Source organism: Carassius gibelio, chromosome B22, assembly GCF_023724105.1.
Source record: "Carassius gibelio isolate Cgi1373 ecotype wild population from Czech Republic chromosome B22, carGib1.2-hapl.c, whole genome shotgun sequence".
Classification (NCBI taxonomy): domain Eukaryota; kingdom Metazoa; phylum Chordata; class Actinopteri; order Cypriniformes; family Cyprinidae; genus Carassius; species Carassius gibelio.
In genome coordinates this window covers 37372327-37516505 of record NC_068417.1, presented here as the reverse complement: position 1 = coordinate 37516505, position 144179 = coordinate 37372327, and the positions used below count along the sequence as shown (strand labels likewise).

The 144179-nt window shown below is 37.8% G+C and overlaps 5 protein-coding genes and 1 long non-coding RNA gene across 9 annotated transcripts; 3 read left to right on the top strand and 3 right to left on the bottom strand.

Moving 5' to 3' along the window:
• Positions 1-28542: 28542 nt before the first annotated feature.
• On the bottom strand, positions 28543-117672 carry LOC127987938 (uncharacterized). 2 transcript variants are annotated; one of them, XR_008161473.1, is made up of 3 exons: positions 117543-117672; positions 116913-117112; positions 28543-28607 (listed from the first exon to the last, which is right to left on the bottom strand). It is a non-coding gene; the product is annotated as an uncharacterized LOC127987938 (long non-coding RNA). The 2 variants fall into 2 exon arrangements; XR_008161474.1 differs by lacking the exon at positions 28543-28607 and adding an exon at positions 32560-32611.
• On the bottom strand, positions 35939-38483 carry commd2 (COMM domain containing 2). The gene is made up of 5 exons (XM_052590397.1): positions 38303-38483; positions 37916-37993; positions 37440-37522; positions 37174-37347; positions 35939-37100 (listed from the first exon to the last, which is right to left on the bottom strand). The coding sequence occupies exons 1-5, from the start codon at positions 38367-38369 to the stop codon at positions 36903-36905; spliced, it is 600 nt and encodes a 199-aa protein (XP_052446357.1). The 5' UTR covers positions 38370-38483; the 3' UTR covers positions 35939-36902.
• On the top strand, positions 46781-91954 carry wwtr1 (WW domain containing transcription regulator 1). 3 transcript variants are annotated; one of them, XM_052590390.1, is made up of 7 exons: positions 46781-47509; positions 72158-72297; positions 77227-77328; positions 84305-84531; positions 87587-87699; positions 87837-87949; positions 89331-91954. In XM_052590390.1, exons 1-7 carry the CDS (start codon positions 47097-47099, stop codon positions 89510-89512), a joined length of 1290 nt encoding a protein of 429 aa, XP_052446350.1. In that variant the 5' UTR covers positions 46781-47096; the 3' UTR covers positions 89513-91954. The 3 variants fall into 3 exon arrangements, with proteins under 3 accessions (XP_052446350.1, XP_052446349.1, XP_052446351.1); XM_052590389.1 differs by having other exon boundaries at positions 46783-47509; positions 87584-87699; XM_052590391.1 differs by lacking the exon at positions 77227-77328 and having other exon boundaries at positions 46788-47509; positions 87584-87699.
• tm4sf4 (transmembrane 4 L six family member 4) lies at positions 94364-96897 on the bottom strand. Its single transcript, XM_052590396.1, has 5 exons — positions 96604-96897; positions 96192-96281; positions 95679-95836; positions 95408-95591; positions 94364-94823 (listed from the first exon to the last, which is right to left on the bottom strand). Exons 1-5 carry the CDS (start codon positions 96775-96777, stop codon positions 94815-94817), a joined length of 615 nt encoding a protein of 204 aa, XP_052446356.1. The 5' UTR covers positions 96778-96897; the 3' UTR covers positions 94364-94814.
• Positions 112251-114766, top strand: tm4sf18 (transmembrane 4 L six family member 18). Its single transcript, XM_052590398.1, has 4 exons — positions 112251-112496; positions 113749-113820; positions 113895-114037; positions 114125-114766. The coding sequence occupies exons 1-4, from the start codon at positions 112320-112322 to the stop codon at positions 114321-114323; spliced, it is 591 nt and encodes a 196-aa protein (XP_052446358.1). The 5' UTR covers positions 112251-112319; the 3' UTR covers positions 114324-114766.
• Positions 117618-126782, top strand: cp (ceruloplasmin). The gene is made up of 20 exons (XM_052590386.1): positions 117618-117802; positions 118039-118283; positions 118701-118913; positions 119749-119922; positions 120126-120380; positions 120462-120627; positions 120728-120867; positions 120995-121135; positions 121226-121270; positions 122650-122864; positions 123046-123196; positions 123289-123501; positions 123881-124088; positions 124472-124611; positions 124700-124828; positions 124903-125009; positions 125723-125942; positions 126116-126255; positions 126332-126494; positions 126662-126782. The coding sequence occupies exons 1-20, from the start codon at positions 117645-117647 to the stop codon at positions 126700-126702; spliced, it is 3264 nt and encodes a 1087-aa protein (XP_052446346.1). The 5' UTR covers positions 117618-117644; the 3' UTR covers positions 126703-126782.
• The last annotated feature ends 17397 nt before the right edge of the window (positions 126783-144179 follow it).

Below are 144179 nucleotides of genomic sequence, written 5' to 3'. Positions count from 1 at the left end.
GGAATCCCGCTGCAGACTGCTGCAGTCTCCTCCTGTCTCTCCTTTGTTGATCTGCAATGCAGTGCCAGGCTTCCCCTGCTCTCTCACACGGCTATCCTCTGCAGTATGGGCGGTAATATCCTCCTCCCGGGTGTGTGCTCTCTCACCGGGGGCTTCACCGGCTCATAAGAGTCTCGAGCAGCACCATACCGCCCCTCACAGAGAGAAAAAGACACTGCAGAGAAGCGTCAAGAGCAGCTACAATACTGTAGATTTCATCTTCAAATCTAAAACAAAGAAATAAGAATTCAATAGTAAAAATAGTGTTCATTTAAAATCAGTTTAAATAAATGTTTTCTATGACAATCTCTGTTAAACTGTAATTTATTTCTGGGGTCAAGTCTTTATTTTCAGCATTATTCCTCCAGTCTTCAGTGTCTCATGATCTTCAGAAATCATTATAATATGAAGATTTACTGCTCAAGAAACATTTCTGATTATTATCAATGTTGAACACAGTTGCGATGCTGAATAGTTTTGTGAAAACAGTTCTTTAAAACAAATAAAATATTGTATTGAGCAAGGATGCATGCAATTCATTTAGGCTTTTTTAATGTTATAGAATATTTCTATTTCAAATAAATGCTGGTATCTTGAACTCTCTGTTCATAAAATAATCCTGGGGGGGGGGTCCTTCAGTTTTCTTAAAAATGTCAAGTTGTAAAAACTGTTCTCGACATTAATAATAATACGCGGCACTATTATTAACTAAGCACTAATAATTACACACCAAATCATCATATTGTGACATAGTTATTTCTGAAGATCATGCGACACTGAAGACTGGACTAATGATGCTGAAAATACAGCTGTGCATCACAGGAATAAATTACAGTTTTAAATATATTTAAATAGAAAACAGTGATTTTAAATTGTAATAATATATAAAAATATTGAGCTTAAAAAAAGAGACTCCTTCCAAAATACTGACATTTGACCAGGACGTCTTTTTAGAATTTAATACAGATTATATTTTGAAGGAATAGATTTTTCAACAGCATGACAAAATGTTATAAATATAATCTATACAATACAAGTATAAACATAAATAATGTAAAAGCTAAATTATCTCAATAAAGAATTTGAATAATCTTCATAACGCATGTAGTGTCTTGGTGAAGAAGAGGCATCTTTAAAAAAAGATTATAATTTTTTTTTAAATACAATTTCGTGTTGCTTTTTTTGCAATTACTGTTTAAATTTATAATAATATTAATGATAATTATGAACAAAATAAAAACAAAACAGTGAAATCCAGAGGAAGAGATATCACAGGCAATGTATAAAGAATAAATTGTATAAATCTGAACATTTTACATATTATTTAATATATAAAATGGCATGACATAATATATAAATGCTATAGTCGTCAATAAAGAATTTGAATGATGTTGAAAAACACATATTATTGCAGCTTAGATGTTTAAATATCTGCAGTACTCCTACTTTGCCACGAGGAAAAGTGCATACATCTGCTCATATCCTGACGTAGCACTAAGTACCTTTCATCGTCAAAGAACGGTTTTATAAATATGAATGTTGCAGTGGATTTTAGCGTACACACACTCTAAGATCAAATCTGTGCGCATGCATATTTTATAAACGAGGCCCCTGGTGTTTTTCTGGGAAATACAGGTTTGAATCTGGCCCATGTTATATCTTTTTCCCTGCCCTTTTTGTTACTGTTGTTTCAATAACATTTATTTACTCCTGTATTTGTTTGTTTGCCTGTTTGTGTTTACTTCCAGTCTCCATATACTTGGCGTCCAGTATATGTTTGAACCCTTTGACAGTAGGGTGCTGTGTTAAATAGTTTATTTTCCACATGTGCAGCAGAGGATGGTAGTTTGGCTGACCTCTCTGTCCTCTGTAGCAGTGTTTTATACCAGCGAGGCCCTAGCTGTCATAGAAACAGGGCCAGCGAGCGCTGTGATTGGTGCAGAGCGCGGGATCACCCGTTGTTGCTCGCTGAGAGAAGTGCTGAGTGGACCCTCCTGTTGGAGCCGCTGCACTTCCCTTTGTCCCGCAGATTTGTTTTTTTCCATCCTGGTTGAGCTTTCTAGCGTGACACTAATAAGTCCATAGCATCATATATGCGGCTTAGCAGGGCGCAGGGGGCATATCCTAACAAATGTGCGGAGTCAATTGGTAAGAAACACACACTTTTTCATTGGGAATTTTTGGCTAAATTAAGATGTTTTTCACTTGACAAACTTAAGTGATGTTTTATGTTTAGACATATACTGATAATTCATAAATGATTGAGTTTTATAGCTGAGAAAGCTGTTCCGGTTGGTTTTATTGTCAATATTTTGAGTATTACTGATTGTGTTTCATTTAAGATTATATTGTGTTTATAGTTCTCGGGTTGTTGGAAATACTGTTTTTCGACCTAGAGTTTCAAACTAGAAGGCAGTTGTAGCTCTGTCAACTCAATCTCATTTTACTTCTTTATTTTTGGTCACGCATAGACTGACATTCAGTTTTGCTAGAACTTTTTTGCTAGTTTTAATTTTGCTTTGACATTTCTTTGACGAAGCCAATCTTTGGACTAAATCTCAAGTTGAATGTCAAGATATTGTGAACATGATATTCGGATATCTCAAAATGACTTTGAAAAGACTTCCATCTATGAAGTTCCTGCTAAACACTGAAGAAATCAAAGAAGAGAGAAATGGATCAGTACAACGATGACTCAACATGGCTTCCCAGCTGTGAAGTAACTTCCATGTTGGACACCTTGATGAAGCTATTTGGTTTATGAGAACACCAGCAAAAAACTAAATGGACAACTCTAAACGCATCGGCCAGATGTCCTTTAGAAGAAATCTTGTGCTAACATCAGAGACAGAGTTGGATGAAGAATTAAAAAAATCAGGAAAACAAGGCCGCAAAACAAACAATGTTGCTCTCGCCACATTTACCATCGAGCCCCTCTGGGGAAACAACAATGGCCTCAGCGAGGCCGAAGCACATCTACACGTTGCTAGATCTCTCTCTGGCCCGTTGGGTCGTGCTCAACCAGCAAAAGTTGAAACAATTGAAGTTTTATATTTTCCATTTAGCTCAGAAGTCAGACGTGAGTATCAAAACTGTGTTATACTGTCACCCTTCATCTGAAGTCCTGTAATGGGAGCGTTTGTGTGTGAAGGGGCTGGTTTTCAGGATGCTAGGTTTCTTGAGATGTGCTTCTTTGCTGCTTGAGGTACTGTGCTGATGTTTTTTGGGGAACACTGCACTTGCAAGATGCTTTGTAGTGAGGGGGAAATAAAAGTCTGCTTTGGAGGGAAATCATACAGAGAATGAGAAGGAAGGGAAGTTTTCCCCTCTTTCGATTTCACGGTAAAAACAGTCTAATTTTACTGGCAGCTGATGCCATAATATTTCATAAATCATCATACCAATTGCAGGAAGGTATAGGGAAATGTAAACAATGTGTGTTTGATTTTTTTTTTTTTTTTTGGATTGAATGTTGGCCTGGTTAAATGTTATCTAGTGAACCTCCAGATCTTGTATGATGAATATGGACTGTATCTTAAGGGTTTTATTATGCCATCTTTCCATGGAGGTTTTAAATCCCAGGAGCGAACTCTCCTGGAAGCGGCCATCTTTGCTTTGCATGGGCATGTATTTCCAGAAACATCCTTAGAGTCTGTCACCTGAGTGCTAAATGTCATGTGAGTGACTCTCTTTATAATGCAGCTCGTTGCAGCAGTCAGGTGGAAAAAAAAGTGTAGTTTGATGCTTTTTAGAGCCCTAAAAATGGTCACTGGTTAAACATCATGATTCTTTTTTTTTATTTTTGACCCTTGCTTTATAAAGTATAACTTTAAACTGTTTAACTGTCACGGTTTTACGCTGCCTGAAGGAATACGGAGTCGAGGATAAACGGAATAAGGTTTTTAATATATCCAACACAGGGGATATCCAACATGGAGCACAGAGGTAGACACACGTAAGTGGCAAATGGCAATTGAGCTGCAAGTGAGAAGACCCGACAAAACAGAACTGAAGGGACACGGCTTATGAACAACAGATAATTGGGGAAACACAGGTGGATGGAATCATTAAATTAACAGGGACATGGAACACATGAGGAAGATAATGGACACACCTGGGAACTAATCAAACACGGAAAGACAGAAACTGGGTCACGGGCAAAAACACATTAAATGAGTCCAGGTGTGTGACAGTACTCCCCCCTCCCGGTAGGTGCGTCCTCGCACCGTAGAAACAACAGGGGGAGGCGTAGGTGGGAACTTGGGAGGAGGTTCCGGTGGAGGACGGACTTCCAGGAGGGGGCCAGCAGACAGGGACCACAGAAGGAGGAGCCAGGGAGGAGACGACGGAGGAAGGAGCCAGGGAGGAGACAGGAGCAGGAGGAGCCAGATGGTCCACCAGAGACCAGCCAGGACGGAGATCCAAGGTGGAGTCGACGGCGGGAGGAGCCATGGTGAAGGAAGGGTCGACGACACCAGGGAGCCGACAGGCGGAGACTGCACCGGTGGGTGAGGAGCCCAAGATGGAGCAGCACAGCCGCAGAGCCAGGGGGACGTCGAGGTTCCGGAGGGCCTAGGTGGAGCAGAAGGCTCAGGCGACCAAGGCGGAGGCAGGGTCCTGGCAGACCGCTGTGGAGCCGGAGCGACCGAGGATGGAGGTGGAACCGGAAGGAAGGAGGAGCCTGACAAAGCCGGAGGGATGGAGTGACGAGGTGGAACCAGAGGAGAGGAGTCCCGAGGCGGCGGATGGTCGACGACTGACCAAGGTGGAGCCGGAGGGACGAGGGAGCCCGGTGGAGCAGGTGGGATGACAGGCCACGGTGGAGACGAGGGAGCTAAGAGCCAAGGCGGAGCCGCTGGGTCGAAGGACCGAGGAGGAGTCCAGGGCTCGGAGGCTGGAGGCGGAGACAGGGCCTTAACACGCCAAGGCGGAGCTGGAGACTGGCAGTCCAGCGGCGAACCACCGCGCCCCGATGGCGCGGACTGAGGGTGAGCTGCGGGACTGACTGGTACCAGCAGGGATGACGAGGAACTGGCTGGTCTAGGAGGAGGAGAGAGGAGAAGGGTGGGAGGAAGGACAGGAGGATCAGGACTGGACGGAACCAGCGAAAGAGGAGTAGAGGGACCAGCAGGTTTGGGAGGAGGCGGGAGAGGGAGGCTGGGAGGGAATACAGGAGACACAGAAGATTCAGGGCTGGGCGGAACCAGCGGTGAAACAGAAAAATCAGAGCTGGGCGGAACCAGCGGAGACACAGAAGATTCAGAGCTGGGCGGAACCAGCGGAGACACAGAAGATTCAGAGCTGGGCGGAACCAGCGGAGATACAGGAAACTCAGGGCTGGGCGGAACCAGCGGAGAAACAGAAAACTCAGGGCTGGGCGTAACCAGCGGAGAAACAGAAAACTCAGGGCTGGGCGGAACCAGCGGAAATGGAGCAGAGGAAATGACTGGAGGAGGTAGGAGTGGGAGACTGAGAGGGTATACAGGGGAATCAGGGCTGGACGGAACCAGCGGGGAAACAGGAATATTAGGGATTACCTCCGTAGACCAGTCCATCAGATCCAGAACTTGCTCCATATGACTTTCAGAGACTGCATATAGCTCACCCTCAGTCGCAGGAGTGTGGGCAGGGCTTTCCTCCACGCCCTCGATCTCCACGAGGACTCCCACGATGCACAGTGTTGCCGGCTCACACACCTGGTCAGTCGCGCTCTCGAGATCCGGCTCCCTGTCAGTGGATGGCTCGGACTCTGCGGCTGCGGTGGGCTCTGGCTCCGTGCGGCGTGATGGTGGCTGGCTGGTCTCTGGGTCGGGAGTGGGGCTGGCGAGGTCCTCTATGGGGCAGACGGTGAGAGGCGACCCATTTCTCGCCAGAGTCCACTCCACGAATGCGGCGAAATCCTCTCGAGGACCATCTTCGGACGACAACGCTCTGCATTTGGAGTTCAGGCTGGTGTTGTAGAAGGTGCAGAGCGCGTTGTCCGGGTAGCTGGTGGCATTAGCTAATAGAATAAACTGTCTGGTATGGTCCTCGAGAGAACGTCCTTCCTGCTTCAGCAGAAGGATGAGGAATTCGGGACGATAGAGGGGATCCATAGAAACACTACAAAACAAAAAGACTGAGAAAAAACGAAAGCAAAACGGAGGGAAAGACGCAGTTTTCTACTTTCTCTTTTGTGGTCGGGTCTTCTGTCACGGTTTTACGCTGCCTGAAGGAATACGGAGTCGAGGATAAACGGAATAAGGTTTTTAATATATCCAACACAGGGGATATCCAACATGGAGCACAGAGGTAGACACACGTAAGTGGCAAATGGCAATTGAGCTGCAAGTGAGAAGACCCGACAAAACAGAACTGAAGGGACACGGCTTATGAACAACAGATAATTGGGGAAACACAGGTGGATGGAATCATTAAATTAACAGGGACATGGAACACATGAGGAAGATAATGGACACACCTGGGAACTAATCAAACACGGAAAGACAGAAACTGGGTCACGGGCAAAAACACATTAAATGAGTCCAGGTGTGTGACATTAACTCTTTAAAACTTAAAAATAAGCTTCCATTTGTTAACCAGGATTATTATAGGTAACTAAAACTATAGATAGATCAAATAAATAAAATGGAATAAAACAGATTTAGTTCTAAATAGTTACTAAAATAATTAGAAACTAAACCTGAACTAAAAACTGATAAATATAATAATAATAATAATAATAATAATAATAATAAATGAAAAAAATATATTTAAAAAAATATTTAAGTAAAATGAAAACAATATAAAACTACAAACTAATTCTAATTCTAACAAAATGTATTAACATTAATGATGAACAGTTGTATTGTAATTCTACATTTATTAATTTAGTCATTGTCTGTTAATTTCAGCATTTACAACAGTCATATATTAAAATAAAAAGTATCTATTAGTATTATTCGTAATATAAATGAGTAATTATTGTAGTATTATTCAATGGCACTGAGCTAAGTTGAATTAATAATAAGCAGCTGTATTTTCATTAACTAATATTAAGATTAATAGATACTGTAACAAATTTATTTGCTGTTTGTTAATGTTAGTTTATGAATCCACAATTTTTTTTTTATTGTTTTTTAAATGGGACCTTATCATAAAATACATAAATAAAATTCTAATAATAGAATTTCTGCTGTTTGAACGAGTCCATCAATAATCTGAATTAATCTGTGTGGTTCTATAGCTGAATTGCACGGTGTGCGGTCAAAAGTAGATGAAACACCTTATTAAACAGAAGTAAACAGTCACTCACTCATACAGGACAAAGTAAAACCCCAGCTTCTGGACAGTATGACACATCTCAGGACTCGTCTACTTAACATGACGTGGGGAACACAATGATTTACAGCTTTTAGTGCGACAGAAGAGACCAATGAACCATATACTTGAACAGTAAGATTGAAATAGTTTATGTGCTCTTCACTCGGCACTGTACAGTTAGTCTGGAACAACATAGCTCAGACATAGCATGTTAAACACTATCAGTGATTATTGGATAAGGAGTAAATAGATGGATTTACATTTAATGTCCAAGTCATATTTCACTACATAAGTAAGAACATGAGTAAGAAGTATGCAAGTACATGAGTATGTAAGTATGTATGAATGTATGTAAGAACAGAAGTACATAAATACATAAAGACATATATGTAAATGCATAAGTATATAAATATGTACATGCATGCAAGTAAGTACGTAAATATGAAAGTACATAAGTGAGTACATAAGTTTATATGTATGAACGCAAGTATGTATGTAAATATGGTCCATAAATATTGAAGTATGTATATATGTAAATTAGGGCCGGGACTCGATTAAAAAAATGAATCTAATTAATTAGAGGCTTTGTAATTAATTAATCGAAATTAATCGCATTTTAATCGCAGATAAATATTTGAGCTGAGAACAGTGAGAAGTAATTTTTTTCACATGGATTTATAGTATACCGTTGAATAATGACTGAATACATAAGCTTAAGCAACAAAATATTGTTTATTTTTGTTCAACCAAGTCTAGCAGACCAGTGCAATTTTTGCCATGAAGTGTAGCAATAGCATATTTAGAAACAATTTAGAAATAGTACATTTCAGAAATTCAGGAAGCTTATAGGTGCTGGAACCTTCTGTAAAGTGTTTTTTAAGTAAAACACAATACTGTCAATTACATTCAGAACATTGGAAACACTGACTATTAGAAAACATCTCTCTGTAGCTTCAGAGGCCATAACATACTAAGTCCAACTCTCAATAACCTTGGCCAAAACGATAGAGTTCAACATAAACTGTTGCACCAACAAAATAATGCATAGTTCAACATAAAGTGTAAAGTCCACGCTAGTTGCTATATGTTTTGCGTTGAGGTGATACTTGAGGCTCGATCTGCTGCTGCGGAGATATGTGAACGCTAGTTGGTGTTTCAATATAATCGGTCCGCCGAAACTCATCCAGTGAGAAACATTCCGCGGTGCAAAAATGAGTTATTAAAAATGCGGGAATTTTTTTTCTGTAATTAATTAATCTTAGTTAACGCATTATTTTTTGTGTAATTAATTAATCTCAATTAACGCGTTAAAGTCCCGGCCCTAATGTAAATATGTGAATACGTATGTACGCAAGTATGTAAGTAAATACCTAAGTGCATAAGTTCGTAAATATATAAATATGTAAATACATAAATACGTACACATTTATGTAAGCAAATGAGTACATAAAATTGCAATGAGAAAATTAAGCTTTTAAAATCTGTAAATATTGTACAACAACTGTTCTAACTGCACTACTGGGCTCCCGTTTCCCAGTCCAGTAATGAGAGGGTTTCTGTTCCAGAGTCCAGAGCGGCAGAGTTCCTTGCCCCTGTCATCTCTGGCTATCTTAGTTGGGGACACTTAATTATCAGCAATTTTGTTGACTTGATTGCACAGATACTATTTAAACTGAACTGAGTTGAATGATGACATCCTTGAATTCAATGATAAACTGTCTTTTTGCTTTATTGACACACTATGTTCCTATGTAATGGTTTTCAGTTACTTTGTTACAATCTATGTTGTTTAAAGTGCTGTATAAATAAAGGTGACTTGACTTGTCTTAAGCCCAGAGAGTGCTCCCGTTCCAGAGTTAAGCCCAGAGAGGGCTCCCGTTCCAGAGTTAAGCCCAGAGAGTGCTCCCGTTCCAGAGTCAAGCACAGAGAGGGCTCCGGTTCTAGAGTTAAGCCCAGAGAGGGCTCCCATTCTAGAGTTAAGCCCAGAGAGGGCTCCCATTCCAGAGTGCTTCCGTTTCCTGAGTTAAGCCCAGATAGAGCTCCTGTTCCTGAGATCAGCCCAGAGAGTGCTCCCGTTCCAGAGTTAAGCCCACAGAGTGCTCCCATTCCAGAGTTAAGCCCAGAGAGTGCTCCCGTTCCAGATTTAAGCCCAGAGAGGGCTCCCGTTCCAGATTTAAGCCCAGAGAGGTCTCCCGTTCCAGATTTAAGCACAGAGAGGGCTCCCATTCCAGAGTGCTTCCGTTTCCTGCGTTAAGCCCAGAGAGAGCTCCTGTTCCTGAGATCAGCCCAGAGAGGGCTCCCATTCCGGAGTTAAGCCCAGAGAGAGCTCCCTTTCAAGAGTTAAGCCCAGAGAGGGCTCCCGTTCCAAAATTAAGCCCAGAGAGTGCTCCCGTTCCAGATTTAAGCCCACAGAGTGTTCCCATTCCAGAGTTAAGCCCAGAGAGTGCTCCCGTTCCAGATTTAAGCCCAGAGAGTGCTCCCGTTCCAGAGTTAAGCCCACAGAGTGCTCCCGTTCCAGAGTTAAGCCCAGAGAGGGCTCCCGTTCCAGAGTTAATCCCACAGAATGCTCCCATTCCAGAGTTAAGCCCAGAGAGTGCTCCCATTCCAGAGTTAAGCCCACAGAGTGCTCCCGTTCCAGAGTTAAGCCCAGAGAGTGCTCCCGTTCCAGAGTTAAGCCCACAGAATGCTCCCGTTCCAGAGTTAAGCCCAGAGAGTGCTCCCGTTCCAGAGTTAAGCCCAGAGAGTGCTCCCGTTCCAGATTTAAGCCCAGAGAGTGCTCCCGTTCCAGAGTTAAGCCCACAGAGTGCTCCCGTTCCAGAGTTAAGCCCAGAGAGGGCTCCCGTTCCAGAGTTAATCCCACAGAATGCTCCCTTTCCAGAGTTAAGCCCAAAGAGTGCTCCCGTTCCAGAGTTAAGCCCACAGAGTGCTCCCTTTCCAGAGTTAAGCCCAGAGAGTGCTCCCGTTCCAGAGTTAAGCCCAGAGAGGGCTCCCGTTCCAGAGTTAAGCCCACAGAGTGCTCCCGTTCCAGAGTTAAGCCCAGAGAGTGCTCCCGTTCCAGAGTTAAGCGCAGAGAGTGCTCCCGTTCCAGTATTAAGCACAGAGAGTGCTCCCTTTCCAGAGTTAAGCCCAGAGAGTGCTCCCGTTCCAGAGTTAAGCCCACAGAGTGCTCCCTTTCCAGAGTTAAGCCCAGAGAGTGCTCCCGTTCCAGAGTTAAGCCCACAGAGTGCCCCCTTTCCAGAGTTAAGCCCAGAGAGTGCTCCCGTTCCAGAGTTAAGCCCAGAGAGGGCTCCCGTTCCAGAGTTAAGCCCACAGAGTGCTCCCATTCCAGAGTTAAGCCCAGAGAGTGCTCCCGTTCCAGAGTTAAGCGCAGAGAGTGCTCCCGTTCCAGTATTAAGCACAGAGAGTGCTTCCGTTTCCTGAGTTAAGCCCAGAGATAGCTCCCGTTCCTGAGATCAGCCCTGAAAGCCCAGAGTTTCACAAATGCCTGCCCTCCCACTTACTCCTGCCTCCTCCTCTCCTATCATCTGGCAGCACCACTGCTCGCCCTCAGCCCACCATCTATATGGTGTGAGCTCCATGGGACTGCCATCCTCCAACGTCTAAGTTTTGAACTCCGCCTCAGCCCTTTGACCTGTCTGCTCCACCATGGCTCCTAGCTCCCTACTCTCAGCCATGGCCCGGCAGCCCACTAGCTCCAACAGGCTCCTCATCTCTCCAGCTCTGTCATGCTCCTTAATCCTTATGGTTCCTCCTTAGTCATCTGTTGCTCCAGTTCCACTGTGGCCTTTTGGATCCACTCTTCCTCATCAGTTGCCGGCACCATCTGCTCTACATCTGGCTCTCCAGATCTTCTCCATTGCCCTGGCTCATCGGCTCTCATTCTCTGCCTCGGGTTCCTCTGCCACCTGCCCCTATGTTGTTCCTGCGGCATGAGGATGTGCCTTCTGAGAGGGGGGCGATATGTCATGCCCCTGGACTCATCCTGTTTTTTTTCTTTTAATAATAATTCATTAAATTTATATAGCGCTTTTCTAGACACTCAAAGCGCTTTACATAGTAAGGGGGTATCTGATCATCCACCACCAGTGTGCAGCATCCACCTGGATGATGCGACAGCAGCCATATTGCACCAGAACGCCTACCACACACCAGCTTACTGGAGGAGAGGAGACAAGAGACATTTTTTCCCATGTCTCATTGTGTTCCTTGATTTCAGGTGTTCCCTCATAAGTTCCAGATCTTTCCCATAATTAGTTCCATGACTTAAACCCTGTGTCTTTTTATGTTTCTTCATCTGGTATTGAATGTTGTTTTTCCGCACTACGTATGTGTTCCTAGTTCCATTAGATGTTTATTAAAGTATCTGTGTTTGAAGTCTACTCCAAATCTCCTCATTCCATGCTCCATGCTCCATGCTCCTCACAGTTGCATTTGTGACACATTTTGACAGATGTTATTCAGCATTAATAACTAAAAAACCATTACAGTGAAGTCAGGTTTATTTATGTAGAGCTTTAACTTTGATTCAAGCTTTACAATATAAAAACAAACACCTAAATTCAGTTTAAGAATCGGTTAATTTAAGTACAACTTTGAGTATGACAAAGCAATTGACAGATGAGATGGAGTCAGTGAAATCATTTCGACTTTGTCTGAGGAGCACTGAGGTGCTTGCTGACATGTTTTTGGACTCATTGGATGTGATTTTTTTCTAGGTTTCCCAAGGGGACGCTACTGAGAAGCTGGCTCACCAAGTCCCGACCCAGACTGCTGCTGCTCATCGCTGGCTTGAAGAGGCCTCAAGTCACCCTCATGCGCAGAAAAAGGATGAAACGCACGAAAGTAGCAAAGGCCACGTAAGCGGTAAATATGGTTATTGTTGGATGTCAGAGTGACCTCTCAAAGTCAGCCTGACCAATTTAACCCTCTTCCTCTGAAATTAATTTAAATCTGCTTTAGACTTTATAGTGATTGCACTGGAATTTTTAATGAAATTGAAGAGTTAGATTGAGAAGATCAGACAGAGGAATAAAAGAGGGCATAACAGGTCAACACTGATTGAAGAACTGTTAATGACTCATTATACGTCGGTTGGAACTAGTTTTAGTTGTGCACCAAGTAAATGATCAGGCACCTTCCATGAATATGGTGTAGTTTGATGTCCCACCACTTACAAAAAGCATGTAAAGAAAACTTAAAATGTTTTTACTAGTGGTCAAACAATTAATCGCATCCAAAATAAAAGTTATTGTTTATATTATATATGTATGTGACCTGTGTATATATATTATGTATATAAATACACACACATACAGTATATATTTTGAAAATATTTAAGTTTATATATTTATATATTCATATTCTAGTATTTTATATTATATATAAATATATTTAATACATAAACATAACATATTTTCTGAAATATAAACATTTATATGTTTTTATGTATTTTATGTATTTATATAAACATAATAAATATACACAGTATACATACTTATATTATGTAAAAAAAAACTTTTATTTTGGATGTGATTCATTGCAAATAATCACTTGATAACACTAGTCTGTAATAATAATAATAATAATACATACATATATATATATATATATATATATATATATATATATATATATATATATATATATATATATATATATATATATATATATATATATATATATAATTCATTACATTTATATAGTGCTTTTCTAGGCACTCAAAGCATTTACTTTGCAGCCATATTGGCAGCCATATTGCGCCAGAACGCCCACCACACACCAGCTTACTGGTGGAGAGGAGACAGAGTGATGAAGCCAATCAGTAGATATGGGGATTGTTAGGAGGCCATGATGGTCAGAGAATTTTAGCCAGGATGCCGAGGTCACAACTCTACTCTTTTCGAAAGACATCCTGGGATTTTTAATGACCATAGAGAGTCAGGACCTTGGTTTAAAGTCTAATCCGAAGTACTCAACAAAGGCAAAATCCAGTTGTTTCAGTGGGAAACTGCACTATTGGGAATCTCAAGAGAAATTTCATGGGCGAAAACCAAATCATTTCTATAGGAATCTGGACAACTAGAGGGTTTCATGAAAACAAAATGTTCTTCGTATAGATTTAGCTACACACACACACACACACACATATACATATATATATATATATATATATATATATATATATGTATCTGTGCATCTCAATAAATTAGAATGTCGTGGAAAAGTTAATTTATTTCGGTAATTCAGCTCAAATTGTGAAATTCAAATAAATTAAATGCACACAGACTGAAGTAGTATAAGTCTTTGGTTCTTTTAATCGTGATGATTTTGGCTCACATTTAACAAACTCAAAACACCTGCAAAGGTTTCCTGAGTCTTCAGAGTGATCTCTCGGTTTGATTCACTAGGCTACACAATCATGGGGAAGCTGATCTGACGGTTGTTCAGTAAACACTACTGACACCCTTCATGAGGAGGGTAAGCCACAAAAAATGATTGCCAAAGAAGCTGGCTGTTCACAGAGTGATGTATCCAAGCATGTTAACAGGAAGTTGAGTGGAAGGAAAAAGTGTGAAAGAAAAAGATGCAAAACCAACTGAGAGTTGTATTCCTCTAGTTAAGCCACTCCTGAACCACAGACAACGTCAGAGGTTCACTGTTTCCCAGTGGTCCAAAGCCCTCTTTTCAGATGAGAGCAAGTTTTGTACTTCATTTGAATACCACAGTCCTAGAGTCTGGAGGGAGGGTGGAGAAGCTCATAGCCCAAGTTTCTTGAAGTCCAGTGTTAAGTTTCCACAGTCTATGATGATTTGGGGTGCAATGTTATCTGCTTGTGTTGGTCCATTGTGTTTTTGTTTTTTTTTTTTTTTTTTGGAAACCAAAGTCACTGCACCTGTTTACCAAGTAATTTTGGAGCACTTCATGCTTCCTTCTCCCCACACTGCCAAAAGTACTAAAAGTTGGTTAAATGACCATGGTGTTGATGTGCTTGACTGGCCATCAAACACACCAGACCGTAACCCCATAGAGAATCTATGGGATATTGTCAAGAGGAAAATGAGAACCAAGAGACCAAACAATGCAGAGGAACTGAAGGCCACTGTGAAAGAAACCTGGGCTTCCATACTACCTCAGCAATGCCACAAACTGATCACCTTCATGCCATTCCGAATTAAGGCAGTAATTAAAGCCAAAGCAGCCCCTACCAAGTATTGAGTACATGTACAGTAAATGAACATATTTTACAGAAGGCCACAGAGTGGAGGTGCAGGAAATCCCTCTCTCAAATATGTTATCAGTTCCTTCTCATCCCCTTAATTACCTCTCCTCCCTTCACTCAATCCACTCAGAATGTTCTACATGGATGCAAGTAATATTTACAGTCATCTTTAGTATCATTTGAATAGTCTCAGGGCAAGTAGTACAATAGTATCAATCTTACAAAAGTAAACTAAAAGATAGTACAGATCCGAAGAGTTAAGAGATATTTTGCTTACTGTAATGGGGGTGCCCTTTCCCAGGGTCCTCCATGTAAATTACCTTCTGTTCCCATTGAATTGTAAACCAGCCAGGTTTGGGACCTGAGTTAATGCAAATTCCAATTGATAGTTCCTGTCTCCATCTCGGGGGATGTTTATCTTGCTCTGAGATACTTAAAGAACTGTTGCAAGAGGATCAGGGCCTTCTGTAGCAAGAATGAGCCCATAGCATGAGGTGTGTCCACACACTTCATACTATGTACCTTTCTAAAAGCCTGGTTTGCAATCTTACTCTTAAATTCATCTTTGATAATTTGATGGCTTGTATTGATTTGATATCTTTGAATTGGCTATGTAATTGGCATAATACTTATTTACATGAAACATTTGATTCTCTTCCATTTTACTCTGTAATTATTGACTCTAGTAGATTACAAAGTATCCTTGTTACTGCATTTCCTGCGTTATGTTAGTAATGGACTAAAATTCAGTTGAGATGGAGCATAGGGCACACCAACTGTATCTTTAGAGATCTGACTAACACTTATTATTAGTTCAAGTGTACTTAGAATGTAAGAGCTTATAGGGAATTTCCGTTTAGGAAATAATAATTAGAAATGGTCAAGCAACCAATTCGTATGACAATGTAAATTCAAGGTCATATTAAAATGGATTCAGATTAGATGATAAAGTGCCATACATTTGCAACACTTAGAAAATTACGTAATTAGAAAATGTAATTTTCCCAAATTTTCTCCTCCTACTCCTGGTGACCTCCCTGGATCCCTTTCAGTTTGCATACTGGTCCAAACGCTCGACCGATAATGCCATCACAACAGCCCTCCACTCAGCACTCACACATATAGATACAAAGGACTCATACGTCAGAATGCTGTTCATAGACTTCAGTTCAGCATTCAACATAATCATATCCAAAAGCTTATTTACAAACTGGTCCAGCTGGGGCTCAACACTTCGCTGTGCAAATGGATGTTGGACTTCCTGCCTGGAAGACCTCAGGCAGTACGGTTCGGCAGCAACACATCCAGTACCATCAAACTGGGGCCCCCCAAGGATGTGTGCTGAGCCCCCTCCTCTTCACTCTGCTGACCCACGACTGCACACCGTCACACAACCCTAGCCTCTTCATTAAGTCTGACATGGAGAAGACGAAGGAGATTGTTGTTGAGCGTACACATAGCATGTTCCTCTGACCATCAACGGTGCAGCTGTGGAGAGAGTGTGCAGCACCTTGACATGAAAAGTCACACTTCATAGTGAATAATGAGAACTGGTTCCCAAACTCAAGTGTGACCCAAATTTTATATATAAAATTTTATATATAAAATAAAAAGGTCATATAATATTGCGTTTGTTCTCCTGGGGTTGATGATTAAATTCACTGGTCCTCTGGAAGTTGAACTGTCAAGCCATCTTTTGTACCCGGTTTATGGAAAGTGCAACCAAAATATAATAAATAACACAATGAGTTGCATATTCAGCAGAAATCTTACATGCATTCCTTTGTCTCATTGCAGAACCTGTAGTCGTATGCCGCACTTCACTTGACTCGCTGACACAGAGAGAAGCTCCATCTGCCGTTGATATGAATGCAGATCCAGAAACAGAAAAAGCCTCTGAGTCATCTCTGCCAAACATACGAACTAAACATCAAAGCAGAAGCAGAAGAGGCTCAGCGTTTGTTGTGAAAATGATGGATCTACCACAAAGATCCAGACCCCCCGACTAAGATCCAGAGCCTCTCAGTGACATTTGTTCATCTTTCTCTTAAATACACTTCTGTCATGCTTCAGTTCACTACACAGCGTGTGACAGCACATTATTGCTATTGCCTTTGGTTGACAGTGCTTTCCTTTCCTGTGTTCCTGTGTTCAGAGACAATCCTCTGGTCAGGATTTCAGGGACTTGTATTTTTTGATTCCTAATGATGCGTGTGGGTGAAAAATATGAAGAAAATAATGAAAAACAGAAAGAAAAACTCATAATTGCCATGAGTTAGTAACCAACAGCACACCAGTGTTTTATTCATACATTTTATATGATAGTTATATCATTCCAAATGGACCGTTATGTGGTCCCATTATCATTTAACCAAAACAATAATCATAAAAACATTATTATTTTTATTTAAAAAAAATATATTAATTAATTAATTGAAAAAAAATCAAGCAGCTATTTGACATCTTATAACTAACAGGTTATTATTGAACACGTCCAAAAAACTGCATTAATAATTGTTAGGTGAATCTCATGAAGCATGTCAAATCTGGCACAAAATCCATGATAGAAATAAGAAATTATATTTTGCATTAAGAAAACTATCATATTTTAGGACCATTAGTATTTTTGTTTACATATTTTACTAACACATTTTCCACCAAAATAGTCATTTCTAAAATGTTTTTTTTTTTTCCCTCAATAGTTATTCTTATTACATTCTCATTATTATCGTACACTAATTCTAAATTCTGCATGTCTGGGCACATTATATAAAAACAAATGTTATCAATTATAAATACACTTTATTTTGAATCATTTTAATTTAATTTATCTTTCTTTTTGCAAAAATATAATTCATATATTTTATAAATGGTTTTATAAATATTTTATTTTACAATTTATGTTAATTGGTTTCTTGTTTCATCTGATTTTGAGGTGAAATATTATTCAAACATGTCTTAACGTGTTTCGTGAGATTCGCCCACACAATACGATGACTCAAAACACATGCTTGCACAGTTTGAAACTTATTTTCTCTTTTGAACAATTCTGTCTTTTGTGTTCATACTGTCTTCTATCTCTAGCTACTGTCAAAGCAGACACACAGATTTGTTTGAAGAATCACATAAATTTCAGAGCATTTTAAGATTTTTTTCAGTAATTCTTTGAATAAACAAGGTAACACTTTATATTAAGTCATCCCATTTGTCCTTTGTTACATATTTGTAGTTATAACATATGAAGTAGTAATCACACAATTCTAAACCAAAAATAAAAACATCTCTAATATAATATATATATACAGACAAAGCAAACAACTGACATCAGCTGACATCTTTTATAATATTTGTTTAATATTTGTTTTTATTAATTAAATTATTCAAAACTAAGTAAGCACTTAATATAAAGTGTGACCATCATGTGGCATTATGTAAAAACCTAAGCCCTGAGGATGATTTATGGGAATTTTTCTATTGTATAACACTAATTACACACACACACAGTCTTGCGTTGTCTTTAGTTGTCGTTTTTGCAGTGCTAGTTTGAATCAGTTTTCATTATATTTAATCTATTTTCTAGTTTCTCATTTGCTTTTTTCATTCGACTGATTTCCTTTCAAGCATTAAATATGAAACCCATTGAGGAAGATGCAAAGAGATCCTGCGGGATAAGAAAGTAAACATGAGCAGGTTCGACTTACTGCACAATTCACCCATTCTGTGTCCTAACCAGATGTGAAGCAACAAGTTTCTTGTGTAATTCGATCTGTCTGCACTCAAACACGACACAATCACATACAGTCAGATGATATTTGACATATAATATTTAGTTATATGGGCCAATGAGAGTAACTTTATTACAGCAGGTCTGGTTGGGACACCGTGCAAAAGGTTTAGCTTCAGAGGTTACGTGATTTCAGATGGGCGAGTGTTTGGGATGTTATTTTGCGGTGAGTTTCTGCTGGATGAGCTTGTATCTGTTGAGCTGCTGCTCAGAGACGGACGGCTGAAGGCTTGCCAGAGCCTGTCTGAAGTCTTCTGAACACAGAGTCAGAGCGCTGGCCTCTGAATCCACACTTGCATCACAGACACAGCAATGAAGAAAGAGTGAAGGCAAGTAGTGCAGACATTGAGAAAGAAGCAGAGAGACTGACAGAGTCATGCCAGAAACATCCTCTACTCAACACACATATGAACGCTTCACCAACACATTGCCAAAGCACAGGTTTACAATGAGGGGAAATGACTGTATAGCGTTACTTGTGTAGAGTTTGTTTTTAGGCTCAGAAATGCTGGAATATGGACACATGGGTTTCATGAATAAAATGTACTGTTCTATTCTTCTTGGTTTAAACATGTCTCTATCCTCTAAACTTTAAACAATAAAGATCTCAGGTGTAGAACTGGCAAATGCACAGACACTGTTTTCATATTTTGTTTATTAATAGATGTTTGCATGGAAGTGAATGTTTGAACAAGCTGATGAGTGTCTGTGTAAAAGCTGACGGATCGGTGAAGATGAAAGATGAAGGATCAAAGGAGTGTTGTCAAGTTCCTACATACAACTAATGAACAACTCTCACTTCTTATTCACTTGTTATTGAATAATATTTTTGTATTAAATATTATTATTTGAATTATATATAAGAATCTATTTGAATATATACAGTTTTGTATATAATTGTATGTACAATTAGACATAATTATATATAACTCAAATACAGGGGAGTCGTGGCCTAGTGGTTAGAAAGTTTGACTCCTAACCCTAGGGTTGTGGGTTTGAGTCTCGGGCTGGCAATTCCATGACTTAGGTGCCATTGAGCAAGGCACCCTACCCCCAACTGCTCTGTGTGTGTGTACAATTTGGATGGGTTAAATGCAGAGCATGAATTCTGAGTATGGGTCACCATACTTGGCTGTATGTCACGTCACTTTCAATACTGAAAGAAGACCTTAAGTGTTTTTTTATTGAAAAATAATACTTTTATGTGTTAACTACATTGTGTAATTAATTAATATTGTTATGCCCCATGGCTCAAGAAGGACGTAACAAAAACGGGGACACACAAGAAAGTGCAAATAACATGAATTTATTAACAAAATGGAACTAAATGAAAAGAAAATAGTGTAGTAGGAAGCAGTCAGGAAATCAGTAGTGTAAAGTTAAGTTAGCAATGTTGGATGCATCAAATAAAATTTAAGAGAACTGGTTTAAACAGAACCCAAACAAAACCAAGTCCGAAATGCAGCTCCCCCCTGGCCAGGTGTCATACTGCTTTTTAAATCGCAAGACAGGAAATCAACAACAGTTGCCCTTGAGCCAGGTGTCCCAGCCAAACTATGAAAAAAAGTGTGACTTATAGTCCGGAAAATACAGTACTGTAATTATTAATAATTCATATTATTTAAAATTAAGTCTTGTCAAGTCAAGTCAAGTCACCTTTATTTATATAGCGCTTTAAACAAAATACATTGCGCCAAAGCAACTAAACAACATTCATTAGGAAAACAGTGTGTCAATAATGCAAAATGACAGTTAAAGGCAGTTCATCATTGAATTCAGTTATGTCATATCTGTTCAGTTTAAATAATGTCTGTGCATTTATTTGCAATCAAGGCAACGATATCGCTGTAGATGAAGTGTCCCCAACTAAGCAAGCCAGAGGCAACAGTGGCAAGGAATCGAAACTCCATCGGTGACAGAATGAAGAAAAAACCTTGGGAGAAACCAGGCTCAGTTGGGGGTCAGTTCTCCTCTGACCAGACGAAACCAGTAGTTCAATTCCAGGCTGCAGCAAAGTCAGATTGTGCAGAAGAATCATCTGTTTCCTGTGGTCTTGTCCTGGTGGTCCTCTGAGACAAGGTCTTTACAGGGCATCTGTATCTGGGGCTCTAGTTGTCCTGGTCTCCGCTGTCTTTCAGGGCAGTAGAGGTCCTTTCTAGGTGCTGATCCACCATCTGGTCTGGATACGTACTGGATCCGGGTGACTGCAGTGACCCTCTGATCTGGATACAGACTGGATCTGGTGGCTACGGTGACCTCGGAACAAGAGAGAAACAGACTAATATTAGCGTAGATGCCATTCTTCTAATGATGAAGCAATAATTTAAAATCTATACGATGTTTGATAGGGAGCCAGTGCAGTGTGGACAGGACCGGGCTAATATGGTCATACTTCCTGGTTCTAGTAAGAACTCTTGCTGCTGCATTTTGGACTAGCTGTAGTTTGTTTACTAAGCGTGCAGAACAACCACCCAATAAAACATTACAATAATCTAACCTTGAGGTCATAAATGCATGGATTAACATTTCTGCATTCAACGTTGAGAGCATAGGCCGTAATTTAGATATATTTTTGAGATGGAAAAATGCAGTTTTACAAATGCTAGATATGTGGCTTTCTAAGGAAAGATTGCGAACAAATAGCACACCTAGGTTCCTAACTGATGACAAAGAATTGACAGAGCAGCCATCAAGTCTTAATCAGTGTTCTAGGTTATTAGATGCAGAGTTTTTAGGTCCTATGATTAACACCTCTTTTTTTCAGAATTCAGCAATAAGACATTACTCGTCATCCAGTTTTTTATTTCGACTATCCATTCCTTTCGTTTTTCAAATTGGTGTGTTTCACCGGGCTGCGAGGAAATATAGAGCTGAGTATCATCAGCATAACAGTGAAAGCTAACACCATGTTTCCTGATGATATCTCCCAAGGGCAACATATAAAGCGTGAAGAATAGCGGCCCTAGTACTGAGCCTTGAGGTACTCCATACTGCACATGTGTTAAACTTATGTAATCAAAAACAGTAATATATAATATATAGCAGTGTTTCCCAACATTTCTTCTGGCGCACCACAGTTTTGATAATTACAAAATCCAATGGCACACAACTGAGACAAAAAAGTTATATAAAAAATAAGAGAGATGGTGGGGGGGGGGAGTGGTATGTGGGTTAATTAAACAATGTTTCGTCACTGTTGGTGTTTTGGCTTTATATATGTTCAGACACTTGCACTTAACATTTTTCTAAAAATAAAACTCAAATAGAGTTAACAAGGTTTTTGATAAGTGAGTGATAGAGATCTGTGTATTGTCTGTCATTAGAACGTTGGAAACCGAGACGTTATTAATTTACCCTTTCATCGTTTGTTCTATCATGAACAGACATCACAGCAGGTTAGTAGGTTATTTGGCTGCTATTACCTGAAGAGCTGCAACTGCTTATTGTAAAACGGATCTGACAGACAGGATTGTCATTTCATTCACACGTTAGTATGAAATGATGCAGGCTACAGTGCACATTGCCGTATTTGTGCCTGCAGTTAAAGAGTGTGCACTATGAGTACTGTGTAAAGGAAGACAGGAGAAGAAAACTTGTTTTTACTGACATGGCCTGACAACATCTAATCTGACAACAGTTCACTCTTGTTCTACAGCTCCTTGTCACCTGCACCATTAAGTGGAGTGGACATCTGAAAAGTGTCCTGTTTGTTGTGGTCGTGAAGACGTTCTGTGTCTAAATAGATGCATTTGTTGTCAGAAGCAGCATTTGTGATTAGGGTGGCCAACCTTAGCTCCACCCCTGCATTAACTGTGTTAAATATTTTTTAACGCCGTTAAACAAATAAATGTATCGCCTGTGTTAATGGACTCATTTTGACAGCACTAAATACACTAATATAATATAATATAATATAATATAATATAATATAATATAATATAATATAATATAATATAATATAATATAATATAATATAATATAATATAATATAATGCAGTTTACGCACTGGCCCTGCCCCCAGTATGTCATCTTGACTGATGTTAAATATGATAAAGGGTAACAACCCCATAAATGCAGTTATGCCCTAAAATTCAAGATCCAAGATACTGGGGCAAAAATGTCCCTGTATGAGTCTCATTCTTATATCATATGATAAGTGATATCACACATCAGCGAGAACACCAGTGCTGATTTTGTCATGAAGAGCACGAGTGCAAATGTGAATAACATATCAGTAAATAAGAAGTTAATGTTAAATTTTAAACACAGTATTGTGTTTTTGCTCAGTTTTGCCAATTAAAATTCTACATATAAGGCCACTCCAAAACTTTTGGATGTCTGTGAGCAATAGCGGTGTTTAGTTTGTGAATGAATCCTCATTTTGAACGAATCGTGTGAACCAAAGATTCAATGGCCCATTCATAAAGAGAGCCATTTACTTTATTACGGAATGAATCAGCCATTTGAACCATTGTGAATGATATTCATATTAAAGGGATATTTCACCAATGTTTTTCATCATTTACTAACCCCAGTGTCATTTCAAACCTGAATGACTTACTTTCTTCTGTGCAACATAAAATAAGGTATTTTGAAGACTGTCTGTAACGAAGCTGTTTTGGTTATTTTGGTATTTATTTCTAAAAGTACTATTTGTAATGTCTACTTGCTAATTTCTCACGTAACAAAATAATAGCTTTACATAATCTTTTGTGGGTATTTTCACTGCCAAATTTATTTAGCTATAAAATTGATTAATCGCTGGACAGTGTTATTATATATATATATATATATATATATATATATATATATATATATATAAATCGAATGACAGCCTATATAACACAAGAAAACAATGATTACATCCTAAGATCAGTTCGATTTAAGTAAGTCTGAGTTTGATTTGAGCAGTCACATAAATTTCAACATTAATGTATGTGTGTAATGACCAACAAGTTAACACTTACACACTGCCCAGAGATAACAACGACTGTGACATTTTCTGTAACATTTGGCATTTATGGTCACTCACCATTGAGACATTTAATCAAAAAAGGTTCATGCTTCACTGGTTGATTTTCCACATACCTCCAGTCATTCGTGAAATCTTCCTCTTGATGGCGCACATCATGGCATCCAAGCAGAGTGCTTAGAGATCAGCTCCGGTCATCTGAGGAGGACAGGACTCCATGGTGTCTGACAGACACACGCTGGGATCCACCTTAAACCTGCAAGCAGAAGAGCAGCAGAGAGTCAGCAGCAACCACACTCCAGCACTGAGATTTAGATTTAGTCATTTAGCAGAGAGAGAGAGAAAAGAGAGAGGAGATTGATGATGAAAACACTCACCTGCACAAGCTCGTCTTCAGAGCCTGCGGCTGAGACTCTGTCTTCATACACACCCACATACACAAACTCAAATCTGGAAAGAAAAAAAATTCCAAGAATTCAAGACAAACTGAAAAGCAACTGAATCTGAATGTACTTACCTGTCAGGCCTGAGCAATGATTGGTCCAGTAGATCTGGGCGATTAGTTGCACAGAGATGTCTCCAGATGAATGAAAACCATCCAGCTCTGCCAAGAGCTGCGACACATCCCTAATAATAAAACATTGTAAAACCTGGCTTGTCATGATTTAGCAGTCCTTTAGCCTTTATACACATTTCAAAGCAGCTTCACTATGGTGGCCCAGTAGTGCACAACACAACAAAATCTCCACAACACAGTGAATTCGCCACAACACATTATACAACAATAATTTCAATGTGTTGTGCTAAGTTTGTTGTGTTGCACTAATTTCATTATGTAGTGGCTTGTTTCCATTGTGTTGTCGTAATTTCATTGTGTTTCAGCTTGTTTATATTACATATTATATTACATATATTACATAACAGCATGTGTTTGTATTTATATATACATAATAAATATACACACATATATTATGTAAAAAAAACTTTTATTTCTGATGCGATAAATCATTTGACTGCACTAATAATAACAATATTAACTTTTAATTTACTGAACTGTTGTATAAAATCACCCTTAAACTTGTGATAGATGAGGACAAAAACGGCACTTATGTGATATAGCTGTCTCTGCCCTTGCGATGTTGATTATCATATCATATATAAATATGAGACAAAAATTCATAAGGGCCGATTTTTGCCCAATATTTTACATTCTAGGGTACAGTATACTTGCATTTATAGAGTTGTTGCCCTACATTGTATTTTTTCAATGGGTCTATATGAAATGAAACATGACATATATGTCTGGTGGCAGGGCCAGTGCGTTAACTGAGTTAAAATATTTTAAATTGTATTAATGGAAGTGCATTAGCATGGTTTAAATCTTACTTATATGACCGCCATCAGTTCGTAGCAGTGAATGAAGATGTAACATATCAATCACAAGTGCAGTATGGAGTACCTCAAGGCTCAGTACTAGGGCCATTACTCTTCATGCTTTATATGTTACCCTTGGGAGATATCATCATCTCTAAGATACTCAGCTCTACATTTCTTCACGGCCCGGTGAAACACACCAATTTGAAAAACTAACAGAATTCATAGGCGATATAAAAAACTGGAAGATGAGTAATTTCTTACTGAAATTAAATTCTGAAAAGTGTTAATTATAGGACCAAAAAACTCTACATGTAATAACCTAGAAAACTGTCTAAGACTTGATGGCTGCTCTGTCAATTCTTCGTCATCAGTTAGGAACCTAGGTGTGCTATTTGATCGCAATCTTTTCTTAGAAAGCCACGTTTCTAGCATTTGTAAAACTGCATTTTTCCATCTCAAAAATATATCTAAATTACGAGCTATGCTCTGAATGACAAATGCACAAATGTTAATCCATTCGTTTATGTCCTCAAGGTTAGATTAGTGTAATGCTTTATTGGGTTACATTAAAGTAAATTTAGTTTATCATAAATGCTTGTCAGTACATTCAGCAGCACAATTAAACCATATTTACAAGACAAAATGTAATTACAATGTTACATATAAAGATGTAGCATACTTAAGTTCTGCTTTTGATATAAATTTGAACTCAAAAGTAAATTCAGTTGATTTAAAGTGTGTTGTTTTTTTAACTTGTTTTTAAAAGTATGCTTAATACAAAGGACTCAATCAAGAAAAACAAGGTAACTGTACTTTTGGCGCTCCAATGGCTTGTTAATGCGCCTCCTGTAGAACGTCCAGAGCCACACTGAAGTCTTCAGACCTGATGCTAACCCCAGAGACACACGGATCATGAAACAGTACACCAGTTTCTGATCCACACAAACAATTCCTCCTTAAACAAAACCCTACGAAGACAAAGCCAACATGAGATGGCAATCAAATGGACTTACATAAAGTGATATAATATGATTATTCACTGAATGCAGAGCAATTTGGATGTTTATCTTTGAAACAATCTGAAACGTTTCTCAATATGACCAGGAACATAGTACATATGGCCAGTTTGAATGCAAAGATGAGATAGATGATAGTCTCACAGCTGTCTGTTTGGTAATCTTGCCAAGATTGACGTCTTTTCCCAACATCAGGTCCTCACTGAGGCTGGGCAGCTTTGTCCTGCGCTACTCCTCGGACTGGCTCTATATCGCCACCTGATGCACAAACGCAGCCATCTCATCTGAGGACAGCTCCTGCTGGCTGCTCACTGACCACACCACTACCACACTGCAGAAGCCATTACATATTTCATCTGATTTTGATTGAACCCTTTAACTGTCACTTCCATATTTAAACATGAAAAGGTGCACTTTCGCGTCTTTTAAGTGCACTTTTTCATGTTTAAAAAATGGGAGTGAATGTCTGATTTTTCAAATGTTATGGTGTAGATTTTTGAGGTGCACTTGTCATAAATTAATCTATTACAAAGTTTGTAACAAAAACTGGTAAAATTTACATTACGTCATTTAGCAGAAACTTTTATCCTAAGTGAATGAGGACAATGGAAGCAATCAAAATCAACAAAAGAGCAATGATATGCGTACAAGTGCTATATCAATTCTCATGGTGCATGTCCATTTCGGATTACCTTTTAATACACACACACACACACACACACACACACACACAAGTAACCCTTTCGATTGCAGTTTAGAGAAATATTCCTTTTTCGAAATTTCCTGGAAAACCACCTTATGTGAGCGTTAAAACTTTTTTGCGATATATGGGCTTTTTGTGAAGAAAGGTTTCTCAGCAGCAATACACACGGGTGATGGAGCTGCACTCTCTCAAACACAGACTTCCTCTTCACCTTGCAGGCAGCTGCAGTGTCTGCACAGAGAGTGACACAGTCCACCTGCACACACCAGCACATACTCAACTCTACTCATATCATAACATTAGACATCTGCTGCCTTGATGCAATTTAGTTGGCCACAAATTAGTAGAATGTGCCCATGATTTAAGTAAAACAAGAAACAGACTGGTACATCTTGCTTGCAGTTTAACTAAAATGAGTAACTAAAATAATAAATCATACTATAGATTTAAAACTGTCACATGGAATTGATGTTGATAGTGTTGAAATTATGCAGCCAAGTGATGTTTTGTGCAAACTTCATATAGCCAAAATTCTAAATTCTATTTCTTGTTACAAGTATGGAAGAACCATACCACAAAAGACTGCGTTTTAAGTTATCTTCCTGATGTATCTGAATTCCTTAGCATATCCAAAACCTCAGAACAACTTGATGATGTAACAGAAACTATGGACTCTCTCTTTTCTAGCAGTTTAAATACAGTTGCTCCTTTACACTTAAGGAAGGTTAAGGAAACCAGTCTGACACCATGGTATAATGAGCATACTCGCACCCTAAAGAGAGCAGCCCGAAAAATGGAGCGCAGCTTGTGGAAAACAAAACTAGAGGTATTTCGTATTGCTTGGCGGGAAAGTAACCTATCCTACAGAAAAGCATTAAAACTGCTAGATCCGATTACTTTTCTTCTCTTTTAGAAGAAAACTAACATAGCCCCAGGTATTTATTCAATACAGTGGCTAAATTAATGAAAAATAAAGCCTCAACAAGTGTTGACATTTCCTTATCTCACAGCAGTAATGACTTTTTGAACTACTTTACTTCTAAAATAGATACTATTAGATATAAAACTGTAACCATTCAGCCATCATCTACAGTATCACATCAGACAGTGCACTATAGACCCCTGAGGAACAGTTCCACTCATTCTCTACTATAGGAGAGGAAGAATTGTATAAACTCGTTAAATCATCTTAACCAACAACATGTATGTTAGACCCTATACCATCTAAGCTCCTAAAAGGATATGGATATGTCCCCAAAAGCTTCAAACTGGCTGTTATTAAGCCTCTCATAAAAAAAAAACACACAACTTGACCCCAAAGAAATAGAGATCTCTCTATTAGTTTTATTGGATCTTAGTGCTGCGTTTGACACTATTGATCACAACATTCTTTTGCATAGACTTGAACACTTTGTTGGCATTAATGGAAGTGCATTAGCATGGTTTAAATCGTACTTATAAGACCTCCATCAGTTCGTAGCAGTGAATAAAGATGTATCATATCGATCACAAGTGCAGTATGGAGTACCTCAAGGCTCAGTACTAGGGCCGCTACTCTTCACGCTTTATATGTTACCCTTGGGAGATATCATCAGGAAACATGGTGTTAGTTTTCACTGTTATGCTGATGATACTCAGCTCTATATTTCTTGTTGTGTCATAATTAGTAATTATTACAGCTGAAATACATCAAATATTTATGTGGGTTGGGGGACCTTCAAATATATATGTGACCAAGGACCACAAAAACAGTTATAAGGGTCCATATTTTATTATGATTGAGATTCATATATCATATGAAAGCTGAATAAATATGTTTTCTATTGATGGATGGTTTGTTACGATTTGGACCATATTTGGCAGAGGTACAGCTATTTGAAAATCTACAATCTGAGGGTGCAAATCAATCAATCAATCACCCTTATTTATATAGTGCTTTAAACAAAATAAATTGCGTCAAAGCACTGAACAACATTCATTTGGAAAACAGTGTCTCAATAATGCAAAATGATTGTTAAGGCAGTTCATCATTGAATTCAGTTATGTCATCTCTGTTCAGTTCAAATAGTGTCTGTGCATTTATTTCAAATCAAGTCAATGATATCGCTGTAGATGAAGTGACCCCAACTAAGTAAGCCAGAGGCGACACCGGCAAGGAACCGAAACTCCATCGGTGACAGAATGGAGAAAAAAACCTTGGGAGAAACCAGGCTCAGTTGGGGGGCCAGTTCTCCTCTGACCAGATGAAACCAGTAGTTCAATTCCAGGCTGCAGCAAAGTCAGATTGTGCAGAAGAATCATCTGTTTCCTGTGATCTTGTCCTGGTGGTCCTCTGAGACAAGGTCTTTACAGGGGATCTGTGTCTGGGGCTCTAGTTGTCCTGGTTTCCGCTGTCTTTCAGGGCAGTAGAGGTCCTTTCTAGGTGCTGATCCACCATCTGGTCTGGATACATACTGAAATCCAGGTGACTGCAGTGACCCTCTGATCTGGACACAGACTGGATCTCGTGGCCACGGTGACCTCGGAACAAGAGAGAAACAGACATTATTAACACTGTTAGCGTAGATGCCATTCTTCTAATGATGTAGAAAGTACGGTGTTATGTGAAGTGTTTCCGGTTCCGGTTTACCTAATTAATGCAGCCTAAAAATCCTTTAACAGATTTGGATATTAAAAGCATATTAGTATGTTATGTGTATGCCAGGTTAAAGAGATGGGTCTTTAATCTAGATTTAAACTGCAAGAGTGTGTCTGCCTCCCAAACAATGTTAGGTAGGTTATTCCAGAGTTTAGGCGCCAAATAGGAAAAGGATCTGCCGCCCGCCGTTGATTTTGATATTCTAGGTATTATCAAATTGCCCGAGTTTTGAGAACGTAGTGGACGTAGAGGAGTATAATGTAAAAGGAGCTCATTCAAATACTGAGGTGCTAAACCATTCAGGGCTTTATAAGTAATAAGCAATATTTTAAAATCTATACAATGTTTGATAGGGAGCCAGTGCAGTGTGGACAGGACCGGGCTAATATGGTCATACTTCCTGGTTCTAGTAAGAACTCTTGCTGCTGCATTTTGGACTAGCTGTAGTTTGTTTACCAAGCGTGCAGAACAACCACCCAATAAAGCATTACAATAGTCTAACCTTGAAGTCATAAATGCATGGATTAACATTTCTGCATTTGACATTGAGAGCATAGGCTGTAATTTAGATATATTTTTGAGATGCAAAATGCAGTTTTACAAATGCTATAAACGTGGCTTTCTAAGGAAAGATTGTGATCAAGTAGCACACCTAGGTTCCTAACTGATGACGAAGAATTGACAGAGCAGCCATCAAGTCTTAGACAGTGTTCTAGGTTATTACAAGCAGAGTTTTTAGGCCCTATGATTAACACCTCTGTTTTTTCTGAATTTAGCAGTAAGAAATTACTCGTCATCCAATTTTTTATATCGACTATGCATTCCATTAGTTTTTCAAATTGGTGTGTTTCACCGGGCTGCGAGGAAATATAGAGCTTAGTATCATCAGCATAACAGTGAAAGCTAACACCATGTTTCCTGATGATATCTCCCAAGGGTAACATGTAAAGCATGAAGAGTAGCGGCCCTAGTACTGAGCCTTGAGGTACTCCATACTGCACTAGTGATCGATATGATACCTCTTCATTCACTGCTACGAATTGATGGTGGTCATATAAGTACGATTTAAACCATGCTAATGAACCAACAAAGTGTTCAAGTCTATGCAAAAGAATGTTGTGGTCAATTGTGTCAAATGCAGCACTAAGATCCAATAAAACTAATAGAGAGATACACCCACGATCAGATGATAAGAGCAGATCATTTGTAACTCTAAGGAGAGCAGTCTCAGTACTATGATACAGTCTAAATCCTGACTGGAAATCCTCACATATACCATTATTCTCTAAGAAGGAATATAATTGTGAGGATACCACCTTTTCTAGTATCTTGGACAGAAAAGGGAGATTCGAGATTGGTCTATAATTAACAAGTTCTCTGGGGTCAAGTTGTGGTTTTTTTATGAGAGGCTTAATAACAGCCAGTTTGAAATACATTTATAATGTATGTCAGGGTTTAATAGATTTTTCTTTTACGTAGGCTTTTACCATTTTTAGCATATACATCTATCCAACAAGACAAATTATTTGTTATTTTTATTTTTTCTTAGTCTTCAAGCATGGGCCCTTTGGAGGAATATCCATTTTCTCATAGGAAATTACTTTGAAATTACTGGGCACCCGAAGAAAATAAAAATCAGTTGATTTAAATGACATTAATCCAGCAAAGCGTTTAAATAATGTGTCATTTTTCATGTTTCAGTTAATGTTTAGTGTGTTACTTTTTTATATAAGTTTGCTATGACTAGCCATGAACCACAATACAAAAAAAACCACATTTGCCTATTTGATAAAAAAAAAATTATTGATTAAAAAAGCTTACTCGCTATTTTTTTTTTTTTTTTTTTTTGTCATTGTCATCTTCTAAAATAAACCGATGTGAAGCAGTGTCACAGAGGTTTCTGTTTGCATCTTGTTTCTCTTGGAAACTTGTAAACTCAAAGACAGCAAGCGAGAAAGGTCACGTGCAAATCTGCAATAAAACTCTCAAGGTCAGTTTAAGAGTGTTTCTGACAACATTCTTTAAAGTTCACTTCAAGTCAAAGAAGAAAAAGACTAGTTAGTTTCTCGTTCATGTTTTAATGGGTTTTAAGAATCCATTGTCAAATTACCACAGGAATTCAACACATCCTAGCTAGTCATCCATGTTTTATTGGGTCTGTTTTACAGCGACCCCACTGATCTCACACACTGTCTGTCTGTGAACACACACCGAGGACTGACTGAGTCACAGAGAAACACTTCGTCCCATCATGAGGATCTTTGTCACATTTGAGGGGTCCTGCAGGTTCCCTCATCAGACAGTATAACCATCAAGAAGATGATCATGGTGTTTATACTCTTGTCAGCAAACTTTGTTTAGTCATGTGCATTAAGTTGTCTTCTGCTAATAATATCATTCCTTAAAAATGGGCATTTTGTCCTGTCACACCTGCCATATTTTTCATTTTCACCTAGGATTCAATCAGAGGTTTAAACTGTGTTCAGACATGACTGGAAAATCGTGAACATATAAAACATGCATCTGTAAAATAAAAATGACACTGAGAATACTCACACTTTGTTTAAATCAAAGATTTGATCTCATTGTTTGAGATTTTCAGGGATTGTTTGTAGTGCTTGTGAGTCATTTGCCTGTGTTGTAGAGAGCAGATCTCACCTCTGGGTGGCACACGTGTCTTTTTAATGAGAATGTTGTACTTGGTTGTCTTGTTTTGAGACAAGTAAACATTCTGCTCCAGACAGGAAGTCAGCAAGGCCGTTCTTCACATGTTCAGGAAAATAACAATGGAGCCACTTCCTATAGTGACTATGCTATGCACGCTGGTAAATTACATCTGTGAAACCTTCTAATCACAGACAGTACACAGATACAACATGTTTTAATGTATTATGTATGTGATATTATATATATGATATTTGAAAATAAATATTTTAATAATTGATTACCACGTAATTGCATGTTCTCTGTTTACTGTTGGTTAATTTGTCATTTAGGTAAATAAATAAAATATTTATTTTTTGTAGTAAGTTTTCTATTTTGATTAATGAAATTACTTATTTTAATTTGGAGATTTTATAAATTATTAGCTTGTCATTAAACACATGAAGCCCCTGCAGTTCCTTTATGAAACCCAGTTTGGGAAACCTTAATGATGAAATGTAATGTATAATGCAGTTCTTTTTTAGTTACTAGAACTCTTGATCAAGTAAACTATACTAAGCATTTTTTTATGTAAGCCTGACCAATTAGATTTTACAGTTAAGTCGAGTCAAGTAACCTTTAAATGTAACGCTTTTAACAATACTGATTGTGTCAAAGCAACTGTACAACATTAATTAGGAAAATAGTGTGTCAATAATGCAAAATGACAATAGTAAATACTCATTTTTCAGTTAAAGGCAGTTCATCATTGAATTCAGTTATGTCATCTCTGTTCAGTTAAAATAGTGTCTGTGCATTTATTTGCAATCAAGTCAGTGATATCGCTGTAGATGAAGTGACCCCAACGACAGCGGCAAGGAACCGAAACTCCATCGGTGACAGAATGGAGAAAAAAACCTTGGGAGAAACCAGGCTAAGGGAGGGGGCCAGTTCTCCTCTGACCAGACGAAACCAGTAGTTCAATTCCAGGCTGCAGCAAAGTCAGATTGTGCAGAAGAATCATCTGTTTCCTGTGGTCTTGTCCTGGTGCTCCTCTGAGACAAGGTCTTTACAGGGGATCTGTATCTGGGGCTCTAGTTGTCCTGGTCTCTGCTGTCTTTCAGGGCAGTAGAGGTCCTTTCTAGGAGCTGATCCACCATCTGATCTGGATTTGGTGAAAATAAATAAGTGTAAATAAAATGTTACTGCCAGAAGAATTGCATAAAACTGTATCATGTCTGTTCAGTCTATATTGTCTCAGTGAGCTTTTCTGAGATTTTATGCATGCACAGTAAAGCCAATTCAACGTTTACTGACCTTTCAGAAACTTACTGTGTAGAAAACGCTAGTGTGGATGATGAGCATTTTAAAATGAAAATGGTGTTTTTAAATATATCAATATTAATGCAGACATAACCTGATTTCACGAGATCCTGACATCCTGTGATGCAGGTTTCAGAAGCGTGTGGCTCTCTATGCACATCTATCTTCAGTTCAAGAGGTGGACATGCAAGGGTCAAGCGAGACGACGCCACCCACTGGAAAATGGGCTTGGCGTTCTGGTGCATGTTGATGGCTTTCCCATGCAGAAGAAGTCCTCGAATCCCAGAGGCAGAGTGCTGAGAGGATGTATAGAGGTCAAAGAGCCATCCTGCGGCTTCCCAGTGACCTCATGCTTTGTGGGTCCTTCCTGTGTCTTTCATCATCCTTCCCAGAGTGCATCAGTAGCGCTGCCACAGCTGCATCCTTCCCAGACCATGAAGAGCACAAGATGAGACGTCACGAGAAACAGGGCATGTGGGAGGAAGAACCCAGAGGAAATCCTGCCATCCCCATGCTTTTCCAGACATCAGTCACAATGTGCTTCCTCATCAATAGATCCTCAAAACCCAACAAGATACCTGACGTCCATTAGAAAACCTTTAAACTGCTTAACGGACGAACTCGTCAGGAGAATGCCATTTACTGCTTGGCCATTGCTAGGTTTGTGAATACGGGCCCTGGGGCTCAGGTTTTGGCTTGTTAACACTTGCTGGTAGTATCGAAATATTGTAAAGATTTAACAATAAAAATGTTGCCACATTCAAGTAAAGATTTTAAAATGCAAGCTAAGTGTCAGTAATTAAACACATATTTGTTCAGCTAATTGTCAGCCTTTTATATGTGTGCTTCTCATAATTAGTGAATATGCATATAAACAGCCTTTTAAAAAACAGAGTACGTTCAGCCAGCGGTCTGTGAGAGGGAAGTCTGAGGCTGAGACTAGTATATGTGAGACTACCAGCAAGGGTTGACTAGCCAAACACTGAGCCCCAGGGCCTGTATTCACAAACCTAGCGATGGCTAAGCAGTAAAAGAAGAGTTTCTCACTCGTCATCAGACTGGTCATAGACCATCATAGCACACCCCAAACCAAATTCTGCTTTACTTCCTGTCTCCAGAAGTACCTTCTTCTGAGTGATTTTTGATGGCAGCATTAGATGTATCCTTCACTGTCTTTGATATCCCACAATCCTGTGCATTTCATTCCGTGGGGGTTGATCCAGTGGATTTTTTAAGGGACCCTGGCCAGGTATGGACCCAGTCGATCAGCCGCTTGATCTGCATCAAGGAAGTTTGTCCACTGAGGTCTATGTCACTCAGTTTTGCAATCTATCTTCTAAGGTACCTTTTTATGTGGTCATACTAAAAGACAATTTTCGTTTTGGACTGAGTGAACCCATAAAGTAATGGTTACCTGAGAGGAATTTTAATTGTAGTCTAAGGGACTTTATAGACGATGCTTTGCTGTTTGCTAGCTCTGTGTTCACGGTGGGGGGGGTATAGTACCCAAGTTCCTGCGAATAGAGAGCTTAGACAGAAAGTACTCATTGTCAGTATGATGGACCCACCACTGATGTTGGTGCAAGCAGCTTGCATCCCCAGGGCCTCAACACTGATTGTCACAGATCTGCACAATCTGACTTTGCTGCAGCCTGGAATTGAACTACTGGTTTCGTCTGGTCAGAGGAGAACTGGCCCCCAACTGAGCCTGGTTTCTCCCAAGGTTTTTTTCTCCATTCTGTCACCGATGGAGTTTCGGTTCCTTGCCGCTGTCGCCTCTGGCTTGCTTAGTTGGGGTCACTTCATCTACAGCGATATCATTGACTTGATTGCAAATAAATGCACAGACACTATTTAAACTGAACTGAGATGACATCACTGAATTCAATGATGAACTGCCTTTAACTATCATTTTGCATTATTGACACAGTTTTCCTAATGAATGTTGTTCAGTTGCTTTGACACAATGTATTTAGTTTAAAGCACTATATAAATAAAGGTGACTTGACTTGACTTGACTTAAAATCATAACAAGATTAAGTTTAATAGATATACTATCAAATATTTGTGTCCCAAACCCCTGAAATACTAGTCCCTCATATTTTAGAGCAGCCTCTGCATTTCATAAGTAACCGTAATTTAATTATTTATACATATTTAACTGATTACCATTACAGTAGATCTATTCGGTAATTACGTATTGATTAACTCCCAAGCACTGCATGTAATCAATAAGAGTAACTGAAGTCTGATAAATAATATTGATAATAAAAATGACCAAAGTTCATAGAAATATAATTCTTTTTAAATTAAAGAAAAACAAACAAACATGAAATTGACTAAAACTTTAACAAAAATAAAAATAAAAAAACTGAAAAGGTAGAAATAAAGGCTAATTCGCAATGATATATTATATAATATGATAGTAGGGAATATTACAGTGTAAAGTTAAGAAAGTTTATTCAAGAAAACAATTTAGTCATAGTTTGTTGATGTTGTTGTTTGTTATTGTAATTATAAAATACCAAAGATATTGAACTGGCTAATTTAATATTTAATACAAATTATAAATAATTGAACAAAAAAGGTTAATAAATGGACACAGCACTGGTAGAGCTCTTCATAAATGAAGCTAAACAGTTGCACTGTATTTCTGTAATACTGTCACAGGTTTTTAACCCTGTTAAAGTTACACCACAACCTCGAGCATAAGGGAGTGGATGACTGTGCTAGCATGTAGATTAAAAGTTAGCAATTAGCACATTAATCATTATCCTGACACAAGGAAACAGTTTCCCTGAAATTCAACTAAGCCTAAATGACTCATGATCATGTTAAATTACTAACAAAACGGGCATGAGGAGGCTTTTTGCTCAAAGTACAGCCCATGTCCATTTGTGCAATAACTGCATAGAAAAAACATACATGTGAAGGATTGTTTTATTAAATGAACTGACAAAAAAAAAAAAAAAAAACCACAAGGGCATCTATGAATACAGTCCAAATGTTATCAGTGCAATAAGGAAACAGGCAGTTTATTGGTCATTTTGGCCTCATTAAGTGGCAAACACTGAATCTGCTCCAGCATGATTCCCACTCAAAATATGTGCATGAAATAAAAATAAAAAAAATACATAAAATAAATCTGCAGATTCAGCCGAGGCCTGATCATTACTTAGACACCTTAGAAAAAGTGCTAACACTGATCAATATGACGTTAAATAACTTGATCCAAAAGATGCATGAATTCCTTGGGGATCTAAACCTTCTGCCAAAAAATAAAGATGCTCCAAAATTATTACATTTTTTATTAAAAATATTTATTCACCCCCTTTTTCTTGTGGAACATAAAGGAAGATGTTTTGATGAATGTTGGTAACCAAATGGTTCAGCACTGTTTTACAAACCAACTCCTACGTGTTTTTCATGGTGGCTAATTCGTAAGACTTCACTCAAACAGTTTTGTAGGATTTGCCAAGACCGCAGTGATGGGTAGGTATAGGGGTGAGGTTAGGAGAGGGTCACTCATACAAATTCATACCAACTGGGGAACTCGTAAAATACGTACGATTTAGAAAAAAAAAAAAGAATCACACAAATTCGAATGAGTGAGGTTGTACAGCTTTGTTCGAATTGGGGAACTTGTAAAATACATAATTTACAAATTTGTATAAGTGAAGTCATACAAATTTGTACAAATAGTCACCTCGTAAAACATGTGCGCATCTAAATTCATAGAGGTTTGGAATGACATTAGGGTGAGTAAACAATGGCATCATTTACATTTTTGGGTGAACTGTGTGTTTAATTCAAAGCAAAGGCACCAGTTAATACTTGTGGCACAAATGAAACGATGAGATCTGCACTGATTGGTCTGTGAGGAGCTCTATTTGATGTTGCGGAGGATGCGGCGACAGTGGTTGCTCTTGAGCTCTGCGAGCGCTCGCTCCAGCTCGTGGATGAGATGCTGCAGCGTGGCGGGGTCCGTCTGCAGGACGTGGGCTCTGCGCTTCGCACCGTCCTCCAGGTGGAGCTTCAGCGTCACCGTGGGCTTCACCTGCTGTCGGAGCGCCCGGCTCGCCAGCTACAAGCAGAACACACACCGTTGAAATCAGTTCACCTCTGTCAGAGTTGAGTGTGACAGGTCTCAGTCTCACCTGAACATCCAGCCTCCACTCCAGGTTGTGGTAATGAGGGAGGCTAGGGGCGAGTTTGCTCAGAATCTGTCGGATCTCCTTCCTGTTCTCTAAATACAGCTGGAGCAGAAGTTCATTGAGCTCCTCGGAGAATCCCAGCACCAGCACAGAGTCCTGGAAATCCACCTCCGAGATCTGAGAGATGGTACAAGAAATTAAAGTTCACTGCATAGTAATTAATCTAGGCTTTTATGCAGCTGTTGTGGCTCAGTGATGGACAGACGCACCATTAGCTTGGAGCTCTCAGTGAGGAGATACATCAAGCCCTCCACGCCGTGCTGCACGCTCTCTGACGACACATTCAGCTTCCCTACATCATCATAACACATCAGTCTGTGACATCTCTCTTCAGATTCTGCTCATGCATCTTTAACATAGTGCTGCCAAACCATTAATCCAGCCAAAATAAACAACTTTCTTAAAAGTTGGTGTTGTTTTTTTCATTTAATGAAAAAATAAGTCTGAAAATGCATGATAACGTTTACTTTAAAAATAATTTCACAGTAAATAATGAATTTAATAATTGAAATATTAAATTAAATGTACATTTGAATATGAAAGTATGCATTTAAATTCACAAACAGTCATGAAGACAAAAAACTGTTTCTACTCACCCTTCAAGACCACTTTCAACAACTCAATCAACATGATATCATAATAACAACCTCTGATATGACTTTATTAATAACGCATCTGTACTCACGTGCAGCTCCCTCGAATATTTTAGGATTCGAGCCTTTTTTCAGAAACTCCACAGCGATTCTGCCGAATTCACCAACAACTGACAAACATATATATACATACATAAATGTTATAGCCTATAAAAGATTATACTTCTTTCATTTAAGCGTGTAATTAGAGAAAATGTTATGCATTTTGAATTATATAATTAACAATATTATTCTGCAAAAGCACTGAATATTCTTTTCAAATCAAGGATAACACTGGAAATATGGTAAAAGCTTTATGCATATCGTAAGTTTAGGAAAAAGTAATTCACAAAAGATATTTAAACGCTATGATCTTATACGAGGAACGTATTTATTATCGATAAGCAGATATTAGATCTCCCGCTGTTTGTGTCTCTTACCCGGGGCATCCACTTCTGACAAGAATCCTAAATGTTCCTTGTGCTCTTCAGATAAAACTAACAGCATTTTCTGACGCTTTTAATATATCATCCGTCAAAAGGAATCATCGGGTTATGTTTGTGAACTGTCGGAGCAGTCACATGATCAGCTGTGTGCGCAGCGCAATACAGTCCGAGTGAAACCAGCGCTGCAGCGTACTACCACAAAACACACACATTCCGTTTGATACATTAAATGCAATTATTATTCATTTAAAATAAATTTATTAAAAAAAAATGCATTTTAAATAACGAATGCATCTAAAGTTACAAAATACACGGGTAGTTGAGACGTTGTAAAGACTGACATTTGAAGGTAGCAATTAGCTGAAAAAACAACAACAACAACATGTATGAATTTCCTTCTGACGAGAAAAAAAATATATATTTTTTTTATCATTAATATACATTGCTAAGAACTTAATTTGGACAACTTTAAAGGTGATTTTCACATTTTTGTTGTTATTTTAATTTTAATTTTATTTTTATTATTATTATTATTATTATTATTATTATCATCATCATCATCATTATTATTTGCACCAACAGATTACAGATTTTCAAATAATTATATTTCGGGAAAATATTGCCCTATCCAAATAAACCATATATCAATGGAAAGATTATTTATTCAGCTTTCAGATATATATGAATTTAAAAAAAAAAATACCCTTATGAAATCCCGTAATGGACTAAATTGGATTGGTTCAAAAGGGATTTTACACATAAATTGTTATAAAATAAACATGTACCTACAGCTCATGTGTCCTTCATAGCAATTTAATGGTAACATTTATTATAATTTTCACAATTGTAATAGGACTGAAGCTAAAAATACACAAACTGTGTGTTTACTGTTATATTTTTTATTTCAAATTTTAACTAAAACCACAGTGTTATTATAATAGCCCTTAACTAATTGTATTAACTTGTAACTGTATTAGCCCTTAGCAAGAAATACTTTTGTTCTTAATTGTCTTCCCTGTATTTTTCAAATAAAATAATAGTAATTTGACAAGGTGTGACAAGTTGAAGGTTGTAACACATTTGAAGGGATTCATTGGCTTAAATGAAAATGTTTGGTTTTGTTTCTCTCTCATATTGTCCCCTTGTCTCTGGGTCATCATATCTGCATGCTAACATTGTCTTTCTGCTGCAAAAATGGCGGCAGTTTGTGGGTTTATTGCTTTTATAAAAAAAATGTCCATATATGTAGTAAGGTTTCACAGAATAAAACAGAGCAAATAAAGAGTAATGATATTTGTTGAGGTTCCAACAAACTGGTTGCCGAGCAACACATAGGAATAAACAAAGTTTATGTTTATAGAGTAATTTACAACAGCTTTAAATCAATCAACCAATCAGAATCAAGGACCAGAACTATCCGTTTTATAAGTATTAATACAAGGGAATGACCAGGTCAGATCATGTCTAGTAAAGGGTGCTGTCAAACATGATTACAATCTCTTCAATCCTGACTGTTATCTTTTTATTTAGCTGGAAGATTTAATTACAGTAAAGCACAAAGTTTCATTATTTTACTATACAATAGTCTGCACTGGGGTTGAACAAGTCTATGTACTTTTTGTGTTAAAAAAGTTCTGGACAGCCAATGACTTCATAGAGACAGAATCTGTACAGCATGTTTTTGACACCCTGGACAAGTTGGCTCTGTCTTCATGGTGTAATGTGTTTTGTAAGGGTTGTCAGAGCAGGATTCTGGGTCATCTCTCAAAGCGCGTCTGGCTAGTGTCTGTGCTAGCGCTAGCTTCTGCAGCCACGGCTTCTCGGTCAAAGAGCTGTGAGGAAAACAACAAAAGATAAAAATGTGTTGTCACTATCAGTGGCTCCAAACAGAGCAGCAAAAATAATGACTGTTTTACAACATATTTCTCAAAAAACACTCCTGCATGTGTCATTGTTTGGACAAGCAGATTATCTTAGAGAGAAAGCTAACACTAGCATTCCCATTTAATTGCAGTTACATGATTTTTTTTCCTTCTTATTTTGTTAATCACCCATGTTTTAAAAGCCATCTGGCATCACTCTGTAGCCTAGAAGACAGGTTTAAGCCACATATATTACCTCTGTGCACACATATGGACATTGGGAATTATATTGTTTACAAGTCATTTTGTTTACAAGTCATTTTGCATTCACGCTGTTAATGGCTTTAATCTAACCCGGACATTTACATCTCGCAATCACACATTTAACTACCCTAGCTAACCCAGAACTGGTTTGTCCACTTTGCAGCCCCCAACAAAAAAAAAACCTGGTACAGTATGTGTCATTGGGTTAAAATCAAATTATAACTAAACATACACAGCTTTAGCCTAAATCAAAACATGTTGGAAACGTTCGTATACATTGAACATCTCGTTACAATCTAGTGTTCATTCGCAGTTAATTACTTTCTCATTTTGGTCAAGAAGTGCATTCTAAATGCAATGTAATTACAATACGCTAAAACGCATGTGAATAACTTTGGCCAGTACAACACTGTTTTCATCACCTGCTGTAGATGGACCCAGCCACAGCAGAAAACCTCGTAACTTTCCAAAGACTTGTGGCTTTTAAACTCCTGCATTGTGTAGTAAACCAAAAAATATATAATTCCCAATGTCCATATGTGTGCATGGAGGTAAATGGTCCAGGTCTCTGTGCCGCTTGAGAGCTTCTCCAAATACTGCTGTTTTGCGCTTGGTGTAACCTAAAAAAAAACTGTGTTCCATTGTTCCTATGTTTTCCATATGTATCGTGTGAGGTACTGGAGCAGTTTTGAACGCAGCAGTAACTTCCAGACATGGTAAAACAGTGCAGAATTGCGAGAACCTCCTCTTAACAACACATGTAAACAATCCTGTTTCGCCGCCGGTATCCTTCCAACATGGCGGAGACTGTGATATCGAGGGAGGGGCTTTGTGCTATGACGACAACTTCTCATTCTCGATATACTATGGTAAGGGTTAGGGCTTGGTATTTGTTTCAGTTATGTTTAGGCAGAGAGGACTGTGACATGACCAAACCCTTTGCAGTTATCTGGATCAACTTAATGCTGGATTTTTAAAGCATGTGAAGTTCACAAGACAGATTCTTGAGGGCTGAAGATGACATTCTTGAATGAAGGTTTTTGTAGGGGCATCAACTTAAAAATGTCCATGCCCTAAACATGGCACTGTGATTGGGTGCTTTACATGTTTGCTCCTCTTGACCTATCGGCCACTGAGTAGTCAGACTTGACCACTTTGACAGGTGAAGCAACCAATCACGTTTAGTTTTGTGCCAGGTCATGTTAATGGGCATGGAAATGTCCCCACAATAACCAAAGTCTCTTTTAAAGGAAAGTATGTTCACATGACGGCCATATTTGGAATGCTCAAACAAGACCAAGTCTTAATCTGTATTGGACATCACATTTAATTTTAAGGTAGTGTACCGTTTTCAGAAGAAAATGCACAATAACAATTTATAGTAAATAACCATAAACTGACATTCGCAGAATTCCCTGAATTACTTTAACATCTGAGCCGATGAGACATGAGGCGAACAGATCCAAGTGCAAGCTTTTATTTCCAGACATGGTCAAAAACACAGGCAGGGTCCAAACAATGGCAAGCAGGTATGTTATGTGAAATACTAGAGAATAATCCAAAAACAGGTGCTGTCAATCTCCAGCCAACAATTTCCAGACAGGGTAATCCAAAGGTTAAATCCAAAAATACAAAAGCAAGAGTCAAAAACCAGGTATGCAATCCAATAACAAAACACGAAGGCAAGACAAGGCAGGAAACGAGACAGCATGGGCTAAACAATACTTGGCAGTAAATGGTGGTGTGAGACTGAGTTGTATACTGACGGGATAAAAAGTAGGGATAAGCTAATCAATTATTATAGAAACTAACAAGATGGGCAAAGGTACAAGGGAACACGGAAACGATGGGGAAGAAAAACATTTCAAAATAAGAGTCCACAAACCAAGACAGGGGAACATAGACTGGGATCCTGATATAGACCCCCCAAGGGGTGGGTTCCAGATTAATTTACGCAATCTAAGAGGGCGGTGGAGCAGAGGCGGAACAGGGGGAGGGATGGTGGGCCAGGTTCATGTGGAAGTGGAGTGGCCGGGAACCGAGGAAGAGCCGGCAGAGCAGGAAGCCCAGGTGGAGCCGATGGAACATGAGTCCACCAAGTCAGAGCAGACGGATCTGGATTCACCACAGCGGCCAGGGATCTTCAGCAGCGCGTCCCTCCTTTTCCCGGGCTTCAGCACCACTGTAATGATAAAACTTCCTAATCATCGGGAAGAAGGAGGCGGGAGCCGTCAGACAATCAAACTGAAACTTTAATGATCAAAATAACACAAAACAGCGCATCAGCCACTCATGGACGACAGATGCTCACAAATAAAAACCAAAACATAAAATAAAGCCCAGGCCTTGTCCTCTCTCGTCCTTCACTGTCGTTGCTCCTATTTTATATCCCTCCATCTCCTCCGTGGGACTCAACACCGGTGAGTGTCGCAGGTGTCGCTCATCTCCAATCACTCCACCGGCCTCGCTCATTCCCACGTCCCTCAGCCCCGCCCCACTTGTCATACATACATGTTGTAAGTTTAGATGATTTAACAAGTTTATACAATTCTTCCTCTCCTATGGTAGAGAATGAGTGGAACTGTTCCTCAGGGGGTCTATAGTGCACTGTCTGATGTGATACTGTAGCTGACGGCTGAATGGTTGCAATTTTATCTCTAATAGTATCGATTTTAGAAGTAAAGTAGTTCATAAAGTCATTAGTGTTGTGGTGTTGGGAAATGTCAACACTTGTTGAGGCTTTATTTTTCGTTAATTTAGCCACCGTATTGAATAAATACCTGGGGCTATGCTTGTTTTCTTCTAAAAGAGAAGAAAAGTAATCAGATCTAGTTTTTAATGCTTTTCTATAGGATATGCTACTTTCCCGCCAAGTAATACGAAATACCTCTAGTTTTGTTTTCCTCCAGCTGTGCTCCATTTTTCGGGCTGCTCTCTTTAGGGTGCGAGTATGCTCATTATACCATGGTGTCAAACTGTTTTCCTTAACCTTCCTTAAGCGTAAAGGAGCAACTGTATTTAAAGTGCTAGAAAAGAGAGAGTCCATAGTTTCTGTTACATCATCAAGTTGTTTTGGATATGCTAAGGAATTCGGATACATCAGGAAGATAACTTAAAAAGCAGTCTTTTGTGGTAGAAGTGATGGTTCACCGATACTTGTAACAAGAAGTAGAATTTACAATTTTGGCTATATGAAGTTTACACAGAACTAAATAATGATCTGAGATATCATCACTTGGCTGAATAATTTCAACACTATCAACATCAATTCCATGTGACAGTATTAAATCTAGAGTATGATTTCGACAATGAGTAGGTCCTGAAACATGTTGTCTAACACCAATAGAGTTCAGAATGTCTATAAATGCTGATCCCAATGCATCTTTTTTATTATCAACATGGATATTAAAATCACCTTGGTTTTGATTTTAACTTGGTTTGGATGTTTTTTTGTATTTTCTAGTTCGGGGAACAGACACAGTCTCTATAGTGTGATATCTAGGTGAAAGAGTCTCTATGTGCTGAGTATTAACTGAACTCTGTGACGGGAGGCAGCTAGCAGACTGTAAAATTAACCCTGCCTGCTTTAAATGATTTAAAGAGGTCATATGATGCAGTTTACATTTTTCTTTTCTCTTTGGAGCGTTGCAAGCTGTTGGTGCATAAAGAAGATCTGTAAAGTTGCAAAGACTAAAGTCTCATACTACATTGTTTGGCCTTTCAAAAGAAGACAGGACTAGAAATCATGTTAATATCATGTTTATAATGGGTTTTATGTCTCGTCGCTCCAGCAGTACAGAGCTTCACAATATGTTAACAACATTTTCAGTAACACGCTTGAGGTATTCGGCCAATCACAATGCACTGGATAGCTGGCCAATCAGAGCACACCTCGCTTTTCAGACCGATGAGCTTTGTGAAAATATAAGCCTTTCAGAAGACAGGGCATTGAGGAGAAACAATAATGTACAAATATGTGGAAAATAATGTTAACCTTAAACTACATAAACACAATTCATTACACCAAATAATGTTATTTTTAGCAGCATCATATGAGCCCTTTTAAAATTATTAACAGATGAAAACCCTAACCCTAAAAGTTATCAAAAAGTTGTCAGATTACATTACCTACGGGTGATATGTGATATGATTCAGTGAATCAAATAAATAAAAATGCATTATGTGTTTTATCTGGTTTATGTTGTATTTTGTTTAGACTTACAAAAAATGGAAGAAATCAGGATGGGCAAACACCTTTCACAGAACTCTGAAGTGCTGTTTTCTTTTATTATGTTATATTACAGTTTAAAATTACATTAAATGCATTTATTAGAACTTTTGAGTGATATTTTTGAACACGTAAGTGGGACTTTAGTACATTTAAAATGTACTATTCCGAATAAGCAATTATTGTGAGCTAAAATATACTTCAATGTCATTTCAATGTATTAATTACCTAGTTAAAATCGACACAAACACAAAAAGGAAAACCTTCTACATTTATTGACAAAACTATCTCTAAAACAAAAACATGAAAACGCTTTTTGCTGATGCACAAGAAAAACCCAACACTATACACAGTAACAACACTTTAACTCACTTACAGGTGCTGGTCATATAATGAGAATATCATCAAAAAGTTGATTTATTTCACTAATTCCATTCAAAAAGTGAAACTTGTATATTATATTCATTCGTTACACACAGACTGATATTTTTCAAATGCTTATTTCATTTAATTTTGATGATTATAACTGACAACTAAGAAAAATCCCAAATAACTGTATTAGAGTCTGGAGAACAATGCAAAATCTCTTACAAACTTACAAATGTACCTAATCTCACCATTATAGAAAATGTCATAATTGAACTACGGCCTAATCTTCTGCAAAATGTTAATAAAATAAGCAGTAAGAGGGTAGAGAGGTAGAACCATTAAATAATTGCGATTTCTTTTTTGAAGAAGCGGTTTATTCTGCAGGGTGTGTAAACTTTTGACCACATCTGTTTCTCCTAAGAGCTGAATTACCTCAATCATCAAGGCAACATGGTAGAAGAATACTGGGAGATGTTCCTTCAGATTTACTGATCACACCATCTTCACTGACACTGGGCTTTAAAAATAGGTAACATTTTTACAGACATTTTTTATTTCTACTCTACCGGGAATAAAAGATACTTTATCAATTACCCTAATGTAGATAAATATCTCAAAATCTATGAAAATGGAAAAAAGTACTTTTTCCCCCTCATCCCTCATATTGCCGTGCTACATCTTCATGAAGGATGTTCCTGTATGTACCACGACTGAAACAGAGAAGCTACTGTCCTCATCCTTTGGTGTGTTAAATATATAATGATTAGAGGGGGTCTGTAAATGCACAGGTGGGAATATATTACTTGCAAATGGAAAAGTTTCAAAGCATTTAAAATCCATAGTGATATAATTAATATAATATAGCATTTTTAGCCTGTCATGTGTGATCAGGATGAGGCAACACTTCTTTAAAATCTTCTTACATCACCTCTTCAGTACAATTCTGTGTCTCCACACTGTAACTCCAGAAACAAAACTGTACTGATCCTGCAAAATGAATAACTGCAGGTAAGTGAAAAAATATACCATATTAAAAAAAAAAAAAAAACAGTAAAGGAACATCTCGCTATTAAAAAAAAAAAAAAAAAAAAAAAAACATTACTTCTAGAGGTGGCTGATATATTGTTTATTAATGGTGGTTATAATATCAATTATATACATTACAAGATCGGATCTTAAAAATAATTTTTAATCATTTGGTTAAAAGTTAAAAATGTTTTCAACATTTCGAGTGCATTAATGCACATAGTAGGCTTTATACAGTATTTTAAATACATGAACAAATATAATTTTGGAGAACACACTTAAGTTGAAATTAAAATCAATTATTTAACATGTGCTTTAGTATACTGATAAATACTATATCAAAATAAGTGTACTTATTTAACACACAATAAAATTATGTAAAATGTGTGTTTAAATAATACTATAGACATTTTTAAACATTTCATTTTTAAAAAGTGCACATAAGTATGTTAAGGCCTATTGTCATTAATGTGTAATCTCTTTAAATACACTTAAGTGGCATTTTATTTAAATTATATTATTTATCTTTTTAAAAAGTATACTTTTAATAATTGAAGTACACAAAACTTACACTTTTACTGCAAATTAAGCACAGTTCTTTTTCTCAAGGGTAGGGTTGCTTTCATAAGCAAAACTGTATGGCACTGATGAACTGAATATTCATGAGGCATGGAGTCACTGAATATTCATGAGTGACATTGGAGCCGCTCAGAGACGCACAGAGAGAGAGAGAGAGAGGCTCGAGTTTACAAACTTTCCATCGGGACACAAACTCCGTCAGCGTTACGGAGGAATAACTCTCCAAACTCTCAATGCGGGACAACATCACATACACTTTTATAGCTTTATTACAACTTTTTAAAGACTTTGAATAACTTTTTTTAAGTAGACCGAAACTACTTTTTCCAAAGAAAAAAGAAAAGAAAAAAAGAAGGAAAAAACAGGCCCAGGCAAAAAACTTCCTACAGATTCCAGGATTCTTTTATAATCGAGTATTTTCATACTCTTTTCGGGGTTTGCGCATTTTATATCGAACATAATGAGCAGTAACCCTCTCCAGCCGTTACCGGGCCAGCAGGTGATCCATGTCGCCAAAGACCTCGACACGGATCTGGAGGCTCTGTTTAACTCGGTGATGAACCCCAAGCCCAGCAGCTCCTGGAGGAACAAGCATCTGCCCGAGTCGTTTTTCAGAGAGCCGGACTCGGGCTCGCACTCCCGGCAGTCGAGCACGGACTCCGGCAGCCTCCCTCCGCGCTGCCCGGTGGCGCACGTCCGCTCGCACTCGTCCCCGGCGTCACTGCAGCTGCCCGCGGCCGCGCTGGGCGCTCCGAGCCCCGGGAGACACCACTCTCACACCCGCCACCAGTCCTTCGATGTGGCCGAGGAGCTGCCGCTGCCGCCCGGCTGGGAGATGGCGTACACCCCCAGCGGACAGAAGTACTTCCTCAAGTAAGTGTCACTGCGCTAATTATGTGTGAAAATACACATTCCTGCACTGCGTTTACATCAGCTGAGCCATAAATCAGTTACTGTAATGTAGGCCTACGGGCTAATTATGACCCCAAAACCAGTCATAAAGGGTCAGTTTTTTTTTTTTTACTGAGATTTATACATCCTCTGAATCAGCTGAATAAATAAGCTCTCCACTGATGTATGTTTTAGGACAATGTTTGGCTGAAATCCAACTATTTTAAAATCTGGTGGTGCAAAAATATAAATATATAGAGAGAGAGAAAGAGAGAGAAAATCGCCTTTAAAGTTGTCCAGTTCTTAGTAATGCATATTACTAATCAAAAATTAAGTTTTGATATATGTACAGTAGGAAATTGTGACCCTGTACCACAAAACCAATCATAAGTCCACTTTATTTCACTAAAAGTGAACATAAAGCAGTCGTTGCTTATTTATTTATTTCACTCATGAATATATTATGAACATCGAGCAAACAAAATTAGTTTTTATTGTTTCACTTTTAATTGTTTTATTTACTTACACTCATACTGTATATAAACATCACTGCATTGTTTTTAAAAGCAAGAAATCCCAAACAAGTTGTAATCTCTAAACCGGTTTCTGATCTAAATCAGTGTGTGTTCACACTGATGAAATCTCTGCCGTCACGTTTAGCCTTCGATTCGACCTGTGAACGTGTGCCAGGAACACAGAAGACAGTATCTGGGTGTGCTTTCTCAAGAAAGTGCTTCTGCGTTAATTATGTGTGGATCACGACATCCCTGCTCGGCGTGTACATTAGCTGAGAAACAAAGCAGTTACTGTAATGTATGCGTAATATGGGTAATTTATAAAAAAAAAAAAACTGAGATTTATACATCATCTGAATCAGCTGAATAATTAAACTTTCCATTGATGTTTGTTACAATAGGACAATATTTGGTTGAAATACATCCTTTTGAAAATATGGAAACCGCATTGTTTTTGAAAGCAAGAAATCACAGACAGGCTGTAATCTCTAAACCGGTTTCTGATCCGAATCAGTGCGCGTTCACACTGGTGAAATCTCTGCCGTCACTTTAGCCTCCGATTCGACCTATGGACACACTCAGGGGGAAGGCGTGGGCCGGAAACACACAAAACAGTATCTGGGTGTGGATCTGAAAGACAGAAAAGACCCGGTCTTGCTTACTGTCGCGTGCACCCCAGGTTTCTCACAGCAGGCCTTTTCTCACCTTGATAAGGAGGTGTTTAGCATATCTCAGACAGAGCCTATCTCTCCAGAGCGTCTCAATGTAAATGTGTGTTTTGACTTGCGTCTCTGTAGGAATGAGACAGCCTTGGGGACTCTGCTCTTATCTGATTCAGCAGGGTTGATTAGTCACCAGGGTTGTGATCACCTTGGTGGGACGTCGACTGTGGGGTCGATCGACAGACTCCGATCACTGATTGTGTTGAGATGATTAACACTTTAATGTGTCCGAATCTCATTTGCTGGCAACAGAGACCAATGCCAATTCTCACCTACAAGTCAAAACAATTAGTTGCCCACCTGTTTCCTACTAGGAAGCCTTCGGCCGTTCTTTGGGTCATAGTTGTCATGTGTGTGGATAAACGTGGATGGCTCTCAAATCTCAGTTTTACACTGGAAACCACCCGGCGAAGTCACAGTACAAAAGTAAACAACTTTTATTCACTGCGTCTAGACTGGATAAAATGCAGAAATGTTAATGTGCCATGGCTGAATAGCAAAGCGGACAGTTTTGTTTATGCATAATTGGCATGCATTTTACACGTGAAACAAACACTGGGCTAAATATTGTATTAGTATTAGCTGTAGTTACCGATTAGCTTCCATCGAAACACTGGGGAGTTTGTTTGGAGTGGACACACTGATGTCACTACAAATTATATTTAGAAGATGATTAACTTGTTTAGTTTAATTATTATAATGTGCCCAATTATATGGTTAATATTTAATTTTTTTCCATGCTGTATGCAACCTGTTGTTGGGTCATAATCCACCAGCTGAAAAACGCTGTGAAAAATAAATAAGTTTGGAATTATTATGATTTTAAATTATTCTGTTCATAAGGTGAGGTCTGTATTATTTGATTAAACATACAGTAAAAACTGTAATATTGTAACATGTTATTACAGTATTTGTTGAATATATTGTAAACTGTAATGTATTCCTGTGATCAGAGCTGAATTTGAGAGTAAATCAATAAACAACATTCTGATTATTATCAATGTTTAAAACAATCGTGCTGCTTCATATTTTTGTGGACACATGAAAAGTTTGGTGTCAGATAAAAAAAAAACTTATTTTTTCAGAAAGGATGCATTCAATTCATCAAAAGTGATAGTAAATAAATTAATACAATTTGTTACATAAGATTTCTATTTCAAATAAATGCTGCTCTTTTGAATATTTTATTTAAATCAAGATTGATATATAATATATATGGGGCAGCACTTAAAGATGCAGTTTCATAACTTTCCAGTTGACTTCACAGTTCTGAGGCTCGTATCATACGGCCTTGGGCTTCACTGGGACAATCTGTCTTCAGCTCTTCTCTCTTACGCTCCCTTCCCTCTCTAACCCGAAACTCCTCGTGTGAAAGACACAGGTAAACGTGCCAGGGCTTGTCACACATTGAGCGGACACCTCCGCCACCAACAAAGCAGCAGATGCGCGCTTCACACCGCCCTGCGATTAGAGCGTCAGGAGAAGCCAAGCGGTCTGCGCTCACATCCAGTCCCTCCTCCATCACTAAAACCTGCTTCCTGCTGACGTCACTCATGCCTATAGGATCCTTGCTTTCTTTCTCTGGAGGGAAATGCACAGAAGAAAATACAATAGTTTGTTGAGGTTGTTTCTTCTTTGTTGGGTTGCTGCAGCTGTTCGTTTGCCCCCACTTTTAGGACACACGTATATCTCTTTCCAGCGTCACACAACCCCCTCTTTATGCTTCAACATCTCTCTGGATATCTTTGTTGCAACTTGCAGTTCGAGGCGCTAGAGCTCGGCTGTTTCTGCAGAAATGATCGAGCTGATTGATAGCGAAGAGAGGCCGCACATTTTTGAGCCTGAGATTGTTTTGCTGAACTCTTATGATCGAGTCATTTAGCTAAAAATCATTTGGTTTTTGTGCATTTTTTTTTGTATCAATCCTGCATTTCTTCACCTGACTTCATGAGACGGGAGATAATTAAAGGATCGCCCTCCAGCTTTAGTCCAAACGAGTGAGGCAGAAGAACTGAAGTGTTTATCGCTCTTTCTTCATGCCAAGGCAGTCTGTAATTATGGCTCCTCGATGCCACGTAAAGCACGAGAAGGTCTTGCCTTCAGGCTTTGTTGATGGCCGCTCTCTCCATTATGTTGAAGATAAGCGATGAATCAGTTTTATCTGTGCCAGCTCGCGTCTTACACGCTGTTCTCTTTTGTTTGTGTGAAAGCTTTTTTGAAGTATGCTTTCTTTCTCGGCCTGCAGACATGAGATACAAGAATGTGTCATAAAACCTGCCTGCGTCTCACATATTAACCCAAAATGACAATTAATAAATAAAATAAATTATAATTAAGCTTATTTTGGATTTATTATTATATTTAGTAAATTTAAAATGTAAAAAAAAAAAAAAAAATTCCATTATGGTAGTCTATAAAAATCTCATTCTCATCCAGACATTTGTTTTTATTCCCATTAATCTGCAAGACAATGTTTTTTTTTTTCAACAGCACAATAAAAACAAACAAACAAACAAATAAAAAGTAAAAAGCACAGTACAAACTACAAATATGTATTCACTTATTATAAAAACAGTATTTTTTACATTGCACCAATGACATTTTTTTTAGTTTTTATGAAAATAATGAGTGCAACAACTTATAATGGTCCTAAAATGCTTGATTGTAATATATATCTAATTTCTAATAACATTAATTTCTTATGTTTATCTTGTTTTCGGAGAGAAAGATAACCAGGAGATGTTCTTGACCGGTATCTTGAGATTCGCCCATATATATGAAAATGTAACACAGACTCTTTATTACCATGCAGAGGTTATTATATCGCTGCTATATTGGTAAATAAACTCTGAGCAGTTGTGGGTTTGATATATAACAGTCGTGTTGGGAGCCTGTGACGTAGAGAGCAGAACATTTCACTTGATCCAACTCAGTCTGCTGTAGCAACTGGAGGTTTATTGAACAAAATCCTGCTCAAATGTTACTGAAATCCAGATGTGCTGTGTCAAGGAGACAGACGCATTTGTATTCAGACACTTGTTAGCAGAGTTACTTTCAGGTCCGGGCTACGGGAAATGTTTACTAAAGAAATCATTAAATCTCTCCCCCTTTTGATTGGCTGCCGCTGAAGGAATGTCAGGACAGTGTTTCTAGCTTGGCAGGGGTGAGCGGCGAAACAATGGCTCGAAAGCGGCCTGTAATGGAGTCTGTGGCTGTGCTATCTGTGCTGCAGACTAACACATGTGTTTGAGGAGCTTCTCTCGGTCGGGAGCTCGAGAGGAGGCGCTTGTGGCTGGAGGGACGTCCTGTCCAGAGCACGAATTGGAAAGTCACGAAGGTCCAGTCGTGCGATGCCTGTTGGCCGGGCCTTTCTTCTCCGCTGATAGCTGCCATCAAAAGACAAAAGTCTCTTTGTAGCCATGTTTTCTTTTTTTGAGTCACTTGAGGGCCTTGCGTGACTCGCCGATATAAACTGTATAAAAGCAATTAAAGTTGAAGGAAATGCCGTGTGAGGGAGCGCTGAACACCAGCGTCTTTGTAGAAATGGGCAGAAATAGAATAAACTAGAGGTAAAGGAGACATCTAAACAGATGGGCCTCTTACTGCATTAAACCGTCACGTTGCTTGGACAAATCTAGACTAAAGAGTGCTTCTCAGCATCTGGACATTAAGAATCAAGAATACGACTAGGTCTTATATATTTACTGGCTAGATACTAAACAAAATAAACATTATTAGTGATGCTCTATTGCTATCGCTCATTCTTTTAAGTTTGGTATTTTACTATAAGCTGGTTGATACGTTACTTTTCTGAGTGGTAAAACATCCATAATGTATAAAGTACTGTATAACTGAAACTGTAGTGTTATCTGAAATTACATTTAAAGTTATTTGAAATGCACTAGATTGCAATTTCATTGCAAATGTGTAATTACAAATATATTTAAATAAATTACATAGAAAGTCCATAAACATTAATTTTAATTCAGCACTTTAACAGTATTTCAGCCAAAATAATTACGAAATTGCTTATAGAAAAGTCTAGTTGCATTTAACTATAACAAAGTTAGAACAGCTAGGACTAGTTGGCAATCACCCAAGCAATATTATTTCACTTAATCGATTAATTTATACCAAAAAACAATGTTTATGGGTTAAATGAGGTAGAAATAGCTTATTATGGTAACACCATAATAATGGCATGTTGCCATATTCTAACAGTGTAGTCACACATGCTATATATGTGTTTTATTTGTACTTAGTAAGTCAAGCACATGGCGCTCCATTGAAGCAGTCAGTGTATTGTGGTGTTTGCAGACAAAGGCCAGTGTTATGAAGTGCCCAGTAAGCTCATTGATGTCTACAATAACACGCGAGCTGCGTTTCACACACGTCAGTAGCTGATGGGGGGCTTCTGGGCTCACACACATATCCTATACAGAAAAAGCATCTGTTATTCATGGTCCTCACAACTAGACAGTGCTCTTCTGCCTTAGTTTGAAGCCTCATCTTTACTGACTGTTTCAAAAGATCGTCTTCTGTGCATTTCTGCACACTCTATAAGTAATTGTGTGGAAAAGTTCATCATTTAAATGCTCGACCGAAATAAAAACATTCACATACTGATATTTGGTCAGATTTTTTTTATGTTGCATGTATGCAATTTGTTCACACCGATAAACAGACAGAATAAAAGCAGAAATACCCATTCAAATTTCACAAAGCATTGCGCAACTTTCTGACAACAGACGAGAAAATTATTTGGATTTTAACGCCATCAAGCTGAAGTAAACATCACCAAAAACCCAAATCTTATTGGTTGTCCAGTTTTCCTCCCAGGAAGCGTTTGTCTGTGTTTCTGTAAACGCCATCTACTGTCAGGGAGTGAATTCACAATTTGTAAAGCCAGTTCCCACTTATTTCACATTGACAAATCGCATGTGGTAACTGGACATACTTTTAATGCCAAACAAGCTTGACTTTACAAGTTGTTCTATTCCAAATTGTGTAAGAACGCAATACGACCGATCGATTTATTTTACACATTCTCAGCATTGTCAGGTGAAGCTATTGTAGACGCTAGTGTTTACAAACTGACAAACCGTCACTGTGGAGTAACAGTGTGAGGAGAATCTAGTTAAACTAAACCGTTGACGTATTTATAGCTAGTTACGTGAGTAATAACAGGTTTAATGGAACAGTCATTTGAAGACAACTCTTTCGCCCCCTTGAGTAACGTGCAAGAACAAGCGTAAACTGTTTACTTTAAGAGTATGTTTCTGGCCTTTGAGGTGCAATCGCATTTACTAATGTTTGGCAAATTTTCGTTGCCAAAATTCAGTAATTCCAACAGAATTCTACACAATTGTGAATTTTGCATAATGGTGAACGATATCCCATGCAGATTTCACAACAATTGCTTGTTTTGGAAGTGAAATATGTGTGAGTTGTAGTTAAAAAAAAAAAAGATTGAGAACAAACCATGGTCCGTAAATAAAAATTATTTAAACTCAAGTGCCACTTATTTGCAAGACACTGAAAAAGACGCAAGACATCAAACAAATCCGTCTAGAATGTTTACATAGAAAATAAATGGAAAAGTAGCGCAATGGAATGGAAAAACGTATTCTTTGTCAACGCCACCTTAGGGCTCATTGCAGTGGTTTATTTACCTTTTTTGTGGAGCTGAGTCCTAAGTTACACCATCACTTTAAACATCTGAAAACAAAGACCCCCTTCAAGATGGCGGAGTTTCTTCATGGAAAGTCTTAACAAGCAGATAAGAGCATATCTCTAAACTCAGGGCTTTGATTTCATTAATGTACGTCTGGCAGTAGAGCAAAGAAAGAGTTTAACTTAACTAGCCTCTTCTGTACCGATCAGTCGATCGTCCAGATGTGTTTAGTTCGCGAATAATGCCAGATAGAGCATGAAAGTGTTTGGACAGCGACTGCTTTGTTTACCGCGCCGCTCTTCTGAGCTCCATGCCAAAGTGTTTTACAGTGTTTAAATGATGAAGCAGGTTTGTAGCTCTTCAGTGGCTCTTGGACACTGTGTTGCTGACCGTCAACAGACATCCCCTTCTGGGAAGACATCTGTAACCCTTTAGCAGGGGAGGATGGGAGGTTTCGATGCACACGGCCCTCATATCTCTGTCAGTTTACTGATAGTGACCTAACGTACTGACTTGTCGGGACTTAATTTGCTATGGCATCGCTATTGCTCAGACTTAAAGAGATAGTTCACCTGAAAATTTTAATTCTGTTATCATTTACTCACCCTCATGTTGTTCCAAACCCGTATGACTACCTTTCATCTTTGAAACATAAAAACAAATTAATAACTCTGTACTTTTAGTCTACAAAATTGAAGTTAATGGGCTCCAGTGTTGTTTGGTTCTCAACATCCTTCAGAAGATCTTCACTTGTGATCTGTGAAAGACAGAAATGTTTGAGGTTTGGAGTGCTTTTCCTTTAAAAAAAAAAAAGCTTTTAACCCCAAGTCTTAAAAATGACTTTTCTAAGCGATCAGACATTAAAAAACAAAGAGTATATATATGCAAGTAAGTAATTACCTAAAACACACTGGCAATAATTCAAAAAAAGTCACAGTACTTTAAAAATTTTATTTATTATTTTGAATTAGTTTTTTTTCCCTAATTCATTTCATTTTTAATTTATTTAAAGTTTTAATAATTTTTATGTGCTTTTTTTATTATTATTATTTTTTTCTAATTGTCTTTAAATATTTTTTATTTATTTTTATTTCAGTTTGAGTTGTTTTAGTATATATATTAAGTTAAACTAAATTAAAATAAGGAAAGTTGTGCTGGCCGCTATCTGGAAAAAAGTAAGTTTACGTTTTGTTTTTGTTTTATTTTTTAATATACTGTATTTTATTTTATTTCAGTTAGCTAATACTGTATATCCCTTTTATTTCAAGCAACAAAATGTTTTTTTCTTCCCTCATTTTAGTTGTATAACTACAATAACCCTGCTCATAAAGACTCTGACTGCAACACCTTATCATTGTCTCAACATGTTTGGATGGAAACATGCTGTTTTTATTTTTAATTTAAAGCCTGGTTTAGTTTAGTTTAGTTCTAACTTTCTTCAAATAGAATGGAAAAATTCAGCTTTTTTTATTAGAATTGTAAATTATTATTCGTAACGAGTATTTGAGTAGTTTGTGTAGCTCTTGGCTGTGATTGTTTTGGTGTGGATGTGCTCTGTTTCTCTCTGCGAGGTATTTTCCATGTGCTCTGCTGCTCTCTGCACCTCCTCTTCAATAAGCAGTTGAAAGCGATGGCTCTGTCTACAGGATATGGAGCTGCTCATTTCCTTTTGTTCATGTGAATAATGGCAGGAGGAATGCTCTGGGCAAAGTAAAAACAATAAACACGCATTACGCACTTCAAAGAGCGGTTCAAATGAGAAAAAAAAGAAAATAAGAATTACGTACCTCCAAAAAAGTTAGTTTACAGTTTTGGCAAGTGCTATCTTGACAGTGCTTTTCCATAGAAAATCCCCTTAGATGTAAATAAATTAATATTTAAAACTTATTTAAACCATATTTAAAACAACATTTTAAAAGAGTGTTTACCAGAAATATCATATACTTCAAAATTAACATTGAATCATTAATTGCATTTCAATTGCAATTAAATGAGGCTGTATTGTTGCTTACTTTTAAATTAGATGCAATTAGTTGACCTACTTCCGTAAAACTTAAGTAAATTTTTTAATGTAATTTCATAATTGTAATGGATTTCTGGTTATCTAAAATATATTTTTTTATAAACTTCTATGGACCTTAACTAAATCTTGTAAGGAGTTGCAATTTAGAAAATTAAAAGTATATTCACATTAATTGTTATATTACATAACACACTTAAGTTTAAATTAAAAATGTGCTTTACTCAGCCAATCAGCTCAACAAAATAGGTGTGCTTTTAAAGCTCAATAAAAGTAAAACATTATACTGAATTTACTGAATAAAATTTCTAATTTGAAATTATTATAAAGGGCACTTTTAAAAAGTCTGCTTAAGTGTCTTAAGTGGCCATTTATTTCATTATTATTATAGGATTTATATGCATATACTTTTAAGAGTTGTGCACATTCTGTTCAATGAAGTCATAAGGTTTGATGTTAATTATACCAACCAAACACCATTGTCCAATAATGTTCTGTTCTCTGGATATGAATAAGTTAATAAGAATAATTTTGCCCTGTTTTATTACCACCCGGCAAAATGATCACTATAATTACAACCATGCTTGCTTGTGTTTTGTTGTCTTTTTAAAACCACTGTTTTGTAATCACTGTATGGAAAGCATTTGCGTAGGAAAATATGTTCTGTGTGTTAGTCACCGCCCACTGAGTTGTGGGGGCAGAGCTTATCGGGACCACGCCCCCTTCGAGACTTGTTGACAGACTGTGTGACAGACTCCTCCTCCCTCGCACTGAGTTTTTTTCTGTCTCAGTCAGTTATGTGGAAGCATTGTTTTCGGCGCTCCTCTAGCGGGGGCATCTCATTGAGTAGCACGGGGGGAGTGTGTGTGGTCGCCTTTGTTTTGGGCTGGACCCGGGGCAGCAGCAGCATGGGCCTGCCCCTGATTCACAGCAGCGTCACCCCGTCCCGTGTGATGCATTGCTGGATTCAGAGGGGGCGTCGCTTAAGCGTGATGCTTATGGTCTGTCTGTCTGCTGAAGGGTCTAGCATGTGTCTGATCTTTGAAACCCAATAGACACCAATGCATTCCACTCACCACGTCACCGGCACGAAGGTGGGTGACAAGAGGAGCAGAGAAAAGAGTCAAATTTGCTCCAAGTGGCTCCTCCAAAGAATACACATTCCAGGAGAGCAATGCCTTTATGCCGCTGCCGAGGAATCTGTATCGTCTAAAGAGCAGAGAGAGCGTTCCCAGGGGTTATTTTCTTTGAGTTTAATCGAATTTGACAGACCATTTAACATGCAGCCGTCAAAGTTTCTAATCTGGTCTTGAGTCAGGTGCCATCAGGGTCTAAAGTTAAAGCTGTTTGGCACACCTACCAATGGAGAGGGAATTGAGAAAATGTACTAACCTTAAATACGATGGGACACCAGCCACGAAATAATTCATAATAATATTATATTAATAAAAGGCCACTTAAGTGATTTAAAGAGAGACATTTTCATGGCTGTTTCTTAAAATGCTTAATTATTATATATTTAAAAAAAAGTGCACTTTGCAATCATGTCAAATTTATTGTTGGGGGTAACGCATTACTAATGGTGTGAGTTAGGTAATCATATCACTTTTTTCAAGTAACTAGTAAACTAACACATTACATTGCGAGTTACTTTTTCAAAACAGGTAAAGCAAGTTACTTTTTTCATGTTTATTCAACTCTTCTTTTCCCAACTGAGAGGTACAGGCGCACGTTCTTCACCCAGACAATTATTCATTTCACTTTTGGTGTGAAAGGGCCTTTACAGTTGCCACAAATGTAACTTTTTGTTCTTTGTAATTAAAAAAAGAAAGCCCAGGTGACAAAAAGTACTGCAAAAGTTTGATAAATAGGAACAAAGTAATGTAATTAGTTACTTTTTTAGGAATAATGCAATATTGTAATGCATTACTTTTAAAATTACCTTTCTACAACACTGCCTTAAAAGTTTTACTTTAATGTACATTTTAAATCATGTTTTAATATTTTCTCATGCTTTAAAAAAGTACACTTATTGTGTTATCATGTAAGAAATGCTTGATTATAAGCTTGAGTATTGAGTTATTCAATGTTACATTTAAAATTTACTAATGTACTAAATTGCAATTTCATCTTTTCAAATGTGTAATTACACATATATTTAAATACATTAAGGGCCCTATTTTAACAATCTGAAACGCAAGTGTCAAAGCAAGCAAGTAAGTAAGTGGGCGGGTCTCGGCGCTGTTGCTATTTTCCCGGCGGGATAAATGGCTCTTGTGCCCGGCACAAATCTAAAATGGGTTGGTCTGAAGTAGCTTCATTATTCATAGGTGTGGTTTGGGCGTAACGTGAAATAAACCAATCAGAGCGTCATCCAACATTCCCTTTAAAAGCAGGTGCGCAAGTTCCATTATGGATTGCTATTATTATGGCGTATTTACCAGGCGCACGCCAGGAGCGGTTCACAGCCGAGGAGACTGATGTTCTTGTAAGAGCAGTGAAAGACAAAGAAGTTGTGTTGTATGGGGATGGGAGAAACCCACCCAAAATAGCGTCGGTTAAACAGGCATGGGAGGAAATAGCCACAATTGTTTCATCTATTTTTTTTACGGACAAACCAATTTGTCAGATGTCCACATATGTCTTGCCACTATTGGGCAAACAGGTCTGATCCTTAATTACTACAATTAGCCTGAATAATTTGTAAGCTAGATTTATGCCTATTTTTTCACATCTTCGTGGCACACCACAATGATTTCCGTCATCTCATGTGTTAATATTTTTTTAGTGTAACAATTTATGATTTGCAAAAATAACTGTTGCATCTGTGTAGATTACATGAGCAAAGTGTATGCGCGTTGTGCACGCTTTACTTTATGGTCAAGCATGCGCCCTTAAAATAGCATAATGAACAACGCGCCACTGACTTTAGACTAGGTTTTTTCTGGTCAGTGGCGCAATTGTTTAATGGAACAGCAAAATAGCACCAGGGATTGTTTGCGCCGGAACACGCCTCCTTTTTTGCGCTGAACTGCCCAGGGAGCGCAAGTTCATTCACTAGTTTAGCGACGTGCTTCAGTGGAGGGAAAAGTGCGCTTTCCGCAGGTGCAAAATAGGAATGACACATGCGTCGGTGTACAAAGTCAATTGCGCTGGGTGCAAGATAGGGCCCTAAGTCGCAATTGGAATTACATAAAATTATATTTTAGTTCAGCATAAATGCTTATTAGTACTTTCAGACATACTTTAACCATATTTCAAGACAATACAATTATGAAAAAAATATATATATAAAGGTGTACTTCGTTTAAGTCTTTTAATATTCTACATATGTGCTTCCGTATGATGTGTCCGAGAAAAAACCCAAGCAGCTCTTGTTATTGAATGCACTCAAGTCACAACAGATTTTTTTTCTTTTTTAGTAACCTGTCTTTGATTTGAATCACACACGCCACTTAAGGGTTGGACGATTGTTCTTAAGTTTTACATGATTTTAGTCTGGAAAAATGCTTACTAATGTAAGTTGTTGTCAACTTTACAGCAGAAACCCTAAAATGACTCAGAAAAGGATGATAAAATGGTGCATTTGTACAATGTTTGGTGGTAACCGACTCACCACAACAAATGCTTCTGGTTGAGTTTAGTGTAACTGGTTTTGAAGCTGAAAGGGTTTAACTTTAGCTCTGGGTGTCATGTGCTGTGCCGTGATTAGCAGATCGTGTATTGTTCTGCAGATGTAATCTGTCTCTTACTCATTGTGAGTGTAGTTAAGCAGGTGTTGAACAGGTAACGCTACATAACTGTGCACTGGAGGTTTCTGAGAGCCGTGGGCCGGCGATGCCTGAACAGATTACCCCTTCAGGCACAGAGACACCTGAGCCAAACCCAACCAAAATCCTCCCCATTATCCCAGGCCTCAGTAACCCCCTGGAGCGGTGCTCATTGTCGTCTGTCTCAGGTGTGTTCAGTTTTGGCTCATGTGAGCGCCGCTCTGACAGCCTCATCACTCATTACTGCTCATCTGATCGTAATTAACTCCTTAACTAGAGATAAAATTGGAGATTTATGGTAAAACCTATTGCTGTTATATAAATGAAGCATTATTTGGTATTCTGAGAATCGTCCTTTCCTAAATCTTTTTTTTCATCATTTATGGTTTCCATATAAACAAACAGATCGATTTCACAGACAAATTAGCATTTTTATCATTGCCTCCAAAAGGTCAGTTCAGAATGGTTAGTGAATGTGTTTGACAAATTCATTAAAAAATGCAAATAAAGTACACATATCAAAGCAGGTCTTTTGCAGATTGGAAAGCTTGTAGTGCTGCAGTGCTGTTTTAGTGTTTAAGCTATATAGTTTTGACTATTTATTTTAAATTAAAGCAATAAGAAGCCATGGTTTACAGTGATTTTATGACAGCTAAGGGGCATTTTTAGGAATGATGGGAAGCAGAGTAAGCCCTGTAAACCACTGCTTCATGAGGATTATTGCTTTTATAAAACGGTTATTCCAAATACGTAGTAAGTTTTCTCAAAATAAAACAAAGCAAATAAAGTGCAATGATATTAATAAAAATATTATTGTTCCCTCAAACAATGTAGTTCTTCAAAATCAGGTGTGATTCCAACAAAGTGGTTGTCGAGCAACACACAGACGTAAACAAAGGTGTGTGTTTATAGAGTAATTTACAACGGCTTTGAAAGTGGCTCAGCCAATCAGAATCAAGGACCGGAACTATTCATTTTATAAGCTGTTTTATGTATATGCGGTCATTCAAGTTTATGATCTAAGATTTTGTAAGATTTAGATTTCTTTTTTTTTTTAAGGAATTAATACATTTATTAATCGAGGATGCATCAAGTTTTTGTAATGCTACAAAACAATTCTCTTTTACAGTAGACTCTACACATGCTGAACTTTCTATTCATCAAGAAGATGAAAGAAAATCGTGGTTTGTACAATATATGAAGCAGCACAATTTTTTTCAACATTGATAATAATCAGAAATGTTCTTGAGCAGCAAATCATCATATTTTCATGATTTCTGAAGATCATGTGACTGAAGACTGGAGGAATGATGCTGAAAATACAGCTGGGAATCACAGGAATAGTGGCTAATATAATTTTGCATAAGAATCCACCAAGAAAGCATTGACGCCATTTATTGTGTTTTGTCTGTTCGCTCTGAAGTCATTTATCATATATGAAAATTATTATATTCAGTGGCTTTTCCAACTTTTCTTAGAGATATTTAGTACCATTTAATCAGGAAGTTACGATTTTGTACTCTTTGACTCGTTGGATGGAAGCGGTGCTTATTCGCAAATTTTTTTCACAATATACAAGTTTTGTGTGAAAGTTAAATTCGCAACTTTGCATGGAATCCCGGCTATTGTTTCACATTAAATAAGATTATGTCTTTAAGAATGAGAGTAACAAAAGAAACTTTTTCAAATGCCTTATGATTTGTTAATAACCACGTAAAGTAACCCTTTTTAAAAAAGAAGCACAGAAAATAACAGAAACGGGAAAAAGATGATTGTGTTTTTCAGCAAAGTGGAGTCGAGTGCATTAATTGAGCGAGCGAGAGAGCAGCCAATGGAAAGGAAAGTGGTGGGGTCTGTGTGTGAGAGAGCCAGAGTTCATTCCCATGTCTCCTGTAGGATTATTCACAATGAGCGCTTTGTCCCGCAGACGCGAGGCTAATATGTGTCCACTCTTTATATTTGTACTTACTCGGAGACGAGAGAAAGATGCTTGTGTGCCACCATGAGCTGACGGGGGTTGTGTCAAGCGCTCTTTTGTTTTGTTTTTTTGCGTCCTCATTGAATGTGGCACAGTTGACTGATGGCATCTCGCGGCGGCCCAGCTTTACAGTCGGCTGGCGTATGGACACACTTATCAGATACTGTTGAGTCCTGTTCTGGGTTTCCAGAGAATCAAAGCATTTGGTGTATTTTGGGGGAAATGCATATTTTTTCATCCAGCAAAATAGTGCGAAATGGTGTTTGAAAGAGCTGTCAGAGAGCCCAGCGCTTCAGCGCCCTCATTCTCTCGGCCTTGATGTCTCGGCCTCGTCCAGCTCATAAACATAGCATGAGACATTGTGCTCTTTATCTTGGAGGTGAAAGGAGGGATGGGGCAGCGGCGCTGGGACAGACTGTTTTCCACACACAGCGTTTTCCAGCTGAGTCCTGGCAGCCTCATGGAAAAGGGCTGTGATCGTGCATTTGACCCGCTGCTGCTGCTGAGCTACTCAGCTAACCTTTAACTGACTTGATTTTAATGTTTCCAGCTGCTGGGAATATTTTGATAGGTGGCGCTTTCGCACAAAACTGCCAGCATTCCAACACGCTCAGTGTTACTGATGTGCTATTTTAGGGTATTTTTGTGCCCGTCAAATGATTAATCCCGATTAATCGCATCTATAATAAAAGTTTTTGTTTACATAATATATATGACCCTGAATATTTCAATTTTTTTTGAAAATGCATCACATTATCTTCCAATGGATCTGTACAGTGACCTAGAGCACAGTTATACAGTGACAAAATTAAACAAGTAATATTGTCCTTAGCAATGTGTAACAAACACAACAGAAAATGATGGAGTTAACCATTAACGGTGCTTGTATGTTACTGTGTGATGTGGGAACGGCTGATGGGGGACGGGGTGTTGTCAGGGTGACACTGGGACTGATTTTAACACAGCATTCCAGTAACCCACACACACTCGAGGAAACTCATCAATGCAGTGATCTGGAAAGAGTTTGTTAAAACTGCTGGAGCTTTAAGAACTCTTTCTGGGTCATATTTCACTCAAAACAAAACAAAAAACTTTGGTTACACTTTATTTTAAAGTGTCATTTTTACCAAAACATGAACTTACATAATAACAATAAATGATGCATAATTAGATGCAAGTAACCCTAAAACAAACCCTAACCATAACCATATTGTGTATGTAGTCAATAAATATTACTCAGTTCCTAAATGTATCATTGGCGAGCTGCATGAGCACTATGCTTTTTGAATATCATTTTACTTTGATATTCATGCCTTCTGTGGTTCACGAGAGGCTCAAGAGATCGGATCAGTACATTCTTTTTCGCAGCACAATTTGCTTCTTGTTAGTCTGCAGTCAGGGAGAGTCCTTCTGGAGTTATTTAACATACTGGGCGGCCGTCCAGAACTGCTGCATAATAAAGTCCTAATGAGATCCTCCTAAATCATGCAGTGTCTCAACAACAGCTCCAGCGTAAGAGCTCGGATCTGGAGAGCTGGACAAACCTGTAATCCAGAAACTGAATCTACCAGTTACATATTTAACTTTTAAACAGCCATTTAACTCATAATAGTGCAGCAGAACAAAGATACAGACCTCTCAATTGTGCCAAGGGTCAAGCAGCCCCTCCCAAACTTCCCATAAGGCTTTGCTTTGTCTCTGAGGGAAAAGGCAATTGACATGAATCACTGGCTTACTGTCGTGATCTCTGTGTTCAGACCCTCACTTTGAGTCATAGCTCCTCCAGCCCACAGTATGACCATATTTATATATTAGTGCTTGTCAAACGATTAATCGCGATTAATCGCATCCACCAAAATAAAAGTTTATATATAGCAACTTGTTCAGTAAACCACTGTTTAATAAAAAAGCTAATTTTATGTTTAGTTTTTTACCCCTGCTGTAACCGAAACCATACTGCACCGAGACGTCATACAAATATTATTAATTATATATATATACATGTATACTATTGTTTTCTACATGTATACTTGATAATTTGGCTCGCTAAACGTTGGTGTGAGTGAACAGAGCCAGTAAATCCCTGCCAGGTCTAAAGTTAGCCCACCCAATAGCAGCTGCAGGGCGGTTGACTCCCACACTCACGGGACAGTTGTCCGAACCAGTAACACGACGAGACGCCCAAAAGTCCTTCACAACAGCTGAGGAAGATCTGATGCAGGACTGCTTCAGTTTTCCACTTGCTGAATAAGTATTTTTGGAGTCTGTTTCCACACCAACACAGCAGCTATAATAGCGTGGACTGTCCCTTGCCTCTCAATCCAATGGGTCATGTTGGCGCTTGAGACTTTGTGATGTTCGAATCCTGTTTTCGAGAAACAAAGTGTTTTAGTTTTATGGGAATAACTAACTAAGTGACACTACTAGCATAAAGTTGTCATTTCTCAAGCACCACTTAGCGGAATTATGAAGACATTTCCTGTTTTGAAACAGGTTTTTTGAGTGCTGTCAGAGGAAAACATGGTCCCACCCTAAACTCACACCTGTGATTGAGGTGGCCTGATGCTCAAGACACACAGTCACACTGTTTACAACTCTGAGGGAATCAACTAGCAGATATACGCTGTCATATGTCAAGCTGCTAAGAAACAACTAATACCCTCTGTAATGTATTGTATACCGCACTGATTGTTCAAAATAAATACAGTATGATAGTATTAACTAAATCAAAATATTGTTCCTTCAATATAGAGTCATATTGCACCCAAAACTCCCCACAATTAGCTTCAGTGTAATTTGCTTTTGTTTTTTGTTTTGTAATTACTCATCAATTATCAATTTATTACATGACTTTTTGGAAAACTTGATTGTGCTCGGTCAATTGCCGGGCCAATTGGGATTTATTTTTATTTATTATTTATTTATAATAATTATTATTATTATTTTGTTTAAGTGGAAGCTTTAAGAGACCATATTAAAATAGAATATACCATTTAAAATAGTATTTCATGTTGCTGTAACATGTAATAAATGTGTAATAAACATGTAATAGCGAACTAATTGTCAGATTACAAACGAGATCTTACTGTCTGATTCATTTTATTTATTGTCCCTCTTAAACAGAATTTTTATAACTACAGCAGCTACTTAGCATAGACTGTATTTTGCCTTTCGAACCTATGGCTTGTGTAAGTGCTTGAAACTTTGTGATATTCAAATCCTATTCTTGAGGAACAGATCAATATTTGATTGAGGGTTTTCAGTGTTAGGGCAGTAACTAACTAAATCTAGGGATGCTACTCATGAAGTTAGTTATTTATAAGCATCACATAATGGAATTGCAAAAACAATATGTTTCCTACGTGTCCCGCAATCCATTGCCAGATGAAAATCTTGATTCTGCTTGGTCAATTGCCAAGTTTTGTTTTGGTCGCAGTGCAAACTTTAGGATGATATACAGGTAAAAATAAATAATTAATATTTCATGTGTAAATAGCATGTGCTAACTGTGTAATAAATGTGTAATAGCTTAATAATGCTCAGATTGCAAAAAAAAAGATCATATCATCTCATAATTATGCATTTTAAAAGATATTTTAAAATATCTTTAATACTTAAATTTTTACAGTATATAATAGTCATTAAGTTTCTACTTTTACAAGCTTTATAGCTGAAATTGAAACAGTGCAACAGCGACGCTGTTATTGAGCTGAACTGAAACAGCTCTAAACTACACTGAGGTAAATGATGAAACTGTCTTCTGTAGAGATCCTTTACATCTAAAATACAATTTTTCTTGTTTATTTTAAATTGAAATGTATTAATTGATTAATTTTACGATATAACCACTGTTTCTGAACTTTCTGAGATACAATCTCTATTCAAACTATCTATAAATCGCTACGTACAGTAATTAAGTGTGCCAAGTCGCTTGACTGTAGTTAAACTGCTAGTAGTTTTCCAAACCACTGGCGTGTAGCTGGCTGTCGTCTGACCAGGCCTGCAAACACAAGCCACAACTTGCCCCATTTCCACAAAATATGTCAGGGCTCAGCGGCAGTGATCTGGATGACTATAATTAGTAGCGCATTCCATTTCCTGCGCACCCCTCCCTCACATTATCACATTCAATTGAATACTTCTGATTCCACAATATCCAGCTGATCCCCCCATCTAAATCTGACCTCTGGTGATCCGTCTTTCGGACAGGCCCTCCGTCACCGATTTCTTTTCTCTTCTGAGGAGGAGTCGCCTTTGTGCTGGATGTGCAGGAATTCCCCGGTAACCCGAGCTCAGAGTAATTGGGAAAGTGGATCCTTTTCTTTTGTTCCTGTTTTCAATTAGCACAGCTGGGTGGAGAGAGTCCCAGAGCCATGCTGGGCTGCTGTCACCCTGCAGACGGGGCGGTTTTCAGTGGGGAGGATGTCCCAGAGTAAGCCCAGACGCGAACAACAGTTACCGTCTGTTTTAGCATGAGTGCTTCAGTGTTTCGTGCAGAAGAAAAACTCTCTTGATCCTGTGGAGCTTTTTGATTCTTATTTGCATTCAAAAAGTTAAAACAATGCATCAAAATTATTTTTTTTCATTGATAAATCCAATTGTAACTGTAAGGAAAGACCTTCTTCGAGTCAAAATCAAAAGAAAAAAAGCTTACTGCAATCTGAAAGAATTTCATTAATGTAATGTGAAAAAAAAACACATTTAAAATAGGCTTAAGTGAACAAATTGTCTGCTCTGTTGGAAACTTAATTGCTAATTAAAAAGTACATTAAAATCATCATGATATATGCTTTTATATCTGTAAAATATTTCAATTAATTAGTGTATTATATTGAAATACATGAATTAATGTTCATAATAATAATATATACTATTATATATATATAAGATATAACAGTAATATACAAATGTAATTGTGGCGAGTGGGGCGGGGCCGAGAGGCGTGGGAACGAGGAGTGAGGCCAGGTGTAGTGATTGGAGATGAGCTACACCTGCGCCCCACCGCCAGTATCGAGTCCCGCCCCACTCGCCACAGTAATGTTAACTATTGCATTAATCAATAATATATTCTGTGAGCTCAAGTAATATTTTTTTAAGTGAATCAATACTTTTATTCAGCAAAGATGCATTAATGATCAAAAATTAACAGTATAGACATGTATAATGTTATTGTTCTATGTCTATTTCAAGTAAATGCTTTTCTTTATTTTCTAAAATAAAAAATGCATAATGCTTTCCACTAAAATATTAAGCAACACAACCATTTTCAACATTGATAATAACAAGAAATGTGTCTTTAGCATCAAAACAGCATATAAGAATGATTTCTGAAGGATCATGTGGCACTGAAGACTGGAGGAATGATGCTAAAAAACATCTCTTCCATATATATAAACCTTGCTAGGCTAACCGAGACTTGTCATAGCACTTGCATATTATTATTGCTAGAATAATGTGTAGAATAATAGTAAAATGTTAGACTAAATTATTGACTTAACACCTACAGTATTCTAACAAGAGTCAACACTCATCTCTGATCTTATAGATGTCTAACACAGATTGTTTTCCTAAGTAAGTGTGTGTTGCTTGTGTGCCATCGTGTGTGTGTGTGTGTGTGTGTGTGTGTGTGTGTGTGTGTGTGTGTGTGTGTGTGTGTGTGTGTGCCAGCTCCGTCTGGAGTTTGTTGAAATCTCTATGGCTACAGACAGACTCACATTCCTGGAGTTTTCTTGCTGGACTCTGAACACGCTTGCGGGTGAAAGGTGCCTTCAGATGCTTCTGCTCTGCCACAGCTTGCTCTATAATTAGAACAACATATGAGATGAATCTGGGTAGAGTTTGATATTCAGAAATATAGAAATTGGGACATATCAGACATCCCATCCCTGATTGTAGGCATCACAACCAGATTTGCTGCTTTCTAGTCAGTTGAAGATGGTATTGGGGGAGGGACATTCTCATTTTAGCACCTGATTGGGTAAAATCTGTTGTTTAACATGAGTCAATATTTTAGCTTCATTTTCGTGGAAATCAAAGACTGTAAATTTCAAATGTACTGTATATATGGGCCGAAACTGATTTTCTTTGTTTTAGTTAGAGTAGACTAGAATACAGATATAGAATACTGAAGCCAATGCATATTGTGTTGAAGCCATAATGAAAGAAATTAAAGTTATTTATAGAATGTGCTCTGCAGGCAACACACAGGCTACCAGGAGATGATTTTAAATGGTGAATGAGAGATTCACTCACTTATGTGTTGTAAGTACTGTATGTCTGTTGACATGAATGTGCCCCATGACAAAAGCTGAGACTGTATTAGCGAGTGTGTGAGTGTGTGTGTGTGCGCGTGTGTGTTTTTGTGACATATCAGGACACAACTGTGTATAATGACATGGGTATAACACAGGTATTACAAGGAGAGGGTGACTTATGAGGACATAACCCATGTCCCCATTTTTCAAAACACATATAAATCATACAGAATGAGTTTTTTGAGAAAATAAAAATGCACAAAGTTTCCTGTGAGGGTTAGGTTTAGGTGTAGGGCCATAGAATATACAGTTTGTACAGTATAAAAACCATTACACCTATGGGATGAACACACTTTTCACAAAAACAAACGTGTGTGTGTTATTTTCCACAGCTAGAACACTAACAGGAAGAGTGGGAAGCTCAGCTCAGAGTTGTTGTGTCCATCTGGCTACTGTGAGTGTTGTTTCAGCCTGTGTGTAACCTCTAATCCACCGCCAAGCCATTGTTTCTTTGAGATGTGTGTGTGTGTTTCCTTTGCAAACAGCATGTGGCTTGTACCCAAACATGGCCATGTGAGACCCAAGCGTCAGCCCCCCGTGCCTCCTAATCTCTGCTTTAGTTTTCCAAACCAGTGCCGAATCCCATTTCCAAAAAACTATAAACCCCGCCCTTTCAGCCCTAAATTGGATTTGGAAAAGTAAAAATTGGGGGCTCGTCCGGGATGTTAATTCTGCCGAAGTAATGGGTTATGATTGATATGGTTTAATATTGTCGTTTTAAATTAGGAAATGAAAGTACTGTACAGTAAGAGGACAACATGATTTTTGAACTCATCTTTAAAGATTTAAGAGTGTGTTTTACGATGTACTGTAGACCTGGGGTTTCTGCAGAGTTCAGCTTCCACCTTGATCACATTTGCCTGCCTGTACCTTGCTTATACATTCTGAAGACTTTGATTACCTTGCCCAGGTGTGTTTCATAAGAGTTGGATCTAAACACTGCAGGAAAGGGCCAGAGTTGAGAATCCCTGATGTGGACATAAAATCATGTCTCAAAAACTTACCTTTGCCAACAACTTATAACCATGAGCTTAATAACCTAGTAGTGCCCACTTTTACTTGTGACAAGGCTTTTTAGGACCGAAAGGGTCAAAGAGAGGCTGGAAAATGGTCAAAAGAAAAGTACAGCTGTTTTGTTGAACAGAACCTTGACTAACATGAAGAGAGAAAATTATAAAGCTGTAAAAGTGATAAATATGACACTTTAATCAGACAAAAAAATGCTTTGCCTTTATGCCACTAGTCCTGATAAGTCTAGGAAATGTGTAAAATGAGAGAAAGCTAAATTGTGCCACTAGCTAATTGTTGTTTGCTTTAACATCAGGCTGCTAAACAGCTGTTCCACTGAACATATTGGGTTTAATGCATGGGAAGATGGGCCTCAAATTTAAGGGGCCCAACCCACAGATGCAGGACAGCTGCCCCACCCAGGACCCAAATACCCCCATGGGTCACTTCCTTCCCTCTCCTGTCAGACTTTCGTAAACTTAAACCACTCAGATTGCTAGCATCCTGACTGTGTTTATTAACCCCAATGTTTAAGCATTTTACAAAGCTCTTAAAGTCTCTTAAAAAGCTAATTTAGAAACCGGTGGTCAGGTTTACAGCATAAACTAAAAAAAAAAAACAGTAAAATTTACATGTTGTTTTAACAATATTATATTTTAAGATCTTATGAACAAATTCAGAATTCTTGGAAATTAAAACTGTAAAAATTGAGAAACCGTTTATTAAATAGACAGAATGATAGTTTCTCAAAACACGCACCGGGGAGGTCTGGTGTGGGAGGCATGGCTTCCTGTTCTGCCACTGTGCAGGCCTGAGATCAGCAGGAAGTAGGTAATCTTCCCAGAGGAGTGTGAATAGTTTGAGTGAGTCACTCTCTGATTGAGGCTTTTGTGTACTTTGTGACTCATTTGGTCACTAACAGCCATATGATTTTCTGTTCAGACCAGTTTGTGTACAAACAAGAAGGTGAAGTTTAGTGTCATATTTTAGTTTAAAACTTAAACCCTGTAAAGAATGTGATCAGCCAAGTTGATACGTTTATTGGACTTGGTCTTCTTTAAACCCAGATATTGATTGGCTAGAATTAATGTGCTTTTTCGATTGTTGATTTTACACAATTTATGTACTATTTTAAGCTTGTCAGAAATGGTTCAAGTTGGTCATGCAAATTTGCTGCATTTACCAAAAGAAATCTGCTTGGTTTGAAAGTGACTTGTGTAAGTGGAGCTTCATGCGTCACTATACAATTGACAAAGGAACATTGACCTTTTAGCCACAAAATTTCACCACATTTCACTGATAGAACTGCACCTTAAACAATACTCCAATTTTCTGTATTTAAAGGTTGGGTTCATTTAATTGAGCAAAGATATCACAATGTCATATTAATTTGCAGGTCTTAGTTCGCCAATCTTTCATACAAAGTTGAATGGGAAATTTAGCATGAAATTGTGTTTAAAAAAAAATTGTGTTTAAATGAAAGTCAATGGAACAAAATATGACCACCCCTTTTAGCTTTGCAAGTGATCGACTGTAAATAAATATGTCTACTGGCAGCCAAATTTTGGAGCTTCAGCAGTGCTTGTACAATGCTACAGTCCTGTAGATCTACTTTCCTGCAGAGTTCAGTTCCAGCTCTAGCGAAACACACCTGAACCTGCTCTTCAAGGTTGAGACTAATCTCAAGTGGAAGTCATATCTCCAGGAAATGGTTTAAGCACCCCTAAGCTAAACTGGTCTACTGATTGAGGGACACTGAGATTGTCATTTAGCAACCGCCAGTCTGACGCTCGTGGCCTTGCATGAAAAAATGCAGAGAAGCCAGAATTTCACGTAGCTGCAGTTTGATGGGTTCACTCAGGGTGGAGGAGTGGAGATGACACTGAAGACACCAGTACATCTGTTACTTGATTCACGTACTGCAGTGATTGTGCATTCATAACTTTTAAAGCTCTGTGGTTCGAACTGTAGGTCGAAAGGTTGTGTTGAGTCCAGCATGGGCTTGAGTGGAATGATTTAGGGCAGAATCTTGCATCACAACTTTTGTGTTCCCCCTTATAAGTTTGCCCACAAAACCTTTGTGTTCAGTGAAGGAACGTTGTGTTTACTTGGGCTCAAAATGTTTGTAGGGAAATGTATAGTGAATTTGGGCTTAGAGGGTGATTTCTGATACATTCAGTCTAATGACACTTTAATAACTGATTTAAGTTTTGGTGGGTTCCTGTGAATTCATTATTTTGGTGTATGCATACAAATTTCATTTAAAAAAAATTTGAGTGCATTTTTTTGTTTGTTTTTTGGGGGGAAACTTTGCAAAAGAAAAGCAAAAGCATTGATAAAACTGATTCTTCCCATTCCATGTTTTTCCCATCACCATGTCATTTCCGTTGTTCTTCTCCAACAATGACACCACTGTAGTAGTGTCTAAATGTGTCCTCTGAGAGACAGTTGGGTTTAAATGGGTTTTGGAGTAAAGGGTTGGGACCAGGCTGAAGTGTCCGATGAGCTAAATCACCACTGTGTTCCTAGAATACAAGAAAAACAAGTTCTGGTTTACTTGACCTGAAGAAAAACAGGTTTTCTTCTTCAGTGTGTTTAATGTGAACATTTTGTTTTCATTCTTGTGCAGTCACGTTGAGAAGATCACTACTTGGCATGACCCCAGGAAGACCATGACACCCTCAGTAAACCAGATGGGTCTGCACAATCAAGCCTCCAACAACGGCAACATACAGCAGCGCTCCATGGCCCTCTCTCAACCCAACCTCGGTGAGTGTGAAAGACGTCCCTCCCAGCCGTCCACATTCCCCATTACTCATGAAAACACACATGCTGTCCTGAGCTGTTTTCAATCAGCTATGAAGGAGCTTTGCTACAGGTGCTTGCCCTGTGTTACTCCAATGCTCGGCGGCCCTTGAAATTCACACAGAGATCTAATATCACACCTCTGATATGGAATTGAAATTAACTTCATGGAGTTTAATAAACGAAAAATAGTTGACCTCAAGCATGCTAAAATGCAGTTCTTTACTTTTGCATTTAGATGTGTGTGTTAATGGTTAGAAATTTTAACAAACTCCTATGGTCTTATACCCACACCATTTTTGCAACATGCATGCTTTACCAAAAACATAAATTACTCTTATTTAGTGAACTATTTAAAGTCAATAGCCATTGTAGCGGTATCCGAAACCATAGTGGGCATAACTGAGTGCACCACAGCAATGAGTGTTCAACCGATATACTGTACACTCAGTGGATACCAATGTGCACAGTGAGGGTCACATCACATAAGTAACCCCATCTCAACGGAAGACTGTACCCACAGTCGCTTCAAATTAATTCCCACATCTCAATAAAGATGGTGTCCACTGTCCACAGTTTCCGAATTCTCAAATTTCTAATTTAAGTGGACTATATTAGTTGAGAATTGTAAATGAGCATTTAGGGAATACTTTTGAAAAGTCTAATGCAAAGTCATTTCATCCCAGTCTCATGGCAATTATTAACTTTTTCACATTTTGCCAAATTAGAATTAATTTATGCTATCTCAATTGTGCATTTTCATACAGTTTTTTTATGCAACAATGAAGGTTAGGTTTAGCCATGAACTTCTTGCTTGTTTCTTCTTCTAAAATTAGTTTTGAATCAATTCTGAAATAAAAAAATTCAGAAACTTAATTTAAAAATGTAAAATTAAAGTGGACTATATTAGTTGAGAATAGTAAATGAGTATATAGGGGAGGATTTTGAAAAGTCCCATGGCAAGTCATTTTGCACTTAGTCTCATGGCAATTGTTGACAATCATATGAACTCATTTGTACGTTTTTGTATGATTTGTTTACACCCCACAGAGGGTTGGATTTAGGGGCTGACCTTCATACTTATTATTTTTATAAGAATAAGTGTTTTGGTTTTTCGAATCAAATCGTACAAATTCATTAGTAATCGCAAACTCAAGATGTAGTTGTCTTCTCATGCAGACTCGATGGCTAGCAGCTATAGAGCACCCATGCACTGTGAGGGTCGCTTCAAATAAATTCCCACATCCCAACAGAGGATGGAGTCCACAGCACTTTCAGCGCACAAAAAAAGCTCTGAATTCAAGTGGATTATATTAGTGGAGTATTGGAAGTAGTGTTGCTTTCGTCAACGAAAATTATGACTAAATATCGTCGTCAACGAACCTTTATTGTGTGACGAAAATGAGATGAGACTCAATGTTAATGCTGGTCATTTGACGGTGACTGTAATTAAATGTATAATGCAACATTGTTGACAAATAAAAACATGACTAAATGTGGTTTACAAAATAAAAACTATGCTAAAATGTCTCTTAGTTTTTGTTGACCGAAATTAGATGAAACTAAATATTAAAACGTCTCATTTAGCCGCATTATTATTATTATTTTGCAGTATTTCTGTTTCCTTTGTCTCTTTCTTCAGGGGCTGCATCAGGTCGTACTGCGCAGACGCAGGCGACGTCACTTCCTCGAGCCTCACTCGTAGCATTATTTAGAAAACGACAACAAACACAAGTTAAGTCTGACACAGAGAAAGGACCGATGTGTGTACTTCTAACATGTTTGGCTGGAAAAATTAATGTTGTAAATTCAAGTCAGAGAGTCTTAAGTGTCTGGAATGGATGTATTCTTGAGTCTACAAGGTAACAATAATATAATAAGATAAATTTGTTTGAAATGGGTTTGGCTAAAATAAATATACTATACTGTCTATACTGCTAGGTACTTATACTATATTGACTGGGTTAAATAGAATTGCATTACTAAAAAGAGACTAAAATACAATTTTCATTAACTAAAACTAGACTAAATGTCATCAGTTTTCGTCGACTAAAACTAAACGAAAATACCATGGATAATTTTGACTAAAATAAGACTAAAACACTCAGACCTTTAGTTGACTGAAACTTTACTAGACTAAAAAGAGAATGAACGTGACTAAACCTAATAGAAGCTAAAATGACAGCTTCACACAAAGACTAGACTAAAACTAAAATTAAAACAGGCCGCCAAAAACAACATTAATTGTAAGGAATAGTAAATTAATGTAAAGGTGTCGATTTCGAAAAGCCATAGACTCATGGCAGTCATTAGCTACATTTGCTATGTTTTACTGAATTAGTATAAATTTGTACATTTGTATCTGTTTATGCCAAACTGAGTGTTAGGTTTAGGGAGGGACTGGCATGCTTAAGTGTTTTTCAAAAAATTTTATATTTCTGTGCAAATCAAATCATACAAATTCATGCGAATCCGCATAAAATAGGTTTTCACATAAAATCAGGCTGCATTCAGAATATACAGTATTTGAATCTGTTTATTTAGTTTTATGTTATTTTAGGCTCGGTACCATAAAAAAACTAGTTGTTTGAGACCAAGTAACAAAGTGTTTCATTTAGTAATTAAAGTATGTGTATATGACATGAAGGCTATCTTCCATTTCTGTATAGCAGCACGTAGAGCAGTGTGTCTGTTGATCAGAGGCCCTGAATGAGGTTTAACTGGTATTTCTGAGGGGGTCAAATGCTGATTTAATGAAAAAAGCCTCCCCAGCCAGCAGATCTGAAGGCTTTTAAAGCTGTATTAGATTTGTCGTACATGGGGCGTTCTGTATCATGTTTTGCGTGTTGCTTGCTCTGTCCTGTCACACGGGCCGCCACTCTTACTCTGTACTTAAACGATTTCCAAATGTGCGTCTTTGTTTGGCTTTTTTTCTTCCCGAATCCTGATTTGTGATGAAATGGAAAAAAAGGTGTGCCTCAGCTTTGTTGGCAGCCGAGAAACAGATTCCTGTGAAAAGGGAGGGATGGAGGGATGAGAACAAGATGAAAGAGTTTGGAGCGAGAGATATTCCTTCCAGCGCTGCATACAGTAGACGGAAACTATCTCAACATATACAGTTACATACTGTGAAGTTGAGATGGCGTCTCCATTCACAGGAAGTACAGATGTTTAACAAAAACTCAGAACGTTTTCCTTTTTACCTTGTTGTAAATAAAAGCAAATCAAATGCAACGTTTCCTTTTCAGTGTGAAGGTATCACACATGATGAATAGGGAGGAAGCAGTGGTGATAATGTCTCACTGCGCTTGTGTGGAAGTGAATAAAGCTGCTCATCCTGAAATAATGATGTGTGTTTAAGCCAACCTGCTACACTCGTTCAGATGGCTGCGTTTCTGTAAACTCAAACACTTACTTCTCCGGTTTACGATCTTCCAGTGACTCAACCACTCAGGTTTTTTGATATGGCCGTGTCATCCATTTTGGCTCACCGGAAACTAGAAGAAGTTCAACAGACGTATAATAGAAAGCAGTGACTCAGACCCTGTGCCTAAAATCCCACAACTCCTTGTGCTTACTCTGTACCCTGGATGGAGGATTATTATTTTTTTCAGCCTCTAGGAACTTGAGAGGCACCAGATTTCCTGTATTCTTAGTTTAGACCAGCTTGAGCCTTCACCTGTTGTGTGTTCGCAGTGATTCATGGTGGGGCCCCCTTCAAAACTTAGGGATTATGGGTAATTGACACTCTAATGCAGGAGTGCATTATTAGAACAATACAGTTTTGTTGAATGCTTTTCATAGCTTTTATCCCCCCTCACTTACAACAACTAATGCCATATTGCATCACACTCTAGAGTTTTAAAGGCAGCTGAGACTGCTTTTTTTAGCTTAAGAAATTGAGCCCAGTATGTGTACATGAATGTGTCATGATGAAATGCTATTTTTTTATTGTAATAAAACATACAAAATGCATTTCATTCATACAATGACATAAAATATCTTATATAATGAGTTTGTTTTGAATTTCTGAATACAAATTCTATTTAATCTAATTTTAATTAAAATGGAGGCTGTTGTCCTCCAGAAAAAATTCATACGGTCTAGCATGCAAAAAAACTAAAACAAATTTATAATAATTTTTAAACATTAAATTATGTCACCTAGAGGTCTCTAATGATATCAGATTTTTTTTTTTTTTTTATGACAAGGCAATGATAGATAAGATTGAAAAATGTCATGTGGTGCAACTCCAGCAGTAACCTTTTTAGTAACTATTATTTAATATAATTTAATTAAAATAATAAAACTTGTTGCCTTGAAAAAAAATATTAAGTTATTTTATTAGAATTATAATTAAGATTCAAAACACTATTTATTAATTGTGTACAGTAAATGCGATTTTTTTTTTCTTGATGGTTGCACCACATGACATTATAAGAAAAAAGAGTTATTAAATGTAAACTTTTCTTGTAAATTGTATAAATGTTTTCAGAACTGTATGAATCCACTATAAATACAAACTGGATTTTATCCATTTAGATTTAATTGAATTTATTTATATTATATTGTGTAAAATTGAATTCTGCTTTATGACTTTGGTTACATCAACTGAAAAGGAAAGTCATTTTGGTAATTACATTTTGATAAAATGATGAATTGCACACAAACCACCAAGCTGTCAGAACAAATGCACATTAATCGAACCTTTGGGGGTACAACAGCTTTAAAACAGATAGCTTTGTGCCTTTTTTACCCTTAAAAGGTGCATTTTAGTATATATCCTTAATAAAGTTAAGTAGCTCGGTGAACGAATCCCTCTTCTCTGGTCATCACTCTGGGTGGGGGTCAGGCTGCTGGCTGATCTCTAGCTGTTGTACTGTTGCCGAACAGGACAGTTGCCCGAGGGCTGGGAGCAGGCCGTCACCCCTCAGGGAGAAACATACTTCATTGACCACAAAACCCAAAGCACCTCATGGCTGGACCCGCGGGTGGGTGAGTACTCCCTTCTAGCGTTCCTGGAGTCCTATCAACCCTGGAGCTTGATATAATTATATAAATTGTCTACCTCCCACTCCAATCCCACAATCTCATTCCTGATAATTTGACTCGTTTCCCACACTTCCACTAATCTGAACATGCGATGTGATGAAATGGCATGAGGGTGTTGCTCTAGTGCCGTGACTAGCATGTGTCTGGTGAAATGATCCAGAGATGATTTGCCATTCATGCTAATACATCTTGTTTGTAATTGTCTGTTTACTAAACTAATCAGTGATCATTTCACTTATAAAAACTTAAAGATCTTTGAGAGTAGGGGTGGGCAATATACCAGTAGACATGGTTAACTGGTAGAAATTGGAAATCTCTATCATGGCTACATGCAGGGTTGCCAGATTTTCACAGCAAAACCCACCCGATTTTTACTCAAAACTAGCCTAAAACTAGCCCAATTATATGCCTTGAATAGTTAAATGCACACATGCATGTGTCAAAATGCAAGTATTCTCATCAACACAGTAACAGCTGAGAATGAAAATGCATTTGTAACAACATATTGGATCCATGCAGCTCTTAAAGGGTAACTCCACCTCAAAATGAAAAATTATCATGTCATTAATTACTTACCCCCATGTTGTTCCAACCCGTAAAAGCTTCATTTGTCTTTGGTACACAATTTAAGATATTTTGAATTAATGCCGGGAGGCTTGTGACAGTCCCATAGACTGCCAAGTAAATTACTTCTGTGTTTTTTGCCTATATTTACGCTTTGATTTGAAAGAAAACATCGCAAACCTTGTGGTGCAGCTGACTCAGAAGAGCATACGCTGCCTGCGTTCAGCTCATAATCTCCAGAGGAGACAAATTGTTGAATAAAGACGTTATTTTTGTTTTTGTTCAAAAAGCATTATTGTCCCTTCATAATTTTATGGTTGTATCACTGATGGTAGATGGACTATATTGACAGGCAAAAGCCTTCTGGTTTTCATCCAAAATGTTATTGTGTTCCAAAGACGAACAAAGTTTTACAGTTTGTTTGTTTTTTTTTGTTTTGTTTTTTGCATGTACAGTTTCGTATTTATTATAATATTATTATTTTTGACACTGAAGACAAGAATTATGAAATTTCCATTGTATCAAAAATGATTAGATCATAAAGAACTTTATTAGCTATTCTATAAGCTAGCTATACTGTGATATATTTTGTTACCATGAAATAAAATTACTCATATCGTGATATAACATTGTGATCAAATCGCCCACCCCTACTTGACAGACATCAACACAACCATGTTGTGGGTATCATGTGGGTATCATCTTTAAAATGGTTGACTGAAAAACTATAAGAGTTGTCTGAATGGTGCACTTCTTTTGGTGGATTTTTCAGTGTACACTGACTAGTGCACTCTGTGATGTAACTTTAGTTTGACAATTTGGGGGGCATTGAGTTTCAATCTATTCTGTTTATAATAGTGGAAATTAGTTGCTGTCGTGATATTAGATCTCCACTACATGGTGATCATGGCCAAAATAACTTACCATAACAAAATGATTGCAACATACCCAATGTTTTCTTATTTTCTGTTTTATGATGAGTGCAAAAGGTGCCTACTATGCTGGAGTGTCAACCAGATCATTTGTGTTGGATACCTTACTACACAATTTTTTAATTAGTGTAGTAACATATATCACCGTTATCGTGAATACCAGTATTCAACACACCTAGTGGACAGAAAGTTCAGTCTCATGTACAATAGTCCATATCCTTTGCTGTCTTTATGAGAAGGTAGTTAGATCTTTATCATAAAAAGCACAAGTAAATGTAAGTGGAGCGAGATATGAGCTTCGGTTATGAGCTGTTTTTGGGACAGGATGTTCTTTAATGTCTCCCAGATTTTGGGGCCTGGACATTTTCCTTTGCTTTTTTCCTGTCGTTCTTGCTGACCCTGCTGGACAGCTGATGCCGTTTCTGGGAAATCAATGAAACAAGAAGCTCTTTGTTGGTGTGGCTTTAGCAACTCAATCGACTCCGTCCGATCTCTCTCTCTCTCTCTCTCCTTCACGAACCCCGTCCGCTGCGCATGTGTTTTCTATCATGGCGGGTGTTGTGACTCTCAGATGTTCGGGGGGGGCTGAAGGCTAGGGTTGAAGCTGTTCACATCTGGACCAGCGGCACACACTGGAATCGATCGTAACCAAGAGTCAGTGCTGGTTCACACCTGTTGGACTGTGTTGAGCTCAGACAGTGAACGCCATGAACTTTGACCTCTAGATGAACGACGTTTAAATGTGAATCTAACAGAACCTCAAAAAACATATTTTGCCTCAGAATCAAACAAAAGATTTTTTTTTTTCTTGGTACCATTAATATTTGCACCAGGACAAAAAAAAAAAAATAATGGATAAGTTTGTGATTTTTGCAGTAATTCACAGTAATTCGTTTTTATAGAAAGTGTTTTAACAGAATTTAACAGAAATTAAAATTCTGTTGTTGTCTACTCACCAACAGTGTCTTTGAAACACAATTGAAGATCTTTTGACGAAATCTGAGAGATTTGTGTCGTTCCACTGTAAGTCCATTCCACCAAGTTAACAAAGACATGAAAAGCAATCTACAGTATGTAAATGTAGTGATTTAATCCAAGTCTTTTAAATATAATGAACCGATTTTAAACATTGCTCAACACATATCCACAGAGCACATCAAATATGGTGAACAGAAGTCTGCCAGATTTCAAAGATCTTTATTTGTGTTTCGAGGATGAACGGAGGCCTTATATGTTTAGAATTAAGTGATGGTGAGCAATTGATGACAGTTTTCATGCTTGGGTGAACTAACCCTTGACTTGTCATGGAAAATAATATCACAGTGCAAATGATCTAATATCTGCTAGTACAAATAGTTGATGACTTCAGTGACAGAAGAGAGATCTGAACTAGCGAAGTCTCCTCTTCATCTGACCATATAAGGCCGTCTTTGCTTCTCCTCAACTGCTCGGTTGCCAAATCCTCCACCCCATCCGTAAAACTGATCCTTTGAAGACCTTTTTGATGTCAGTAAATGTTTGCAAATCTTATAAAGAAAGAAAACTGTGATAGTCCTCGGCTCCTGCCTGGTTATGATTGTGGAGTTTAGCAGAGTTTAGTTGCTGGCTTCTTTACGCGACGCAGATTTGTTTTGTTTTGAGTGATAACACATGAGTTGGTCGTATCTCTTGACATTTTGACCCAGTTTCTCATTTACCACACTTCGATAGCTAATGTGTTGTCTTCCTGTTCACTAGACAGTTGATAGCCTGAACATGTCTATAGCAAGTCTGGAGAATCACTGCATTTAGTCTAACAAGGAAATTGGTTAAGTGCCAGTTTGAAACCGTTCTCTTGTGCATTATGTAACCCTCTCCAACAGAAATCCATTTATAGTAGAACTGCGATACACAGAGGGGGATGGGCTTCAACTTTTTCCGTCCAGTAAGTTTGATTGAGTATTTTGCACGTTTGAGACGATGTGGGTCCCGTGCAGATGTTTAAGACATAGCCTACTTGTAAGTTGGAGATCTGAACAAATGTGATTTGCTGAGGAGAGGTGTGTTCGTCCTAATGACATTACTTATTTGCTCAGACATAATTTAGGTCTGGCAGACATTAAAACCTGAAAGACCTGAAAGTTACAGAGACTTGGGTATGTGCTCTTTTGACTCTTTTGACCAGTACTTTTACATTAATACATTTGGCAGACACTTTTATCTTAAGTGACTTTGCATTCGTACGAACAAGTGGAGCTTTTTTTCTTTTATATTGTATTTTCTTAAAATTATTAAATCTATTAAGCTAGAAATGCCATATAAACCAATCAGCAAACACATACTGTAGCATCACAGCAAGAAAACTTCCTTGGTTTCCTGATTACCTGATTACATAATAAGAGTCTTTTTAATTTGTTTGTTTTAAACCATACTGTAAATCTCTAAAACATTGGGCTCCTGTTCATGAATCTATGTACGACAGCGTAATAAATTTAAGCACAATAAAATAATTAATATATTCTATGATTTTTCTTTTTCATAAACTGAGTGCACTTTAAAAAATTAAAGGCTCCAAAAGGGTGTTTTCACAGCGATGCCATTGAAGAACCAACTTTTTAGTGGAGCGTTCTTAAAATAACTATTTTCATAATCTAAACAACCTTTTTCTCCTATAAATGATCTTTTCTGCTATAGAAAGGTTCAATGCATGTTAAAGGTGTGTCATGGGGCCGTCAATAACTTTTATTTCTAAGAGTGTATATTGGACAATGTCTATCATAAATTGTAACAAATGTAATTTTCACTGTTTGGTTTGCACCAAATAGAACAGAATACAAACTAAGTCTTATGGTTGTTAAATCCTTTCCAGTCTGATCATTGGCCATGGACATGGTGTGAGTTTTTGTGTATTTAAATAAACTGCACAATAATGAATCCAAGAGCAGTACAAGCTGCTGGCGTGATCCAGAGAGCAGAAAGACTGTGCTTTGTTTGTGCAGTATCTCACGACTCTTTCAGCCCACATCTGGCTTTTACAGGAATGTTTTGTCCATGTGAAAGTGGTTTACCCGACAGATAAACACCCCGCACACACAGATACACACACACATGCTTCGTATGGCCAGGAGTCGCCAGCACTCTTCACTCAGTTCATTTCTTCCTGTGTGCGGTGAGAAGATTATCATCACCAGACTGGTTGAGTTTGAACTGAAGTAACGCATGTGAATCTTATTGTGCTCTCATATCAGTTGTGAAACTCTGCCTGCGTCCTTGAAGCAAACATTGTTTCTTATCGGTCTGTTCCTCTGAGAACATCAGACTTTCTTTACATCGAAACAGAACAGCTTTTCACAAGCCAGACATAAATGAAATCACAGTAGAATACAGAAATGAATCATAAAAACATTTACAAAAATGTTCATTTTTAGCTGAACTTAATGTAATCTAAAAGAGGCCCACCCTAGTGTTCAACAGTGTGAACTAAACATCTACCTGGACGTTAGCCAATCACAACAGAGCATACTGAAATCTGAGAGAGACACTACAGTTCACGTTTGGTGTCAGTAAGATCATTTTTTTTTAAAGAAATTAATGTTTAATTAAGCAAACTGATCAAAATTCATAGTTAAGGCTTTTACATTAAAAATCTATTTTAAAAAAACGGAGACTTTCGAAAGTGTCCGTATTAGTTAAAAAAACTCTGCAATCGCGTTTCACTGGAAACAGAATAAAACGGAGATATATGAAAATGACAGCTCTGCGTATCCCAAGACGTCATTACAGGAATATAGTATGTTTATCTTCAAATAGAAATCACTTGTTTTATGTAATGTAAATTAATAAATAAAAAATTTAAAATAAATGTGAGCTTAAAGGCCTGTTCACACCAAGGACGATAACTATTAGGGCTAGGACAATAAATCGATGCATCGCAAATCGAGAAATGATTCTGCATGGATCCAGAGATTTTCGCAAGTCATCGCGATTCTCTCTGGAATCGATTCTGTGTTTAGTTTTTGACAGCAGATGGCACTGCGTGCTTAAGAAATAGCTGTATTCTGCTTTCTTCCAGTTCCTTACACATGCACCACTTGAACCTAAAATAATCATTCGTAAAGTTCGAAAAGGTTGAAGCGAATTACAAGGATGTTTACATTAATCTCGCAACATAAAAGCATAGAAGTCGATGTGCAAGTACATTTAAACTGTTACATTACTTAGCCGAACGCACAAACGCACTTCTTCACGTGGTTAAAAACTAGGCTAGAGTGCCATCTGCTGTTAAAAACTAAACTCAGAATCGATTCCAGAGAGAATCACGATGCATTACGAAAATCTCAGAATCGTTTCATGAATCACAATGCATCGATTTATTGTCCCAACACTAATAACTATAAAGATAATGCAAAATATATAGTTCCAAAAATCGTTCTCAGTATTAAAGAATAGCTACAGTCCACACAACAGCTATAATGATAAAGACACAGAGAAACAATATCTTTGGAATCACTTTCAGAACATTTTTTTTCCAGCTGATGAACAATGCAAACATTGACAGCCATTACAATCCATCCTGCTACAACGAGCTCAAGAATTTAAAGCGGCAGATGAGCGTGCACTTATAATAAACAGACGATATTGGTGCATTTGGACACTAATATAGTTATCTTTTCAGCTATCATTCTTGGTGTGAATGGGGATTAAGAGCTCAGTCTTACCAACCCCAAAACTTTTGAACAGTAGTGCTATGAACAAAAGCATCCAGTATAATTGTTTTGCTCAGATAGAAGAAAGAAATTTGTCATGAAAACTAAAATCTGACTCGTCTTTTGTACAGCTAACATTAAAAGTAGACTAACTTGATTTGCCTGTTGTCGGTGGCCACACTAAAGCCATTTTAAGGCCAGTAATTTCTTCCAGTAGGACTGGGAAGAGGTTTCTTGGTAAACACTTTTCTGTGCTGCGTTCTGGCCAGCTGTAATTGAGTCATTGTGTTTGTGTGTCGTCTTTGTTTAACCTGTTTTTCCTCAGACAACCAGAAATAAAGACACTTTTCTAAACACTATGATTTGCCATTTTAGCATGAGGATTAGATTTTGGATTAATGAACCTGTCTGGTTTTGTACAGACAGACTTTTATGTATGCGCACATAGCCTGGCTGTTTGCCAAAGAACAACCCATTTAGAGAGAAACAACCTTCTGACTGACGTGGAAAGCAGCCAGTCACAGGAGAAATGACTGGAAATATGTCCTGTAAACTTTAAAATGATTGTCCATCCACAGAGTAACAAGTACAACTCTAACTCAGAATGCAAAGTATCTCTCATTGTAGATGTCTGATTCCTCGTAAATGAAACCGGCCAATCAGCTTAGAGCTTGCCGGATGGAGGAAGTTGTTGAATTGAGGCTGTGTCTGAGTGTGTTTGTGGTGTGTTTGTGGCAGTGCTGAGCCAGCAGGCCCATCAGCAGCACCTCCAGCAGCAGACGCAGCCGCAGCAGCAGGTCCCGGTCCAGGTCCAGGTCCAGGGTCCCCAGCAGCAGAGCTCTCAGCCCATGATGACCATGAGCAGCCCCATGAGCGCCCAGCAGCACCAGCAGAAGATGAGACTCCAGCGCATCCAGATGGAGCGAGAACGCATCCAGAGGAGACAGGAGGAGCTCCTCAGACAGGTGAGTGACCGCTGGACAAACAAATATATTCTTTTCATGCTGCTGTTAAGAATCATTTATGTTTCTTGAGTCCTCAAACCCCTATCCAGCAGTTGTTACCAGTATGCTCTTAAAAGGTGATTTTAGGTGAAAAGTGAAGTGACATTCAGCCAAGTATGATGACCCATACTCAGAATTTGTGCTCTGCATTTAACCCATCCGAAATGCACACACACAGAGCAGTGAACACACACACACACACACTGTGAGCACACACCCGGAGCAGTGGGCAGCCATTTATGCTGCGGCGCCCGGGGAGCAGTTGGGGGTTCGATGCCTTGCTCAAGGGCACCTAAGTCGTGGTATTGAAGGTGGAGAGAGAGCTGTACATGCACTCCCCCCACCCACAATTCCTGCCAGCCCAAGACTAGAACCCACAACCCTTCGATTGGGAGTCCAACCCTCTAACCATTACACGACTTCCCCCAGGATTACACATTTCTATTTTTTGACATGTTGTTTCAAACCCATAAAAACACAATATAAGATATTATGGAAGAAAACTGGAAGTCTTGAGGCTGTACCATAGACGGTCAAGTAAGTTAGACAGTCAAGGTCCAGAAAAGTATGAAAGAACCATCAGAGGTTCAACCGTAACATTATGAAGCTACAAGAAAACTTTTTGTAAGTGAAGAAAACAAAAATAAAGACTTTATTCAACAATTCCCTCCCTCCTCTGTGTCTCTCATCAGCCGCGCCACAAGGATGTGCTGTTTCTAAGTGTATTTAGCTTTGATTTGAAAGAAAACAGTGCATCCTTGTGGCGCGGCTGATACAGAAGAGCATACGCAGCTGTATGGTGATTTGGAGCGACATGTGATTAACATTTTCATTTTGGGGTGGAGTATCCCTTTATCAGAAAAGTGTAACTTTGACAAACATGAGAATAAAGAGTGTATTCGACCGCAGCAGTCGTTTATGAGCACTGTTTATTCATATAAAATATTTAAGCCAAACGTTTTCAAACTTACGGTATACATATATTAATATACGTTTATATATTAAATCTATTTATAAATAATATAAATGATATTAACCTAAATAATAAAATAACCTAAAATATTTACATTTATGATTAAACGTGATTAATCATTTAACAGCACTAATAAGAAGATGTTTATATTTGATGAAATGTTAGCTTACAACCTAAAGAACCTAAAAGAAAAGAAAAGAAAAGAAAAAAGAAATGCTGCCTTGTCAACTAACTGAGATAAATAAAGCTTAAGTTGCTATACTAAAATAACTAAATCTGAAATTGACCGACGCTTTAAATAGAAAAGAAAGCTGAGAAAAATTACAAAAGTACAACAAAATGACTAAATTGTAAATTGAAAACTGAAAATTTAAAAAGGAAAGGTAATTCAAACTAATAATAATTAAAACAATATTATTAACATTAGTTGTTGTTGTTTATAATTAAATGTGTGAATGAAATAAGTTTTCCTAAAGAGAGACATGTGTTTAAGACTTGTAACACAAGAGGCAGTTTTAACCAAACAAGCGTCTGATGTGAAGTCTGACTCCATCTAGTGTTACAGAAGCTGTGTTTTTTCCCCTCATCAAGGACATAAATCAAAATTCAGGTTTATAGAGATGATTCCCAGGAGAACACATCGATCCAGTCCAGACAGACCTCACGCAGCTTGTTTATATGAAACATCTCTGACTCTTGGGTGACTCTGTAAACTCAGTTTGTGATGCTCGACGTGTTTTTCTGTGCGAGGACACATGCTGCTCACATATGTTTGTGGACTAAAGCTGAAAAAAACAACAGCTTAAAAAAAAGAGATGAGTCAGACGTTGGTTTCTGGTTCTGGACGTCTTCCACGCTTTTCTTCTGGACTGAATTCTTGCAGCTGTTTTTGTGAACGCACTCCACCCTGAATCTCGTCTATATATAAACAGACCGAGCTGAAATCTGGAGCGTATCATTTCAGAAAGCCACTGTAAATTATCAGTAAAACTTAGTTGTGAGCAGAAGTTAATTACTTTGTTTTTACAGTTTCAGCTTTATAATCATTTTCAGGGTTTTAGCTTTTATGTTTAATAACGTTTAATAAGTTACTGAACACAAGCATGCATTCATAATGTCACATTTGGTTGCACTTTCTTTTAAGTTGTCCTTGTTACAGTGTAATTATACGTTCAAGTACTGAGTGATATGCATTAACTACATTTACTTACTATATGGTTAAGTTTTGGCTTAGGGTTACTTGCATTACTTGTAATTATGCATCATTTATTGTTATTATGACAGTAAGTACATGTAACGTGTAACAAGGACACCTTAAATAAATAAAAAAAAGTTTTACTTAAGTTTTTATTTTATTTTATGTTTTAATAATACTAATTATGGTACTTTAGCTTAAACATTGAAACATTTTTGCAATTGTCATCTTATATTTGTTTTATTTTATTTCAGCTAATAAAGAAAAATATTTATATAGGTTTAGGTAACAATAACAACACTGAGATAGTAATAGTAAATATTAATCATTAAAGCAAAAAGAAATACCGCATATACAAAATAAAAGACACCCCTTTTTTAATTTCTATTCAATTTAGATAATAGGTATTGAATGAATAACTGTCAAATGATCAATCGCATATTATCACATCCAAAATAATAATGTATATATTTGTATTCATATAATTTATATTAAACATAAGGATATAAAAAAAATAAACATAACCTATTTTTCTTAAGTATATGCATGCATTTGTGTGTATTTACATTATATATACATAATAAATATACATAGTACACACATATATTATGTGAACAAAACTTTTATTTTGGAAGCGACAGTTCTAATATATATATATATATATATATATGTATGTATCTCATCACTGCTTGGAAAAAACGTATATATTGAGTTTATCTGAGCAGCAGCAGTAAAGCAGCAGTGTTATGAGCACAGGTTTATTTCAGTGAGTGAGTGTAAATGTTAGTTGTTCCTCTCTCTCTGCGAGTGTGTTGGGGTTACAGTGTGTGTGTGTGTTTCTCCAGGAGGTGGCGCTCCGGCAGCTGCCCATGGACTCTGATAATATGGCAGCAAACATCAGCTCTCCACCAATGACGCAGGGCAACATGCCCAACAACAGCTCTGACCCCTTCCTCAACAGGTGAGTCTCTTCTTTACCGGCTCAAAACACTCACAATGAGTTTGACTTGATCTGTCCAGATCTCCCAGAGGGGTCTGTGAGGGTGTGCAGTCGTGTTAAAGGCCTGTGTGTGTGTGTGTGTGTGTGTGTGTGTGCAGCGGGCCGTATCACTCGCGGGAGCAGAGCACAGACAGTGGGCTGGGACTGGGCTGCTACAGCATCCCCACCACTCCAGAGGACTTCCTCAACAGCATGGAGGAGATGGACACAGGTACACACCAGATATAAACACACGACAGAGCAGGGCATTAGTGCTGTTTTACCTGTTACAGTATTTTCTGGCTTTATTGTCTGCTTGATTGATTGCACAGACACTGTCAGAAGAGAGCTGAACTGGATGACATCAGTGCATCATCTGTTTGTTGTTGTCCTCTTGCATTATCGATAAACTATTGTCCTGTTTGATGCTGTAAAGCTGCTTTGACTCATTCAGTATTGTATAAAGCGCTATAGAAGCAAAGTTGACTTGCTTTGTGGGGTTTTTTAGTTATTTTGCTAGTTAAACTAAATGAAAATGAGAAATAAACTAGCATAAATAAAAGTAATAACATTTGTTTAATTTAATATTTATTTTGTTTCATGTAATTTTTTATTTTTATAATGATGTAGCCTTTTGCACGAAAATAAGCATATTTCCACTGGATTCTTTTTTTCATTACTACTTTGAGATTTTTTTTATTTATTTATTATTATTTATTTTATTTTCTAATTTTTCCTAATCATAATTTATGTTTTTATTTTTTGTCAGAATCTCTTTTTTCTTTTTACCTAAATCATTATATATTATAGACAGTACAACAAATCCTTCAATGGTGTGCACTTTTAAATACTATTTTTTTTTTCTATTTTAAATTTACTATTTAAATAATTCAGTATTCTTGTCATGGAAATGATTAATGTAATGGTAATTATATAATTAATTATATTGTCCTAATGGTCCCAAAATATAATAATTTTTTTAATCTTTTTTTGTTTTCCAAAGTATAGTATAATATAATATAATATAATATAATATAATATAATATAATATAATATAATATAATATAATATAATATAATATAATATAATATAATATAATATAATATAATTTCTTTACAGTTCCAGGGACTTTTTATTCCACTTACCCATGAAAAATCTGCCATATATATTCTATACATTATGTATACTTGCAGTATGTGTAGATAATGTATCTTACATATATGTATATGTATAAACTCAGTACTTTATACCCACTGATGCATGTTTTGCTTAAATAATTTTTTATTATGTGTTGCCCCGTCGTTTTGGGGTGAAATATGGGCATATTTTGGACAGGTTTTGTAAGATTTCAGATCCGGTTTGTTTATCAGTTACATGCTGAATCGTTTCTTGCAGATGCAAGGGATTCTTTCTCAAATAAATCACTAAATCAATGAAACATATACAGTATAGCATGTTCAACTTTCCCCTGGCCGGTGATTCCTGCGCTATCCAGTTAATGAACATGATCGTTAGCTACAGTAGTTTTATAGATGTTTAGAGGGTAATAATAACCCAGTTTTAGCCTGCCAGGGAAATGGTCTTTCCTCCCTGACCTCTGTTCTTGTCTGCAGGTGAGAGCATGGTGCCGGTCAGTATGAGCGTCCCAGCGCAGAGCCGTTTCCCAGACTTCCTGGACTCCATGCCTGGCACCAACGTGGACCTGGGCACCCTGGAGGGAGCCGACCTCATGCCCATCCTCAACGACGTGGAGTCGGTTCTGAACAAGAGCGAGCCCTTCCTCACCTGGCTCTAGACTCGCTCACACCACACTAAAGACTCTTTTATATAAATACATATATTATATTATATATTCAATCAGCCTCTTCCTCCAGTTTTAGGTGTCAGATTTGTTCCCTCACTCCACCACGAGTCGAAGAACAATACCAAAGTGTTTAGCCTGCGAACAAACGAACGAGCGAGCGCGCATCAATCGAAGCGTAGTGGAGGAAGACAAGAGTGTTTGTTCAGTAGATTTAGTTCTGACTGTTTGTGTTCAGAACGATCACGTTGATAGCAGAAACAGCTCAATAGTGTTTTGATCTTGTTTAACAGGCACGCTTGTGTGTTTAACCCAGAGTTAGAGCTAGTCAAGCTTTAGCGGGTGAGTCTCACCGAACCTGTCAACAACGTATGCAAGCTTATTTCCGCCAAGGAATAACATTATCAGAAAGTAGTCGCGACTTTATTCACAAATTAAACTTTTTCTTGCAATTGTAAATTTGTGTCTCGCAATTCTGCATGTAGTCAGGTGTCTGAAAGTGTAACTGAGAATTTTGAGAAAACAACGCCAAAATACGAGATTTAAACACCCAATTGTAATAAATAAAAGATAGCATTGTTTACAAAATGACAATTCACAATATTGATGTTTTTCTCATAACTGAGAGTTTTCTTCGTAATTTGGAATTTTTCTTAGAATGGCATGTTTTCTCGTTCTCTTGACTTTCTCAGAATTTGCGAATTTACTTCTCAGAATTCTGATGTTTTTCTCAGAATTGTGAGTTCACTTTGAAAATTCTGAATTTTGTTCTTAGAATTGTGTTTAATTCTCGTATTTTGGACTTCTATCAGAATTGTGGGTTTATAACTCGCGATTTCAAGATATAAACTTGCAAATTCCAAATTATTAGAAATATATATTTGGATCAGTAACAACAAATAAATCCCTAAAGAAAGTTAAGCCAGTTTTATAGGACCATTAGGATATTTTGAATATTAATTAAGCACGTTAGATAGCACATTAAAACACTAATGCGAGTCATGACAGAGAATAAGAATTAAGAACAAACTCAACAGAACAATCAAAAAAAAAAGTTTTTGTATGACAGTAATGCAAATCGAGTTTTGTCTGTGTTTGTTTTTGATTTGGATGTTATCATTTCTCAAGGGTGTTTGATAATCAGAAGATCACAGCGGTCCTTACGTTTTCATGAGATTCACCCTGCTTTTTCACTTTTTTGCCAAATCAGTAGCACATGTGTGCCTGTCAAAGCTTTACATTGTGACTTTATATCCAACAAGTAACTATTTCAGATGTGTTTTACTCTTATTCCAGTTTAGCTGTTGTGTGAAGCTCATGATGGCATTTGTAGACAAGCGTTGTTTCATATCATATATGTTTTTATGTACTGCTACAGTATTCCTATTCTCTATTCTGTGCTCTTGACATCTGGTGCATTGAATTAGTTTGCAGTTTCGTATTTATCAAGAGCTATGAACTTCTTTTTAAATAGTTTTTAGATCTGTTTTCCTTTTTTTCAGGAATTTTTAATGTTTTCGAAGCACTACGAATAATGCCAATACTGATCTAGTCCCTCGATATCTTCGGGGGAATATCTATCTACAAGTATTTTCTGATACCAGAGATAATTTCGCCTTCATTTGGATGATTTTTGGGGCAGACACTTGCTTTTTTTTCTTGATTTTAGTACCCCGCCTGAAATCCAGTTCAATATATGAACATAAATATGTTTTTTTTTCTACACAGGTCTAATTTTTTTGTATTGCATGTTTGATCTGTTTGATATTCATAGCATGGAGGGTGTATAGACCCACTCCGCCGTGATTTCTTTATTGTTGATGGTTATGTTACAGATGGGTTATGATGAATTGGAGTGTGTTGGATTTGTGGATTGGGCAGGAGGGGTGTTTTTTAGTCGCTGTAGGTCAAACTGAGCTCATGACGTCCTTCATGAGGACCGAACGGTTAAGTAGCGGGTCAAAAAGAGCCGATACCAGCTGTTCTCCAGCCCGAGTGACCTCAGAGACGTCCAACTCGATGGCTTTCTTCAGTTTGGGACAACTAAGGTTGAGTTTCGGTGTCTTGAGTGACACTCAGAAAGAGGGACCTTTTAATGATTGAAACAATTTTCTATGATATAAACTGCTTTTCCAGAAACTAAATCATGCAATATCCCACGGAGTTGAATATATGGCTTCAGATACGTAAAATGCTGATTTTATTTTGCTGTGAGATGAAATCTGGTGTGTCGTCTGATGCCAGACTTATGTAGCGCTCGACACTTCGGCATGCTTTAGGTTTTGTAAGATTGAATGTTTGCTGGAAAGCTCAGAAAACAAACACAGAAATATGATGGCGGTGAACTGTACGTGACAATTGTGGTTGTAACCTCTAAGAAATCTCTTAAATTGTCAGTGAAATCAAAAAGGAAAGAATAAAATGGTTTTATCAGCATGGATGTGTAGCTGTGTGTCTTTAAGAATCGGTTATTTGACAGGTGTGATAAAAACTTTGGATAAAGACGATTTATTACACTTTATTCTCATTGCTATTGGTCTCTTGTAAAAGGAATGTGGCCTTATGTACTTCATATCTTACAAGGATAAAAACAAAACTGTACTTGCAGATAATATATTAATAAATGTCCAGCACTTAAGTGTATATACATCATACATGTTTCAACAGAAATTACATTAAAGTGTACGGTATTTTAGGTGACCTGAAATGCTTGTCAGTACATTACGCATTACACTTTATAGCAAATATTATAGCCATAATTCAAAGGCAATAGAAATAATAATGAAAATACATTTGAAAATGTGCTCAAGAAGCACCCTAAAGTTTATTTTATTAAATAAATTTGAAATATAATAACAGTTTATTTTCATTTCTATTAACATGCAAGTGTCTGAAAAAATGTTGCTGTAAAGATTTTATTTTTTATTTTACTATTTTAAAAAGGATGTTAAAGTGGACTTCTTTTTCAAAAGGGATGCATACATTTTTGTTTTTGTTTTGTGCAAACACGGTCACATCATAAATGTTTCGCGGTTTAATTTTACAGAGTCAGTGTGAATTTCCATGTACATCACATTTTGTATTTAACCACTTTGCTAGCATGGTTTTCAACGAGAAAAAGAAAGAAATCTGAAATGTATTGGATTGTGAAAAGCAGGCATTGCAAAGAGGAGACCGAAATAACATTCTGATGAATGATAAAAACTATTTCTTTCATGCAATGATGAAAAATTGCCAGGTACAGTAAATAAATGGAAAACATACAGTATAAGTAGAATCGTTGTTTTTTATTATTATTTGTATTTAATCTTAAATAGGTTAACTATAATGGCATGTAAATAAAGACTGTGAGAAAAGTTGGCTCCTTCTCTGATTGAACCACAAGGCCAAACTATTATAACGCTGAATTAAAAGTGCACGGACAAAGCAAAATATAAAGGTTAGATTATGAATGGGTATATGAGTTATTCCATGAAATCGTTGCCTTTTCCACTTGAAATTAATATATATAACTATGAAATGAAGACACCTTAAAATGACAAGAAATTGTATTGTGCCATCTCAGGCTATGTAATGTATTCTTTTATTACTAGTTTTAAATTATTATTTTGACACAAGCATTACTAGATACTATTTATTGAGAAAAAAGCATACTTATGCCAAAAACATTGCCTAACAATGAGACTGTATTTAGAGCAATATGCAAATGTGATTTTTATATAATTTTGCCGTAATTTTGCAAATTAAAAGTCCTGGTGTAAAATAAAAATCACAATGAGGGACAGGCCAAAGACTTAACCCATACCAGCATAAATGCTATTTAAATTATTTAATATAATACTTAATAGATTTTCTTTCTATTTTTATTTAAGATAAAAATCATACGTATTGTAATGTTTTTAAATTGCACATGCATTAGTTGTTATATTAAATTTATGTTTGATTATTGCTTTCTTTCATGGATGACAAGTCAGTAAAAACAAACATTTAAAATTGCAATATTTATTATATTTCTGAGAGTAAGAAAACGTATCCAATAAACTCTTTTCTATAATATATTAATTATAATTATATAATAAGTCCAGACAGATTCATGTTGTGTCCAGCAGAGGTCTCAACATCTTCTCATCATGTTTTATTGAGTGAGTTGTTCTCTATGCACTTATAATAAAGTTTAAGTTAATAAGATTTTACGTTTGTGTTAGTAACTGTTTAACTGCATAAGTGAACATAAGTGCATAAGTGACTATAAAATCTGACTATTTGCTGTGAAACGTTTCTGTTGCACTGAAATCTTCCATCATGCAGCCAAAATATTTTTAGTTTGCCACAATAAGCTAGATAAAGTATCAGGGAGAAGATAATCAGTAATAAAGCATCAGTGACATGCATCATAGAACATAAAGTTAATCATTCCTGTGTGAAAATGAGAGCTGTTACCTATAAAGCCATCATAAAATAACATTCCCCTCATAAAACCCCGATAACACACCAACATCACACAGGCAGAACAACAAACATTTACTTTAGCCAGAAAGCCTTCTCTCAACAACAGAAGTTATAACAATTCTTATCAAGTAGACTACTCTAAAGCGCGGTTTCAGCTTGTGCATCATGTTATTGCATGCTCTTTGCATATCTAGTTATAAAAAATTGTGCAAATCATCTTTTAGCAGGCCAGCTGTTGTTTATGAAGTAACCCTGAACTCCGGAGTCTGTCAGGGTGCTTCCCAGATCCTCACTGACCCCCTGCTGCTTCCTGCTTTATTCGAAAAAACAAAACCTTGCCGAGTGAGACGGAGAGGCACAAGAAGAGCAAGCAAAGCAACAAGGACAGCCATGGAGTGCTTTTTAAAGAGTTTATTAAGTGTCAAATATTATTTTACTAATATAGCAATACATTTCAACCAATTTCCTGAGATAAAAAGAAAAAAATGTTATCTTTTATCAAATATTCCATATATTTGCACGGTCCCTTCATCCATCATGAAAAAAAAAGACTAAATACTTGTATGAAAATAACATTCTCTTGCAGTTTGAATAAATATCCAGTATTCTTTATATTATGTATCAATACAGTATATATCCTATATCATGTAAATCTATATATAACTATATACTGTATGTCACCCTCATAAGCCATCAGCCATCAGGCGGATACAGCAAACACGGAAGCAAACAATATCCACCTGAACAGTATAAATACACATCATGAGGTGAGAAACTGTTGAGAAGTACAGATATGGATGTGTGATTAGTCCTGAAGAGTTATTGAGCCATGTCCATTCTGATTGGTTTAGGAGCTCTGCGGAAAAACAAACAAAAACAAAAACAAGGTTACGTGATTTCAACATGTCAGACTAATGGTGAATTGACATGTGAGAAAATAAAAACTTTATATGAAGCAAGGAGTACTAAACTGAGGGCTTAAATATACAGGAAAAAACAAACTGAACAAGGAACAGGTGCAGTAATCAATCAGTAACTATGACAACAAATGAGGAAATCAACACAGGGAACTGAAATGAGCCTATCACAAACATAGAAGGAAAACTAATGGACCAAAACAAAATAGACATACATATTTATGTTTTATTTTACTAATCTATGTCTATATAATCTAAAACAGATTTTGCTCAAAGCTATTTTACACTAGCTTTTACAGCGCCCCCTATAGACAGAAAGATAAATATGCATAAAAAGGAGGAAATGGGGAGGAGGAAGGATGCCGAAAGAAATAACAACAGAAGTGGTAAGAGGCTTGGATATTAATTGGAAGATTAGATGGGCGTACTCCTCCCGAAATTATGCTAAAAACTTCACTTGAATTTCCATCAATAAGACCTGTGGGTGCTTTATGGTGTTGTTATTTTCAGAGTGTGTGCGTACCCCGCAGCAGCCACAGCAGTCTCCACAGATGGTGCCGATGAGCCCGTTGATCACCTGGAAGGCACACAGACCGATCTGAACCAGACCAGTGATCAGCAGGATTGAGAACAGGGTCAGATGCCACGTGACGATATCGCCCGGACCTGCACATTCACTCCACAGCGTTCTGTTGGACAGGTAGTTTCTGAAAGAACCAAATCAGGTGATAGGTGTTAGATTACAGCTACTGGATTATCACTTGATTTAATTTCGTTTGATAATAAACACGCACCCGTCGACAAATGGGTAAGTGGCGTTAGTTGCGTCGACAGTGCCGTTGATTTGGTTAGTGAAGCACTTGGGCCCGTGGTTAATGGCCACACAAGACACGATAACGGAGTAAGCGGCGCCCACAGCTCCGGCCGCGGCGAACAGAATGGAGCTGAACATCTGGATTAAAAAACAAGCCAAATGTTAAAACTGAAACACAACACACTGGTGCGACATACTCTTATCTTCACTGTGTCTAATATGTCTGAATTTCCGAATACTTCTTCCCATTTCTTTAATTTGTTACAGCTCAAATGGTGATTTTAAATGGCATGTGTTGCGAAATTCATTGCAAGTAGTGTAAGAGTGAGAATACAAATGCATATTTATAATACTTCGCTCAGACAGGCCTTTTCTGGTGGGAATTCTCAAATGGCGGGAATAACGTGATCATTGTTTTGAGGAATGGTGTGAAAATGGCACTCAGATGGCACTTAGTTTTGTCTGGGTTCGAATTGAAGGAGAGTTTTCTCACCGCAAAACGTTTTCCGCAGCTCTCATTCCCACAGCAGCCGCAGCAGTCGTTGTTCTTCAAACCCAGGAAAACCAGCGCAGGGAAAATCATCTAAACAAACACCAGCTCATTACTTAAAGAGCGCTTGCCTGTGAGGTCTTTTCTACAATAAATAAAGCCTTCAGATAAATATAAAATAGTGAAATACAAAATAAAAAATGTACAAAGAATTATAAAAAATTCATAAGATTCATGAAACAGGAACAGAGCAAATTTCTGCGCAAATCTTTCGTAAAAACATTTTACGTAAACTGTTTCTTTAACGGATTTACAGAATTTTTTTTTTAAATGCAGAAAATTCCATATTGATAGTCTTCAATTTTACTCTTTTATTTATATTTATTTAGTTATTTGCATTTGTGCATTCACTCACCAGCACACCAGATCCCAGGATGCCTCCAAAGTAAAAGACTTCATCCGTGATGTCGGTACTCTCTTCGGCTACTGTACCGCCAGGGAAAAACAGCATAATGTTGCAGATGACACAGATGATGGCCAGAGGGAGGAGGGTTATCCCCAGGCATTTGGCGAAATTTCCAGAACACATGATTCAGTCTTTGCTGAAGTAAAATACAGTCCAGAATAGAGTGTGTGGTGTGTCTGGCGTCTCGGAGTCCTTTGTTCAGGTTAGGCGTCCGTTCCTGTGCTTGAGCAGGTGAGTATTGTGTGTGGATTTATACTCTCCCGCTGCTGTGAGGTCAGTGATGGACACCCCTCTGTAAATGTGTAACTGTGGTGTGTCCTGCACCTACAGAGGTGTGTTCATCTATTCAGACCCCTCATACTATCAGCAATGAGTCACTGCGGCCTCACCTTAACATGCAACACTCGATCATCATCCAACATTTCAAAACATTTCATGAGCACATATGATCATTTTACAAAAATTTGGATGGTAAATTATGTGGATGATGATCTTTTAATAATAATCTTTTGTTGTGCATCAAAGAAGAATACTATTTTGATCGGCTGACTAACATACACATGTTAAATACTTGATTATAATTGTAACTACAAATATACTTAATTACTAATGTATTTAAATAGACAATGTATAAGTGTCAATAGAAATGGCAGCATATCTCAGTTACCATAAATGCTTGACAATACATTCAGCAGTGCACTTTTCCTATATTTCCAAGACAATGGAAGTCATTCTTAAATTACTTTTAAAGATGTATTAAAATCCAACTTAAGTGGATCAAAATATTCTAAAGTTAAGCTAATTGTTTTTACAAATTAAATTCAATCAATATAATATAAACTATTATGCTTTTTTTAATGCATTAAAAGTTCTAAAACATTACAATCATTACATTCAAGTATGTTCTTTGAAAGTATACTATTTCTGTAATAAGTGTTTTATAAAAGTAGGCTGTACTGTACTTTTATTTTTCACAAAGAGATGGCAATAAAGAGGTGAGGTGGATATAATAACAAAACAAAAATAGGAGAAAATAACTTCACATGAAGCAAGGAGTACTAAACTGAGGGCTTAAATATACAGGAAATAACAAACTGAACGAGGAACAGGTGCAGTAATCAATCAGTAACTATGACAACAAATGAGGTAATCAACACAGGGAACTAAAATGAACATATCACAAACATAGAAGGAAAACTAATGGACCAAAACAAATTAGACATACATATTTATGTTTCTACTATTAATCTGGCACACATATAGTACTCATCAGACCAAGTTAAAACATATTATTAAACCAATCAAATGCTCTCAAAGATAAAAATGTCCCTCCCACTCTTTAAAACCTCTAGAAACAACTTCCTGCGTTCAAAGAAAATTTGAAGTTGAATCATGTGGACAGGGTTCTGCCAGAACATGAAGGAAACTTCATCACGCACACATTGGCTAAAATAAAATTGCACTTGATCATGTTTTAAATATATCCACTGGCGGGGCTGAATAACAGCTCAGCCCTGTGACCCTCCACACCCTGAATATCCTCATCTCGATCCTGGCTGTTCACTCAATGAATGGTTGGCTCAGTTCCCAGGGTTGCTCCATGGAATATCTGCATTACTTTTCTAGGAGTTTCCCCTTTCATTCGTCATTCCTCTCAACACAATCTTTCAATAATCTTTTAAACTTCGAAAAAAAAAAATATGTTTTTGTTTTGTTTTTCACCATGAACTGTGTAATGGTGGCATTATATTGTAAATATAGTATGGTGTTTTTGGATGAGGATTATACTGTATATAGCATATCATTTATAGAGTTATTTTGGTTTTGTTATATACTATTATAGTATTCAATAATATTTCAAATTTCAAATATATAATAGTTATAGTTTATACTCGTGTTACTATTTACTATTATTTCTATTAAAACTGTAGTTCTAAAGTGTTCAGTTTTCATCTTAATTTTAATCATTTTGTCATTGTCTTTTACAAGTTGTTTTTTAATTTTTCTACGTCTATCTATATTTAGTCATTTATTTTTAGCAAGGTTATGTGCTTGTCATTTAATTGTATTTATTTCTTCTTTAGCTTGTGTTCAGTTTTAATTTTTAAATTACTTCCATTTAGTAGCTTTATTTTTCATCTTTCATTTATTTCAGATTAGTTTTTTTTTAGTTTAAGTTTTTTAGTTTAACTGGTCTCACAGGGCTTCCCCGGTATATTTTTGATTGAAAGACTGTGGGCCATTCTGTGCTAGGATGGGGTTTGAACATTAACCATTATCCACCCAAACAAAGTTTGATGATAAAGTTAGAATTCATTTAGAACAATTGTTCCTTGAGATGATGATGACCATTACATTATTTATGATGTAGTTCATAAATGTGTAATAACATGTTTTTCACATTGCTGTTTTTTTCCATAAATGTAATAAACTTGAGGCAATTAACTTATTTATGTCTTTGACAAATCATTTAGTTGACATAACATATCAAATATGTTTGACAGCATTTTACCTAATAGTATAGTGAAAAATGTCGAATGCTACTTTTGACACCTTTCAACCTTGCTTTGTGAATCTAAAAATAAAGTATCCTGATGACATTATATGACCATATAATAATGTGTTATTATGGTCTATAAAAGTGTATTTCATTTGAGCAGTGTGTATAGTGAGAAGCGTGATTGTGTAACATCACTGCATCACAATCTGAACTTCACACATCTCGTCATCAGACCTGCTCACAGAAGTGTGCTCGGACCATTCCCCATTTGCAGGGTGTGTTGTCTTCAGTGGCCAATGATAAGACCGACAGGTCCAAAGGACTTCTCTATAACTCAAATCTTATCAGAGGTGGGAGGGAAGTAAGTAGTAAATCAATTAAAAGATTGATGCACATGAATACAATGCATGCATGTTGCCCAGAGCAACAGTTTCCATGACAGGTTAGTTACTTATTGGTAAGTTGTTTGAGCACACACTTGAAAGTATGCACTCACACAAAACTCACATGATTACATCATCAATATGCGCCTATCAGCAAATCAGTTTATTTTTACTCTGATATCCCACCCAATCTCCCTAAAAATTGCGTTTAAATTCAATTCATTGTTCTGTAAATAAGATGCAGATATAACACACCACATTACAAGGCTAGATAAATGTATTTTGGCCTGTTCATTTATTTGTGATCTTTAAGCTGGACACAGTGAGTGACAAACAGAAAATAAATGTAGACACACTGATATAAAGAGACACAAATATATACACTAAAGTCATCTCATTGTTATCAGTAATGATGCTAGTAAAACATCAGACCATCCCATTTATGATCACCATAATTATTACACACTGTTGTAAGATTAAAAGATTTATCTAGCATATGTCAAAGTTGAGAGTGAGTATAATATCACAAACACTTGTTAGTGGTACATTTTGTCACGTTTACCACAAAACATACTCGTGATAAGTCTCTATAAGTTATTAAATTAAAGTATACTATAATGTTTATTCATGGGTCTGTTGCTGGATACAGATTTGAATCAGACCGTTTCATCTGTTTCACATCACTAAAAAAAGTAAATGGGTAACATCCTGTTTTCCTTTGTTAAAACTATTCAGCTATAAAATTAGCAAATTCTAACTATCTGTGATTGTATTACTAGCATTTGCATTTAGCACTGTTTTTCAACCTTATAAAATCAGATTTGATTGACAAATTGACAAAACATGCCTATTATAAGACAGGATGTGCTTAACTACACACAAAGCTTTAAAACTCTTACATTAAACTTATGAAGAAATCATGACAGAACAGTTGTCGAAGTAATAAATTGCAATCATTGTTGAATCAGACCCTTATGATTGTTATGTTCTCATGAATGTCTGGAGAATTATGTTGCCAAAATTATAGATGTAAACTTACAGTACATCCTACCATTTCAAACCTAACATAAGTGAAATATGGTGTGACCCAAGGCTCTGTCTTAGGTCCTCTGTTGTTCTCCTTGTACACTCTCTAAAGTCACTTTTAAAACATGCTGCACCAAATCAATCATTATTTGCTCCTGAGCTGTACAAACATTCTCTGGTCGCTCTATAGATTTTTTTCTCAAATAACTGCCAGATACTAAGCATAAAAAAAGAAAGTCTTGGTTACGTATGGTAACCCTCGTTCCCTGAAGGAGGGAACGGAGACGCCACATCAGTGACCGACACAAAATGGGTTCGATAGACCAATCTACTTAGAGTGTAAACTAAACGAGCCAATGCATATTGGCATGCAATTATTGTATCCAGCTGCCTCTGATCACTGTGTGAGTATAAGAAGGTAGCAGGTGCAATGCATACCAGGTTTATGCTGAGGAGCCGAGCCGGAGACCCGGCAGCTCAGCAGCGGTACAGCAACCATGGCGACGGGATGTTGTGTCTCCGCTCCCTCCTTCGGGGAACGAGCGTTACCATACGTAACCGAGACGTTCCCTTTCAGTCAGTCACTCTCGACATCACGTCGGTGACCGACGCAAAATGGCATCCCTACCAAAGCGCCATGGGTACTGCCCCTTCCAGTGCCCTGTGCGAGCTGCCTGCGCTCCTATTAGGTGTAGGCCGGGGCTCGGAACAAGTAGCTCCACTCACCATTGTCAAAGCACTACCATTGGCATTCCCCTTCTGCCGGCCTCCATAATAGACAAAGAGCTGGTCAGAGTTCCTGAAGCTTTGTGTCTGGTCTACCTAGCATCTCAATGCTCAGACGAGACAAAGCAAAGCCAGGGCTGGGTCTGCCTCCTCCAGGGGCAGCACTTGCAGGTTCACCACGTGATTTTTAAAGGGTGTAGTGGGAACCTTGGGCACGTAGCCATGCCAGGGCCTCAGATTTACCTGGGAGTCAGCCGGCCCAAACTCTAGGCACGAATCGTCGACCGAAAATGTATGCAGGTCCCCTACCCTCTTGATGGAGGCCAGTGCAAGCAGGAGCAGAGTTTTCAATGAAAGAAACTTTAGCTCCACTGAATGCAAAGGCTCAAATGGGCCCTGCTGTAGCGATTTAAGCACTGGACTCAGGTCCTAAGAGGGTATAGAGGGGGACCGGGAAGGATCTAACCTTCTGGCTCCTCTAAGGAACCTGACGATGAGGTCATGCTTACCTGAAGACTTCCCATTCACTGGGTAATGGTATGCAGCAATAGCAGCAAACTGGACTTCGAGGGTGGAGGGAGACAGCCTTCACTTCAGCCCTTGCTGCAGAAAGGAAAGCATGACCGCAATCAGGCATTTTCAGGGATCTTCTCGGAGAGAAATACACCACTTTGCGAACAGGTTCCACTTCAAGGCATAAGTGTGTCTCGTAGATGGTGCTCTTGCCGAAGTGATGGTGTTCACTACCTCTTGGGGTAGGTCACCTAGAACCTCTGCGTCCCATTCAGGGACCAGACATTGAGTTTCCAAAGGTCTGGACACGGGTGCAAAATGGTGCCCCCATTTCAGCAGATACTTCCTCACCAAGGAGGGGCTGTCACGAGGAGCATTAGCTCGGGGAACCAGGTCAGAGTGGGCCAATACAGCTCCACTAGCAAGACTTGCTCCTCATCCTCCCAGACTTTACATAGTGTCTGTGCAAGAAAGCTCACTGGGGGAAATGCATACTTGCGTAGGCACGGTCACGGTCGCTGTGTTGTCCATTCTGACCAGCACATGCTTACCTCGTAAGAGACCTTTGAGACGGTTCAAGGCAAGGTGCACTGCTAACAACTATAGGCATTTGATGTGCCACTGCAGCTGCGGGCCCGTCCAAACCCCTGAGACTGCATGCCCATTGTAAGTGGCCCCCCAGCCGGTGGTGGAGGCATCCGTGTAAACCATAGCATGCCTGGAGATGTGCTCTAGGGGCACCCCTGTCTGGAGAAATACAAGATCTAACCACAGGGTGAGGGTCTGGCAACAGGCTGGTGTAACTTGGACCCTGTGAGTGCCTTGCTTCCACGCCCACCTCAGGACTCGGCCCTAAAGCCAGTGCTGAGGCGGTCTCATATGTAACAGGCTGAGTGGTGTAAATGCCGCCGCAGCCGCCATATGCCCCAGGAGCCTCTGAAAAAGTTTCAGTGGGACCGCTGTCCTGCCCTTGAACTTATTCAAGCATGCTAGCACCAACCGCGCACGTTCATCTGTGAGGCGTGCTGTCTGTTCGACCGAATCCACCTCCATACTGAGAAAAGAGATCCTCTGCCTCGGCAAAAGTTTGCTCTTTTCCCAGTTGACCCGAAGGCCCAACAGGCTCAGGTACTGGAGCACTGAATCCCGAGATTGTTCTAGTATAAACCAATAGTCTAGATAGTTGAGAATGTGAACACCCTGCTCTCTGAGGGGAACAAGATCTGCCTCCGTGACTTCCGTGACTTTTCGTGGCCGTCCGCAACTCTCAGTGCCCTACTGGGACCCAGAGAGGAAGAAAGCTGATCTCTCATTGAGATTTCCAGATTCTCCACCTAGCCCTCCTCCAGGGAAGGGAGAGGTGCCTTCGCCATCCCCCAGAAAGCAGCTACCTCTCTCTGGGTCACCCGTCCCGGGGCCTCTTGCTCTTCCGCTCACCGCCAGGTTTGACGGGAGCCAGGACGGGAGGGGCAGCTCTATGGCACCACTTGGAGGCTGCTGCAGGGAGCGGGGGCAGATTCAGGGGGCTGCCCTTGGTGATGAGCAAGCTGGGGCACTGCGACCGGTGGACGGGTGGAGGTAGCAGCTGCCCGCCGGGGCAGGATGTGTCGGATCACCTCAGTCTGTATATATATTTATTTATTTCTGAACACAACTGGCTTTAGCATTACCAATATATAATGTATTAAGATGTTAATATGTAACCAATATAATCTGTTTAGTTGGTTCCTTGTATCTAGTTTCTTTGCTTGCTTCGTCCCTGCTCATTTGTTACCATATATTCATTGTTTCATTAATTCTACTCTTCTTCTCTGCACCCCTCATTTGTGTGTGTATATATAGCCTTGTGTTTCATTCCTTGGCTATCCATTTTTGTTGTTATGTGTCTTCATAGTTATATATATTGCTTTTACCCACAATGCATATTTCTGCACTGTACTGTACTATTTACAATATACAGCATTTAGCATATATTTTACATATATTTTATAAAATTGTTCATTTACATATATAAACAAATATACATATGCAAATATAAATTTCCAGTTTGCCCTGTGGAGGGCAAGATTTATTAATCATTTATTTACAAGACAGAGGTTCACATATGGACAGTGCCAATGAGAAACCTAATGGTACAAAGGTGAAAGTTCATAGATAAATATAAGCACATACTAAAATAACAATCAAGAGTAATTAAGAAATATTCCCTCCACTATGAAAAAAAAAATCTATAGAAAAACAGAAAAGGTACTAAACAATTTCTGCCAAGACATTTTATATTAATTATACTTTTTGATGACATTTCCTTTAATGCTAAAGCACAACACTTATATAATAATTAAAATAATTATTTCAAAATATTGGTAAAGCATCTGTCAAAAATCTATATAAAAAAATATTCAGATAACACAGTACACTGGACTTTTGGATAAAGGTAATTTGTTTAGTGACAAGCTCAGTAGCTCTCCATAAGTCTTCATTATTCTCTTATATGCTTTAATCTTACTGTAAGCACACAGTACACAGATACTAACTGCTTTGGTAAGTTGATAGCCATTACTGAGTGTGAATTATGTGACTGTGATTATTAGTCAGAAAATATGTTCAAACGTGTCCTGTCTTTGTCTTTCTCTGGGTGCCGTGTGGTGCCAGGTACTGTGCTTACATTAGATAGTATTGTTTGCTTATCCCCATCTCCGCCCATGTGATCTTTCACTTCTCCGTCTGCTGATGCCGTGATAGGATGACATTTAAAAGTGACGGTGAGAGAGGAACAGCAGTGGTGGGTTATTACCTGCAGACTTTAGACTCTCGCTTTGACACGAAGATGTGATGAGGAGTATCAGAGTAATAATTATATCATAGATTTGTTTATGAATGGAGTAAGAATTCAGTTCAATGACATGATCCACAATATTTCAACATGCACTGTTGTGAGAGGTGCTTCACTTACATTAGCAGAATGATCTGTTTCTCAATCGAACCGCGTCCGGAGGATTGAGTTACAGATGCTAATACAAGACTTTGTTTTTCTTGTTTAATATGAGTCCGTTTGACCTTTTGGCTGAGCTGCCCTCTGTCCAGAGAGCAAGGAGCATGTCAGCACTCTCACAGGAAGTGACACGGTGTATTTGTCTATAATGGACAGGAAGGAATTCCCTACTTCTTTTGCCTAAATGAGCTTAAGCCTTGGGCACTTTTTTGGCACTCAAAATGTTTTCCTTAGTTTGTCATTGATTTTATTTACTTTTTTATATGCCCACCTGAAAAAAGTAGTATACTTACATCTACATACATCTATTACAGAAAATAATTTGCTTTTCATTTAGACATTACATTTACATCCAGAGGAACTTCAAGGTGCACATTCCCTTTTTTATCGGTTGAGTGCAAACTGAGTCTAATGTTTTCAGACTCGATTGCATGTTTATTGGCATTAAAAGAATAGTTATTTCCTTTCTTGTAAATATGGTTTAAGTACTGCTGAATGTAATAACAATCATTTTTAAAATAGACTTTAATTTCATTTCTATAGTAACTTCTGTGTCTCCTTTTTCAATGCATTGGTAACACTACAGTTAAAATGATTTCAAAGCAATTTACATTAGTTGTATTATGTTAGTCAACACATTAAAATGCATGACAAAAGATTCTTGCTATTAACAAACCATTGACTATGACTTTTGTTATATAATAAATCCTGATTTGCTGCTAATTAATAGCTAGTAAGGTAGATGTTAGGTTTAGTTATTGGGTAGGATAAGGAAGAATATTGTCAGGCAGAATATGTGCTTTATAAGGATTAATAAACAGCAAATGCTATTAAAAGGCATGCAAATAAGCAACTAGCTAATTGTGAGAAGTGGTCCCTATACTAAAGTGTTAAAACAATAAGAAAAAAAGAGAGATGGACTTTTAATCTCAAAACATTTGATTTTGGATAAATAAAGACATATATACATTGGAGCATTGATGTGAATATGTAGTGAGAGAAGCAGGTTCTAAAGCTTAGCCAGATATTGTAGTTGCTTATTAACTCTTTGAATGAATGCTTTGTTCAATTCATCCTGGCACCGATCTAACCATCAGTCAATATGTTTGTGAAATGTTTTGCCTGTGAGTGTTTTTTCATTGACCGCATGTGGTTGGATGAAATAGAGGAGACCGAAGGAAAGACTTTATTAGGTCATATCCTGGTCACAGTGTGATTTGTAATGTATTGTCTACACCGTTTGTGTAGGATCGCCCCCTCTCTCCATCTCTCGTCCTGTAACTGGAACAGAACAAAGGTGCTATTTTCTGTCTGGACGGTTGTCGTGGTAACGGCAGGCCCAGGCGAGAGGGCCGTATCATACCGTAATCCCCCCATGTGAACGCAAGCTTTGCTGAAACCACATGGCCTTGTGCAGGTAAGCACATTACACCATCAGATCACACGAATTTCAAGTACTGAATGATTTTAGACAAACATGATATAAATATCTGCATTACTGGTAAATGAAGGTTAATGTATGGAAAACAACTTCTGCCAGTAAAAAAAAATGTCAGTATTCCAAGATAAAAAGTCATACTTTTATTAGATAAAAAACTTGCGAGTTAATATCTCACATTTCTGACTTTATAATTTGCAATTGTGAGTTTATATCACGCATTTCTGACTTCATGATTCGCAATTGCGAGTTTATATTGCGTGTTTCTGACTTTATATATTGCAATTGCGAGTTTACATTGCGCATTTGACTTTATATCTCACAATTGCGAGTTTACATTGCGCATTTGACTTTATATCTCGCAATTGCTAGTTTACATCGTGCATTTGACTTTATATCTTGCAATTGCGAGTTTACATCACTCATTTCTGACTTTATATCTCGCAATTGCGAGTTTACATCACGCATTTCTGACTTTATATATCGCAATTGCGAGTTTACATCGCGCATTTCTGACTTTATATCTCGCAATTGCGAGTTTACATCACGCATTTCTGACTTTATACATCGCAATTGCGAGTTTACATTGCGCATTTGACTTTATATCTCGCAATTGCTAGTTTACATCGCGCATTTGACTTTATATCTTGCAATTGCGAGTTTACATCGTGCATTTCTGACTTTATAAATCACAATTGCGAGTTTACATCGCGCATATCTGACTTTATATCTCGCAATTGCGAGTTTACATCACTCATTTCTGACTTTATATCTCGCAATTGCGAGTTTACATCACGCATTTCCGACTTTATATCTCGCAATTGCGAGTTTACATTGTGCATTTCTGACTTTATATATCACAATTGCGAGTTTACATTGCGCATATCTGACTTTATATCTCGCAATTGCGAGTTTACATCACTCATTTCTCACTTTATATCTCGCAATTGTAAGTTTACATCACGCATTTCTGACTTTATATCTCGCAATTGCGAGTTTACATCGCGCATTTCTGACTTTATATCTCGCAATTGCGAGTTTACATCACGCATTTCTGACTTTATATCTCGCAATTGCGAGTTTACATCACGCATTTCTGACTTTATATCTCGCAATTACGAGTTTACATCACTCATTTCTGACCTTATATCTCGCAATTGCGAGTTTATATCACGCATTCCTGACTTTATATATCGTAATTGCAAGTTTACATCACTCATTTCTGACTTTATATCTCGCAATTACGAGTTTACATCACTCATTTCTGACTTTATATCTCGCAATTACGAGTTTACATCACTCATTTCTGACTTTATCGCAATTGCGAGTTTACATCACTCATTTCTGGCTTTATATATCGCAATCGCGAGTTTATATTTCATAGTTCTGAGAAAAAAAGTCAGAATTGTGAGATAAATTCAATCAATTACTTTTAATTAGATTTTTTATTCAGTGGCGGAAATGGGCTTCCGTAGTTATGACAATGAACACGGGGGAAAGGAACTGTATTTTAGCATCAAAAACAGAGAAGCAAGAGAAGATGCTTACAGGAAAGATGGAAAGAAGTAATCTCATGAACAGAAACTAAATTGACCACAAACCTTCAGCACAAAGCATGCTTGATTTGAAAGCATGAACAGCTTAGAGTGGGAAAATTTACATTTAAAAGCCCTTGAGAAGAGAACCACTGTGTTTATCTCAGTTCGGCACAGATTTACTGTGTTTGTAAACCTTCAGAAGAGCCTGAAGATCGTTAACCTCTCACCCAAACAAAACTCAGTCTTATCATTGCTGTGCATGTTGCTTAAAACAGCTAAAAATTAACCGTTAAAATTCTTATCAGGCACATTTCAGAGTATATGACTGTATATTATCTGCTTTATTTAAAGATAGCACGCTCACGTCAGATGTTACTTAATAAGCTAGTTCCCACATGTGTTTTTGAACAGTCCCAACGGCTACTTCCAATTAAAAATATTAACAGATCACTAAGATGTCACTAAAAATAAACCGTGCCTACTCATGGCATAGTTTATATTAATACATGTAATATGATTATTATAGCATTTGGCACAGGCAGGTGGTTATATTTTACGGTTTACAGAACTATAAATCTTCTCACATCAAGACCGATTATATTGGGTTATATGTGGGAAAAAAAGGAATATATTTTTATTTTATTTAGCAAACAAACAGTTATTGTGTGTATTTGTTTGAATTGAAGCAGAATTCAAATAAATGTGTATAACTACTGTAAGAGCAGTGTTTTCAGAAAAATAACTTAAGTTTTATGGGTCATAGTGCAATACTGCAATTATAATTTATTCACTTAAACAATAAATGAAATGATCCCAGCTTTAATGACATTATTTTTAAGTTAAATGACACCAGTGATATGGACTGTTTAATGATGATTTTGGGCATTATAACAAGCATGTACAATGACTCGGGAGCATATATTTTGGAAATGAATAAAGATAGTTATTCCTAATTCAGGATTTAATTGTTTGGTCCCACTTTACATAAGGTATCTTTAATTAATATGCACTTACATTATACAATGTAATTGTACAATGTAATAAATGTAGTTATTGTGTATGTGCTTGTTGTAATGCAAAACTTGACAGCTGATGCAGCAACTGAATGTGTCAACTGTGGACGTCTATTAAAAACAGTGCCGAACTGACTGTGACTGTGAACGTATCGTGGGAACAGCGGACTGTAGGCGAGTCAGACAGTGTGTCACAATCTGCAAGCCAAGTGCATCTCATACGTGTCTTTAAGTTAAACTCAACACTGCAATTTAGACTATGTAGTAGAACATATGAATTAACTGCTGTGAACCCAACAGCACTGCTGATTATATTACGGGCTGTTTCTGGATTGTAATTAAAACTATTTTTATTAAATCACATTTTTTTACCCGTGAAAGAAAAACTTGATAATTAAACACATCTGAATATAAGGCATTTTACCCTCTGTTGCCTCGTTAACTATAAGATATCAATAAATTATTACATGCAAAATAGTAGTTATCAAGTTTGGATTGGTTTGGAATTGGTAAGACAAAATGACCAGAACATCGATTTGCCTAATAATTATGCACACACTGTTTATCTGATTGTCTTATTCCTAGAACTGCTGTTTAATATCCTCTATGTGCTTTTAGATGCATGCTCATATGAATGACTGAAGATTCAATATGTTATTTTTATTTGGTTTAATTGGCTTTTTTTCTGTTTTTATTTTGTTAATGTGAACAAAAGAGCAAAGATGTGGAATATCTCACAGATGAGATGAATACAGTGATTCAGACAGATGAATGAGTGTTTTTCTTCTTTCCTCTCATATCTTTGTGCATTAAAGTCTGAAGTTGAACGCTCACACTTGTCCGGTGGCGGCTGGGTGTGACACTGTAACACATAACTGAATCACAAAGGCCCTCCACATGTGTCACGATGCCGGAATTTGCTCAGCCATTCTCCAGAAAGGAAGTCGGGTGGAGGAGAAGTGTGTCTCTTTAGGAAACGCACGACTGATTTGACCAACTACAAGAATAAACTTGTTACATTAATCATGAAGTCATGTCCATAGCCATCCTTTGTTTACATTCCCCAATAGTTTGATTAATTTGCTCTCATAAAGAGGAATCTTTAAGAAAAAAAGAGAACCGTGAGAAAGAAACATTCAAATCAGGTTTATATAATGGAAAGATAAGATTGGATGAGCCATGTTTTAATATAACCAATTCTTCAGCAATAGCCAGAAGTCACTGTAATGAACAATATCACTTTATGGAAGAATATATGAATGCCTGTTTATTATAGTAGTTGATGTACCTGTTAACACTGGTGATTTTACCATGTTTAAGCACCGCTTCACAACATTTAAAAACCTTGTGGGGGAAAAAAATATTCTTGTAGTGTAAATAATCTTAAAATCTTAAAAAATGAATTCAGATTTTAATTAAATCAAAGGCCACTTAAGTGTACTTAAAGAGAATATCCTTTGCTTGAATCAAGATGCATTTACTTGACAATATAAGATTGTAAGTCGTTTTGTATAATAATAATAATAATAATAATAATAATAATAAATATTTTTCTTGCCCCATTGGCAGATATTTTGCCTTGTTTTAAGCAAAAACTAACTACATTTTAATGTTTTATAAAATTATTAATAAAATGTTTTTTTTTTTTCATAAAACAAGAATTATCTTAAGTCATCTCTTATCTTGATTCAAGAGTTTTTATATGTTTATACTAGAAATCAAGAACAGTATCTTTACAGTGTTTTAAGTTAACATTAAAGTATAACATATTCTTTTAAAGTGTAATAAGATACTCTTAAAATATTAAAAGTAATTTAAAGTCTACTTTTTCACAAGTCAACACGTAATAAGGGAAGTAACTGAACTATTCTTAACACATATTATGTACAAAAATGTAAATGGTTTAAATCAATGGCACACTGAAATCTGAGTTATTGAATACATTGAGATTTCACCACTATCAGATGATCATGAAGTTCATCAAGGCTGTTCCACAAAACTCTTTTTTGTCATATCACAGATGTTTCTCAAGACACAAGTGTATGTTTTGTTCTCGGAGCCCCTCGGCACACAGCTCAAGCAAACACAGCAGTGGGCGTCTGTGTCCTCTGTGGAAAACTGTTGAGTTACATAATATACTGCCATACTTCCCCATAACAGGCCGTTTTATTCATAAAGCCTGATTACAGCAACGGCTAATACTGAATCACACAAACACTGCAGACATATCATTCTGATCCTTCAGATTCATCTGCTTCAACACAGATTTTTCCACCATAAACAAAAGTGTGCTAGGACGCAGTAACAATATGTTTGTTTTTTACCAATGTTGTTTTCATTGATTTCCAGTCAAGTGCAGTGTTGTCTCAGCTGTTCTCCTCAATATCTTTTTTGACATCACTTCCGAAAGCTAAAGGAGAAACATTGTTTTCTCTGGGAGAAACTAAGGAAACTTCAGGAAAAAGTCTACATTTTTCTATCTGTTGCATCTCGTTACTGTCTGGGAGAAAGAGTTTTACATCAAAGCGATTTCATGAGTGTGATCTACCTTACAGTAAGCGATGCCATCTACAGTGTCAGATTAGAAGTGTAAACACTAAACTGTTTTCACCATTGATAATAATCAGAAATGTTTCTTGAGCAGCAAATCATCATATCAGATGAAGAATAGAGGAATGATGCTGAAAACACAGCTTCACTTTTACAATATATTCAAAGAGAGAACCGTAATAATATTTCACAGTATTACTGTTTTTACTGTTTGTTTGCAGTCTTTCTAAACATGCAATACTTCTTTCAAAAACATTTAAAAATCTTACCAACTCCAAACTTCTGAACGGGCCCCTTTTTAAAATAAATGTTCTTGATGGTTCCAAAAAGAACCAGTGGAACCTTTCCAAAAAAAAAGGTTCTCTATGGAACAAAGGTTTGTTATATTATTAAAACTGGCTCCAAAATGGTTCTTCTAATCGATGGCATGTCTGAAACCTTGGATCCTTTAAAAGCTTATGTAGGTACAATACGTTTAGAAATAAGAATGAATAGCTGATACCAGTTCTGACTATGTTAAAAACTAAATTTATTATTATTATTGTTTTCCTTTTACCACAAAACTGCTTAATCTTTGTATGTTTTGTAATAAAAGAGATCATAAATAAACGTATTGTGTTCCATTGTCGACCTGCTAGTGAAACAAGTGGATACTGAAAGGTGGATATTGATAGAAATATCCCATTTGATTCTCTTTCTATAAAGCACCTTGTAATTTCACAATCTTGAGCTCAAAGCTTGTGATGTGAAGTTAAACTGTAAAAACGTTTATGTTGGAATGCATCTTTCACCCCCCCAGTCATATCGTCTGTCAGAGAGTTTCCAGTCATACTTTATAATGTCAGCCCGTTTCCTGTCTCCTCCTCCTCTTGGGGGGCCGAGGAGGGGGGTAGTCTCTTAAAACCCTTCCTCTCCTCCGTCCACCACCCTACTTTCCTGTCCCGGATTACAGCCGCCTGGCCTCGCTCCCTCTGCTCAGAGTGAAGATGTTTTCTCTGGCCTTCGCCAGGTCTCTGGGTTTCGCCCTCATCCCTCTCGCCACCTGCTGCATCGTAGCAAACATCCTGCTCTTCTTTCCCGACGGAAAGATCAGCTACGTTAAGGATAATCATGTGACCAGCTATGTCTGGTACTTCATGGGAATTGGTGGAGGTGGTTTGGTGGTGAGTATCAGATTTGTGTCGGTGTGAATGTTTTCTTGTGTCCTGGTGGTTGGCAGACAAGAGTAGTTTTGGTGGATTGAGGTTTCGGGACAAACACTGATTGCACTATGGGCGACCCAACCATTCCAATGAAGAAATTGTATGTCTTAATTCAAGTGTGAAAAAGCTCAATGTTATTTAAAGATTAAGTAGCTATATAATCATGAGTTAGGGTTAGGTTGCAAAGGGTTATCAGGCTAATGACAAACCACCAATTTAACTCAAAAATGTGTATAAGAACACTTTGGTTTTGGTTTAGGAAACTGTTCAGAAGCTCATCTGTGCAGCTGTGTGTGTAAACCGAGCAACACTCTCAAAATAGTTTGAAAGATTGGTCAGTTGTTGGTGGATTTGTACAATCTACCCTGTCCTTCTTGAGGGTTAACATTAGGGTGGGTCTAGGGGCGGACCTTTCGTACGAGTGTGAATTTCTGAAATGACGTTACAATACAATACTTGAAAATAAGATTGGGCCCCAAACTAAACTTTTGGGGTATTTTTTAGTTTCTGGTCAAAGTGTGGAAACAATGAACAGCTTAATGGAAAGCTAACGGTTAAACAAGTGGATGAAAGGAGCCTAATCCACAAAACATACAGCTGAGGAAACAAGAATACCAAAGTCTTTACTTTATGAGTAAACACTTATAAACTCCTGTAAACGTCTAAATATTTGAAGTATCACTTGTGCACAATGCACATTTCTCAATATTAAGCCTAAAAGGTGTTTTAACTCCATTATTGATGAGGATTTTATGATCGCTGAATAATATCGGCCTTTAAATGCAAGATATTTAAAGGATCCTTGCAATATTTCCTCCTCAGCTTAATCAGACTTCAGTATATATTCAGCACTACTTCCACACAATTTCTGCAATGTACATTGAGCACAAAATTACTTGTTCCAGTTTAGCAGACTTAAAGTAGACCAGATAAATATACCTAATATGTACATAAATATGTGAATGTGCTTGTAGTATACTCAGTTATACCTGGTTGATGATATATTCATAACTTTTTATAAAAATGCAACACTGGTGCACTTCTGACCCGCTCTTTCTTTGTTGCTGATATCTCCAGGCTTATCCCACTTAATTCCATTGTTCCATTCCAGATGTTTTTTCTTGTTGGATACTCCATTTATGCCAGCGGAAATGATGTGCAATCACTCAGTTAGACAGTCGTATTGTTCTAAGAACTCATTGTCCACATTCAGATGCTGATACCGGCCTGCGTGTTTCTGGGGATGGGGAAGTGTGTGGATTCCTGTGGAACAGACAGCTGTGCGGTGAGTGTTGGGAAGGAAGACATGTTGTACAGATCAGCCAGATTCATCAGTTGCACTTGTGTGTGTGTGTGTAGATGTGTGGTTCGGTGTTCGCGGCTCTGCTGGGATTAGCCGGTTCAACATACTGCTTCCTGATCTCCACTATGGCTCTCTTGAAGGGGCCGTTTTGCTACTCTCAGAACGATTGGATCTATCCTTTTGAGCATGATGGCGGAAAGTATGAGCTCATTTTTTTCTTTCGAAAATGCTTTGATGGTGACTTTATAAGAAACAAGTCTTGAACTCCTTTCCTCCATTTGTTCAGGTATCTGTTTGCTCGAGAGAGGTGGTCCGAATGCATCCAGCCGGCACACATAGTGGAGTGGAATGTGACGCTGCTGTCCATCCTGTTGGGTCTCAGCGCCCTGGAGTTCCTCCTCTGTTTCCTGCAGCTCGTCGGCGGACTGGTCAACGCAGTGTGCCGGCCGTGCTGCTACAAACAGGAGTACAGTCTAAACACTTGAGGACGGAGCGTTTTCCAGCCTCGGTCGGTCAGAAACAGGACTGCTCATCTGCAGCAGAGCCGCTGGTTCATCAGAGAGCCGAGGCATCTGTCAATCACACACTTCACCATGCCACGAAAGTCACTTCGGATAAAATAATGTAAACACTAACACGTTTGAGCTGAATGCATCGGGACATTTCCACATCACTCCAGCCGAGTTTGTCTTAGCAGTGCATGTTTTCTGTTTAAAACAAACATTTGCATTGTACTCTACCTGCGATGTGCATTTTGCTAAAATATAACTGTATTTTTGTATGAGTTCTGTTCGTTTTGCATTGGAACATGTTTTGTAAATTATTTAAATATTGAGACTGATAAAAGTATAGACCATGAATGTTGTTTTATATACCTATAAAAGCTGTTTTAAATATTTCCATCAATGAATTAATAGGTCTTATTTTAGACCAGTTTTTTCTGTTTGTTAATTTTGTGTATAATTTCAAATTTTGTGGTTTTCACAATTATAATACAAGGAAATGTCAAATAAATCCCTTGGGAAATGTTGGATAACGTAAGACTCATCATCCAGTCTCAGCAATAATCTCTGGAACATAAATGGGTGTATATATAATATATACTGTAGATCTTGCCCAGATCATCTTGGCACATTATTTGAGAGCATGCAGATTTCTGGCCCAACATAAGCTACACAAGTATATGAGCATAAACTCTTCATCTACAGAGCTGTGAAATTTATTTGTGATTTATTTGTGGAAAACCTGAGTAAGCAATCTCTAAAATACATCCATATGAAAAAAAATAATCATTGTCCTAATAAATGGTCAAGCCAACTTTAGTAGCAAAATGCATTAGATAACAAGAGGTTAGTCATCCACTCGTCTTCGCAGAACTGCTTTTGCTCAGCCCTGTTGGAGGTTTTACACTTAAAGCATGAACTGTATAGTATAGAATAAAGTCCTGCCACAGCAGCTCAATCGGTTTCATTTTCAACTAGAAATTCAGGGGTCTATTTACTCTTTTGCTTGGGATCATTGTGCTTCACAGACATTTTCCTTCCATATAACAGAGTCCACCCATCCATCTTCCAATCAACTCAGGCTCACAGGGATGTTACAGCTTCAGTGCTCAGGATTGTCAGTATATAGCTTCTGAGAGCACTAATGTTTAGTTAGTGGTTGTGGTGAAAGGATGCTAAAACAAGCCCACATCTGCAATACAGCTTATCTCTTAGTGAGAGAAAGTAGCTTTTTACAATGTTAACTGCAAAACTTGCCAACATGAAAGATAATGAACTAATGTGTTTTTTTTTGCAATGCAGAAACACCGTTTTTAACGTCTATACACATAAACTTATGTTAGACCCTATTCCAGCTTTTCAGGCCATAGGCACAACTTAGATTTTGAAGGAAACCAGAGCACTCACAGAGAACCTGCACCAGCAAGAGAGAGAACATACACACTCCAGACAGAAAGACCTCCTGCTAAAAGATCATCCTCTCAAATGGTTTAAGGATCATCAAGGTGTGTTTGGGAACATTTTGACAAGCCTTAATATGGAATGAAGAAACTGAGATATTCTAACTACGAAGATTATATGTTTGAAAACATGAACATTATAAATCCCTAAAAGTACATTTGATTTGGCTCATTCTTCTGGATTAGCAGTGGGTTTGACCTTGTCACTCTTCCTCGGGATGCCTCTTCTGGCATGTCTTGTTGATGTGGAGTTGTGAACACTGACCTCTGTTGCTGTCAATGATTCCTGCAGCTCCTTGGATGTTGTCCTTGGCTATTTTATGGCTTCCTGGATGAGATGTTGATATGCTTTTAAAGGAGTTTTGGTAGGTCGGCCGATTGTGGTCCAAGTTTTATCCATTTAGAGATTTGTGGTTGTCACTGTGGTTCTTCGGAGTCCTACAACCTTTAAAATAGCTTTGCAGCCCTTCCTAGATGGCTACATTTCACTCATTTTATTCCTCATATACATTCCTGAAATTTCTTTGGCATAGTGTGTGAGACCTTTAAGCCGACTTCATGTTGCTAAAAATGTTTGTTTTATATGTTGACTTTATTGTAAGATCATTTTATCTGTTTGTAATTCTGTACAAACAACACTGGGGCCAATTCTTGACCTTTGCCCTACATGTATCTCTCCTGTTCATGAGTAGTGAGGTATGATTTGTCAACAAATATTTGCACAGTTTAGCTTGATTTATTATTTAAAAATGATCTGTCACAGTGCATTTAAATTGAGTTTTAAAGTATTTCAACCCCTGAGTTGTCAAGTCCCAACAAGTCAAGTCAAGTCACCTTTATTTATATAGTACTTTCAAAAAACTACATTGCGTCAAAGCAACTGAACAACATTGATTAGGAAAACAGTGTGTCAATAATGCAAAATAATAGTTAAAGGCAGTTCATCATTGAATTCAGTGATGTCATCTCTGTTCAGTTTAAATAGTGTCTGTGCATTTATTTGCAATCAAGTCAACGATATCGCTGTAGATGAAGTGGCCCCAACTAAGCAAGCCAGAGGCGACAGCGACAAGGAACCGAAACTCCATCGGTGACAGAATGGAGAAAAAACCTTGGGAGAAACCAGGCTCAGTTGGGGGGCCAGTTCTCCTCTGACCAGACGAAAACCAGTAGTTCAATTCCAGGCTGCAGCAAAGTCAGATTGTGCAGAAGAATCATCTGTTTCCTGTGGTCTTGTCCTGGTGGTCCTCTGAGACAAGGTCTTTACAGGGGATCTGTATCTGGGGCTCTAGTTGTCCTGCTCTCCGCTGTCTTTCCAACAGACAAACATTACTCAACTCAACATGAGACAAATACCCCAAACCCTATTGATTTTTTACGCAATGCATACAAGCTGGGGTTTTCTGGTCAGCAGTGTTTATCACGTCAATCGTGCACAAACACACTCAAGAAATGGGGTGATTACTTTTCTTTACAAATCTTATCCAGTTCATATAATATTTTGTTTGCTTGGTTGGAATTGTATCTATAAATTGTACAACCAAGACATGTCTCAAAATTAATTCAAAGCATCCAAATGGGGGATATTATACTGACTCAGACACAAGCTTTATCAGACAGATGGTTGATGATTGCTAACTGACATAGGGTTTTCTGACAGACAGGAGTTTCCAAGAGTTCATTAGGTCACATACTGCCAGTAAATTCATGAGGTCATGTATTGCCAGAGTGCCGAACTTACCCTGTTCAGGTCTGTTGTGATTGGCTGACTGCGGTCACCCTTCATCATTTAAAGAGGTGAAGCATCTGCTCCATATTGACAGTCAAATCCCAGGCAACCGAAATGAAGGGGCTGCAGTGGACACTGATCGGGGTTTTGTGTTGCGCTGGAATCGCGTCTTCTATCACAAGGGAATATTTTTTTGCCATTAAGGAGATTCAGTGGGATTATGCTCCTAGTGGTAAAAACCTGATTCAGAACAAAACCATAAAAGAAGATGAGTGAGTACAAACACTGTATAAAACTGAGTTATGAGTTGCAAGAAATTAGCTTATGACATTTTAGTAAACATTGAATCATTTTAAATGCTCTCTAGTTGCTATTTAGATTATTGTATACTTCTTTGGAACTTTAATGACAATTTCACTTATATATTTCCAGTTATTTACTTTTTTGCTGAAAATGAATAATTTCAACAATGAATGGTGAATGAGCTCCCTGTTTTGCTGTTTGGCAGAGAAGCACGGGTGTTTCTGGAGAGGGGAGAGCAGCGGATCGGGCGGGTGTATAAGAAGGCAGTGTACCTGCAATATACTGACGCCACCTACAGGCAGGAGATAGAAAAACCCAAGTGGTTGGGCTTCCTCGGACCCCTCATTAGTGCAGAAGAAGGTGACGTAGTTATTGTGCACCTGAAGAACACGGCCAAAAGAGCGTACTCCATCCATCCACACGGCCTCAGTTACAACAAGACCAATGAAGGTGATGTCAAAGTAGTATTTAAATTCCTCTGATAACATTCTCTAGCTCACAAATTGATTATCATGGTCGTGGCCTAATGGTTAGAGAGTTGGACTCCCAATCGAAGGGTTGTGAGTTCTAGTCTTGGGCCGGACGGAATTGTGGGTGGGGGGAGTGCATGTACAGCTCTCTCCACCTTCAATACCATGACTTAGGTGCCCTTGAGCAAGGCATCGAACCCCCAACTGCTCCCCGGGCGCCGCAGCATAAATGGCTGCCCACTGCTCCGGGTGTGTGCTCACAGTGTGTGTGTGTGTTCACTGCTCTGTGTGTGTGCATTTTGGATGGGTTAAATGCAGAGCACAAATTCTGAGTATGGGTCACCATACTTGGCTGAATGTCACTTCACTTTTCATCTCTTTTAACATTCATCTCCAGGAGCACTATATCCCGACTCGTCAGAAAAGGTGGAGAAAGCTGATGATTCAGTGGCCCCTGAAAAATCGTACACCTATGTTTGGACCCTACCGGCTTCCCATAGTCCTGGAAAAGATGAAACTAACTGTCTAACCAGAATATACCACTCGCATGTTAACGCCCCCAAAGACATCACCTCAGGTCTCATTGGACCTCTCATTATATGTAAAAAAGGTACAAACCTTTCTTTTCACTTCAAAGTTCAAATGTTAGGATCTCTCAGTAATGTTGCGGGTTCAAATACAAGCAATCGTAATGTAGAAATGTAGTTCCACTTCAAATATGATGATTTAGTCAGGTTTAAACCTAAAATAAACACAACAATAATTAATGTGAAAATGTTAATTATTAATGAATTTATTGGTTTAAAAGCATACATTAGATTGTATTTTACAGGCAATATTTTCGTTTAATGCTTTTAAAGTCTGAGGGATAAAACTAAAGAAGGAGTGACATCTTTTATCTAGTTTTTTACATGATATGTGTCAATATCTGTCACTATTAAATCTGAAACTTTCTGTTAAGACTTGGGAAAACAAAGTTGTAAAGAGTACAAGTTTTATGCATATTACGCAATGATCATTTGAACAAACTTTTACAATCAGTGTTTCGGGAACCATGCCCATTTAACAAAAAAATAAATAAATAAATAAATAAATAAATAAATAAATATATATATATATATATATATATATATATATATATATATATATATATATATATATATATATATATATATATATATATATATATATGTATGTATGTATGTATGTATATATGTATATATATATATATATATATATATATATATCTGGCTAGCTGCTACACAGTGACAATTTGGAATGCAAATGATGACTCAAATGATTATGTACTTTTAACATTATTTATCTAAATTCATATAAAAAAAGTTGACTCCCAAGAAAGTCACTGTATACTGTAATTAACACACTTTAAGTTCTGATATAGTCCACTAACAATGAATGATTCTTTGGTGTTTTGCAATTCTCAGGCTCTCTAGACGTGCATGGGGACAAGACAGCTGATTATCTTTACGCCCTCATGTTCACGGTGTCTGACGAGAACCTCAGCTGGTACCTGGATGAAAATATCAAGACCTACTGCACAGCTCCTGCCAAAGTCAACAAGGACAATGAAGGCTTCCAGGAGAGCAATAAAATGCACTGTGAGTTCAGTAGTAATGTCCTAGAATAATGTCTAATGAACTGTGAACAGGCCATCAGATCAAACCCTGTTCTAGGCACATTTTATGAATTCCCTAGAATACTAGTATAGCTACTATATAGTATATCCTAAGTACTTCTATTAATTAAAAGAATTCTGTGAACCATCCAGAAATCTTAACGTCCTTTCTGAACTTTACTGTAGCTATCAACGGTTATGTCTACGGTAACCTGCCGGACCTCAGTATGTGCATGGGCAATAAGATCCAGTGGCACTTGTTTGGGATGGGGAACGAGGTGGACCTCCACTCAGCCTCCTTCCACGGACAGATCCTGACGGACAAACGGCACCACACTGACACTGTCAGTCTGTTCCCAGCTACTTTTGTGAATGTAGAGATGGTGGCGGATAATCCCGGAGAGTGGCTCCTCAGCTGTCAGGTCAATGATCATCTGGAAGGTACAGAAAGAAAATATGGGTGCATTCTGCATTGTTAGAATTTTTTGTGTTGCATTTAATGACATTTCTCCCCATTTTTAGCCGGCATGCAAGCCATTTTTGAGATTAAGAAGTGTTTCCCAAATGTGCATAAACCCAGACCATTTGGAGAAACGAGACAGTATTTCATTGCTGCTGAGGAAGTCATTTGGGATTATGGGCCAACAGGGATAAACCAGTATTCAGGGAAGAAACTAGCTGATGACAGGTAAAATATCATTTTAAACTCTTCACTGAGATGCATATTAAAGTCAAAGGAAATCTCCTTTTGTCCTTACATTTAAACTTGTGTCTCTGAAAATCCACAGTGTATCAGATACTTTCTTTGATAGCCGCAATGATCACATCGGTGGTAAATACAAGAAGGTCCAGTATGTGGAATATACTGATGACACATTCTCCAAACGCAAAGAGAGGACCCCTGAGGAGCAGCATCTTGGAATTCTGGGTAATGAAACTACAGTGTACACAAATGTTGTCCACAGAGCAGAAGGAACAGCAGTGAATTTGTGACAGCTTTAAATGTTATGAGATTTTTCAAATTAGAAATTGGTGTTCATGGGATATTTTTTTAGGTCCGGTCATCAGAGCAGAGGAAGAGGACACAATTAAAGTGACATTCAGAAATAAAGCAAGTAGGCCCTATAGTATCCAACCTCATGGGGTGCAATATAACATAGAAATGGATGGAACTCTCTACCACAACGTCCTGGAAGGTAAAGAATAAACCTCTCTGAATAAATGTATAAAAATGGGTGACAGACCTAAACTAAGCATCATCCTTTTCCATTTGTTTTTTTATACAGAGTCATACACAGCCAAGAAGCTCCGGGAACTCAAGAAAGAAGCAAGTAAGAACAATAACTGTGTAAATAAAGCAAACCCAGAATGTTGTCTACTAAGTCTAATATTGCATCAAAGCCAGTGGTCATTGCGTAAAATGTATTTTCCAGTCCTGGCTGGACTCAACAAATCAAACAAATAAGTCAAAATCCATGAGAGACCAAAGATCCCTCTCTGAGTGATAGTGAACGCATGACTTGCTTTACTGGCATTGAACAGAGGGGAAAACTGAATCACAGTTCACATTACTCCATATGAAAAAAAAAGTCTTGATAAACCGTTCACTAGCTACTGATCAATCCATTTTCTAAACCGATATATAGGGTTGCAGGGATGCTTTGGGTATTGGTGTACTCATGGGTACTGGCTGTGTTTCATGACCCACTATCCCATAGGTGTCAAATCCTAATATTCTAATTAAACACACCAAAACCACCCAACTATGGTTTTTAGGATTACTAGAAACTTCCAGGAAAGTGTGTTGCTCTGGTTGGAGCTGAACTTTACAGGACATTGACCCTCCAGGAGCAGGACTGTACAGCCTTGCAATATACAAGTCAACTCAAGCCAAGTTACCTTTATTTACACAGTGCTTTATACAATACAGACTGTCAAAGAAGCTTTAGATAATGTTAAACAGGAAAACAATGTTTCAATATTGGAAACAAATTTTTATCTGCTCTAAAAAGAGGATAATAGTAAACAGTTTAGTTTTTTTTTTCCAGCAAAATAGAGATTTGAGAGCTGGCATGAAACTCTAGATGGCGCAGTCCAATAGGTCTAACTCAATCTGACCTAATGACATAATTATCACATGGCAGCTGACTGGTTCTCTCCTATATCGATAGCCAATGAGCTCATGCTCAGCATTAAAATATAAGACCAGTGCTTCTAGTTGCAGCTTGCTTCAGAAACCCTCCACCTCCCCCAGCTCCACCTGTATAGATCTGCTACAAGGTGATTTGTGTATGTTATATATAGGGGTTATTTCATACATGTTATATTAAATGTGCAGCAGCAGTGTTTCTTCCATGCTCACAGCATGCTCATTGGCAGTAGTAAGTCTCAGTACTTTGTTCTGCAACAGCAGTAGCAGATCTATTCCACCAAGACTAAACACATTAACATTGACATCTACATTACCATGCCAATCCCTCCGTCATGACTGAAATACAGTTTTTCATTGATTCAGTTATACTGTATCATCGTCAAGCTCAGTTCAGTTCTCTTCCAATAGTGTCTGTGCAATCAAGCTGACAATATTGCCAAATATAAAGTGTCCCCATTCAGCTCTGAATCCATTTTGGGAATTCTTATGTAAAATCAAGTCTGGTCCTTCATATTATTTATAATTATTTAAAAATTAATTGTTGTTGATATCTTTCAGGAGTGGTCGAGCCACTTCCTGCTGCATTGGTCCGACCTGACACCACCTACCAGTATGAGTGGGTGGTTCCTAAGGATGGAGGACCAACTGAAAAAGATCCTGACTGCATCACTTACATGTACTACTCAGCGGTGGATCCCATTAGAGACACCAACTCTGGGCTGGTTGGACCTCTTCTGATCTGCAAGCCTAAAACCCTCAAATCAGGAAAGCAGGTGTGGGAGGAGTATGCTGAGCATTTTCACATTTGTAAAATGTGTAGAGATGAAAGGACTACAGTATTGGTAGATGATTGGTAGCAAGCAGAGTGTAGGTTTCATCTGGGTTTGGATATTCCCAACAATGCAATAACAATTTATTGCTCATAGCTTTGCCAATATTTTTATTCCATCACAGAAAAATGTGGACAAAGAGTTCCACCTTCTTGCAACTGTGTTTGATGAGAACCTGAGCTGGTATTTGGATGACAACATCCACAGATCCGTAAAACAGCCCAAATCTGTAAATAAAGAAGATGAAGACTTTCAAGAGTCCAATAAAATGCACTGTAAGCACTTTTGCATTTCTGCAGCACACAAACCATTATATATATATAATTTTTTTTTTTTTTTTTACTGATATTTGGTTTTTCAATCACAGCACTCAATGGATACATGTATGGGAATCTGAAAGGCTTGAGTATGTGTAAAGGTGATAAGGTGTCCTGGCATCTGTCTGGACTGGGATCAGAGGTTGACATCCATGGGCTTTACTTTGAGGGCAACCGGTTCCTCTACAAAGACACCAGGAGAGACACCATCAACGTGTTTCCTCATATCTCTAACACTGTCATTATGGAGCCTGACAGCATGGGTACAGTCCCATCCCTTCTCTCTTTGATCTCTCTGTGACAAAGAACAACTATGTGCCACAGATAAAAGTATCATTTTAATGACATGGTATTTTAATCAACTTAGAATGGTGTTGTTAAATTCTCATTTTGATTAGCTTACATGTTCAACCAATGTTGTTCCAAATCTGTATGCATTTCTTCTGTGGAAAAACAAAGTTTTTTTTAAATATATTTCTGTCCATACAAAGAAAGTCAGTGGACCAAATTGTAAATTCTTCAAAATATTTTTTTACCTAATTGAACATTGTTGAGCATTACTTACATGATTGTGCATTTGAGATGAACATCAGAGTTGTACACATTTTGTGCTGTTCTGATGATGTAACATGGCGTCTGCAGGACAGTTTGAGGTGGGATGTAAAACCACAGATCATTATCATGGAGGCATGAGAGCCAACTACACGGTGGAAAAGTGTCGCTTCTGGAACCGTCAGTCTGAGACAATGCTACACCAGTCGAAGTATTACATCGCTGCGGTTGAGATGGACTGGGACTATTCACCCACCCGCACATGGGAGGGAGAGATGCACAATGGTCTGAAAGACAGGTATTCCAAGTCCTTACTCATGCATCCCAAATGCAAAGATACACGAAGAACCACCAGTGGTGTTGAGCATCATTGATGCCAGATTTGGTTTATATACAAAGCATGAACATACAGATGTTGATAAGATTTGAGATCTATGGGGAAAGTCAAGATTATCAGCAAATAACTGCATCAGTGACACCAAACCCCATTGATCTTGAGTGAGTTGTGACATAATGTGACCAACTAAATTTAAATGTAGTTTAGTTTGTTTTCTAGTGTAGTTTTGATCTAAATTCAATATCCAAACACTATTCAGGTAAGAATCTCTGAAAAGTGAATTGTTTTTGTGTGTGTTTGTATCACACGCAAGTTCTAAATCAATTTTATATTGATATATTCAGTCCAGGCAATGAATTCCTAACGAAAGAAGGCAAATTCATTGGTTCGAAATATAAGAAGGTGCTGTACAGAGAGTACACTGATGACACCTTCACCAAACCCAAGGAGAGATCTGCTGAAATGGAACACCTGGGAATTATGGGTAAATATTTGTAGATTATCCTGTACATTGATGGTTGACTTTAATTTGGTGTATATGTTAGTCAACCTTCAAAATATGCTCGTCTCAGGACCCATGGTCCATGGTAAAGTGGGAGAAAAAGTGAAGATTGTGTTTAAGAACATGGCTAAGAGGCCGTACTCCATACACGCCCATGGAGTCAAAACTGACAGTCCTCAGGTGGCCCTGACACGTCCAGGTAAGATCTGACAGTTGAATAATGCTGACAGTTGACAATTTATTAAGTCTAAATGCATGTATTGTTTACTCAAGGTGAAACTCAGACCTATACCTGGTACCTCCCAAAGAGTTCTGGGCCGACAGAAGAGCAGGAGGAATGCAGTGTCGGAGCCTATTACTCCACTGTAGACGTTATCAAGGTACCTTCCTCACCAAGTGAAACAAGTGTTCAAAACAAGCGTGATGTTTACTAAAACCTAATGACCTTCCTATACATCTTATGGCAATTCATAGCTATTTTACCTTTTGACATATTATTGGCGAATTCATATTAATTCATATCATCCCATTTGTACATTTGCATCTCATATGAAAACTAACCATGGCTTATTACAACTAAAATGGTTACTACAGTTAAACCAAGGTAACTGCAAATGAATCCTGGTTTTGCTACACTAAACATAGTCTAACCTTGGTATTTGTAGTTCATCTGTGGTTATACAAATGGTTATCAATGTTTTTATTATTATTATTATTATTTGATCGGATGGTGTGTAGCATCCTGAAAGTACAAAGGAGACTTCAATCACAGCTGTTTTCAAGAGCTTGACGTTAGCATATTGCTAAGCTAAAAGCATGATAGCTGGAAGTACACAAAATATAAACAGGCCAGTTTAAATTAACTGAATGCATTTGTTTTACTTTTTTCGGTAGTATCTGAAATGTAGTTCATGATCATTTCTCTTTACTCGTCCATCGTTTTGGATCATTTGTTTTCATTGAAATGCATTTGGTGCAAATGTGACACTGCCTTAGAATTTGGTCCAAAGAAGGTGTCTTAGAAGGTAACACACTTATATCTGTAGAGGTTTTGGAAAGCAGCCAGAGTCTTTCTGATGGTCTTCTCATGCAGGACATGTACAGTGGCTTGATCGGTCCGCTGGTCATCTGCAAGAAGAGCCTGGCGCGAACACTGGGGCTGAAGAAAGAGATTGAGGAGTTCGCTCTGCTCTTCATGGTCTTTGATGAGAATGAATCTTGGTATCTGGATGACAACATCAAAGCTCATGTTAAAAACCCTCCCAAGACACTTAAAGAGGATGAGGAGTTTATCGAAAGCAACAAGATGCATGGTGAGTTCAATATCTCTGGATTGCATTGTTTTGATCATGGTTTTTGAGGATGAGGACATGTCAGACAGTAATGTAAGGAATATTCCTGTTATTATTATTCTCCAGTGTAAAAATGGCCAAAATGTTAAGATGTGTTGATGATAAACTAATGGTTTTTCTGTTGTTTATCACAGGAATCAATGGTTTAGTCTACGGCAATCTTAAAGGCCTGAACATGAAGGTTGGAGATAAAGTGTACTGGTATCTGATGGGAATGGGAAACGAGGTGGACATACACACTGCACACTTCCACGGCCACAGCTTTGACTACAAGGTCATCCATCCATCCCACTCACACATGTAGAAATCTCCTAGAGCATGAGTGTGATGACCATCGGCTCTTCCTGCAGGTCAGTGGAACACACCGAGCAGACGTGTTTGATCTGTTCCCCGGGACGTTCCAGACGGTCACCATGCGTCCGCAGTATCCTGGCACCTGGCTCCTGCACTGTCACGTCACCGACCACATCCAGGCCGGAATGGAGACCACATACACCGTACTCGAGAAAGATGGTGAGTTTCCATGTTCATGTTCAGCTCTTTAATACATAAAGTGAGAGTGGGGCATGTTGTCACAAGAATTCTTAAGCCCAGTTGCACAAATGATTGTTTTGTGATTAATTAATCGGGCATTATTTACCAGCTACACAAACTAAATAATGTCCTTTTCTGTTTTTTAGGAAAAAGAAAAGGTCTCCTGGGTATGTTTGGTAGTGGTTGAAATTCCATACGTCTGTAAAAGGAAGTTCGTGTCTATACTCGCCCATGATTTTTCTAAATAAACACTTGTAGTTATTTCAATTACTTTGTGTTTGTGAAAGTGCTGAAAATCGTTAAAATGCTGTTGAAATCAACACGACATTAAAAATGATTTGTCTTCTTTAATTGAATTAGATGGTGAAGGTTATGAAGATTTTTTTTATTTTTTTGCACAATAAGATCAAGAAAGAAGACATTAAATAGAGCTGACTCTGTGAGAAAATAGTAAAAGAAAGAAATGAATTTTGTTACTGTAGCTTTAAAATATAACAAATATATACAGAAGATAATGTTTACAAAATGAGCAACACACAAGATTCTGTATTAGAATCTAATTTCTAATCTAATAATCTAATCTAACAAAAAAAATACAATATTTTGTTGTTTAAATTTGTTCTGAGTAGTACTTTTTTTTCTTTTTTCTTTTTTAAGTAGGCTTATAACAGTCCAGACTAGATTTGGTTCTCAGTATTCTAAGCAACAGGAAGACTGTAGATCCAGATCTTTAAACAACTTTAGTTTTGATTCACTGATTTTCTAAAATAAATGCTAAATATCATGAGATTTCATTGCATTCGAGTAGATGTGGCAGAAAGAAATGAGCCATTCCATCATCTGGCAACAAGTCCAGCAACTAAAGTGGTTTCATCTCTTTCGTCGCCACAACCAGAGTGTCATACAGAAGAATAAAACAACATCTACCTTTGAGTGCTGAGAGGAGGATGGTGTTGTTCAACAAAATATCTTCTCTTGTGTTCCAAATGAGTAAGACATGGCCAATGACATCAGGCTGAGTAAATGAAGACTGATTTGTCATTTTTTGGGTGAACTGTCCTTTTAAGGAATTATCTTCTGAGGTGAGGTTAAACTAGGGCTTTACTTTAGCTGATCTGCCTGCACTTACTCGAGGACCTTGATATGAACCATGTAATGTTGTCGCTTGCCAGAATGAGAGAAATAAAACAGTACGCACCTGAAGTTTATATATATATATAATTTTAATTAGATTTTTTTTTTTTTTTATATAAACTTTTCAACGGACCCCCCCCCCCCCCCCCCCCCCCCCCCAGCACTCAGTTGCTGCTGGCCCCTGGTGGTCACTGGACCTCAGTTAGAAATCCCCTGTCTAGCAAATACACACAACACTCCATTAATCACCTAGAAACAACCCCTCTCAACACCTGCTGTGTTGGGAAGCATTATCTTGCTCACCAGATCGATATAGATCAGCATGAGATGAAACAGCAGCTCCTGGATGAAGCATTCAACATATAATAAAAATATAAAACCTTTTCTGGTAAAATCATTCTGGTAAAAGAAAGGATATGGTAGCCCATTTCCACCACTGTAAGATTTTTTTTTAATAAATATATATATTGAAATAAAGTAAAAAGGTTATTGAGACTTTTTCCTCAGAATTGCATGATATAATAACTCAATTGTGAGAAATAAAGTCCTTGCGTAACACAAACTCGCAATTGTGACTTTCTCAGTTGTGTAATATTAAACTCGAAATTGTGACAAATAAAGTTCGGAATAGCAAGATTAAAAACTTGCAATTCTGACTTTATTCTCGCAATTGCAAGTTTATATCTCAAAATTCTGAAAAAAGTCTGTTTGTATAATGCAGTTCTAAGAAAAAAAGACAGAAGCTGTGAGAAAAAAAAGTCAGAATTGTGACTGAATTGTCACAAAAAAGCAATGTCAAGTCACCTTTATTTATATGGTACTTTGATCAAAACAGATTGTGTCTAAGCAACTGAACAGCATTCATTAGGAAAACAGTGTGTCAATAATGCAAAATGATAGTTAAAGGCAGTTCATCATTGAATTCTGTTATGTCATCTCTGTTCAGTTAAATGGTGTCTGTGCATTTATTTGCAATCAATTTAACAATATGTGCAATCATGTGCAATAAAGTCAATGATATCGCTGTAGATGAAGTGACCCCAACTAAGCAAGCCAGAGACAACAGCGACAAGGAACCGAAACTCCATCGGTGACAGAATGGAGAAAAAAACCTTGGGAGAAACCAGGCTCAGTTGGGGGGTCAGTTCTCCTCTGACCAGACGAAACCAGTAGTTCAATTCCAGGCTGCAGCAAAGTCAGATTGTGCAGAAGAATCATCTGTTTCCTGTGGTCTTGTCCTGGTGGTCCTCTGAGACAAGGTCTTTACAGGGGATCTGTATCTGGGGCTCTAGTTGTCCTGGTCTCCGCTGTCTTTCAGGGCAGTAGAGGTCCTTTCTAGGTGCCGATCCACCTTCTGATCTGGATACGTACTGGATCCGGGTGACTGCAGTGACCCTCTGATCTGGATACAGACTGGATCTGGTGGCTACAGTGACCTCGGAACAAGAGAGAAACAGACAAATATTAGCGTAGATGCCATTCTTCTAATGATGTAGAAAGTACGGTGTTATGTGAAGTGTTTCCGGTTTACCTAATTAATGCAGCCTAAAAATCCTTTAACGGATTTGGATATTAAAAGCATATTAGTATGTTATGTGTATGCCAGGTTAAAGAGATGGGTCTTTAATCTAGATTTAAACTGCAAGAGTGTGTCTGCCTCCCGAACAATGTTAGGTAGGTTATTACAGAGTTTAGGCGCCAAATAGGAAAAGGATCTGCCGCCCGCAGTTGATTTTGATATTCTAGGTATTAGCAAATTGCCTGAGTTTTGAGAACGTAGCGGACGTAGAGGAGTATAATGTAAAAGGAGCTCATTCAAATACTGAGGTGCTAAACCATTCAGGGCTTTATAAGTAATAAGCAATATTTTAAAATCTATACAATATTTAATAGGGACTTTACAGCGGTAATTATGTTGGATTGCTTGGACCAGAAATCAGAAGACAAGTGTTGACACACTATAGCAAAAGGTAAGCAAAAAGTGTAATATTTTTACCTATTTCGAGGGTCAGTCAATTAATCACACAGTTCAAAAGAATATAGGTTCTGGAAAAATAATATATTAATTTGATTTATTGTCCTTTCACTTGTATTATTGACCTTTTTAAATCCCAGTTAGATCAAAAATAACCAAGACACAATTACAACAACAAATAAAAATATAGCTGCAAGCAGCAATTACGGGGCCAAGCACTCCAACGACAAATGTAGTAGCTAAGCATTGCATAAAGCATCACACCAAATACATTAATGAGCAATAACAGCAATTTTGGAATTATTGTATTTGAAATGGCAAAAAAAAAAAAAACACCAATACCACCTCTAGTAGCATGATTACTTGGTTTATCAAGCTTGACCAATAGGTGACACTGTTATAAAATCAATTTGGTGTACTCTGTGTGACTTTTCAATGACACACACAAAGTTTGGTGTCAATATGCCAAAGCATTCCAGGGATACAGCCTCAAGTGTCATTTTCTCATTGTGCCTCAAATTCGTCGATGTGGTATGCGAAAACGGTTTTGTCTATCGACTCAAAATCCATAACTTTGAATCAGTATAGCCTGAAGATCATTTGATTCGAATTTGGTGAAAATCGGACATACGGTTGATGAGGAGTTCGAAAAAGTATGTTTTCAACATAAATCAAAATGGCGGACCGGAAGTTCAGCTTACTGTGGTATATTTGGTATCTATGTTATCGGCATAAGCCAGGGAATATTTTGAGCCCAGTTTCCTTCAAATAGGCTAATGCATTAAAAAGTTATTAGCATTTTAAAAAGTGTAATTACTCATGGTTAATGAATGGTTTATTACTCTTGACCAATAGGTGGCGCTGTTACCAAATTTATGTGGCATGGTCAGTGTGAGGTGGCGATGACACATACAAAGTTTGGTGCAAATATGTCAAAGTGTTGCAGAGATACAGCCTCAAATGCATTTTGGCACCCTTCCAGCAAATTCGTTGATGCGCTAAATGAGAACCGTTACGTATATCGACACAAAATCCATAACTTTTTGCCAGCATGTTCTGAAGATGATGCACGTTAAATTTGGTGAAAATTGGGCTAACGGTCTAGGAGGAGTTCGAAAAAGTAGGTTTTCAACATTAAGCAAAATGGCGGACAGGAAGTAAGGCCAATTTTCACATTATTGGTATCAATACTCTCGGCATGACCCACAGAATATAGCGAGACCATTTTAATTTAAATAGACTAATTTATTCAAAAGTTATTAGCATTTATGTGATATTTCATTATAACTATTGGCCACAAGGTGGCGCTGCCACCAAACTTTTTGAGTACCTTCAGGGCATGGAGCCGAATATTTTTGTAATTATTTGTGAAACGATACGATGCTGCGTTCAAAAAATACAGCATTTTAAATCATAATTCAAAATGGCCGACGCCTAAAATGGCCGACACAGGAAAATTGGATATCATTTGACTCGACATGACTCACTGAATCTAAAGAGACCAGTTGTGTGATTTTTGGCCAAACCATTCAGTAGTTATAAGCCAAAATATGCATTTTTCATATCTCCTGACCACTAGGTGGCGCTGTGTCGAAACACTGCAGGTAGTCTCAGTTCATGCTTGTTATAACACACGCCAAGTTTGGTCTCAATATGACAAACCGTTGCCGGGATATAGCCTCACGTGCATGTTTGCGTGCTTTTCGTCAAATTTGTTTACGTGTCATTCGACAACAGTTGGACGAATCAACTTGAATTCCATAACTTTTTGCCAGCATGGTCTGAAGATGATCTGAGCCAATTTTCGTGGCAATCGGACTAACCGTCTAGGACGAGTTCGAAAAAGTAGGTTTTTCGAATAATTGAAAATAGCGAAAAAACTAAACCTTGCGATTTTTGAATTTTGGGGTTCATTCGACTTGGCATGAGCCAAGGATTCAGAGGAAAAAAGAATTTTCTGGCTTACGGTTCAAAAGTTATTAGCATACAAACATTGAAAGTTTGGACAAGTGGTGGCGCTAGAGAGTAGGAGATAGAGACTTCAAATTTGCTATAGTTAATGTTGGGACTGTCCTCTATCAGTGTGCCAAATTATACAACTTTCCCGCAATCGGTTCTATGGGCTGCCATAGACTTGCGGCGGAAGAAGAAGAATAATAATAATGCCAACGATTACAATAGGTGCCTACGCACCTTCGGTGCTTGGCCCCTAATGAATAGTAAAACCCCAAAGTAACAAAAGGATATAAACACAAATTTAAGAAAAGGAAAAAAAAGTTCCGATTCAGTTTCCAAATTCCAAATATGTTTCTCGAATTATACTTCAAATACTCAAAATAAGCGTCCCAGTTCAAAATGAGATTTTTAAATTCAAGATCAAATTATTAATATCAAGTTAAAATTTTGAGTTAAAGTGTCAATGTTCTGTTCAGTATCAAAATATAAAAAAAAAATATAGCAGTGTTCAACAAAAGTAGAAAAATTCAGTCCATGAAGAAGGGGAAAATGTTTTTGATACAGGGAAAATCAAGGCAGCAAAACTTGGGAAAACTCTTAACAAATATAGTTTGGTCATACTAGATAGACAATTTTTACTCTCTTATTCTCCATTTCCAGGCATGATATTATGGGATGTTTGCCAGTCCAAACTGGAATCTGAGTATTCAGCAAGGACATCTTTCACATTTATGAATCGAAAGTAAAATTCAGCAAATATGTGTGTGAATCTGAAAAAAAAAACACTTAACTGTACTAACTTTCAAACAACATGTTGTACACATTGATTTTTATACCTGTTTTATTATTTTTGGATTAATATCACACAGACATATTTTATTCAAAACAAAATGAAATTTTTTTGAGCAGAATGGGTAACAAATTTAACTTCATTATAATAAATTGTGCTGATCAAATGAATATTTTTCTTAAAATCATGACCAATTCATTGCAATTCACGGTCAGACTGAGACCAGAAAATGTGTTTGAACAAGAATTTACCTTTTAAATATTGCAAAGCGAATCTCTCTTTTCCATTCTAAAGTTAAATAAAAAAATTAAAGGCCACACTGGTCCTTTAGAGCTCTGTTTGGGTTCATGGTCTCAAGAATATTTGGAATCAAGGTCCTTCAGGTAATTCTCAAGGTTTGTGCAGGCTAGCTGCTAGAGTTTATTATTGTATGTGATTTTTTATTAAAAGAGAAATCATTAGGCAAATATCTTGAAATGTTGTCATGAATTCTGAACCAAGGCTGATCTAGCCTAAAGTTAAGCTTAACTTAACATAAAGCCTCAACTGTGGTTTTATTTTTTGTCTTCAAATAGGCTTAGGTTATGCCTGCTGTGATTGTGTTTGTTGAGAACAGTCAGGAATTCTAGCTGCATAAAATAACACAGGTCTAAAATGTGTCTAAATAAGTTATGTTATAAATTTGAAGTTGATATGAAAATTGAGGTTTCTGTGAGATTTTATTTAGGGCGTCATACCACACACAGCCACTGGGAGTCATCAAAAAATTTATAATTTTGCTTAATGAATTTTTCTCTAAATTCCTGCGTGAATTTTACTTCTATCTCAAAATTAGCACCAAATATGAAATCCTGAGACTCAGACCTTTCCGATGATATGTTTGTTGCCAAGATTATAAAAAATTTTGGTTCTAGAAAACGTAATGCATTATGTTTTATGACACTTGGCCCTGCCCACTAAGGGGGAGGTGACCGCCATTAGATTTTAAAGTACCATTTCCATGGTAAAGCAATGTCCGATTTCAAAATGGTTCTCACAGGATGAATCTTGGGCTTCTAAGCTTTCAAATGATATATAATTTATGATGATTACTAAAAGATTTTATAGAGAAAAGACAACAAAAAATAGTGCCAAGCGTCCCACATGTGGGACGGTGGCAGTTAAAGTCCGCTTAAATCGAATTGACTTAAGCTTACTAGCACACATTGCTAATCTTGATGTAAACAATTAAATCTGAACATTTCCACTCTGGAATGCATAATTTTTCTGATTACGTCAGTTTGACAGCATGAGCAGAACCTCCTTAACACGCCCCTCCAGCCGTTAGTTTCCTATGAGTGAGACGGAGACCAGGAGCGCAAACAAACCATGCCTGCTAATTAATATCCGGTTTAAACTGGAGATATGTCACTACTCTGAAATAAAGTCAGCAGCAACTTCCGTGTCACGTGGACTTTAAGATGCCTGCTGAGCATTTAGCCGAATCTTACCTATGACTCAAATGAAAGGGTCCATATACGCATCAGCTTGGTAGATCCAGTGTTCATAATAGCGCTAGTCCAAGAGTAAGCCATGTAAAGATGAGGTGAGAGCAGCGGTTCCCTGCATCTGCAACCATAGAATCCCATTCGAGTATGAAGCATTTCAGGAATAGACGCAAATGAAACAATAACTGAATAAACAAAGATTAAAGCATAGGATTAAAACAACGAATCTTAACTGTGCTAGACAAAGCATATTTTTAACAGAAATGCAAACAATCTTTATCAGTATAAAAGTTTGTAGCTTTTATTACAAGCCTTAAAATGCCTCATTACGAAGGAGTTATTCAGAAAATTGCATGCACTATGATCAACATCTTGCAAGACCTTTTTTTTTTTTTTTTGCTGCGGGTTGCTATTTCTGTCTGGGGTTTTAGGTGACCCCAATAGTGTCATATATTGCCCCTAAAATGTGAATTCTACTGATGAAACCCTTTTGAACGCGATTGGGCTATTTTTTTAGTAGTAACTGGCGGTTTTGAGAAAACCTGGCAACCCTGGAAAGCACACGGAACTCTGCCAATGTTTCACATCCTCTGCCGAGAAAAGCTTGTATATCATCCAACACAAACGACCGCAGATAATCACCGCGACACGGAGCTAAGCCAACGATCTCGTGTGCATCTTAGAGGAACTTAACTATAGCAAGTAAATGAATAACCGCAACAGCTTGAGCAAGGAACAATCGCGTCGGAATCTGCAGTTATTGTCGCGACGGCATCTGCGAACTCAAACATGTGTAAGTACAATCTTTTATACTGAAGTCAGTGTTGTAGTCGAGACCAGCTCATTCGAGTCCGAGTCCAGATCGAGTCCAGAGAGGGTCGAGTCCGAGACAAGACCGAGTTCAGAAAGGGTCGAGTCCGAGTCAAGACCGAGACCAGAGAGATTGGGTCTGAAACAAGACCTAAAGAAATCTTCAAGAGTATGTAAAATGTTTGGTGGAAAGAATAAAGGGTAAAAGGGCCACATAGTATGTGGTGTAAAGTTAATTTTATTAGTATTATGAATTGTTACTTGTCAATATTAAGTGCTCATTTTCACATAACATCGTTGTACCACTATACACATCCATATAACCTTTCTAGTACACATAATATTACTGTATGACTCTATATTGTAATTCCACATAACACTTCTAGTACAAGTAACATTACTGTACCACTATACCTGTAAATGTTCAACTGTAACAGCTTTTACATAACTTTTAACCTTGAAGCTTAACTAATGACTGCTAATATCCTGAAAATGGCTTGGATTATGTTCACTTTAGATGTTGTGAAGATTACAGATGGGCAACTGTAGTATTACAACTACTTTTCAAAAATATAAGTGAGGAGACCATCCTGCTACCCAACCAAGCACGATGTGGTCTCATGATCAATCCACCCCGACTAAAAACACTCTACTGGTGCAGAGGAAGCGGGGACTGACAACAGTTACCATTTTATCACTTTCTGTAACAGCATCGGATAATCTAATGCTAATTTCCCTGGATGGTGCGTTTTAAGGGTAAAATACACACTAGTCCAAGTTTTTTTAGTTACGGAGGGCATACACACAAGAGCCGACTGACTGTCCAGGAAAATTTCATGCAAAAGTGTGTATGTGCCAGGGGAAGAAAGCTGGATGAAATGCCATATAAGTTCAATGCATTCTGTCAGACATTTTTTTTGGGGGGGGGGATGTTTAGTGTTGAGACAGTCAGTCTGTGTCTGTATTCATTATATAATTTAATTAAACGATTTTTTTTTTTTTTTTCTGTGACCATTTTGTCCTACTTTGTAAAAAAATAACACAGTTGAGAGAAATAATGTAGCAATGTGGCTTTCTGGAAAGCGGGATCACTACAGGCGGATGGCAGGAGGGTAACTTAAGGCCGGGGACACACTGGCTGTGTGGCATCTCTGCTGTGTGCCAGAAACGTGGTGGCTGCTTCGCGTTTTCTGTGTCTTTACACACCAGAAGCGTGCCTGCATGCGGCGCTTGGCGCGCTGCTGCTGCTGTAGGTGACATAGAGGGAGTCAGCCGAAAAACCAGGCTCTTGTCTTCATGACAACAATATCAACTTTTTTTTTTTTTTTTTACACACCTACTGATAGGACAAAATAGAGTATGTTTGACAGGTGCAATATTTGAAAATCGATCATTATTAATTTATTTTCTAAATTACGTTTATATCTGAATTTATGCCAACCTATAGACTTTCAAATATCAAAATGTCATGAATTAATATGTATTTGTGTACAAAATGACATATCTTCCTAGTATATTTTGCCTGGAAACGCTTCCAACATGCATGCGTGTCACGTTAAAAATAGGCGTCGGTTCTATTTCTAGCATGCACGGGTTTTCCGCGCGTCTCACGCAGGCAGTCTGCAAGATCTAACCTGTTAACATGGGAGCCGAATTAAAAACAGACACGCCACGCAGCTGAGATGCTTGCGCCACACATCCGGTGTGTCGCTGGCTTAACGTCTCACGTCAAAAGAAAATCACCAGTCATTGGATGTGTCAATCAATTTCAATTTAACATCAATTCAAATAAACATTAACATACAGTAATAATCATGAAATATTTTGATTGGGACTCGAGTGGACTCGGGCATAAGTCCGATTCCTAATATGTTCGAGTCCGAGTCAATACCGAGTCAAAATGCACACGAGTCCATGACAAGACCGAGACCATTAAAATACGGTCTCGAGACCGAGTCCAAGACCGAGTCCGAGTCTCGAGTACACAACACTGACTGAAGTATAAAGACGTGATTGGATAATGATGAAGGTAATTAGTGACGAAGTGATTGAGTCTTCCTGGCAGAATTTAGGCTAAAGCTTTCATTTCTGCTCCGAATTTGCTGGGGTGCAAGGCCATCAGCCCGAAAAAGCCTAGGACGCTACCAGAAAATATTTTAATTATTAATAAAGAGGAGTTTCTGTTCTTTACACCATGACAACCATTAATTTAAAGCAAAAAGTCTACTGAACCTTTTGTGTCCTCCTTGATACGTGGGTAACAGTCCGCAGTCGTTCTGTGCACCATCTCTATCAGGCTCCTGAAGTCCCTCTTCAGTGTCTCCATCTGCCACAGCATGGTGTCGTTAGCCCCGGCATGAAGCACGACCGCTCCGGAGCTCTCGCTGGCTTCAGGGTCGTGGGTATCTGCGCAGAAACATCGAGAACACGAGCACGAGTGAAGGACATCTGGGAAGATGCCGTCCTGGGTACAGCGGGCCTGTGCAGAGAAACACATGGAGTAGACGTGGTGACGTAGCTCAGACTTGACACACGGCAACAACAAACCAGAAGTGACGTGCAATTGCTTAATAGTCTTTCCTATGTGGAAATCGCTTCCTGCTCTCCATCTGCATTTTGCACTACAGTGACGCTGTATCGTGCTGTCATGTGCAAACAACCTATTAGCCCATGATATATATTTTACAGAGAATGTTTCACAATAATAATCCAGAAAACGTGCAAAGTAACATTGCTTTTTATTTTTTACATTTTAGAAAAAATAGGATATAAAGTAGGATATTTTACCTTATGTAATTTTACAGTTTTTGTTTGGCAGCCACTTATGCCATTCATTGACTGTTTAGAAACAAAACAAAACAAAAGATCTGTAACCATTATTTCTATTAATGGTAAACGTTTGGCACCCTGTGCTGAAATGCATTTCAAGGTTTTTTTGTTTTGTTTATGTATTAATTTTTACAGTTTGGTTATTGGGTTTTAACTGTAAATGTCCCCCTACAACAGAAACTCTCAAATATTGAAACAAGTCAAATAATTCTTTGAAAACAGTGGCCTGAATTAAAAAGTGGAGTTTAGTCATTATATTGCTTAGTTTGAGCAAACCTTGGATATTCTGCTCTATAAAGGTATACATTCATAATCTTAGGCTACACTCCAAATTTGCTCCACGAAAGATTATGTTCAGCATAAGAAGTTGTATAGAGATATTACTGGACATATCAGATGTTGGCAAAGTGTCATAATCAAATTCACCTTTTCTAGTCTGGTATCTTCACAGCCTAACATTTGAGAGTCAAATCCCCTGCTATCACTGACTTATACGAGAGTCATAGTTTATTTCTAATGCTTCTTTATTATCTCTTAAACTTCAGCAAAGAGGTATATTACTCACGCAACTCTTTATTCTCCACAGGATTGGCTTCTTACTGCAAACGTCACGATTTAATTTGCAAGTGTTCAAGAACTTAAAGCCTGAGGATCCAAGCCTATGTGGACCAGGACATTTTAAACCAGTGTCGTGATACCAAGGTTAAGTCTGACTGCATTCACTTGGACTTTTTAAAGGTGCATTGTAATACAGGTCACAGTTTTACTAGCCCAGACACTAGACTGCAACCTGTGAGTATCAGTTCAAACTAACTCTTTGTGTAACACGTACATCGCTGTTCATATTATATATATATATATATATATATATATATATATATATAAAAATGGAAAAATGTGTTAATGTTAAAACAGTGGTAATGCGTCAACGTTACTGTTGAGTTTTTGATTAAATTTCAACATTTTTTCAACATTATATATATATATAATGTATATATATATATATATATATATATATATATATATATATATATATATAAGAGATATAAGAAAATGTGTGTCCAAAGGAACTGGAACCATTTATATGTAAAAACATGCACAGCTGGGTTAACTTAAAGTAAGATGTGGGCATGTAAACATAAAGGAGGGATCTCATCAATATTTTCTTAATCACAACATAGTCAAAGTCAAAAGTCAGTAGAAGGGTGTTTTGATGTATGCGTGTATGTATTTCTCACCAGGTCATGGAGATTCATCAGTCTATTGTGATTCTGCTGCTGCTTTTGTGTGTGTCATTCTCAACTCAAACCACAAACAGACCTCCAATTCATGACTCTTTCCTCAGCCGTCATAAGATGATTCCTAATATGAAAAAGGAATTGTGCACAACTGAAATTGTAACCAAACACATCACTGGTATTGAAAATACCTGCAAAGAGGTCCACACCTTCATAAAAGCAACTGATGAAGAATTTAAAGAAGTGTGTAGAGATGGAGAAACTCAAGAAAACAACTGGAAGCGGAGCAAGAAGCAATTTTCTGTGATCATTTGTAAAATAAAAAGTTGGAGCAAACACCCAGACTGTAAATATGCGGATGGAATCGAGGAAAAACGTAATATAGTATTGGGGTGTGAAAATACTTGGGCTATAGATTATAAAGAAGACAACTGAATTACAGGCTAAATAGAGCATCACAGAGCTTTTTTTTCCCTAATCATTTGTTTACTTTTTTCAATCTTTCTTTGTTTTTCTATTCTATTCTAGAAATATTTATATTCTAAAAAGAATAAATAAATAAAATAGTAATAACACAAATCAGTGAGCCAATCATGAACCCAAAGATGAAATAATGTATAAATACTTGGCCTTAGTTAGAGTTTAACGTGCAGTGTCCTTCACATGTGCTGTAAACATGGCAACCAGGTTGAGAGAAAAGTCTAACAATGAAGCACAGCTGTAAAGATGAACACAATAGATTTACACTTGTACTTTAAAACAAAGCTTTTTAAAACACAAGCAATCTGTCAATCTGTCTGTAATCCTCAATAAAATTCTCTATTACTCTTAAACTTGTCTGCTTCATCTGCTGCATCTCAGCAACACAAAATTTGAGGTCAAATATGCATGAACTTAATTTTTTTCATCATGTTCACTAAAATATGTTATAAGCAGAAAGTTTAAGTTAATCTGCTACTTCAAGCTTTTGATGCAGCAATACACAAATTTTTACTGTAAAATAATATCACAATTGTCTTGAAACAAATTACTTTTATTAAAAGGGTCAAGAGACAAACTAAAGCATACATTGATCACAATTATGGTGGCATCATGTGTGTGTGTGTGTGTGTGTGTGTGTGTGTGTGTGTTTCTTGACCAATAAAACACCAACATCTAAACATATGTTAATTCTCATTAAGAGATTCTTCAGACGTAAAATAAAGTCAGTCTGGTTCTTAAACAGTGGAACTGGTGATGCTGTTTGTGGAGATGTTAAATCAGATCTTGAGAGATTTCGTGAACGAATCGTTCAATTTAACCGGTACTTAGTGAACCGGTTGAATCAGTTCACCAAATCGAACTGAATCGTTTGAAACGGTTTGCGTCTCCAATAAGCATTAATCCACAAAAGACTTAAGCTGTTAACTTTTTTAACGTGACTGACACTCCCTCTGCGTCAGAATAAACCTAAGCGTGAACAGGAGGACATTTTGGTAAGTATTCTGATTAATTATCTCCCTTAACTTCATACCTCCACGTCCCCCCGATAGCCTCATAGACAGTAAAAGATTGCCTGCGAGCTTCTCCTCCTGTCCATACGGTAATTTCTCTAATGTGCGACAGAGAGTCGCTGGTTATGACCCAATCGTTAGCCTATTTTTTACAAAAACTTCTTCTACGGGACCATAAAGTAAGATACAAGGTAAAGGAGCCTTTTATACATTTTCGTGTTTCTTTGGAAATAATTAATGAACAAATGGAGTCTTTAAACGCCTCAGATGTTATTCGCTGTCGAAGTGACGCCAAAATGAATTGGAGTCAATGGAATGCTAACAGCAGGTGGGGGTCCACTAGCCAATGGCGGCGCACAGGGGTGCTTCAAAAAAAAAATTAAACCCGGCTCCCCTGTTTCTTTCGGACGCGTCTGGTTCGAGAACCGAGGAGCTGATGATACTGCGCATGCGTGATTCAGCGTGAAGCAGACCGACACACAGAGCGTCTGAACCAAACTTGTTCTTTTGGTGATTGAACTGATTGTGTGCTAATGTTATGAACGCAGGTAAACCAAGGGCTTGAATGAAGGGCAATCTGGCGAAACGTAAGTTAATTTAATAACAAATACATTGCAATGGATTATGTATAGTAAGTGGATCATGGTTTCTGCTCTGATGACACGTAATTTATTTAATTTATATCTTCAAGAGTTAAATCCTCATGCACATTATTGCTGTTACTGTATTTGGGTGCGTTGTTCCAAAACTTAACTGTAAACTTTTCATGATTATGAGGTTTTTAACTGACTAAAGTTATGATTACTGACTTTATATATTTGAATGTTTGATAGACATGATGCCATTATGTCATCACCAATGACATCATTAGGTTGCATTACGTTGTGTTTTTATTAGCGTAAAAGAACCGGTGAACCGTTTTTTTTCAACCGGTTTATTGAATCGAACCGTCCGAAAGAACCGGTTCATGGAAAAGAATCAAACTTCCCATCACTAAACTGTATGACATCAAAGTGCCGCGAGAGCGATAAGAGAGCACCCGGATCCAATGCTTTCGAATCACCCTCGCGGTACTTTGATGTCAAACAGTTATCATTCTGTGCTGTGCTGCTTCATTGCTTCATCGCGCACTTGATTGACAAGCAGGAAGAAATTAACGTCTCTCAGTCCAAAGCACAGTTCATTAATGACTCGGGCACACAGAAAAACTCTCAAAAATACATACAGTTTGAAAGATGCAAAGCAACAGAGTTCAAAACGAAACTCACGGCTCCAGCAACTAACTATCGTGCTCTCAGCCAGTCTCTCACTCTGTTCGATGTCACAATCAGCCGAACTTCGGCACCAGCTCCGTTTCTCAGACGACAATGGTGTTAATGTTTGTTTAACTCACAAAAACTCAGATTAAGTGTGTATTGTCATCTTTCACGTTTTCCTGTGAAAAACTGTTGATCTCTCACACAGCAATCATGGCGTGTCTTTCTATTCTAAAAAACATAGACTGTAAAAGTCAAAGTGACTGTTGATCTAAAATCAGTCTTTGTCCCCTTACAATTCAATCACAGGGCCGCATACCAGTTGCCTTGTCAAAAATCTTTATTGACATATGTATCAGGCATAGGAGAGAAACTTGTCGTCTGTGTCAGCTGTATGTTCGTTCTCTGTTTCTCAGTTTCTCAGAGGCTTTAACAGTGACCATAGCTTATATACCACTGACCAAATTCCTTACAAGGTACAGAAACATGTTTGTTTGTTTAAAGGTGCCATATGCAAAAATTGAGGTAAAAATATCCATAACATGACCTACACGCATCAAAAGAATGAGAAGAAATAAGGGCGATGATGTCATTAAAAAAATGTCAAGTTATAGTGCTGCAGAGATATCAACCTTAATTAGCATTAGCATTACTAGCCCCGGCCCGACAGGTTCCTCATTGTCATTAGGATATGTCCCCAAAACCTTCAAACTGGCTGTTATTAAGCCTCTCATAAAAAAGCCACAACTTGACCCCAGAGAACTAGTTAATTATAGACCAATCTCGAATCTCCCTTTTCTGTCCAAGATACTAGAAAAGGTGGTATCCTCACAATTATATTCCTTCTTAGAGAAAAATGGTATATGTGAGGATTTCCAGTCAGGATTTAGACCGTATCATAGTACTGAAACTGCTCTCCTTAGAGTTACAAATGATCTGCTCTTATCATCTGATCGTGGGTGTATCTCTCTATTAGTTTTATTGGATCTTAGTGCTGCGTTTGACACAATTGACCACAACATTCTTTTGCATAGACTTGAACGTTTTGTTGGCATCAGTGGAAGTGCATTAGCATGGTTTAAATCGTACTTATATGACCGCCATCAGTTCGTAGCAGTGAATGAAGATGTATCATATCGATCACAAGTGCAGTATGGAGTACCTCAAGGCTCAGTTCTAGGGCCGCTACTCTTCACGCTTTATATGTTACCCTTGGGAGATATCATCAGGAAACATGGTGTTAGCTTTCACTGTTATGCTGATGATACGCAGCTCTATATTTCCTCGCAGCCCGGTGAAACACACCAATTTGAAAAACTAATGGATTGTATAGTTGATATAAAACATTGGATGACGAGTAATTTCTTACTGCTAACTTCAGAAAAAACAGAGGTGTTAATCATAGGGCCTAAAAACTCTACTTGTAATAACCTAGAACACTGTCTAAGACTTGATGGCTGCTCTGTCAATTCTTCGTCATCAGTTAGGAACCTAGGTGTGCTACTTGATCGCAATCTTTCCTTAGAAAGCCACGTTTCTAGCATTTGTAAAACTGCATTTTTCCATCTCAAAAATATATCTAAATTACGGCCTATGCTCTCAATGTCAAATGCAGAAATGTTAATCCATGCATTTATGACTTCAAGGGTAGACTATTGTAATGCTTTATTGGGTGGTTGTTCTGCACGCTTGGTAAACAAACTACAGCTAGTCAAAAATGCAGCAGCAAGAGTTCTTACTAGAACCAGGAAATATGACCATATTAGCCCGGTCCTGTCCACACTGCACTGGCTCCCTATCAAACATCGTATAGATTTTAAAATATTGCTTATTACTTATAAAGCCCTGAATGGTTTAGCACCTCAGTATTTGAATGAGCTCCTTTTACATTATACTCCTCTACGTCCGCTACGTTCTCAAAACTCGGTCAATTTGATAATACCTAGAATATCAAAATCAACTGCGGGCGGCAGATCCTTTTCCTATTTGGCGCCTAAACTCTGGAATAACCTACCTAACATTGTTCGGGAGGCAGACACACTCTTGCAGTTTAAATCTAGATTAAAGACCCATCTCTTTAACCTGGCATACACATAACATACTAATATGCTTTTAATATTCAAATCCATTAAAGGATTTTTAGGCTGCATTAATTAGGTAAACTGGAACCGGAACACTTCACATAACACCGTACTTTCTACATCATTAGAAGAATGCTAATATTAGTCTGTTTCTCTCTTGTTCCGAGGTCACCGTGGCCACCAGGTCCAGTCTGTGTCCAGATCAGAGGGTCACTGCAGTCACCCGGATCCAGTACGTATCCAGACCAGATGATGGATCAGCACCTAGAAAGGACCTCTACTGCCCTGAAAGACAGCGGAGACCAGGACAACTAGAGCCCCAGATACAGATCCCCTGTAAAGACCTAGTCTCAGAGGAGCACCAGGACAAGACCACAGGAAACAGATGATTCTTCTGCACAATCTGACTTTGCTGCAGCCTGGAATTGAACTACTGGTTTCGTCTGGTCAGAGGAGAACTGGCCCCCCAACTGAGCCTGGTTTCTCCCAAGGTTTTTTTCTCCATTCTGTCACCGATGGAGTTTCGGTTCCTTGCCGCTGTCGCCTCTGGCTTGCTTAGTTGGGGTCACTTCATCTACAGCGATATCATTGACTTGATTGCAAATTAAAACAGAC

Coding starts and splice junctions, on each gene's coding strand:
- cp (XM_052590386.1), top strand. CDS start 117,645: ATGAAGGGGCTGCAGTGGACACTGATCGGGGTTTTGTGTTGCGCTGGA. Junction 123,197..123,288: donor AGAGTCCAATAAAATGCACT/GTAAGCACTTTT, acceptor TTTCAATCACAG/CACTCAATGGATACATGTAT. Junction 126,256..126,331: donor GCCACAGCTTTGACTACAAG/GTCATCCATCCA, acceptor CTCTTCCTGCAG/GTCAGTGGAACACACCGAGC.
- tm4sf18 (XM_052590398.1), top strand. CDS start 112,320: ATGTTTTCTCTGGCCTTCGCCAGGTCTCTGGGTTTCGCCCTCATCCCT. Junction 112,497..113,748: donor TTGGTGGAGGTGGTTTGGTG/GTGAGTATCAGA, acceptor GTCCACATTCAG/ATGCTGATACCGGCCTGCGT. Junction 113,821..113,894: donor GTGGAACAGACAGCTGTGCG/GTGAGTGTTGGG, acceptor GTGTGTGTGTAG/ATGTGTGGTTCGGTGTTCGC.
- commd2 (XM_052590397.1), bottom strand. CDS start 38,369: ATGCTGTTAGTTTTATCTGAAGAGCACAAGGAACATTTAGGATTCTTG. Junction 37,994..38,302: donor GTCAGAAGTGGATGCCCCGG/GTAAGAGACACA, acceptor TATGTTTGTCAG/TTGTTGGTGAATTCGGCAGA. Junction 37,348..37,439: donor CTGAGAGCTCCAAGCTAATG/GTGCGTCTGTCC, acceptor ACCATCTCTCAG/ATCTCGGAGGTGGATTTCCA.
- wwtr1 (XM_052590389.1), top strand. CDS start 47,097: ATGAGCAGTAACCCTCTCCAGCCGTTACCGGGCCAGCAGGTGATCCAT. Junction 72,298..77,226: donor CCTCTCTCAACCCAACCTCG/GTGAGTGTGAAA, acceptor GTTGCCGAACAG/GACAGTTGCCCGAGGGCTGG. Junction 87,700..87,836: donor TCTGACCCCTTCCTCAACAG/GTGAGTCTCTTC, acceptor GTGTGTGTGCAG/CGGGCCGTATCACTCGCGGG.
- tm4sf4 (XM_052590396.1), bottom strand. CDS start 96,777: ATGTGTTCTGGAAATTTCGCCAAATGCCTGGGGATAACCCTCCTCCCT. Junction 95,837..96,191: donor GCTGCGGAAAACGTTTTGCG/GTGAGAAAACTC, acceptor TTTTTAATCCAG/ATGTTCAGCTCCATTCTGTT. Junction 95,592..95,678: donor ACTTACCCATTTGTCGACGG/GTGCGTGTTTAT, acceptor TGGTTCTTTCAG/AAACTACCTGTCCAACAGAA.